The 144179-nt window shown below is 44.4% G+C and overlaps 1 protein-coding gene and 1 long non-coding RNA gene across 2 annotated transcripts; one reads left to right on the forward strand and one right to left on the reverse strand.

Annotated features, from left to right (window-relative positions):
- Nucleotides 1–6462: 6462 nt before the first annotated feature.
- Nucleotides 6463–8687, reverse strand: LOC136053895 (uncharacterized). Its single transcript, XR_010622691.1, has 3 exons — nt 8631–8687; nt 7718–7886; nt 6463–6743 (listed from the first exon to the last, which is right to left on the reverse strand). It is a non-coding gene; the product is annotated as an uncharacterized LOC136053895 (long non-coding RNA).
- A 1486-nt stretch (nt 8688–10173) lies between these two features.
- PTH1R (parathyroid hormone 1 receptor) lies at nt 10174–117190 on the forward strand. Its single transcript, XM_065744856.1, has 13 exons — nt 10174–10872; nt 63010–63115; nt 80127–80237; nt 81689–81807; nt 93124–93218; nt 95928–96114; nt 98001–98154; nt 104860–104920; nt 106793–106859; nt 109668–109762; nt 111684–111825; nt 112999–113040; nt 113776–117190. Exons 1-13 carry the CDS (start codon nt 10798–10800, stop codon nt 114136–114138), a joined length of 1617 nt encoding a protein of 538 aa, XP_065600928.1. The 5' UTR covers nt 10174–10797; the 3' UTR covers nt 114139–117190.
- Nucleotides 117191–144179: the final 26989 nt, after the last annotated feature.

A 144179-nucleotide genomic window follows, 5' to 3' on the forward strand; every position in this document is an offset into this window, starting at 1 on the left:
ATGCACATGGCTGGAAAGCCCATACATCTTCTGCCTAATGTTGCAATGTGATTTGCCCATCTTCTATGCAATAGACACTAACCAGTCCTCTGCTCGGTTTCCTTGTTTAGCAAAGTCATGAATGCTGTCATAAGAACTCCTCAGGCATGAATGGAAAATTTACAGATGTAATAAAATAATTTTCCAGCGTGGATGGGGATAGGAGGTTGTAGGAAGCTTTGTTTACTATTTAGAAGAACTTACTTTTACTACCCCCTGGATTGAAAGGATAGGAACAACTAAAAGGCACAAAAAAAAAGAAATAAAATACACTGCTAGCTCATTAGCAAAAAGAAACAACCCAGAAAGCTGTCCAGCAGATGCTCTCCAAACCACTAGTAGTTCTGAAGAGATCAGAAAGGAGCATGTCATTTCTTCTGGAAATTCCTATCCAGATGACAGATGTATGCACTTGTACAAAGCCAGAAAAAAAGAAATAAGTTTTGGTTTTTTTTCAATTAAAATATTAATGATTTTGCAGTGATTTTGTAACAGTTATATTTCTTTGGGCTAAAGGAGCCCAGAAAGTTTTTCATCCACCACAACTCTTTCTTTTCCAGCTAGCAGACAATGGCAGGATATAAGATTAACCATTTGTCTACCTGTCTCTGAAACTCAGAAGACCGGGAAGATATCTGATTGAAACAAAAAGAAAATAAAAAAAGCAGAAGATGGACAAGACATTTTTATCATGCTGAACAATCAGATATTGAAGAGAAATGGGTAGTTTATGGCTCAAGAATACAGCTTCATCAAAACTGATCACACAGGGTGTGGAAACCTAGAAAATGGATTTCCTGGATAACATGGCTCCCCCACTTCTTGGCATCTTCCTTGGCTACTAATGGATAAATAAAATACCATAAGGGATGGACACCAGGCTGTGACATGCCTCATTTAACAGATATCCTTATCTATGCAAACCAGTCTAGGGAGCCTGCTTTGACAGGGGGGTTGGACTAGATGATCTCTAGACATCCCTTCCATTCCCTACATTTCTGTGAATTCTGTGAAATAACCTTCTCAAGATTGACTGTGATAAGAAAGTTTGAGTTTTGTCAGAAGAAAAATTATATCCTGTTCCTTATAAAACTTAGAAGGGGCAACTTTGACCCAAACCAAGTTGGATATTAGGCACAATTTCTTCTCAGAAAGAATAGTGATGCACCAACACAGGCTGACCAGGGTAGTGGAGGAGTCACCATCACTGGAGGTGTTCAAGAAGAGTGGAGATGTGGCACTGAGGGACGTGGTCAGTGGGCATGGTGGAGTGGGTTGGGGTTGAATGTGATGATCTTAGAAGTCTTTTCCAACCTGAATGATTCTATGATTCTGATGAAAAACAAAAGGCAAACATCAACTCTTCGTTCTCTTTCATGTATTCTCTGTATTTTGTAGCTCCAAAACTGACTCAGGGAGACCTGAGTGACAGTGTTTCTGAAGCACTTAAAATTCTTTTGGAGATAATTAGTGACCTTCAGTCAACACAAATGTAAATACAAGTTTGGTGTCTGATGCAGTCAGTGATTTTCGTTATTGGTTTAGTGGAGAGAAATGAATATCTCTAAAAATTGATTCATCCCACAATAGGATGAGCTACCTCAGTTTTGACCTGGGAATATTAAAACCCATATTTCAAAAGGAGAGATGTTTGTCTGGCTAAAAGTATGCATTTAGGTGTGAGAATCTCTATCAGTAAGTGGTCACTCAAGGCTCCCTTCGTAGTCATCACAGACCTGCGGTCTATAACTCCATTTTTCCCATATCCAAATAAAACCCACAACCAAACAGATGAATTATGAGCTTACATTCCTGCCATTGTCTAGGGGAAAGGGGAAAGGGGAAAGGGGAAAGGGGAAAGGGGAAAGGGGAAAGGGGAAAGGGGAAAGGGGAAAGGGGAAAGGGGAAAGGGGAAAGGGGAAAGGGGAAAGGGGAAAGGGGAAAGGGAGTCCCTCCCAACTCAGGAGTCTTTACGATTCGATTAACAATTTTAGCAGCAAGTCAACTAGAAGGAATAACATTCTCAGACAAGCAAGCCTCCAAATAAAGCTGGAGAGCCTAGTTGTGAAGGAGATGTTTTTTTAATATTGTAGAAGGGATGTTCAATGCTATAGGGGCCAGGAGCAATACTTTTCCTTAGGCAGCAGAAGGAAGCAACATAAAGAGACTCCACTGTTCCTGTGACACCGAACATGACTGTCTCCAGGCTTTGTGGAAGCAGAAACAAGTGTGAGATTTCTTGCCTAAAACAGCAGGAGCCAGAATCAGACTGGTCCTTCAGAAACACATGGAGACGGAGAAAGAATGCTGCTGAAGCCATGTCTTCCATAAGGCCATCCTATCAGTCTCCAAGCCCTGAATTTCCATCTGAGTAGCCAGATAGGTTACACATAGGCTGGGGCAGACCCAGTCTGCACAGGGCCTATGAGCTGCTGGAGAAGTGGTGCAGATGAACAGGTGGCACGTGGGACATGGAATGTGTTCCTGGTTACTGTTCTCCAAAGACCAGTCTGTCAGATGGGATGGACTTGGCCAGAGGTTGAGTATGCTTCCTGTGAAAATAGAAAATCACCTTCCCTATACGTTAAGATGACTCCAAAAGTAATGTCTCCCATTTATTTTAATGGGAACTACAACAGACACAAAGAGCATAATAAAGCTATTTGATAGAGCAAATCCTCAGCTACAAAGCATTATTCTTCACCTTCATCCCTACCATTATCCATGTGTTCTTGCCAGCAATGAACTGCATGCCACACTTGTAAAAATCAGCATGGATGTCTATAGTGTTACTTGTCTTTCACGTTGCTGTCATCAGTGCCTCACTGTGCTCACATCCACTATTTGGCCTCCATAAACATTCAGCAAGCATCAGTGAATGTCAGTGAGTGCCATTTTTTCTGAATGAAGGAATTCAATGAAGCTCTTCTGCTTCATTCTCACTTCTATGTCAGGCTCCATTCAGTCAGACTGCCCTTCAGCTGCTGTCTGTCACATGGCAACAAAATGTAATGGGATATTGGTAGGAAGGTTCAGCCTCTACTGTCATCCCACCAACGTCCACCTGTGACATCATGGGTCAACATAATAAAATGAATATATATATATAAATATATATGAAAAATATATAATATGTCATTACTTAAAGAACAACGATCATAAAAAGCCACATCTTTCTGTTTGCTCTCCACCTACCCCAAAATTTTCAGACTTCTGTTGCTGATGTCTTTATTAGGAGAGATACTCAACCATTTCCCATTACTCTCATCATCATTTTTCCACACTGATCTCCTCCTTTTGATCACACCTCTTCAGTATCCTTTGTCCTAGGCTGAAAGTCCAAGTCCACAGCATGGTTACACCATCAAAGCAGGATTCAAACCAATAACCTAAGCACTATCAGGGCTTGGTATTTGTGATCTTTCCCTGGACTAGGCTGCAATCCCATTCAGGACAAAAGCTGAGGATCTTCCTAGGCTGTCTGAGGAACCAAATGAAAGATTCCATTCAATGCACCCAGCACACCCAGAAAGTCTCCAGTGTGCAGCAGCAGCAAGCTGGAACAGCCTCACAAAGAGAGCTTGTTCCCATCTCTGCAGGTTTCAGGCCATCACCTTTGAATGCTTATCAGAGCTGAAATGGACTATGCTTCAGGGAAAGCTCACCCCCAGGCGAATGCACAGCTTAGAGAATGCGAGGCTGCTCATGAGAGTCCCTCACATGCTCCCCACACGCTCAGCCCACCAAGCTGGGTGGAGATAAAATAGAGTTTTATGAGGGTAAGATGCTATATGCTGGTGGATGGTACTGGAAAACAGGTTACAAGCTCAGCAACTACTGAAAGAAGGGAAGATAAAAAGAAAGAGAGGAAGAGAGAAGGAGAGAGAAGAAGAGAGGAGAGAGGGAGGGAGGGATTATTAAAGAGAAAAGAAAAAAGCCTAATAAATCATCTCATCTTTTCCCCTGCCTGACTCAGCAGAGGTCTCTTACAGCTACCAATAAGGAGGATCCAGCTTCTGACATCCAGCTTGCATGGATGCTTTTCACCCTGCCTGGTGTCAGGTGGGAGTGATAGCTCCAGTCTCATCTCCAGAACAGAAAGTAAATGAAAAATAAATAAATACACACACCAACTAATTAATTAAGAACGATAAATGTAATAGAAAATAAAAAATAATGAAAATAATAGTAAAAATAGAACCAATTATTGCTTACAAAGAAGGCTTTGTCTGACAGCAACTGGAGAAAGTTAAAGTTTCAAGGGTCCTTGCTGCTGTGCTGTTGATGCTGTCCCATCCTGCAGCATGCCCAGCTTCAGGCCTTTTCCCACAGGCTCTCGAGGAAATCTGCAAAGCAAGTCGGGCTCCTGCTACAGCCAAACTCCTCCGGCTGTTGTAGCTCCACGACAGACTGTCAAAGCCGCCTCGATGGATGCCAGCAGAGGATCTGGCCCACTCATTTACATTCACGACTCCGTGATGCAGCTGGCAGCTGTGAAAGGGCTCATTTGGAAGGCAGCGTGGCTGGGATCAGCATCACTTAAGCGATAATCTGCTAATCAGAGCTTCTTCTGTCGGAGTAATGCTCCCACCTCGTCTTTCTGTGCTGGCAGTTTTCTCCTGCAAAGCTTGCCAAATCATTTCAGCTCCTGGCTGTTTTGGAGGGGTTTTCCTTGCTCACCTCCCAGCTGGAATTTGCCCTTGGTTCTGCCTGCACGTTGGATGACAAGACACACACAGTGAGAAGAAAACTTGATCCAAGCCCAGGTGTGCCGCCAGAGACAACTCCACATGCCTCATCCTCCTTTTCTCCCAGACCATTTTCAGCTCTGTGATCCATTTTCTGATCTCATGTCGGGCGCCCCACCCCACCATAATGACTTTGCCTCAGTTACTGAGCTGAGACACCACGTATGACACTGAACCCCACTCTTTCATCATGCCAGATGCTCATGGCTGTGTGACTCACATCCCAAATCTGTTCGATTTCCATACATATATTTATGGCTTTATATATGAATAAATATATCCTCTCGCCTGGAAACATACAAGGCCTCAAATATACATCTCCCACTGGAAGGATGGAAGTCTGCATTGCTTTCATCAACACAGCACATAAACATTTTTCTAAAGCTATACCTGGATAATAGCTCAGGGATGAGCACAGACATAAAAGAAGATCTACTGGACTGCTCTGGCACCTTGTAAACCATACTGAAGGGTGTTAGAAGAGGTGCATAGCCCATCTATGACCACATCTCACAAGCATTTCTGTGTGCTTAAAGAAGAAAAGAGCTTTTGCAGAGAAATGTAATTTATAAAAAATATTTTCAAATTTAGTTTTGAATTCTTCCTATATTGAAAAATCTATTACTACTTTTTATTTCCTATCATTTGGAGGAAGGGGAGCAGGGATTAAAAGGAATTGAAACAAAACAGAAAGCTGTTGAAAACCAAAACATTGTCCCAGGAAGTGCTTTAATAGCTTCGACTCTTACCCTCATTTCTCTTGAGCATTCATCGACTGCTCAATGTGTGAGTAAAAAAAGTATATTTTCCTTATTCTGACGTTCATTTCCAAAGCTGCCCTGTCCCTTGAGCACTGGATGCTAATGCAGAAACTCATAGAGTCATAGAATGGCTCAGGCTGGAAAGTTCCTCAAAGCTCATCCAGTCCCAACCCTGGGCCATGGGCAGGATTACCTGATCAGGATTACCTTCCAAATCAGGCTGCCCAGGGCCCTGTTCAACCTGGCCTTGAGCACCTCCAGAGATGGAGCTTCCGCAGCTTCTCTGGGCTTTTCACCCGGCTTCTCATTTTGCTTTGAGACAATTTTTCATCCTGGGATTCGTTCATGAGACCCAGAGCAGATGTTTTCCTAAAGAGCCAACAAAGAAGCCATCGCACACTGCTTCCACAGACCTCTCAGCCAAGAATTACGACTTCAGCTTTGTGCAAACAGTGTCAATTAGACCTCTATTCTACTCCTTCTTTGCTCTGACCGTGTAAAAATAGTATGTTGACATCAAAACTCTGCTCTTTACAGCACATACAACAAAAACGGCCAGAAATTCATGATGGCCATCTGGCTTGATGCAGAAACCCGACATGTCCAAAGCTGCTCCTTGTATATTTTGGCCTTGACTTTGCAAACAAAACACCAGCAAAAGCCAAGTGAAAACAGAGCAGAAAACAGTGACACTCAGCCACTGGACTGACTTCTTGCACAATGAGGGATTTTTGCAGTGTGGATCCTCATCCATGTCAGACCTTTCCCTCCCCTGATCAGTGGCTTCTGCTGATGTAAGCCACGATGTTTCATTGAACCTGAGTGACCCAGGAGAAAAAGGACAAGAGGTGTTTTATCCAGGCTGGGATCTCATCTGCTGCAGAAGGGAAACATTCACCCAGCTGGGAGGAGGAGATGTTTATTATTAGGACGTGTATAAGTTAGCTACAATACAGAGCCAGGTCACAAGAGCAATAATTCCTGGTCAAAACCTTAGTGAGTTTAGATTGATTATGTATTTTTTATACTGTTTTACATCAGGAGGAGGATCTAAACATTTTGGTTTGTTGTAAGACGTCGGAGAAACTCAGTTCAACATGTGCCATACCCAAGGGTCCCCTTAACAACATTACAAAGGCTTCTTTTAGTGCTACATTCCTTCTGGGTTCATTATACACATGTTCATGGATAAAACCTGAAAGAAAAACAAAACAAAACTTAAGATGTCCGAATTACCTTTGCCTTGATGGAAAGAGATGCCTGGAATAGATCTGCTGGAGAATGGAGTCCTGTGCCCTCCAGTGGGAAGAGACCGCACAAGCTCACAGGCATCATCCCAAACAACAGCAGTATCTGGACATGCAGAAGAGCTCATCTGCCTCTCAAAGGTCTGCAGAGAAGGGAAGGGTTGCCTTGTAACCTTGGCTGAGGGAATACACATTGTCTGGGTATGAATGGAGATGATAAATGCACTTTCCTGGGGACACCTCCTCAAAAATGAGCAAACTCAGCTGTTTCTTGCCTGGCTTCGCATAAACATGAATTTCCAATGGCGGTAGGGCCTAAAAGTGGAGGGCCTGATCCTCAGCACCCAATGAATCAGGAAGAGAGGGGGATCCTTTTCATGTAGGGAAAGAACTGGGCAGTTTGCTTGGGAAGAGAAGTGCTGGGATGATGCGAATTGGGAAATTCTCCTCTGGTGCCTGACTGGGAATCACAACCACGGTTTTAGGCCTTAAGTTGCACCAGGGGAGTTTCTGGTTGGATGTTAGGGAACATTTCTTCCCCAAAAGAGTGGCGATACAGTGGCACAGGCTGACCAGGGAGGTGGTGGAGTCACCATCCCTGGAGCTGCTCCATAACTATGGGGATGTGGCACCGAGTGGGGGTGGGCTGTGGTTGGACTTAGTGATCTCAGAGGTCTTTTCTAAACCTTAATGATTCTATGAGCGTGTGATTTGCTGTGACTTTAGTCATACAGTCATACAGTCCTAGTGCTCAGCTCCCACATGCCTGCTCTGCCCACCTCACCTGCCCTCACTTCTATCTTGCACTGAGTGCCTTGGGATATGTGTCACGTTCACTACTTGAGAAAACTCCTCTTTAGAGCTGGTCACAATGCATTTGATGCTCATGACTCCAAAGACCTACAGCCCTTGCAAATCTCACCCTCCCAGAAAGGAGCAATGAAGCAGACGTAGACTGCTGGAAGTGGATTTAGGGAATCCTGTAGCACGTGGTTTACTTTGATTGTAGATAACAGGGATCCAGAAAAACATCCTTCATAGTCTTGGTGGCCATAAGAGTGGGGCTCTGCTGGGCCAACTTTGAGCTGGGGCTGGAGAGAGGGGACAGTTTCCTTCTTGCACAGCTTAAGCAGTACAGTAATAGCTGCCTTTAATCATTAAATGATTGGAGTGAGAAATTATCAGCACAGAGTCATCCCTAGTCCAGTCCCAGCACATTAGGGATTGGATAAATAGAGGTGAGCAAAGTCTGGATGTCCACTTAACTGGATCAGATCCTGCTTAGTAGATCCTGGTAGCAGCAGGAGGTGGGGGCAATGCAATAAATGAGGTGCCCCCTTGCTCCTTCCCTCCTCCCTCTCCAGCAAGAAATAATAATTAAAAAAGAAGGATTAAAAACCAGCAAAGGAGCTGCAATGGGGCCCATGAAACTTTGCAACAGATATATATATTTTTCTTTTCCTCCTTCCTTCTCCTTTTCGAGCCCCTCTCCCTCCAAAAAATATCTTTTTAATCCTTACGTTGGGTTCCAGATTTGGGAACAGAGTGGTTGGGGGGGAGATGGGGCAGACTGATGGGGTTGGGGTGGATTTCGGAGGGGTGAGGGGGGGGGGGGGGAAGGGGGTTTGGCTTCATCGCTTTTAAATCCTTTATCCTAAATCTTTCGCGTGGGTGCCCCCTTCAGCACGCAGTGCCCAACCGGAGTGCAGGGGGTGGGACGGGGGTGGGATGCGGATGACCCCGTGCCTTGCAGCCCGCCGGTCACAGGCTGAGTACGGCCGGCCAATGGGGGCTAAGCCGGGGTGAAAAGGGGGGGAGGGGGTTTTTATACCTACCCCGCTCCCCCCGAAGTGCGGAGATCTGTCGGGGCTGGCAGGGAGAGGCAGAGGGCTTGCAAAGAGGAGGAGGAGGAGAAGGAGGAGGAGAAGAAGGAGGAGGAAAAGATTGCATCAAGAGCTGCACTTTTTTTTTCTCCCTCCCTCCCGCTCGCTCTCTCTCTTACAGGAAGCCCTACTCTACCTTAGCCTTGGAAAGAGCCCCTTTTCATAAAATTAGCTGAAGGCACCTATTCACAGCCATGGGGCCGTGAAAAAAAAAAAAAAAAAAAAAAAAAAAGAGGCAACAAACCGACTGTAGAGGCCTTTTAAAATTTATTTATTTCTCTTTTTTTTTCTCTCTCTCTTCGCTCCAAAAAAATAAAAGAGAAACGCGCACAACTCATCGTTGTTTTTCTTTTTTACCATCTTCCCTCCGACGGGGTCCGGAGGTCTGTTGGGTTTGGTTTGGGGTCTGTTGGGTTTGGTTTGGGGTTACTTCTCTTTTTTTTTTTTTTTTTTGGGGGGGGGGAGGGGGTGAAAAGGGAAAGCAAAATAAAGCAAAGCGCAGGAGATGATGTCCGAAGTTCCCCCAATGAGTCAGCCCGAAGCTCAGCGCTGTGTCCCGCGTGGGGCGTCCCTGTCCCCCTCCCCTCCACGATTCTCTTCCCACGCCGGAAAAAAAAACCCCACATGATCAGAGGATGGCTGCCGGAGCTTCACTCCCTAGCGGCATGGCTTTAGAAGGGCTATCGTGTACTTTTCTTATTATTATAGATATATTTACCTCGCGATTTTATGAATGAAAGCGCCCGGCTGAGCTGCTAGTAGCATCCCCACCGTGAAACTGCGATGCTGGTGACATCCACGGGGTGTGCAAGGTGGTGGGGGGACACGGGGAAGGGCGAAAGGGATGCGATGCGCTGGGGGCTCCGCTGAGGGCTCCTCCCGGGGAGAGGGGGTTAGGGTTAGGGTTAGAGGGGGGGTCGGATCGAGGACTGCGCTCCCGTGCGAGTGAGAGAACGGGAAAAAATAAAAACAGTAAAGATATAGAGACGTATTAAAAAAAAAATCAGACCACGTAGCGGAGGGAAAATCCTTCTTTTCTCTTTTTCTGCCGCGAGAAAAAAAAAAATATTCTAAAACGGAGTACCTAGAGTGGCGGTAGGAGATGGGGGGGGTCGTCAGCCTCGCGCTTTCACGCTGCACTCAATCGGCTTTTTGAAACTGCAGATCCTCTGAGGCAGAGAGGGAGAGAGGAGCGAAAAAATCCCGATTTGTAACTGAAACACACTGCGAGCCGGAGGGCTGGAGAATAAACCTATTGTGGAGGCGAATCGCGCGGCGATACACCAGCAAAAAAAAAAAAATAAAATAAAAAATAAAACCCAAAATCCCCCAGAGCACCGCTGTTTGCGAAAAGTAATTGAGGAGTGAAAATATTTCCGAGTTTTCGCTCATTTTTTTTTTCCCCTTAACTTTCTGCTTGGAGAGTGCTTTGCGAGCCGAAAGAGGAGAAAAAAAAAAGAAAAAAAAAAGAAAAAAAAAAGCTTTTTTTTTTTTTTTCCTGCCTTTCCAAACCCCTCCGAAACCCAAAAGATAAAATTACTGGATCTAAAAATAAAGCAGTGGTTTAAAGCCTCCCCCACCCTCTCCGATCTCCCACCCCTTCCACCCCTCTCTCGCCTTTCTCCCTCCCTCCCTCTCTCTCTGCCTCTTTCTGTGTGTTTGCGTTTGACAAAGAAATTATTTGAACTTCCCACTGCCTCATAAAAAGGAAACAGAAGAGCGCGGCTTTGACATATGGATGTGATTTTTCTGCTCTGAGACAGATGCACGCCGAAAACAACCAGCACCGGGGGCTGCGGCTCTGAGCGAAACCGAAGTCACTCCGCTTCTTCGCATGGGATCCTTCGCTGCCTTTCGGGAGCTGCCCGCATCTCCAGCCATGAGAAAGCGAAGCAAAGGACCGGGCTTTCTCGTCATGTGCCTTTTTGGCTAAACAAACAAACAAACAAACAAACAAAAACAATCAAACAGACACCAGTTCTGGAGAGTGAGGGGTGGTGGGGGGGGGTTGGAGGGAGGGAAGGAGAAGGAGAAATCATCTGCGAGCGGAGCGCTGGAAGACCTCTCCGTCCTCCAACTTCCCCGAGAGAGCGTGGATGCTGGAAGGAGCCCCTTGGATATGGGATCATATCTGGTTTATCACAGCCTGGGTTTGATCCTCTGCTGCTCCGTGCTGAGCTCGGTCTACGCTCTGGTGAGTGCCTCCGATCCTTCTTTTTCTCTCCTGTTTTCCTCGATGAGTAAAATCGCAGCGTTGGGGCACTGAGGAGGCAAGAGAGAGACGAATTTGCAGCCCCGGTGGCTGATCTCGCTGCTCTCCGAGCCGCTGCACCAGATGAAATTAAAATGTCTGTGCTTCCCGGAGAGTTTGAATCACTTTTCAGTCCCTCCGGACGGGAGCGCGTGTAGTTTGACAGGGAGCTACTCCGGGAAAGGCGTTTTGGGGGATCGCTCAAAAGACACCTCCCAGGAAAGGGCGATTTTTCCTTTTTTTTCCCCTTCCTTCCTCTCTCTTAAAAAAAAAAAAAAAAAAAGACATTTAACTTTCATTTCATTTCATTTTCATTTCATCTTCCTCATTTGCAAATCTGCTTGATCTCGGCAAAACAGTGCCTCGCTCTCCGAGATTAATTTTGGAGAGCGTGGGGACTGCAGACAGTTTACACTCAGGAGCATGAAGGTAGTATTAACCCTTCGCTCCCTGGCACTGTTTTCACCTGTTCCTGAGCACACCAAAGGAGGAAACCTTTAGAGAGGTGACAAAAAAGGGCTAAAGACTGCTTAGATTCCTTAATGGTGGTGATGGGCAATGGGTTGAGATCTACGGACACCCTCTGCAGCCCCGGGTGGTCTCCCCAAAGTCCTGCCACAGAAATGAAGTGCACACAGAAATCGGCCACGGGGTATTAACTCGTTGCTGGGTGTGCTGCTTTGACACGTGCTTTGCTTTCTCCATCCCTGATGGTGATGGGTGGCATCGCCATCACTGCTTCTTGCTGAGTTCTGGTGTAGGAAGTGGCACGGCCACCAGCTGATCACCAGATGCCACTTAATGTGGTGTCTGCTCTCCAGGAGGGATGGATATAATAAAATCATAGAACTATTAAAGATGGAAACGACCCCGCAGATCATCTATCCAATTGAGGTGCATGGGGAAAGGGGTTGAGGACCCCAGTCCTGGCTCTGTCCAGGTCCTATCCAACGGGCTGTCACACGGGGACATTTTTTGGGGGGTTTGATAGGGCCTCATGCAGGGTGGGTGGGGAGGTATTTCCCCATTTCCAGCATCGTGCTGGGGGGAAACATCAATCAATGAGAATAGACAGCCCCTTGGAAAACAGTCTCTGTCACAGTCCATCCCTGTCTTGATTTAACTCTATGCACAACTCAAAGCCCAAAGAAAACTGAGGGATGCTGAGGGGCAGAAAGTGCAGGTTCAGTGAGGTTTTAGTGAGATCTGAGGTTTCTCCCAACTTCTTGGGTTGGGTTAGCATCTCTTTGACCATAGGGACTCTACAGCTGTGTCAGGACGGGCTCTGTAGATCCTGTAACACCTGCTGTCCCCATAGAGCTCCTGTTAGGACTGATGTTGTTGAAACAGCCCCATTGGAGCTGAGCAAACTTCAGAATCCAGGAGAGATAGGCAAGCACTGACAGCCCACATCCACTCTCAGTCCCACTTTGTTCCCTGTCCCAGTACATCCCCGTGTCACCAGCAGATGCAAGGAAGCAGTCAGTGAGCCGTGTCTCAGTGTCTGGTATCTCCTGTAGGTGTTTATTTGTCATACTCCCATCAGAACAGACCCTTTGTGATCAGGAGCTCCATGCTCTAGCTCAGGGGGAGCAGACCTGGGAATACATCAGGAGTTGCTCCACCAGAAATCCCATTCAGTTTAAAAAGGACAGAATGAAATGAATATTTTGGACACTGATTTTCAAGCCTGCTTGCCCAAAGGTTTGAAAAATCACCCTGAAAATTCAGGAGCTGCAGAGTTAACCTGGGAAAGAAAAAGAAAAAAGAAAAAAAAAAAAGAAAAAAACCCCTAAAACCTGAGGGTAGCTTCAGAATGATAGGGATGCAAGGATTTGATTTAGAGATAGACTGTGACAGCTTTGGTTTGGGCTAAGAGTGGTACCTGGTCCTCAGGGTCAGGAGGATTCCCACAGAATGTCGCATTGAGCTCTTGGAATTTCAGGGCACGATTCATCTGTCTGGGGCTGGAGGACGTGAGGTTGAAAGACTGTAGGATGTGAGGCTGGAAGATATGGGACTGGAGGATGCGAGGCTGGAAGATGTGAGACTGGAAGATGTGAGTCTGGAAGACATGGGGCTGGAGGATGTAAGGTTGGAGGATGTGAGTTTGGAGAGTTGTGGTTGTTTAGCTCTTTGCTGCTCAGACCTTTGCATCTTAGAGCCAGTGAAGCCCAGAGCACCATGCCTCCTAAATCTGGGGCTGTCATTCCTGTAGTTTCTTTGATCAGCAGGCAAAGGTGGCAAAAAAAAAGTGACAACAGAACTGGAGTAGGGATGGGGAATGATGTATTTGATGGTCCGTGTTGTGCTGTGTGTGTGTCCTCACGTTAACTCTAAGCATGGGGGGAATTCACACTTGAAAGTGCAGTGGGAGTGGGTCCCATTGCAAAAGGAGTGGATGATGCTCTGCTCTCCCCCAGATCCCCCAACAATCTGGAGAAGCTCTCCTCTATGCCCTCCTCCAGGAATATTCCTGATTAACACCCACTTAAGCGGTGGCAGAAATCAGTTTATTGACTGAGTGCTTTGCACTCAAATCTGTCAGGAGAAGGGGTGACATTTGGGTCCATTTTTCTATTTGGTCAGACCAGCCTGAGTCAGACAGCCCTGCAGATACGGGCTTGAAAAGATGATGCATGCAAAAGGAGCTTTAAAAGTGGGTCAAACACTGGCAGGAGGGGAGAATTTCAGATGTGGGCACTGTTTTTGTCAGGAAAACCTCCCTGTGTCCCTCCTCCAGCCAATACCCCCATGGTTTGCTCTGCTGAGCTGTTCATTTCTTACTCAGTTTCATCCTCAGCTTGAGCCTGGTTATCTCTGTCAGAGATACTCTGTGGAATAATATAAATATATATGTATATAACAAAGCGATGCCCTGCTCAGATGCTTCCTGTGGGGTCTGTGTTGGAATAACTCAATTTCAGGAGGTGGGTAACATCCTGAGCCAACTGCAGAGTTCTGCATGGTGGGGAAAAGTGGGTGCTGGTGTGGTGTGAAATGGGTGGGAGGAAAGGCACCAAGTGTTGCCTTTCTACCATGGCAGGAGGTGCTGCTCCTCTGGGGTCTGCACTTGGCTGGCAGAACGGGCTCCTGTCCTGCCTGATGGCTGCAATTCCCCAACCCTGGTCCTTCTGCTTGGGCACTGCTGAAGTTTGGCTTTGCAGAGAAGCTGGAACGCACCCCTGAAAAGGCAGGAGGTGTCAGAAAGGGATTGGGAGCCCTTTTCTTGCAAAAATGACTCAAAATGTGGACAAGCTTGGCCAGGTCATCGTCAGGATAGTTGGACTAGATGAACTTAGTAGTCATTTCCGACCTTCATGGTTCTATGATTCAGGAGGGTCCCAGCCCTCACTCCCAAGAGAGCTGTGTCCACACCAGTGCTGATGTTGCTCTCCAGCAGGGAGGTCTGATAGGAATAAGAAAAGTTATCCTGCTTCACACTGGAGGAGCACCAAGTAGCCAAGACCCCAGTGTCCTGCAGCAAAGCCACTGGATTAAGGAGGTGTTGGCCCATGCTTTGCTCTTTGCTTCACTCCTTGTTGTCTATCCCTCTGATCAGAATCACTTCTAAATGGATTTGGAAAGGGGAATGATGTCAGGTGAAACATTTGTAGCTGGAAAGGGAGAAAAAATCATATTCTCCCTCAGAATGGTGCCGATAATAAAAAGAGTAATTGTCAAATAATCTCACATAGAGATCCTGCAAATCCCGACTACTGTCTGACTTCGTTAAATAAAGACAGCCTCCAAGTGCAAGGAAACAATGTCTGAAATGTTCTTTTCTCCACATGAGCTTGGGAGTGTGCCCATCCCTGCCCTGTGTATTTATGAAAGATATGGTTTTTGTTATTGTACTTTGGGATTAGCAGATATCCCTGGACTATAAAATACCCAACCGCAAAATATAAAGCAAACAGAGCTCTGCGTCAGGGTAATGCACGGGCTGTGATTTCACCCTGTGCAAGCCTGAAGTGCTCAGTGGCAAACCCAACATGAGCAGGCTTGGGTTTGGTGCAGAGGGAATAGGGAATGCACTGGGGCAGATATGCACACGGAGGGTCAAGGCTGCAGGAAATGAAACCTGAAGTGTGCCTTTTAGGTCCAGGCAGTTGTTGTTTGGTTTCTGACCTCCTAGAAATAGCCCCAAAGCATTGCTTTGAGATCAGTGGGATTATCCTTGGGAGGGCAGTGTGTCTGCAGTCTCAGCCAGGGGTAACCCGGTCCAGACGGCTCAAGCTCAAGCAGGGACAGCTGCTGTCCCCATCACTGCACAGCTGAGCAGCCCCTGTGCTCCCATGTCCACGTGCAAAATGATGCTGAGATCCCTGCCATGACAGCACGAGTCGTCTCACATCTTTGCATCCGTTGACTTGGCATCCGTTCTCTTCCTGGAGGAGAGAAGGCTGGGGAGACCTGAGAGCATCCTTTCAGTATTTAAAGGGGGGCTGTAAGAAAGAAGGAGACAAGTCTCTTTAGCAGTGTCTGTTGTGATAGGACAAGGGGAAATGGTTTCAAACCAAAAGAGGGGAGATTTAGACTGGATCCTTGTTTACATGAAGGATAGTGAGGCACTGGAAGAGTTGCACGGTGAGTGGTGGTGGATGCCCCATCCCTGCAGACACCCAAGGTCAGGCTGGATGGGATTCTGAGCACCTGATGGAGCTATGGGTGTCCCTGTTCATTGCAGGGGACTTGGACTAGTTGGCCTCTAAAGGCCACTTCCAACTCAAATGATTCTATGATTCTGTAACTCCATTCCTGGGCACACCAATGGGTCCATGGGTGGAAGATGCTGGCTGGAGGCTTTCACTCTGTAGGGTTGTGCTTGGGAATCTACTGCTCAGCCACCTGATAAAAAGCAGTTGAAATCAGTCTCTGATTTGTAGATATTTGGGGCGCAGACATACACTTATCTTGCCTTGGTTTCTCAAGAGTTTGACTGCCTCTTGCCTGGGAATTGGCCCTCAGGTCCTCATCACTGCCAAGCAGCTCCATCCTCATCTCCCTCTGCTGTGAGATGGTGATGAAGTTTAGTGCAAATTTACATGCTCAAGAGACTGACTTGCTGTTCAATCTCCTGGGCTATCACTGGGCTCATCACAAGCTTTTGGGTTCTGATCCCTCCCAGTCCCACTGCTGTTGAACAAAGTGATGACCTCAAGAGGATCAGCCAGTTTTAAAGATCAGACACTTTGCCCTGGCACTGAGAGTTTGCTCCCTCCCTCTGCATCCACATGGATGTTACAATACCATGTGGATCTCTCAGCCTGAACTGCAGCTGACCTTACAAGAACTGCTGTAACGAGGATGATCTTTGTGCTGCACATTTTTGCAGGATGGTCCCGTTAATAAGTGATGCTTGGAGCTGAAATGCAACCAGCAGAATTTCTTCCTGGGTCTGTTCCTGAGCTTGGATTTGTCATGGGAACAAATATCCAAACTCACGCTTGCTACACTTGGCTTGATGTTAACCTGTTGTTTCCAATCAGGCCAGGATGACCCTTATTACTAATTAGTGGGGCTCTGTGCTTTGGGAGTCTCCCTCTGGAGGCCCAGCTTGGTTTGACTTCCAGAGACCTGATTCTAAGAATGGAAAATTTTGGCTGGATGACACCCTGTTATCAGGCTGTACTTTGATCCTCCTATTACACAAATCTCCCTGAGAGCACTCAGGCGATGCTTTCATTACTGCAATCTTCTGCAAGGCTGTCCCGTCTTTCTGCCCACACATTTTCCCCTTCAGCCAGCAAAGCAGAAAGTGGACTTCTCTGCCCCTTTCTCTTCTCACTCTTCCAGCATTCCTGGCTCGAGGCATTTCAGCAGAGCAGGGATTGTGCTATCCCTGGTCAAGAGAGAAATATTTCAAGCGCTGCAGCTGGGGTGGAGGGAAAGTCAAGGGGAGAAAGCCATTTATCTTCTCTTTCTCTCTCTCCTGCTGGGGAAGCCCTGTATTTCTGAGGGCACTGGAGGGACCCCAGGGTACAGACAGCAGGAAGGAGTTGGCCTGATGCAGTGACACATGAAAAGTAACTCAGTGAAACAGCTCAGAAAGGTGTGGTCCCACTTAACCCACAACTCAACCTCCTTCTCCTCCATGAGATGACTAAACTCCCTGACCTAGCAAGAAAATAACTCAGGATGGGAAAAGGGAAATAAATGCAGAAGGTTTGTTGCTGGGTCAGTGAATGGTGTCTGCACATCAAAGGTTTGGATGAGCTCCTGAGGTGCAAGAGGGAGAGATGGGGTTGCACCAGTGGGGACAGCAAAGAGAGCCAACAGTGTATGCAGCTCCACCCTGACACAACACCACGTGTATGATCATTATGCTCTGGCATAAATCCTCCCCCCTCCTCCTTTTGACAGACCCACACCCCATCCCAAGCCTACTGTGAGGTCTGTAGTGCCTTCTGCTCTTGGCAATAAATGCACACAGCAAGGTGTGAGGAGCGTAGGCTTCACTCTGCTTCTGAACCCTCAGTCACTCGGCCAGACTATTTAATGATGAGCACTATTCCTGGCAGGGTTTTCATCTGGGCAGATGAGCAGCACTCCAGATAACGTTCCCAAGTGGTGCATCAGGATAGCACAGGGACTGGATGTGATCACATTCTCTTTTGAGAATATTCAGGCTTGTAGGCATGAGATGTGCCACCTTGCTGGGCTTCAAGACCAGAAGACAAGACCCAGCCTTTTTATTCAGCAGCAAAGAAGGACTCCCAAGGCTTAGAGCTGGCCTGGAGGCAGCACAAGCATCCAGCCCCAGCCCACCTCTCCAATCCTACCAAAGTACAGAACAAATGACCCTTCAAAGTCCAAAGGGATTAGGAGTCTTCATGTCTTTTCACTGTAATAACCTCAAATATCCACCAGATATTATCTTCCAGATAAAGGGCTCATCCAAGGGAGACCTGGTCTCTTGGAAAAGAAACCCCTTAGATTAGAGAATGGGGCAAGCCCTGGAGATAACAGTTGCTGTCTCAGCACCCAAGAAAAGCTGGTTATCTTGCTTCTCACATGGCTGCCCTGTCATTAATCACAGTTCCTTGATGTTATCTTTAAATCTGTCTCCCTCTCTTTAAGCATTTCTGAATATCTATTTGCTTGGTCTTGTCACACTGGGAACAAGAAGCAGTCTCAATTGCATCTGTAAAAGCAGTTTGGAAAGTCACTGCATGTCCTTAGAAAACCTTCTTTTCCCTTCACTGAACTTTGGCTTGGGACTTAATTTTTTTTCTTAATTTCTATATGTTTTAACTGAAAAGTGAGCATTATGCAAAACTCAGCTTATTTTTGCCAGGGGTTAAGGAACAAGGTGCTCTGAAGAGGAAGGTAGGGAGCTACCACATCTTGAACATGTAGCAGAGGACAAGTGATCAATTAACCGAATTAACCCAGTGGAGTTTTGGGGGACTCCAACACTGCTTAGGACCACTAGTAACTCATTTGACCCTCACTGCCTTGATTTATTCACCTGTTTAACACACCTTGATCCTGCTCTGCCTATGAACTCTGGATCTGGTGACCTGGGAGCAGGGTTTGTACCTGTATTTTTTCACCCTTTTCCACACTGTGCGGTTCCCTTTGCCTCCCTCCCCACTGTGATGGCATTCTGCTCTGTCATTTCTGTCGCTCTCTTTGGCCTCTCTTTCACAGGGTGAAGGAGGAAAGAAAACAGTGTTTGACCAATCTAGTGAGCACGTGGGACTGCTGATCCCATGGATCCAAAGACATTAGGAAATACCTGATCTCCTTCAGGAGGGAAACACCAGCAGCTCCTACTGCTGCAAACTAAACTCAGTGAAAGCAGTGGGCTGATTTCCATGAACTTTGCAAGCTATTTCCATCTATCCAACTTTTATTGCTTGAACTTCTGCCTCTCCTCAGTGTTACCTCGACTTTCTTCTTGGCTGCTCGACTCCAGACCACTTCTCCTTTCAGTGCAGTTGGAGTTAAAATAGATTTGAGAAAATGGCTATGGTGAGTGGTTGCAAGGAAATGACCTGTTTCCCCTTGCTGTACTCAAAGAGTAAGATCAATAAAGCAGCATTATGCAGCATATCTATTTCTTGGTTAGCAGTTTCTCTCAGCTCAGTGGAAATACAGGAAATTTCTTTTAAAAACAAATGTAACAGACAGCTAATAAGAAGTTGAATTGCTAGGAGATGCCCAATGCATACAACTTTGAAACCTTGTGTTGCTGGCTTACCAAGAGCCATCTGCTTATCAGACCTTTTCACCTTTCAGATTTGATATCAGGTTTTTCTCCAAGCCTGTGTTTTCTTCCAGTGTTCTTGAGGTTATGTTCAGTGCATTGCTTGTTCAAAAATGACCTCCTCAGTAAGAAGATGAGATCAGGAACTCAAATTTAGCTCTTCCATTGAATTTCTGCATGCTTTCAGGCATTTCTTTCTCTGTATATGCAGTAAAGGCACAGAGGACTTGTGGTTTAGACATGCTTTAGAGGGTATGGTGGGGATTGGTTGATAGTTGGACTAGATAATCTTAGTGATCTCTTCCAGTTTTAATGATTCTATGATTCTGGAGTGAAAGTGGAGCCTGTGCATTTGGAAACATTTATTTTTTGTTCATAAGTTCATAAGTTCATAAGGTTGGAAAGGACCTATAAGATCATCTAGTCCAACCATCCTCCTATCACTATCTCTTGTTGTTCTTCTTCACAGAGAAGGATGAAAGGGAGAGAGATGTCTCCACAGGCACAGAGGTGAAAAAATTTTCCCATTCTAAATAACCATGCTCACTAAAACATAGTCCTGTAGGCAGTCAGAGGGTCTGATGAACTGCATCTAATGCAGACATGACTTGTTTTCACTTGAGCTGTTACCAGGACGGTCAAGTCCCAGGCTAGTCACTGGATGGGGACAAAGCAGGAAGGATCTGATTTCCCATGCCTGGCTCTAGATATCAGCAACGTGTTTTAATAGATCTCAGAGCTGCCTGATGTCTTCAAGGGACCAACTCAGCCACAGAGCATCCCACCTCAGGTCATCCATGGCTGCACCTGAAAGACACTGGGTGAGCCTGGAGGTCTCATTTCCTCAGCTAGTGAAGGCATGAGGTTTGGTGCAGAGCTATTATGTATGCACATACATACAAGTAGACTTGTGGGCAAAGCTGTATGTCTCTGACTCATGCTGTAGCATTGTTAAATAGCCTTGGAGCATCCCAGCATATAACCCCACTGCAGAGCACCATCTTCATCTCCAATTCATTTCCCACCACGACTGGTGTTCCTCTGTCAGCCTTTCCCCACCACAATGAAGTGTGTTTGTTGTTTTTTGCCTCATTCCTGGGATCAGTTTTTCTCTCTGATTTGCCTTAACCTCATCATAGAAACCACAAAGCTCAAGGGGCCAGAGCATTCTGCTGGCATAAATCAGTGGTGTTCCTGCAGAGTGCAGAAGGACCAAGAGTCTCATCTGATGTCAATCAGCATCACTGCAGGGAAATGAGAAGAGAGCCAGGGGGTGATTTGGAGTAACCCAGCTAGCACATTCTGGTACTGGCCTCCTGGCCCTGGGTTGCCTCTGGATGGGAAGAAACAGGATTCTGCAAGCTGAGAGAGCTGGGTCGGATGACAAGCCCCCCAGATTCCACATGCTTCTCCAAACCATGTTCAGCCATGCTTCAGTAGCTTATTTTGTGGCTGGCTGCCTTGTGGAATGAAAAAAAAATCCTTTTTTGAAAGCATTTAAAGATGAGCAATTTGGGGGGGGGGGATCTCGGAGAGAGGGAGTGTCACTTTATTCTGGCTATGGTGGCAGTTGGAAGGATGATAAGCATGCTGGTAAGCTGGATTTAATTCAGACCACAGGACAGGGCTGAATTCAGTGGTTGGTTTGGGTCCATTCTTGAAGACAGTCAAGTCATAATGTCTGAATCTAAGAGATCTGAGCAAATTCATCATCTGTTTCAAGTAGACTGAGCAATAGATGATTACTTTTTCTTCTCTCCTAGCTCACTTCTAATGTTGATTTTGTCCTAGCCTTCTTTGGTGTCATTGACAGCACCAGTTTGGTTAACAAATTGAGCTTAAGATGCCTTTTGCACATATTTTGTAGGACTGTAAATGGGAAATTAGGCCATTCAAAGTCACAGCTAATGTGTATTCTTCATTTACTCTGTCATCAGCAAAAGATGACTCAGGTTTCTGCAGGAGCAGGGGGAGGGGAGAGTGCTTCAGCCGGTGAAAATGGAACATCAACCCTTGTTTTTCACCCCGGTAAGGATCCAGCCCTGGTTCTGTGCCAACAAGTCTGCACACGGAGAGGATCTCCATAGGGGTCGATGCGGGTGTGTGCTCAGCTGAGCTGACTCTGCACTTCATGGGGCGATAAGGTCTTTAAGTTACCCAGATAAGCAGAACGATTGCCAAGCCAGAGGGTCATCTGACTGCCATCCGTGAACTGAGTGGAGCCCTAGCAAATCTGGGCATCCAACTCCTTCCTCAGCCTCATTCCCAGACTCCACATGCCCCACGAACAGCATCAGCCTTACTTACTGACACCACTAGTAACTCCCCCAGAGAATCAATCGTATGTGGTCTCACTGCTTTGGCAGTGGTCTTGGCTTCTCTTCCAGATTTCCTTGTTCATCACCTTCCCTTTTGACTTTTGGTAACACTGTTTTTCCAAGCTCTGTTGCTGGACCTATACTGCCAGCTGCCAAAATGGACATGTAAGATAAGATGAAAGGGAAGAACACTTCATTGAAGTATACCTCCTTAAGATTCAGCTAACACTCTGTAGAGATCAAACTAGGCAAAGATCTGTAGTTTATGCTTCCAAAGGCATCAGGTCAGGAAGCAAGGGCAATGCAAAGCAGAAGGAATCTGGAAGATAATGATGTTTGTTTCACCAAAGACCTGACACGTGCATCAGCCTAGGTACTGCAAGCTCAGGGAATGCACTGCTGCAAAGTTGGCAGTCACTGGAACAGATACCACATCTACAGATCATCCATTCCTAGCTGGAAGCTTTGGATGAAGTCATACTGACATGGGTTAAAGATATCATAGACATTATGGATGTGGACACAGTTAATGGAGGCAGAGAAGGAGATACAGCTGATTTATTTCCTCCCACAGGATTAGTGTGGCCCCCTGGGCAGGGATCCCATACTGTAGCAGATCCCACTCCATGGATGCCCAGCTCAATCTCTATTTACTGCTGCATCCAAAGCATTAATAACTCTGAATCAGGGCTGTGTTGTCACATCAACAAGCAACCACCACCTTGTGCTTCTGGAGCAAGAGGATGCCTTTATCCCTGCCAGAAGATACCAATAACCCCTTGTAATGTGCAACAGGGTTGATTTGTCTCCAGGGCCACCTGCAAAGGGGTTTTCTGTTCTGAGAACCCACTCCAATCTGTTTCATCTCCCATCGGGGCCACCAAAGCTTCCTTCCCTTCCAAACTTCCCCTTAGATCTGCAACATCATCTCTGTACTCACCTCCAGGTAAGCACCACGTCAACATCCCATCTCCAAGCTCCTTCCCTGTTCCAGCCCAGAAGGGACAGCAGAAGGAGGAGGGTTTGGGGGGGGTGGGGGTGGGGGTGGGGGGATGCTGGAGCTGACCGTCTGAAGTGAGGACGTCATGCCTCAGAGCAGCCTGCACAGCACTGAGGGCTTAATGTGCCGTAATCACAGAGCTGGCCTTGTTGTAACTGCACCCCTGGCAGCTCCCGTGCTCCCTGCCTGTGGGATTTTTTGGAACAGATCCCCCCCCCCCAAGCAAAGGGAGAGGAGTCTGCATGGAGGAGGGGAGAGCACAGGGAGTGGGGTGTCGACCCTCCTTGGCCACAGACGGTGCTGGCCCTATCGGGAGGTGAATCGGGACATTAATCAGTATTATGAGGATTGGGACGGGGTCAGATACCTGTGGTTTGAGGCGTGCTTGCAGGGCTCAGCATTGCCAAAGTCATAATACCACACACTGCTCATGAAAGAGCACTGCTGCGATGTTCTGGGAGGAATGGTGCTGGGGGGGGAGGGGTGGTGATGGGCAAGGGCTGGGGGGGGGAGGGAGGGAAAAGGTGAAGGGAAAAGAAAAAAAAATAGAAGCTCTTTCCGTGGGTTTCCTAGCAGGAGGGCAAGAAGAGAGGGCTGCTTGCTTTATAATCTTCCTGCTGATCCTTTGCCTTGCCTCTCCCACCCTCCGTGCAGAGGGCTTGATTGGCATCTCTTCCCACAAGTTATGAGAGCATGCAAAACGAACAGCAGCCACCGAGGTGGTAGAGGAGATGCTAAGAAGGAAGAGAAGATAGAACCCTATGGCTGAGACAGGAACCTAGGAGAGAAATCAATGAGATTCTTGTTCCTGGGAAGGTGGGGGAGACAAGGTTCTTTCATTGTACCTGTGATTGAAGCCACTCTGCCCTCCAAGGAGGGGCCTGTGTGAAATAGGCACCCTCTTGATTCTGGCTTTCAGGCTTTATAAAGACTTAGGAGAGCTCTCAAGAGTTAAGGTTTGGGTCCACCTCTCTGCAGAGCTCTCCATGCTGGTTTTTCATCATGTGTCATAGGACACAATAGGTGTCACAGGATGGGATGTCATAGAATCATAGAATGGCTTGGATTGGAAGAGACCTGGTCATCTAGTTCCAACCCACCTGCTGCCAGCAGGGTTGCTTACCACTAAACCAGGTAACACATTAGGTTGCTCAGGGACCCCATCCAACCTGGCTTTGAACACCTCCAGGGTTAGGGCATCCGTGGATCTGGGGATCTGCTATGGAAGTCAAGTAATGACAGAGGTATGAGACTAAGTGCAGTCTCCCCATCTCCAAGGGAGATAGTCTAGGTCCCCTCCATAGGAGGCAAAGATCCAGCAAGAATAGAGATGCTACAACACATACCTAAAGAGAAGCAAAGTCACCCCACAACGTGGCTGATTTCTGTCTTTCTCTTGGGAGAGCACAGACAGTGAGATCATTGTGACACTGTGGATATCTGCAGCGAGGCAGGCTGGATCCCTGGGTTGGACAGAGGCAGAGCAGGAGAATCCTCATTCTTGTGACAGATATAATCAGGGCAGACTGGAACTATCTCCTGCATGTGGCTCAGGCAGCCATCAGCCACCTCCATACATGAGGGCAGGTTGCCCTACAAAGGCAAAGTCCAGGCCTGTTGGCTCAGCACTGCATCCTTCTCCTTTTTTTCTGTCCATTACCTTTTTCTGTTTTCATAGTTTTATTGTAGCATCTTTTAACCATGGTGGGCTTTAAGCCATCCTCCTTTTTTCTAAGACAATAATATTATTGTGTTTGTGGAATCGTGGTTAGAGACATCAGCAGGATGTTCTCAAAAAAGCTTCCTGGTTTCCATGAGCTCTGCATGCTCTGAATTTATGGTGCATGTTGATGCCAACAATTGGTGTTGTACATCTTATTTCCCCTTCTACTATGTACAAAAATGCCCTTCAGATTTTGCAGTACAATTCTTGCTCCTCCTGATGAACGAGGGTTTCAGGTAACACCCAGTGCTATTGTGAAGGGAGACCTTGCCTTAGGAACCCATCTGAACTAATATATTTGCACAATTATGACAGTTGCCTAAAATATCATGAGATTAAGGGAAAAAAAAAAGAAGGAAGATTTGTATTTCTCTTCTATTCCTTTTACTCTGGCACTCTGGAGATAATCTCCAGCTTCTTACTGCTAGTATGCAGGGTAAATGCTCGCTTTTGTTTTAAATGCAAGCTAAGTGTCACCCAACACATGACTCCAGTAGCTCAGTCTCAAGGAAAACAAGGTTTTGTAAGTATGAGATAAAGCAGTGAGAACTCTCTGTTCTCTTGCTTGGCTGGCTACCCCATGTTCTTGAAGGCTACGTGGAGAGACTGCCTTGCAGTCTGCTACAGGTTCATCCCCCCTTCCTTAGGCATTCTGGGCAGGAATGTTAAGGTGGGACACAGCCCATGGAGTTCCAGCCAGTGCACTGTTGACCCTGGGGAGCTCAGTCTGTATAAACAATGAAGGATAGATTTATTTATAGATGAATAGAGGCCTCAAAGGTGTCTGATATATCTGCCAAGGGAAGGTAGATGCAGCACAGGCCCAACAGAAAGCAATGGAGCAGAAGCTGAAAGCCATGAGAGATACTGTAGGATGTCAAGTTGAATGTGACACCTGGATGCATGCAACTAAATGGCCTCTGGCAGGACAGAACTGGGGATTTTCCTCCCTGAGGCCAAGGGAACAAGAAGGAGACCTGGAAATAGTACATAACTCCTCACAAGCAAAGTTGTCTTTCTCTGTTGATTAAGCTGGAGTTGCTTGCCCTAGGATAGCTCAGGTACATGTGGTGGATTTTGGTCTATGTAGCAAGGTTTGGACTTTTCCCATTCCCAATCAAAATCTGAAGCTGCTGTAGAAGTGCAATTAGATGTTACTAATAAGAAATCCACCAAGACAGCAGTGAGAGAATCTTCATCCCTTCTTTCTGTCCAGAATACCAAGATCTGAATCAAACGGTGTCTTTTAAATTGATTTAAAAAAAAAAAAGTTTTTTGTTTGGGGAAAGGAAAAGCAAGAAAACAAGTTTTTATTCAAAGATCAGAAGGAAAACACCCATCTGAGCAAGGACTTCTGAGGAAATCACAGCAAGTCCTTTTCTCTCCCGTTTCACTGCATTTTCATGGCTGATACAGTTATACTATGGATTTTCATCTTCTTCAGGAATATTTGGAACTAGAAATAGTACCCACCATTCCAGGCTGTACTTCCTTGGGTTTGAGCCTGTAGTCCCCAGCTTCAGAGGTACCCAAGGACATTCATAAGCAGTTTGCAAATTGTAGCTTAAAGACCATGAAGTCTACCATCAAGGGGGCAACAGGTTTTCGTATAGGGCCCACATCTCCACCAGGAAGTGGTGAAAGTCTCACAAAAGGCAGAGAAAGGCTGAAAACCACTGCTCAATCAATAGCATCCACATTTCTGAGACTGAGGGAACAGTTAGCCTCCGATATTTCCTTTGGGTCATCACGATTTGAAACTTCTGACCTTTAACTGATAAATGCTGCTTCTTGCTGTGGTTTTGTAGAGAAACTGGGGAGTACTTAACAAGACCTTGTCAGCTACTGGCTGTTGTGATCTGTAGAATGGGAACATTATTCTAGATGTAGAGTTGCTGGCCTCTGCTGAACCACAGACCAGCTGATGGGATTAAGCTCATTCTATCGAGACTTCTACAAAGTTGTTTATTCTTCTGTAGTCGATGGAGAGAGACAACTAGCACCATTAGAAATCTCTTCTCCTGCATGTAAGTGGTTTGTATTACCTGTTGTTTGTCCCTGCCCTTCTTTGTGGTCTACAAGAAGAGCCTTCACCAACACACTAGGTTAACTTTGGCTGAGGATAGAGACAACTCTGTGCCAAAACAACCTGTGTACTATTTTCATTTCTTTCAACCATCCCGAGGTAGCTTTGAGAAGGCTCTTTCTTTTCTGGTTCTCCTTAGACTTGTTCCTTCAGGTGTGCCTCTAGGTACTACTGCAGTAGGTACAGGTACTAGGTACTACTACTAGGTACTAACTGAAATCTGAGGTAGTTATCTACAAAACAACTTTGCATCCTAATTTCTTGGCCTGGGCCATAAGTTCCACAGAGGAGAGATATGTTTTGCCTGCATAAAGACAAGCATAACAGTAACATACTCTTATCTGTGGCTCAGAGTGTGTTTGTTCTACAAATACTGATGTAAATATCTAGTCTTTGTCTCCCACAGGAGTCACTAACACAGATCTATTGGCTTCAGAGAAGTGGCTAGTTTTGCTGTAGGCAAGCAGCCAAAGATAACATCTTCCTGTCCTCTCCCTCCAGAATCTGTTTTGCCAGTTCAGGGAGTGCTTTATTTTCAATCACAAAGACTAGGGTGACAGGGAGGATGTATATAGAGATGTGTAGCTTACAGACACAGTGATTATACCAGCTCCTGTTCAAAGGTGTAGCAGTGGAGGATCTGGGGCTGAAGTGAGGGTGTTCCCCTGTGTCTGCTCACCCATACTGGAGTCCAGCCAGAGAAGCTTTCTGCTTTCTTATTTTCTCCGCTGCAAATCAACATCAGGAGGGATGAAAAGAACTACAGTTAATGAGTTTGAGAGATCATTACACTGACAACTTCTCACAATGGCCTAGTGGTTTCAGCAGCCACCCTGAACTATCTTCCCTCCCTATCTGCATCGAAGTGGTTGTGGGTATTGCTTCAGATTCCTGGTAAGCTGAGGTGGAGAAGCTGAGTTTGTGTGGTCTAACTTTCTTTTCACCAAAAGTGTCTCCTGTCACTTCTCATCTGTCATGGAAATGACTATGAGAATTAAGTGAAAGGTGTAGCCTACGATGGTGTTTGGGTAAAATATCTCTCCCTGTAGCTGATTTTTTTCAATCCCAATGCACGTTTCATCTGGAACCCACTTCTGTAAGACAGCATTACGACCAGTGATGGAAAAAGATTCCTGTTTGGGTTTAAAAATGAATTAACATGTAATATTGATAACTTTTTTTGGGAAATGAAAGATACTGTGAAGTTTGGAGATATAAGGCAGTCTATCTCAACTGGGCAAAATGTTAGCCAGAATAAAGGCCAAGAAGAATTTTCTTCCAAATGAAGACTATTGAGTATCACAAAATTTCTTCTGACTTTATGTAAAGTAAGTGGCTTTGGCCAGAATCAGACAGGTTTGTTTTTTGATTTTTGACTTTTGATTTTTGATTTTTTTTTTATTTATTGAGTATCAAAAGGGTAGATCAAGGGTATCACAAACAAACATGGTTTCACAGTGCCTTCAGGCAGAGGCCAGAGGCAACAAAGCAGAGAGTTTGATGTGATGTAGTTATGAGCATTCAAAGACTAAAGCAAATTCCAGAAGTCTTAAAAGGACAAAAATGCACACAGGAGAAAGAGTCAAAGATCAGTCTACTCCACTGATACATTAAACTCATGGGGTCTGTGCTCTGAGTAATCTTACTTAATTACAAATTACTCCTCCATGAGAAACTCCATCCAGTTACAACTTCAATCTTTCATGCCACAATATCCCGCAGCAATTAACTCCAGGAATTAATACATGTAGAATGAGAAGAGTCCCAGATCTACCATCTCCTAACGTCTGATGTCCCACGTTGTCACTCCTCAGTGTTTGCAGCCAGGCACTGACAAGTGCTGTTAAAACCCATTCTTCTCCCTCCCTAGAAAACACAGCGACCTTCAGAGAGCTTCTCAGACCATGAGGATGTGCTTTCTTTGGGATCACTTACCAACGACCTGTCAAGCGCAGACCCCATTAAGTTGTTGAGGAGACATTAGACCATTTGTGACTCATTGGTTATGCATCAGCCATAAGCACCCCTTAAGTTCATTGTTTCTTAGCAATCTCGTCCTTGCCTAAGATAACAGAGCCCAGGAATAATGTTTTCTCACGCACTGTGTAATGACTCACTGGCCGCGTTTCCACAGTCCCATGAAATGCCATAAAGTTACCGAAGCAGCCCTCGGGTTGGGGATGTAGATAACATCCTGGAGAAATCTCTCCAGTACCTGAAAAGAGACCTCTCACTCAGAATACGGTAAGAACATGGCAAGGCAAGTCCTTGACATCAGAGACTGGGAAGTCGTATGTCCTCAATTTCTTGTGCTGCCCACTTGGAATTGGGATTGAGACCTTGATCCCTGGAGGCTCCATGTCCTCTGGCCAGGTTATGAGAGAAATCTTTAACTTCGGCTGCAGACAGTAATAACAGCATTCTCTGGTTGCCATCAAACTCATAACAAGTGCAAAGTTCACCCATGCAGACACCCAGTGCTGTCCCGAGGTGGCCTAACAGCAATGGGGAACTCATGATCCATGAGGCTGAGGAGACGTCTGGTCTAGAGAAGATCAAGGGGACACATGATTACAGCCTTCCAACACATAAAAGACTTCTTCACAGAGGAAGAGAAGAAAAAGCTTCTCATGTTCCTCAGGGATAGGAGGTGGTGACCTCAGATTAGAGCAAAGGAAATCACACTAAATGTCAAGAGCTCTAACAGGATGGTGGGGCAGGTAACAGGCTACCCCGCAAACGCACGGATTGTCTGCCACCAAGTTTCTCAAGCAGCTCAAGCACCTTGCCAAAGCAATTACAACAGGTCTTGCTCAGTGTTAGATTAAGAATATGAATATGGTCCTTTCTAGCAGATCTCTCTAACACATCAGAGATGCTGTGATTTTCCCAAAGACCGCTTAGCCCTCCACCTTCCCCTCCATACTCAAGACCTGTTTATTTTTGTCTGCATTCTCTAAGATAACCTCTCAGATGTGGATAGATTGAATAAAACCTGACTGGGATATCTGGAAACCTTGAGACAATCCCTTTTGCACACAATTGCTTTTCTGGAGGGGGAGAATGAGAGAGGGAGGGAGCTAACACCACGTCCTAAACAAATTACTGCATTTTGGTTTTTGGAAGGTTTTTGTTTTGTTTTGTTTTGTTTTGCATGATGATGATGATGATGATGATTAACTGGGGTCTGGACAAGTTGACTTGCAGTTTTAATGGCCCAATCAGAATGGCCTTCCTCTAGGACACAGAAGCCCTCCAGACTGGGAAAGAGCTATCTAATGGAGTAGTAAGAGTAGTAAAGCTGTTGTTATTTACCCGGGTGACTCTTTCAAGTGTTCCATATCTGAGCTGTCAACAAAACCTTCCTTTCTGAAGCACAACAAAAGCGACTTGCCTCCAGCGAGCCCGGGTTTCTTTTGTTATGTAACTGTCAGTGCCCTCTGAGTTTAACTGTGTAATTACATTCTCCACACTTGGCTTCGGTTCAATGGGTTTCTTATTCACAGCTGCCAGGCACTTGCCTGCATGCCTGTATCTTGAAGGCATCTTTCAGTGCCCTGAGTATATACATGTGCATTGAAGGTGCAATCAGAGCTGCAAAATCACAAGTATGCCCAGACCCAAGTGCATGGCTTGGCTAACAGAAGACTGTTCATGGCAATAACCGTGCTGACAGCTGCTTTCCATCACCCGAGCCCTGAAAAATAGTGAATGCAGGCCAGCCACATCACTCTGTAATCTTCAATGTTCTTACTTGCACTAGGGACAGGTGATCCATGTGGAAACCTGTATTCTCTGAATCTCGACCTGATTTGCACCACTGGTATGCTTAGATAATAAAGAAACACACAGGCATTGTAACCTGTGTATTTTTCAGACTAATTAGTGCTACTATTCCTCTCTTCCTCCTTTTATGTGGGTTGTTACTGCCTCTTTCTCCTGCTCTACCCAGGAAGTGTTGGGAATGCTGCCTTTCATAGAGCTCCCCAGAGGTAGAGTAGATCAATATTTAATTCAATTTCCTTTCCTTCTTCCACGGGTTTATCTAATAGTGTAAAGTACCTAAGAGGCAGAGGGCTGGAAAGAGACATATTTGTTTACTAATATCCATAAGAAAGGTAAACAAAAGGCATCCTTGATATCATGTATTTCTGTCTGACTTGCAGGAAAAGAGCACATCATTTTCTTGTAAAAGCCATCAGGTTGGTTTTGCAGTGGTGATATTTATATGCTACACTCTTAAAAATTCTGGCTCGGGCAACCACAGGAAGAAGAGGGGTAAATAACCCAATGAGGGGGCAACTATCACAAACTGATGCTTACCCAGCCACCCTTGGGATTCCTTATTTGGTCATGAAGCACTTACAGAGTGATTTGACTTCACAAAAAACAAGTGCTACTTGATACCAGGGGAAATGTGTGCATAGAGTAGTGCCTGGAGCCTGCTCCAAAGACAAGTGTACATCATTTGGAGACACTGTCTTCACTCTCTTCTGTGGCACTGGGAGGGCTGAGTAAAGGCCTGGAGAAGGCTCTTCTTCATCTATGGTTGTGAACTGATGGGAAATAGACAAGTAGTCTTAGTGGGAGATCAGTGGACCAGAGTTAAAAGAGGAAATTTGGTCAGCAGTGATAGAACTCCAGGTCAGGGGGTGCAGCCCTTTCAAGCTCCGTACCTCTCAGGCATGAAGAAACGTGAACACAGGGAGGACAGGGCATATCTAGGGCATCGTCCCCCTCTGCAGAGGTGAATGTGGTTAGAAGGAGATACTCTTCAGTGACAAGAAATGCAAAACAGCATTGAGTGGACGGACTGACTTTCTCCCTGCATTTTCCCACATGGGTTCTTCACGTCTTTTCTTATCAAGATCAGATAAATCTTGTGAGGGGAGTGTTAAGACCTCAAAGATCAAAGAACCAAATTAGGAGGGGGTGCCCTGGCCTCCTTGACAGCAGTCTCACGTCCCCACTCAATTTCACCTCCATCCATGTCATGCCAAGAAGACATAGAGTCATCACCACAGAGATGTCAACTCTTGCTCTCCTGGTGATGTCCCAGGGGCTTTGTCCATGTGTAGCTCGGATGGCACCTCACTGCTTGGTGACAGGATTCTGGTCTTGAACAAAAGTCTCTTTAGTGCTTATGTAAGTAGGTGGTAAAATATTTATGAAGCCAGATTGATCTCGATGGGCCGTCTGAGGGCAAGGAAGGCAGGGGAAAAGAAAGCAGACAAAAAAAGCTACAGAGATTGCTACTGTTTCTGGCTGAAATTCATCTACAAATCCTCCATGTTTTCTTGTAAAACAGGAAAACTCCCACATCTATGTTCTGCAGCAACAACTTATCCAGCTTCCTGCAAAATCATATGATGATCCACAAGTGGGTTAAGATGGAGAAAGTTAATTTCTATACCTATCTCTGTCACAGATCCATTGGGGGTCCTTTGGCATGCATGTCCTCCTGAAGTAGATAGGGTGTCTCTGTGTTCAGAATCATACAGGGGCACTGGTAACACACTTACATTCTTGTCTGCCACCCTTCCTAGTGGTGTTCAAGAGCTGTGGAGATATGGCATTCAGGCACATGAATCAGTGGGCATGGTAGGGATGGGCTGGGGCTGGACTTGATGATCTTGGAAGTCTTTTCCAACCTTAGTGATGCTAAGAAGGGTGTGACTGAGCTGAGACAGCAGTCCGGGCACACACGGATACCTTAGAATTCAGAGCAGGAAGCAGAGAACCACCAAGACACCTCTCCATCTTTCTGAGGTCTGAGACGTGAGCAAACATCACTACCCTGCCCCATGGGGGTGGTCTGAAGCTGGGCAGGCAGTTCATGTAGCAGGTAGTTAACAGGTGAGACCCCTTTCCATGGGATTCTTTGAAGAGGGCTCAGTGTCCCTCTCTTCCCTCCAGCTAAGTTCTGCATGCAGACCTGCCCATGGGATGAGCTGAACAAAGGTTTCCTTGGGGCTACGGAGGTCTTGGTGACTTTACTATCCCATTCTGGTGCTTTTATGGTTTGGGGGCTGAAATAGCACTTTGGGCTTGGCTCTGAGAGCACCAGCCAGAGCTGCTGCCTGGAACATGCAGCTCATCTGCATGCTTTGCTGCATGAGTCCTCAGATGTCATAGGGTCACAGGGTGTTGGGAAGGGAAGGGAAGGGAAGGGAAGGGAAGGGAAGGGAAGGGAAGGGAAGGGAAGGGAAGGGAAGGGAAGGGAAGGGAAGGGAAGGGAAGGGAAGGGAAGGGAAGGGAAGGGAAGGGAAGGGAAGGGAAGGGAAGGGAAGGGAAGGGAAGGGAAGGGAAGGGAAGGGAAGGGAAGGGAAGGGAAGGGAAGGGAAGGGAAGGGAAGGGAAGGGAAGGGAAGGGAAGGGAAGGGAAGGGAAGGGATAGGGAAGGAGGCCCAGGGGTCCCCTGCTATCACCAAAGCTGTCACAATAGCAGCACTGTTGCCTCATGGGCTCGCTGGGCGATGGGATTTCGCAGGGCTGTAAATCACTTGTCTGGCGGACGTACTTTCCCTTCAGTGTTGAAAAGGCTTAGGTTTCTCTCACACAGAAGTGATGGCAAGAGCAGGGAAAGGGGCGGAGGCCAGGTGCTGGAAATATTCAGTGGGGGCATCCCCAATCGAATACCTCTGAAATCTGACCCTGGCAGGGAAGTCGATGCGGTTCAACTGACTTCAGGAACTCACTGCGCCAGTGCCAGAACAAACAGCTGCATTGAGGATTCCTGGGCCATTAGCAGTGGCCATCTACACTGGGAATGCTTTCTGCTGCCATGTGGAGAGGGATGGAGGGAGGAAGGGAGGGAGGGAGGAAGGGAGGCACCGTGCACTCGTGCGCAGCTCCCAGACCTTTGCAGCCATCTGTGCAGTGGCACTTGCAGCACAAACTCATGTCAAGCATGGAGGGGTGTAAGCACCCTGAAAGATGCATGGATACAGGCAGACGAACTCATGTTCAGACACTCAGGCACAGATAAGAGTCATTAAGATTGGAAAAGATCTCTAAGATCACCAAAACCAACCCCAACCCACGCCCACCATGCCCACTGACCACATCTCTCAGTGCCACATCTCCACAGTTCTTGAACACCTTCAGAAATGGTGACTCCATCACCTCTCTGGGCAGCCTGTGCCAGTGAGTTACTGCTCTTTCTGAGAAGAGGTTTCTCCTAATGTTCAACATGATATGTTGAATGATGGTGATAATTGTACAATGCTAATATGCTATGAAGGAGAAAGCTGTGTCCTTGGAAAATCACAGATATTGTCTGGACTCTGATGGACTGAACAGGGGCAGAAGAGAAGGGGACATGTAGTTTTGGCTCAGAGATTGTCAAACACGTGAACTGTGCATAGTGATAACTGCACAGGTTCTTAAAGGCTGTTACATGGGCACAACCATGGGACTTCACATCTGGACATACCACAAAGTGTCTGTGCTGTGTAATAACAGCAGCAATCACAGCAACAGGAGAAGGCAGCCATGAAAAAGAGAAAGGGACCTGGAGACCGTGGCTGCCTCTTATGCTGATAGTCTGAAGAATTGCTGCTGGGCTGTTTGGTTGGTGTATGGTCCCCCTTATCAATGCAGATGTCTAATCCAGGTTCAGCACAAAGGAAATGTGCAAAGTAGATCAAAGGAGTTCTGTTGTGAAAGTGTGTGGTGGAGACTTCCTTCTGCTGTGTGACTTTCCTGTGCTAATGCCATGTGTCACCCTTGGGCTCCCCTACACCAGCATGGAGGGCAAAGGGCTCCCTGCATGATGCATGCTCTCCAAAAGGCCCTTTGTATCAGCCATGTGATACATCCCAGACTTTGCTCCTCTCTGAGAGGTGCATTAGGTGAAGTGGATTAATGTTTGCCCACTTTTTGCAGCAGTGAAAGGCCACAGCCTTCAGTGCCTCGGTCTTCAGCAATCAGAAATAGCTCCCTGAGGTTTTGAGGATGCTGAGGCAAAGGGAGTTTGAAAATCAGAACTGGCTCTTCTCCAGGTATCTGCCTTGGAGGCACCCAGGTGAAAAAGGGCATCAGAAACATCAGCCAAAAGCCTTCTGCACTGCGAAGGATGTGTGTGGATGTGTCCATGTGTTGCTCCTCTGCCAGTGGGGCAGCTGTGCAGCATCATTCCCACCTTCCAGACTGTCACAGAGTTCCTGTTTCTCTCATCTTTACATTTAGCTATTACTGGTGGGCTCTGAGTCAAATGACTCTGGTCTCCCATGGATCCTTTACCTATTTGCGTGGTCCCAATGGTCCCTTGTTCCCAAGGAAGAGATGTCCCCCTGCAGAGACACAGCACGGGGGAAAGCTCAGGTTGAGTTTAGAGCCCAGCTCGCTGCCTGCTTTTGCATTATTTATTATTGGCCATAGATGGCAGCAAACGTCTCAAAGCATCCCACTGTGTTGACTGACTGCATCAGGGAGCTGCTGGAGCAAGGCAGAGAAATTCCTCCATCCCTTCGTGTTAAGGGCCACAAAGGGCCCTCTCCAAAGGGAGAGAAGAGAGGTGAAGGGACTTCAACTGGATCCCATTCATAAATAATCCAGAATGTGTTTAGTGACTAGAAAGCAAGCCCTTGATTCTCCTCCAGGTACACATGCAACTGTTAGGGTGATGTAGGGGACCATGAAATGAGGAAGATCTGGTGAGCCCTTCCATATTCCTCAGCAGGAATGACTCAGAGATGAGCCCTGTCTGCATCTGATTGCAGCAAGTTAGCTGGGAAGACCCCATCATATGGTGGTGTGGACAATCACAGTTCTGAGATACTGAAGATCCTGCAGCAGGATGGATGGGTGCAGAGAAAGGGCCCTGGTTTGGTTCATTTTGCCAATGCAAATGCAGCCATTGAATCCAGGTATAGAAAAATAGAGTTTTGAAGGCTTTCCATCCGTAGGCTGCTATGCTCATCCCTATATCAAGCAGATTTGACTTTACCGGTCTCGCTTTCTAGCTGCACTACAGGAATTATAAAAGACCATACAGGATAAGAACAAGTCTATCCAGCCCCACATGATATCTTGCATAGATCAAGTGCTCAGGAAAAGGAATACAAAACAGTGTTGCTGGGAATGCTCCTTTCCCCTTCTGCCCCACTTGCCAGTCAGTATGTGCCCTTGTAAGGTCCTCAGCTCTGGATAGTGCATGAAGGCTCACAGTGTTTCTCATCCTCAGTTTAGGAGTTTCACGTCTTGTTCTCAGACAAGCTGTCCATACATGCTTGCCCAGTGAAGACCCCTATTTCCCTCTGCATTCTCAAGGATAAGATTAAGAATAGAACTGCACTCTGTCTATCCATCACACTGCATCTCATGTAGGCTCTGGATTTGCTGGAAAAAGCAGCCTGGGTGCCCTGATAACAGTGCTAACTTCAAAGCTGGCTGTGGACAAAGGCTTTGGCCAGGCTTGCTGGGTAGCCCTGGTGGTGTCACTCAGCCCCCCTCCACACCTGAGTTCCTTCACTGGGAGATGGGGGCTCATAATCCTGCCCCACCTTATGGGGAGGAGCTGAGTGAGCTCAGTCTGGAGGAGGCTCAAGGGAGACCTTATTGCTCTGTATAAGTCCCTGAAAGGAGGTGGTATTGAGGAAGAGGTTGGATTCTGCTTCCAGTTAATGGTGATAGGATGAGAGGTGATGGCCTCTTGTTGTGCCAGGAGAGATTCAGGTCAGATATTAGGAAATATTTCTTCTCAAGAAGAGCAGTGATGCACTGGTTGCCCAGGGAGGTGGTGTGGTCACTGCCCCTGGAGGTGTTCAGAACTGTAGAGATGTGGCACTGAGGGATGAGGTCAGTGGGCATGGTGGCAGGTTGGACTTGGTGATCTTTGAGGTCTTTACTGGACTTAATGAATCTACGGTTTCACAACTGTGCCTCCAGCAGCACTCGGCAGGGATTAATTATATCTGTCATGGCCCCTTGTGTTAGAAGAAACATTATCCAGGAGAAGAAAGCCTTCCAGTTCGCTTCACCACCAAGGAGAAAGGCCTTCTGTTTCTCACTTTCCCTCTGGTGGACTGGATTACAGGTTTCTCTCTCTCTCCAGCTTTTTGTTCTGCATATTGTTAGCCAAGCTCCAGACCTATGGCTCTTCTCCAGAGCCTGGAACGGCATTTTACCCTGCCAGGTCCCTTTTTCTTTGTAATCCATTCATTATCATCTCAAGAGCATAATCACTCAGGGACAGAGAGACGGAGAGTAGAAGTCAGAGATGGAGTGACCAATAGTGTGAGTTCCCCCATACATTTCCCCCTAGAAATGCAGAATAGGAATGCTGTGGTTCTATAGGTTGGCTGATGCAATTAGCATCGCCTGTGTAATTAGCCCAAGATAGACAGAGCTGGCAAGGAAACACCTAATCAGTCAAATTTCAAACTGTTATAAAACCAGTGAATGGAAAGCAGAGAGCTTCCATTTGTTTCCAATTGAGAAAAGTGCAGGGTTAAGGTTGGTCCGCAGCTCCACCTCTCACATACACGTGTGTGCTTGCACATGGCTAAGTGAAACCAGAAGGGAGCAGCTAGCATGCAGCTGTGACAAATCCATTTCCCTCTCAGGATGCTGTGATGCTGAGTATTCAGGGCACAGTGTCGAAACCCAAGTCAAAATGTTCTCTGCTGCACCCCTTCTTTATTTGGATGCTCTTTTAATTATTTCCCTGCTCTGCATCTCCTCTGGATTTGTGTTTCCAAATGAAGTGGAGCTACTTCATGCTTGTAAATTTTGCATTCCCTTTTTGCTGCAGGCAGTTCACAGACTGAACAGCTAATGTAAACTAAAGGGTGGGAAAGCAGACCCCAGGGAGAAGAAGGGGCCCATGGTCACACCATCCTTGGGTCTGTGTCAGAGGAAAGGAGAGATGTTGTTTTCCAACTGTTTACCTGAGCTGCAGGACTACATAGCTCACCCCTTGATTTTGCTTCTTTTCAGTTCCTTTCTCTCACAGCTTTGTGGCTTTCCTTCAGTGATCCTCGTCATTTATTCTCCCCTCTCCTTTCCTGCTGAGCTTTTGTCCTTTCCACCCTTTTTCTATCCCCACCTTCATCAGGACTGAACAGTTTCTCATGCTGCCTACAGGTGCTTTCCCCATTCCTGTCCCATGTTGGGGTGAGAATGGCTGTCTATGGGACCTCTGCTGAAAATCCTGAGTCTGAAAATTAGAAACAACGCTGTGATTATCTTAGCCTTGATTTTTACTTCTGGGCCCCTGGATGCTGCTAAACCTCGTACCCCTCTGCTAAGACACATATATGACAGGACCAAGAGAGGCTCTAGAGCTGTATTGTTCAAGTAAAAAGTTTGTCCTTTAAAGCACAGGAATCTGCTTTGCTCTGAAACGCCTCCAGCTCAGCAGGATATCTTCCCAGAATCAGGCAAGACACTTTTTGTCCTGTCCTGGCACAGGGGAACTGTACGCAGCCTTTTGGAACAAAATCCCACCCAGGCAGCTTGCTCCTCTTCAGGTTTCATTACAAACTTTAAACTCCAGCCAGGTCCACTTAAACTTGTGCCAAGTTCCCTAACCTTTTGTGCTCACCAGGAGATAATGTGTGGGAGGGTAGGAAGTGGGTAGCATCTATTTAAATAGCTCGTAGCTATGGCACTTGCCATCCTCTCTTTTAAACACCACTGGAAAATGATGTGGAAAAGCAGTGTGCATGTTGGCCTGGTCACGTCAGTGCACAGTGAGCAGGCAAGTCTATCTGGGGCCCAGGAGAGCCTGTTCAGTTACTTAGTGTTATTTCTGTCAGAGGAAGAGCATAAGACAAAATGGGTGGGTGCCATTTGATGTCTCTTTGAGGATTCCTCCCTAATCCAGGCAAGGAATGAGCTCATGGTTGGTTCCCTTCATTCCAGTAGTGGTGGTCTGTACAGCATCTACAAAAAGTCTGTCTGGGCATGCTTATGTCTACATTCTTCTGGAAATCATTGATATTAGAGAGGAAAGTTCATACTTTCCCTTGGGGAGAAAATCCCCTGTATTGGGATTTTTGAACCTGGCCTGATGATGTTCAAGGCCAGGCTGGATGGATCCCAAGCAAACTGATCTAGTGCCTGATCTAGTGGTCAGCATCTCTGACCAAGGCAGGGAGTTGAAACTAGATGATCTTTGATACCCCTTCCAACACAAGCCATTCCATGATTCTACAGTTCTGTGGTATGAATAGTGCTATTTCAGTTGCCCCATTGCTTGGAATAGTTGGAGACATTTTGTTGCTTCACTAGTCAGGAACACAGATATAACGATCTGTAGGTAACTGCTGTCCATTCTGGAGTGAGGGAGGAGGATAAGAGCAAGGGATCATCAGTTTATTTTCAGCTGACAATTTCTGGAATGAAAATTGCATGGGTTCTGGATTCTACTAGCTTATATTATTGCACACACATATATATATACACACAGGCATTTCAGTCCTCAGATCACTTTCTTCACTGCGAAAGGGCTGAACAAGTTGGTGGTTAGCAAGGACACTCATTAGTGGGAGACAAGCTCACAAGTTCTTGAGGGCAGTTTATGACCAGATGTCACTCTTGGCCACTGAATTGCTGTCTTACCTGACAAGAAACTGCATCATTCTGTGCATAAGTGGTTTGTCCTCCAGCTGACCAACCTCTTACACTGGAAGGCATTGAGATACACCAAAGAATACCAGTGGTGCTTTGTAAAGGAAGACTTTTCCATCTGAGTCAACAGCCCGAAGGCTGTTTCTGGATGTGATGACATTCTCCCTCACAACATGGAGAGGAACCCAAGAAGCCGAAGTCAACATCCAGTCATCGGAGACTTTCCCCATCCAGTCATCGGAGACTTTCCCAGCAGTCATGTAGGCTCCTCCTGCAGGATGCATGCTTTGGATGGTCTGAATTATCCTTCAGAACCCATTCCTTACCATTGGTGGTACATGAGGCTGCTGCAAAGTTCTGTTCCTAACTCAAGTGATGTGGTAGGTAAAGTTAGACGAGAGGAGTCTGAATTGTGGCAATGCTATTTTTAGCAGGAAACAAACCCTGCATCTTGAAGGCTTGTCATTAAAGTCATACACAAGCCAAAAGTTCCAAATTGCTGAGAACTGTGTCCCTCACCAGTAAATCTTTCTCTGGTTCTCTAAGGCATTGGATCACCATTTCTTCTCTCCTGTGTTATCCGCTGCACAGCACGGTCCCAGATTTCACCCTACTCCCACAGAATCCGTGTAACATCCATGTAACACCGGTCTTCTGCTATTTCAGGCTGTTCAGAAAGTCTTACAAATGCATGAGCTGAAAGCAGTGCTCTCCACACAGAGACCTGCTTGTTAGCATGGTGCATGCCAGTCAGATATGCTGAGTCCATTGGAAGCAATGATCTCACAGCCATGACCTTCTCTGGTGATAAAGTGGAATGTTCTCCACTCAAGTACTGTTCAAATGCAATGAGATCCTCAGCAAACACTCAGCAGCTGCCTCTCTGGAAACCCAAAATGCATCCTCTCTTGCATGAGGAGGGAAAGCCCTTCTGTTTTGATTTCAATCCTCCACCATCTGCTTTACTAAGCTTGGCCAAGTTTGTGACAGAAGACATTTGGCTTCTGTCTAAGGTTGTCAAGCATGTTGATAGGTTTCCTGTTGCTTGTCTTTGTTTTTGAGTCACCAGCTTTCCAGACAGCAGAGGCCACATTTCCTCTTCCTTTTGAGACCTGTTTGTCTTCTTGTTACCTGCTTATGGAGACTAATTAAAATGACTTGGGTTGGAAGGAACCAAAGATCTTCTCGTTACCTACAGGGAAGAGCTTCTTTGGGGAGTTAGGAGACCAGGACTGCAGCACTGAGTATCTGATGGCAGTAATCGTAGGACATCATTGTTCCATGGTTCTCAAAGGGAGAACAGAGGGAGTGCTCAGTTGAGCCCGGATAGTGTTAGTGTCTTTTTACTCTAGTTCTTATGAAGTGGCCAACACTCAAATGTCTCATAAGAGGTGGTAGAAGCACTATTTTAAATCATGTGTTGCACAATATCCCTACTTCTATCCCATCCAGGTTTATTTTCTATTCATTGATTCCTGAATAGAGGCCTGAAAAGAGGTGTGTCTAAGTTGTCCAAAAAATGCTTTCTAAATTTGTTCCTCCAAAGAAATAAGATTTGATAACATGTCAGTATGTACATGTGCCTGCATGTCTTCTCCTGTGTATCCATAACTCTCTAGTAGCTTTGAATCTCTTGGAAATCTTTAAAGAAATCTGTCTTTTTATTGAGGTTTTGAAGCCAGACAGTGCCTGCAAACTCAGTGAAAATCAACTGTCACATTGAGGAAAGCAATTGTATGTATTGGAGACCTTGATGAAGTAATGTTGAAACCTCCATTCACTCATATTGGCCAGCAGAGCATCCAGAGTCTATGAGATACCAGGCTGCTGAAAACCAGCATTCATTATGTCCAGTATTTATTAGCACAAGCTATTCCTATATAAAAAGCCAGGTTTCCCTGTAGAATTTGAGGCAGAATTTCACTCTGTCATTCCATCACAGAGCTCATTTCTCACAGTTGAGCTGGGGTGTCTGTATTTCAAGAGGCATTTGATCTGCATTTTCAGATGGTGGATGATTCCTTGCTAAATTTATGTCACAGACATGTTTATGTGCATCAGTAAAAAGTCACAGGTCTGGGTGTGCACCAAAATGCTGAGTGCCCCTTTGAGTATTTCTAACTGGTGAAAGAGTAACTTGATACTTGCACATGCTAATGGCCATATCTGTCTAGGTATTAGTGGACACAAATCACGTATTGTGATAGCAGGAGCACTGGTATTCTGAATGAGTCTTTCAGTAAGAGATCCTATCCCAGCTGACGTCAGCAGGGAAGCTCAATTTACACCAACTTCAATTCTGGGGCCATTTTCTGCTTCTCAGTTTATTCACTGGGGCTGCTGACCATGGGAGAATTTGAGTGCTACAGATCAGTCAGCATTGTAAAAATTACGTGAAGGAGACAAAGAAATGCAGACCTGGTTTTCCCCTTTTTATGAAGAGAGGCAACAAAGAGAGTATATATATGGATGATGTACTTTTACTTGAGTCCAGGACTTGCTGAGGTTTGGGAAGTTCCACAGTCAGCCCTGGAACTTCAATGGATTAATATAAATTATTCCCCAATGTGTGGCAGATAGTCCAATTTCAAGTGTGTCTGAGGTGGCTAAATTAGAGGTCAGCTTGCTCTGGACTCTATGTATGACCAACAGATAGAGGGACACCTCTATACCTTGGGTGGACTGATAGCTGAGTAGAAGGGCTGAGGATGATGAAATCAGCTTGGGGTGATAAGCTGATGGTTGAAATCATAGATTCATCAAATCATATCATCTCCTGAGTTGGAAGGGGCCATATGAATCATCGATTCCAACTCCTGGTTCTACACATGTGTTTAGAGATGTGAACACAAGCTGAACAACTACCATGAGAGTAAGTGGGACCATGGGGCCACAGCTTTAGTGCCACTGCTGACCTAGGCAGGCCCAAAGTCTTTGCCAAAGAAATACAGAAGGAAGGTGAAGGCTGAAATCACATCAAATCGTGTACAGCCCCTACAGAGTAGGGTTCTTAAGAAAGAAGATCATTCGAGACAGGCTGAGTGGGTCACCTAGTGACTTCTGGGGAAGCTTTGAAAGTTGAATGCAGGACATTTAGCCAGTAAAGCCAAGGTTGTAGAGAATAAGCTGTTAGGATGGTGGTGACAAGTTGCGTGCATCGTGTTTCCAAGAAAAAAAAGAAAGAGCAATGGCTTTTCCAGTGCAATACTGAACACAGAGCTTTTTAAAGAAGTGTCCAACAATCACGGTGAAGGGTATTCTCTGACGACAGAGATGGATCCAGAAAAATTTACCCATTTTGCTTCCAACTGCCAACCTTTCCTTCCCTCATCACCAGTGATGCCTGTTCAGCTGCTGGGTACAAATCAGGCTGAACCTTCCCTCTTGCAGATTTTCCCTTCAGGTTTTTGTTGTTGTTGTTTTTTTTTTTAATCCATTTACCTGCAATCGCAGCCCCATAGTCCCACTTCCACCCCAGCCTCCTGCTCACAAATCTCCAACATCCTCCCACTTCCAGCTACATTCTTTCCCCTCTCTTTTCATTGACACACAACTTTAGCCTCCAAATCTGGATGTCAGCAGGCACTGTTTGTCCTAATCACTCCACCAACCTCACCCCGCAAAGAATCTGTTTTCAAAGAGACACAAACTCATTAGCTGTTTCACAGACTTGTTGATACACACTGATGGCTCATTTGTTTTGGAATCCAAAGTGAACTTCTGGAAAAGTTTTCAGCTGGAGAGAACTGGTGTGGTGTAATACAGCGAGATATTTTTAGGGTTTTATTTTTCTTCTCATAAATAATGATAATTAGCCTTTGTATGTGCTGAAAAGATCACAAGGAGATGACACTGTAGCTCATAGGCTTGGCTGCAATGGAAAGAGCAGCAAGTCATTTTTTCTGGGACAGGTGCAGGGTGATCATCACTCGCCTGGTGATTAGCACAGAGGAGTGTGTGCTGGGTGGGCAATAGCAGAAAGAAATCACAGATCCAGACAGGTGATCTGCTATTCCCCACTGCAGAGCTCTGGCTCCAGCAGAAAGAGAATTGGAAGGAAAACATTGTTGAAACATTTGCTAAGGAGACTATGGCTTATCTGGAACATCTGTCGCTGAGCAAGCCATTACTGTTGAGTTTATACACTCAACAGTGCTTAATAAAAATGAAAGGAAAAAAAAAAAGAGGGAAGGGATTAATGTTTTAAACATCTCTTCTGAAACAGACCCACGGAGAGGATGTGGAGGTGCAGGAGGATGGAGAACAGTTCACCACTTCTCCTTTGGTGACAAGGGTGGGAACCACTCCCTCTGAGCTCATATCCCAGGCTCCCTTTACAGCCTCGAAGGAAAAAACAGGCACTTTTAAGGCATGATTCATGTGCCCTGCTTATGTGTCTACTTTAGGAGGAGATAAATCATGCCTGGTTCTCCAGGCAATGAAATGATGGCACTGGGATACGAAATACTGCCAGCTCCCTGCCACCAACTAGGTTGCTTCCTTGGTATTAAACTCTTCTCATCTTCAGAACAGGGAGCCCCAACCCAACAGCCTGTTGGGTACACAGCTTATCTTTCCATTAACCCATGCCAAGGAATGGTTTGAGAAGGACATGAGCCACAGGTGAGCCAAGGGATGGGTGGATCTTTCCCAAGGTGTTCCCCAGAAACCGTGCACTCAGATAGTGGCTATTCTGGGCACATCTCTCCAGGTTCTAAGTAGAGACATCTGCATTTAGTCAGCCAAATCTTTTCTAAATGTTATTTTAAGAGGCTGCTGGCAATTTATTCTTGTCTGATTTTTTTTATTATTTTTTTTCCCAGAAAAGCATTGTAACCATTATGAAGACAAATGTGAAAACAAGTAGAGGAAAATAATAAAAGAGATGCAGACAGTGCCCCTAAAAATGTGGGTTATTAATACTTGAACATTTTGTTACTATATGTAGTTGATACTAGGACAAACAAGTGTAAAGAGGAGAAATATCTTTATGCTGGAAATTAAGAGAAGAGAGAAGCTGTAAATAGGAGAGAGAGTGACTTTTCACATGGTCTGAGAGTGATAGCAAAAGGGGGAATGTTTTTAAACTGAAAGAGGGGAGATTTGGGATTTCTGTTAGGGGGAAAATTTTCTCTGAGACGGTGGTGAGGCAGTGGCACAGGCTGTCCAGAGAGGCTGTGTATGCCCCATCCCTGGAGCTGTTCAAGGCCAGGTTAGATGTTGCCCTGGGCATCCTGATCCGATGCCTGGTTGAGTGGTTGGCACCCCTGTCTGTGATCTTTGAGGTCCCTTCCAACCCAAGCCATTCTGTGATTCTGTGATTCCACAGAAGGCACAATGTTCCAGAGAGGAATCATGGGGATGAAGAAACATAAGGAAGAGCATGACTGTTCCATAACAGGTGATATGCCTGGGATAGACAAGGGTAGGAAACACCGTGGGCATGGTGGGGGTGGATTGGGGTTGGACTTGGTGATCTTAGACGTCTTTTTTGACCTTAATGATTCTATGATAAACCTGAAGTTTTTCCTGTACTCAGCTTTCTCTGATTTTGGGATTAGCCTCTCTCTTCTTTATGCACCAGAAGAGGCTCTATGTTTTTTCTTATCACAACTGCACAGGGAGGGTAGCATGTGCAAACATGACCGTGCTCCAAATTCAGAGAGGAACTGGGGGAGATCTTGGAAGAGGCTGAACCAAGAAGGGATTCCTTCCAATCTCCTCACATGCAGACACACATAGACTTCCTGCCATGGGTCTCCATACGTCGCTACAGAATTCACCCAACTCAAGAGATGGGGTAGCTGCCATGCATCCAGGATGGTGGATTTTTCTCAGGGGTGGTTTGGGGAGATCTTAAAGACCAGACATACATCAGATCCCCATGAATGTTATTGCTACCATGCAAAATACGAGCAGTCACACAGCATAATTCAACTCAAATTGAGCTGTACTAACAGTGAGCTAAAGCTGAAGCACTTCTCTAGTTCTCTGCTCAGTATATTATATCCTCCCATTAACATTTTAGACCAGAAGAGATTATTTAATTTTTGTGGAGATTTTCCCCTCACTATATTTTATTGTGACTGGAGCTGGAAACTACATTCTGTCTGCCCTGCTTGCCTGATTCCTGATGAAATCCAGGATTTTACTGTGCACGTTTCTGCTTAGCACCAACACAGAAAGACGTGGATGAAATGTTTTTAAACAGCTCTTGTAATGATGGAGTGCTTTCCTGTGCTGCTTTCAGGACAGTTTGAGCATTTGTACACACCTAGGCTTACACTGCAGGATTTAAGTTTTAATCTTAATTTCAAGAGCTGGGTTGAACCACCCATCACCCTGCACCAATGGACCACCAAACTATTACTATGAAATAAAATTAAATCCATCAATCTTTTCTTTAAGGCCATGAGGGATGCCTGTCTTCTTTGTTGTGTTTCAACAAGCATACGAGTCAGGAGATAGACAGTGGAGGCCTAGCTGCAATGAGGAGCAGGTTTGAGATGAGATGTTTGCTTACATTCACAGTCTAATCCTGGAATGATTACATATTACTTCTCATGGTGCTTTCTTTATGATTCAGCTTTTTTTCCCCTCAGTGTTGTTCAGGTTGGATATTAGGATAAATTCCTTCTCCAAAAGCATGGTAATGCATTAACACAGGCTGCCCACGGAGGTGGTAGGGTCATCATCCCTGGAGGGGATCAAGAACCACGGGGATGTGGCACTGAGAGACATGGCCAGTGAGCATGGTGGGGTTTGTTGGGGTTGGATTTGGTTTTCTTAGTGTTTTTTTTTTTCTAATCTTAGTGATTCTGTGATTCAGCCCCTTTTGCCCAGGTGTTATTTACCTAGTTAATAGGTCTCTTCACCACCTAACACACCTAAAACAGTTATACATTGAACCTTATCAAACTTTCAGAGCCTTCTGCTCTGAGCTGCAAAATGTGACCAGTTCAACAACTGTCAGCCCCAGTGGCCTTGATGCTTTGGGATGGCTAAGTCCAGTAGAGAAGTTACAGCAGTGACAGTCCTACACTAGCATTCTTCCTTACATTGTGCCACTGAGCACTATTTTTTCTCCATTTTGGAAGATCTGACAAGTGGAAGAGGAGATGGAAAAGCAATTTTCATCTTCATTAATTAATTTTTCTTCCACTCAGCATTGATATACTGTTGAACAAAAGCCCATCTTTGGTCAACATGAGGAAAGGATCTGTTGGTCTCAAGAGAGTCCCAGTGGAGCACAGAATTAAGAGAAGAAGAAACTAGGATCCAACAGGTGGTTCGAATAATCATTTATGAGCATTTCACATCAGAGTACCGTGCAGCACATTTCTATCCTAGCCACTAATTACACTCTGCTGAGGTGGCAAGATGTGTTGTAGCAGCAGATTAGGATGTTTCCCTCAGCACTTTTTATTCCCAATGGAAAACAGCTTCTTAGTATAATGAGAATGTTCAAGTGCCTTTTTTCATAGAGAAGAAAGATTCCTTTTTCTTATTTTCTGAAAAAGATTAAAAACAGTATTTTCCCTCCAAGAGATATAGCATAGATAAAAATACAAACTATTCAGATCAAACAGTTTACTACAATATATTTATATGTTCATATTTATTTTTTATAACAAAAGCCCACAAGATTATAACAACAAAAAAAAAACAGCAATATTCCTCATGGAGCCTATTTCTTATGTTGCAGAACTAAATGCTCACCAGTTAGCTTTGTCTTTTCCCTAACAGTCACAAATCAGTGCTACAAGAGAAAAGAGGATCCAGGAGTCTTGCAATAAGTTCTGTCTGTTAAAAAACCTTTTACCTAGACCCAAACCAGTGGTTCACTACACTCTGGCTTTGCAGCTCCTAGGGATGACATCACCATTTGGCATCTCTTGGGTTGACTTTTCTCTTGGGAATCTATTTCTAAAGTTACTGTCTTCAAGTGCTGAGTCTTGCTGCTAAATGTGAAAGAATGTGCCAATGCTAATATTGTTATTGACATTTCTGTGTAGGAAAAAGATGATGAAAAGAATATGAGAAACATTCGGTACAGGATTCCTGTAGATACCCACAGGGCAGGAATCTTTCTTATCATTACAAATAATGGAGATCTAGTGAATGCTATCGACATACGTCAGGCACTACTTAAGTCCACATAAAAGTAGGCATTTAAAATAGTGCCAATCAGTCACTACTGTAAGCATGTTTTTTTTCTCTTGGGCTACAAAGGGAGTGCAGAGCTTGAATTTTGACATCTTTGGAATGTCTTAGGGGAAAAAAAGGCAAAACAATTCAGAATATCTGCCTTCCTTTTCATGTTGTATCCCACCAGGTGTTGTTGCCTATCCTTGTTACAGCATTTTTCATTGCTTCATATTGCTTCTTGCAAAGGTGCTTCTTCAGCCCAGTCACGTAGACAATAAGGGAGAAGCTCGCCCCATTGGAGATCAAGCAGTAAGGTATATTGTTTCCTCCTTCTTGTGTCTTTCATGGAAATCCTCTTAATAGTTTTTTTCCACTGTTAATGGTTAGTCTGAGACTGTTACCTGAAGTCAGTCACTTGGGTCACACATAGCTCGACTGAGGGCTGACTCATGGAATAAAGATGTCACACAGTTTGTGTCCAGGACTGAGAAAAGACACATCAATGAGGAAAAGATGCCCAGAGACAGCTGAGTTTCATAGCAAAAAAAAATCAAGGGGATTTCCTGATCAAATTCAAATGGGAGTCTTAATAATTCATTGAGAAGAGATTTACCAAATTAAGGAATTTATTGTTACAGAGAAGTAGGGAAACTGAGGGCTGCAATCAGATCCAGGAACTGGACATTTGAAGGGACAGCAAGTATATCCAGGATATTAGCACAGAAAATGAGTTGGAAAGGAGGGAAGGAAATCAGTATTGGAGGTAACCTGATTTCTGCACTTTTGGCAGTGCTTCCTGGCTTTGCTGTAGAGGTGCCTGGGTTAGCAAAGGGTCCTTGACACCCAACCTGCTCTCCTGGACAAGCTCATCTGGGCAGACTTCTGTGAGTCATCTGACAAATCATCAAAAACAAAAACAAAAAAAGAGCCTTTTTTGGCTTTTTTGGCCCAGAACAGGGAGAGGAAAGGCTTAGAGGGCTGTGAGCCAGACAGCTCTCTGACTGTTGCAAATCATTACTGCCAAATAAACAGCACTTAGTCCAATAAAGAATGGTACACACGCCCAGGCATTACTTAACCACCAATTTAGGATGTTGTTCAATAAAAATAGGGCCTGTTGGCTCTAGGTCTGTGTCATCTCAGCTGCTGCAGAGCCCTCTGCTTCATTCATCCAGCTCATTGGTTGGAGATGGGAGCATGGCAGTGCCTCAGTGGAGGACCAATACATGGGAGCTGCACTGTGGGTGGAGATACAGATGGAAGAAACCAGGAGAGCAAATCTTCTGGAAGTCACAGGTCACAAACCACTGGGTCAACAGTGGGACCTGTTGTGTCTTAGGCTACTTTGCTGGTAGGTATCTCAAAGTTGGCTCTGCTTTGGCATCCATGTGGACATGAGGTGCTAAGGGATTTGATTTAGTAGTTGGGTAGGGATAGTGATAGGAGGATGGCTGGACTAGATGATCTTGTAGGTCCTTTCCAACCTTATGAGCCTATGAACCTATTTTAAACTGAAGCTGTAGTAGGGTTGATAAGCACCCAGTGACTGGGGTTTTATATCACAGAATCACGGACTCATTTGAGTTAGAAGGTATCAGTTAAGGTCATCAGCACAACTCCCCTGCAATGAGCAGGGGTATCTACAGCTAGATTTGGTTTATGACTGCTTGAGGGTTTAGTATTCTCTCCATGATGTAGACAGAGCTGTAGAAGGCACAATAATTGTTTATATCCCTTCTATTGTGGCCTACACTTGGAAACACATGAAGTTGCTCAACTAGCTGATATCTTTTTTTCTGATAATCAGTAATTATGGACTGATTATTTAGATAGGACAGATTCTGTGGCCTTCAAAGTACTTATTGAGAATGTGTATTGAGAGTCTTTGTTTCTTTCCCTGTTACTGATGCATAAAGGATTAAGTGTTCAAGGTCATGTTGAATGGGGCCAAGGGCAGCCTGATCCATTGGTTGACAATCCTGCCCATGACAGGGAGTTGGAAATCAATGATCTTCAAGGTCCAAGACATAAGGCATCTACAACCTCTCTGATCAGCAATGCCAGTGCCTCACCTCCCTCTGAATTTCTTCCATTTGACCTCTTTTAGTGTAAAGCCCTTATCCTATCATTAGTACAGACAAACTGAGACCAGCTTTTTGAGATTTATTTGCAGATTTCCTTTGTTGGTTGTGTTTTTTTTTTTTCCTTAGCACCTTTGCTCTCAAGAGGAGATATTGACATGTATTTTGCTAAGCAGTCAGTCATCTGGGTAAAACTCTAGCAAATGTATTAATTTCAGTATGATGCCTCTCTTTCCATTATAACAGATGGTCTTTGTGAACCATTTTAGGAAGAAAATGGCATATAGACCTGACAATTACCATAAAGCCTTTAAGTGTTACTAAAACAAGGTGTTTGAAATGCACAGAATTATATAATTTGCACACAGCTGTAAGAGAAGGCAACATCAGAGGTGTGTTACAGTTCGTGCTGTGGGAAAATAGGAAAAAGAAGGGAAGCTCATCTAGCATAGTAAAAAATAAAAAGTGCATTTCATCCTAATGTAGGATGAGCCTCTGTTGATAAGAGGTAATGGCCTTAACTTGCACCAGGGGAAGTTCAAGTTGGATACTGGGAAACATTTCTTTTCAGAAAGAGTGGTGGAGCAGTGGAGATGTGGCTCTAAGGAACATGGTCAGTGGGCATGGTGGGGATGGGTTGGGTTTGGACTTGGTGATATTTGAGATCTTTTTCAGTCTTAATAATTCTGTGATGGGCTTAGCCTTCCTATTGCCCAACTGCTCAAATGTACACAGTAGTGAGGAAAGGAAAGGGGCTGGTGCTCTGTGTTGGTGCAGTGGCCGACCCACCCCAAGAGCACAGTCTTGCTCTTGCCAAGTGACACTGGCAAGAACCTCCTCCCATGGTCCAAGCCCTCTGCAACGTCTCCTGTGAACAATGAGACAGATAATGGATCACTGCAGCAAAAGCTGGAAAGACCTGAGTGCCTTTAATTTGATCATAGAAGGAAGCCAACTCCTTGTGTACTCGGAGTGGCTTTCCTGGCACTGGCTGAGGAATGCTGCTGGCACGTTGGCTCCTCCAGAGCTATTTGTGGTGTCATGCACTCCAGAGCTGCAGAGAATACATGCACTGTGCTGCAGAAACCCTGGAGATGCCACCAGGCCACGTTGTTGCACACCTCCCACCACACCAGGGCAGGACTCTGGTTTTTGGTCCAGGGGCTGAGCAGGCCAGATATTCAGAGATTCCCCAAGCCTCTGCCACCTCCCCCTTATCCACCTCCTTTTCCTGCTCCAAAGGTTTGTTTGCACTTGCCTACGTGCAACCAAGGTAGGAACCTGGTGGCACTGATCTCCATGCAACAGAGATCATTTCAGCAGAGACCAAAGCAGCCTAGTGCAAACTCTTTCTTTAACAGGTTACAGATTTTGGATCCATGAGTTCTGATATCGGCCCTACAGCAGCGATTCTGAGACTCCATGAGGTGATCGAGGCCAGGCTGGATGGGGCTTTGTGCAGCCTGGTCTAGTGGGAGGTGTCCCTGTCCATAGCAGGGGGGTTGGAACTGGATGATCTTAAAGATCTCTTCCAACCCAATCTGTTTGATGGATCTGTGATTTCCAGGGAAGCGGTGGAGTCACCATCCCTGGAGGTGTTCAAGAGAAAGGTGAATGTGATACTGAGGGACATGGTTTGGTGTGCATGGTGGGGATAGGTTGATGGTTGGACAAGATGATCTTAGCGGTCTTTTCCAACCTTGATGATTCTACGATTACTGATGAAAGTAATGTATAACATGGAAAAGATCCTAGCTCTGGGCTCACAGCTAGCTCTACCATAAAAAAGGCAGTGTGGCCCCCCATGTGCTTTTTGCTCAGGCCAAAGAGCCCTCCACTTATCTCAGAGTCATCATGCACAAAAAAATCATTTCCAAGCAACAGTTTGGATGCAGACACCTTCTTTTGGAGGGTATAAGAGTTTTAACAGCATGAAGGTACGTCGTTCCATGCATCACAGCATGAGAACAGAGAGAACAGTGAGCAGACAACAGTGCAGGATGATATGATTCACCCATAACACCTTTGCAAGCTCTGAGTCTCTGCCACTTGGCTGGAAAAACAGCTTCAGCCCTGGGCACTGTCTGTAACCGATATCCTTCCTGTGGTCTCAGAGATGCCCAGAGCTGAACAGCCAACAGCCAGCACAGACAAACAAGCCTTCTTTGGGAGATGTCTGCTTCAGGAGGTGATCCCTGTGTGTATTTCTCTGCACTGATCTCTAAACTCGGGTGACATGAAGCCCACTGAGGTGCATTTGTAGACTAGCTTCTATCTTCTCTGTGCCCTAATGTTGGCATCTGTCACTGGTACCTGACCTCACTACTGGTCGTGCTGCTCAGCATGTCCCACGCAATGGGGTACGTGAGGTGCACCTCGGAGCAAACAGACACTGCTGCTGTGCTGCAAGCTGAGGTTTCTCTGCTTTTGACTGTGGCTGCTGGCACATGCAGTGCAGAGGAGGGAGACAGCATTCAGCCCATACCTGCCTGGCCCACAGTTTTGGAACAGCATGCAGAGGGCACAAATATTCATCTCTCTGCGGTCTGTGCATGGTAGCATCACCCTAGCAGACGTGACCTGGAAGGAGTGAACACCAAAGCCCAGCACTGGAGCAAAAACTGAGGGATGTAAGATGACCATTTGTAGCAGAAACATCTCAGGAGCATCCACCAAACCCCTTCTTTGACATCAAAGATGGGAAGAGTGAGTTTAGCTTCCAGTGATTTCTTCCCCAGATGGGAGAGAAGAGCAGAGGGCTGGACCATGGCTCAGTACTAAATCTGGCTGGGAAATTGCTGGGATTAGAGGCTGGATACATCTGGATGTCTGGCACCGAGAGCAGAATGCACACAGGGTTCTGGAAAGCAGCAGGTTGGCCTGACCTAGGAGATTTGGTGTCCCAGGTCTCCAAGTTGCAGTAGGGATGAAATGCCAAGACTTTGCCTCCCTCACAAAATTAATGGGCTGCATAGAGCCACTGTCTGATCTTGTACTGTATCAGGGCTCAGCAGCATGTTGTAAGATTAAAAAAAATGAAATTTCTGAAAGAGAAAAATAAAAGAACAAGCCAAATATATATAAAGAAGAAAAAAAAAAAAGGAAGAAAAGGAATCAATCACATCACAGCCTGGAACAGATGCATTGGAAATTCAGTCAAGTTTAGAAGTAAAAAGCTGATCTGACAACATGAAGGCACAGAACAGCAATATACATATATATACACCACTGCAAGTAGACATCTATGGAAGAAAGCTGAATGCTTCTCCAACTCACTGCTGCTTATTGCAGGGGTCTGTTCTGAAATCTGGTCTCTTTCTTCCATCTCTTTCATCAATGAACACAGAGGTGGCCAAAACAGATAGGACAAGGAAAAGTGATGTTTTCTGTCCCTGTGAGAAACTGAGGCAGAATGGCCCGTTCTCACTTTTCAGAGGCATTCACTTCAGGAGATAGAGATGCATGTAGGTGCTTTGATACCTCATAGATGACCTATCCATGCTCTGAGTTTAGCACCAGACTAGTACAGACAGTCCCTGTCGAGGCTGTTGTTCTCCTCAGTGAATGAGGAATGTGTCATGACTATAAAGTGAGGTGGAATACTGGAGGAGTCATGTGATAAGGTAGGGATGCCCTCATTGTAGTCCCATTGTATGGAGATCTAGTCCATGAAGCCTGTGCACCCCACGGCAGGGTGCATTCATCTTACATCCCAGCATTGCTCTCCCCATCCCTCTGCCTCTTTTGCCCAGAGACTTCCTAGATGCATCTCAGATCTGCCTTGTATTGCTCAATGGTCCAAGAATGACTCTGGTCGCATGTGTCAATAAATATTGCCACAAAAAAAATTGCATCTCCAGCTGGGCCTGCCATGCTGAAAAAGGGAATCTTTCATATTAAACAGTGTTAGAGATGACTTCATAATGATTGTTTCATGAGCAGTGTAGGAAATGTTGGGTTCAGTATGACTTGAAAGAAAATAAAAAATATTTGTGTGCATGCAGTTGAATCATCATATAAAATATCAAATATTTCTTTATAAAAGAAGCTGCGTTTTGTCTAATTTTGATCCTCATCTGCCATTCAAGATTTCTGTGACAGTAGCATACCTGCTATTAATACTTCTTAAAAGAAAAGGTGTTTACTCCTAGACCTTCTTTTAATTGCTCCTAAATGGCCTTCAACTAGACACTCTACTGAGAGTCTTCCATTCTCATCATTAATGGCATTGACCTGGTTTCAGACAAGCAACAGCAGCTAGGTGTGAAATGCAGATAATCCAGCTTCTGTGCAGTTTGGAGAGCTAAGAAAGGCTGTTGGCATCCTCCTCCCAAGTGCACCCCACAGGACATATTGCTCTTTCTAACCCCCAGCTCTTTTGCAAATGATACAAGAAATAAATGACAAAATAAAAGCATACATTCCATTGATCTAATCTCATGATTTAATATAGATGATTCTCCTGCTCTTCTTCTTATTATTAATTTTCATGATGGAAGGATAAGAAGGGAATATGTGTTAAGTGTTCTAAGACAGCTCTGTTTGCATCCTTGGCCCAGCTATAACAATCCGTTGTGTCTGAGGATACCTCTGAGAACTTGAGTAAGAGACCAAACCCCAACTCCCATCGAGGGAGAGGTATTCCTAGAAGGCCTTAACGTTAGTGCATGAAGAATCAGGAGAGAAGACCAAAAGGACTTTCTCATGAGGAACCTAAAAACATTCATCCCTTCTATTACTCTATCCACAGTGACTTCATCTGTCCCTTAAGTGCAATAGACTTTTATTAAGCTGTTTCAGAACCACAAAGTGTGTGAAGTCAGTAAAGTTTGACAGGTCATAGCAGTATTCATTTGGGCATCTGGATCTGAACTCAAACAATCCTCCTTGTGCCTGCAGAATGGAGGAGGAAAGTTGTCTGCGTGTTCACCTTGTAAAGGTCCCTTCCAACTCAAACAATTCTGGCCCCATTTTCATGGCCTATCAGATTCCACTCCTGTTCTGAAAGATTGGAAAAAATGAGATTAATCTGAACACGTTAGACATTAGCTTTAGGTTGGGACTAATCATTCAGTGTGACTACAGTTATAGTGTTGCACAAGCATGGAGTGTAACGTGTGTTATTTATGAATCAAGAAAATAACTCAAACCAGTACTGATCACTGCTGACCTCTTTACACCAGCACCATCTTCTCATTACCAGGAAGTCCACCTTTGCTTGGCAGCATAGCTAAGAAGTTGTCACGAATTTTTTCCTTGCTTGGAAGGAATTTTTTCGTAGCTCAGCCTCTTAGGTTCCACCTCATTTGCTCCAGGGATGCAAAGCAAGAAAGCAATAATTTTGGTGAGGGAGATGTTCCCCTAAAACTCTACGTCCTGGAAACATGCCATAAATGTCAGTTGCCTTTGATGAATTGCATGTGCTGACTGCAAACCACGAGATCACTTAGTTAGACAGTTAGTACATGACAGGATAGCTAGGGAAGGAGATACATGCTGGTAAACATCTACAAGAGTTTGAAAGTGACAAGGATGATAAAAGGTCTGTGCTATTGCTGTCATGGTATCACCTCAACCTCCAAAAATCTCTTGCCATTATCATCAAATACAGTGGACATCTGTGTTCCATCTGCATTTAGATTAGTTAATTCCCTTCAGCGTGAGTTACGATGAGTCTTCAAGTTGTGCTTTATCCAAGCAGATTTTCTTCTCCTTCTGCCTGTGCTGCTGGAAGGATGAATCTTCCCCAAGGTAAAGTGAGATAAAATTGAGTTGGAAGAGCATCAGTGAGACCAACTCAGCCTGAAGTGTTCTCCAAAGGACAGCAGACATGTGCTGTGGGACCAAATGTGTCCTCCACCCCTCCCAGTGATGATAAACTGCATGCACCTCCACAGTATATGAAAATGCATTCATCAGGGCTAGTGGTGTATGGAATCAGTATGATGTGAGATGGATGATGGATTCCCACAGGATCAACATCCGAGGATGAGGCATTCCCAATTCTGTACATCTTCCCAAGCCCATTCTTCTTCTTTCCCATTCACTGCCATCTTTCTTATTGCAGCAGTCATGACAAATCCATGCTGAGATCTGGACTCCATTATAAAATATGTAAGAGGTTGGAACTAAATGATCTTTAAGGTCTCTTCCAACCTAAGCCATTCAACAATTCTACACAAAGTTGAAGGGGATGGGTTTATGAATAAGGGAAGGAGCACATCCTTCTTCTCCTGGCAGGTCACCAAGACACTGATAAATAGGAAAGTAAAGTTCTTGAAAGCTTGAAGGGACCTCCTAACCATGGAAGATCAAGCTCTGAAAGTAGGATTTGGAGCCAGCCTGGTGAGGGCAGTCTTGGGAAGGGCTGAGACATCTCTAAGCATTGCAGGAGGCTATTCAGCTTTCCATAGATGCAGCACAGGGTCCCCAAGCTCAGCTAGCAGGAGCAGAGACCTACTGCTGTTGTGGAGCAGGCAGTGGTTTGGGTGATGTGGTCAAGGGATTAAGTCAAAACCACCAACTTCATTTTACCCTGTGGGAGGCTGGGAAAAACAGGCAGAGCATCTCATGTGCTAACCTCTCTGTGCCTCCTCAGCTCCTGTACAGCATCCCACTTCAGCAGGATTCATCAGCTCTTCCTCCCCCTCACATCAGCTACCTCTCCCCAATCTCCTTCATCGTTGGACCCTCCTTGAGTGTCCCCCTCCTTTCACCCTTCTGTCTTCAAGCCCTCCTGATTTGATTATCCCAGACAAATCTTAATTATCTCAGTCTTTTTAAAGCACTAAGCCATCTCCTGTAATTGATTTATTGGCTCTGTAAGTGGAATGGTATGAGGGACACACATGTATGTAGTAGTATGCAGAGTGCTCAGCTCAGCACCCACCAGGTCTTCTATTCACAGGCGGACCTGAGTCACAGAATCACTAGAGTTGGAAAGGACCCTTAAAGATCATCTACCCCAACTCCTCTGCAACATACAGGGACACCCACAGCTCCATCAGGTGCTCAGAGCTCCATCCAGCCTGACCTTGAGTGTCTCCAGGGATGGGGCATCCATCACATCTATGGCCATCCAGTTCCAAAATCCAGGAATAGGATTTTCTGCTATGAACAGACCTTCTTCCCATCATCTTCCTCAGCACCCTGATGTCCTGAGCTAATCACAGCCTCCACTCCCACAGTTTCTGCCACTAACTGCTGGCAATGGATTGTGCCACTGCTCTGGCTGAAGCATCTCTGTCTGGACCAATTGGCACTTCAGCTTTATTTGTTTTTAAATCTTTCCAGCCTTAACCTGACAGGTTGCAAACCACATTTTTCTTTTAAAGTTGGGAATAATTTGTATTCAGGTAAACTAAGTCCCTGAAGGCAGAGCAAGTTCCACTCCCCAGTCTTCCCCCAGAAGAAACAGGCAGAACCTGTTTGCAACAGCTTGCTCCCAATGCATTTTTTTTTTTTGTTGTTTCTGCATTGTTTTTATAGCAAGTAATGATAACCTCAGGCAGCCAGAGAAGATGCAGAGGTAGCAGCAAGTGAGGAAAGGGAATTAAACTAATTGTGCAGTGGGGAAAAAAAAAATAGTCCAGTGTTGCACAAATTGGAACAGAATAAGCACCGTTTATCTGTATTTACTTTGCTCTCTCTCTCCACGAGGGAGATGCTGTAAGCTGCCACTGAAATGTGAAGTACAATGAATGAATCACATCTAGATATGGGGCCCAAGTTAAGCACCACCTGCAGCCTGGCACATCTTGCTTTGCTGTAGGACTGGCAGATCCACTAACAAAGATTGCACAAGGTACATTTTGTCCAAGAGAACTTGTACACATTCCTGGTTCTTCCATACTGGACAGGGTTCATCATTAAAACAGCAGAGCCCAGTGGTCAGGAGATCCAGGCTTGCACAAATACTCACAAACATAGGATAAACAGAGAAGACAAATGAGATATCTAAATGCTATTACAAAATAAATGAGAATCCCTCCCTTCTCACATAAACTCATTCATTAAAAGAAAAAAAAAAAGGGGGAGGGGAAAAGGGAAAATGATATAAGATGTCATAACCTCAATTCTTTCCCCATCCCACATTGCTACCCCACTACTGATCAGCTTCAGGCAGTACTTCGTGCTCCTGATCACCTACATGCTGATAAATTTTCCCTCTTTGGAGCAATGCAATGGTACCACGATCTCTGTACTGCTTTTCCTCACTCTATGGATAAGGCTACATTAGCTTCTGTCAAAGGTAGCTGAATTGCTACTCTAGGGTATGGTTTGTATCTGCAACGTGTCTGCACTGCACAGCCACAGCATCCCAAGGCTGCCCCCAGTCAGCCTGGTGCTCCCATCTCAGCAGTGTTATGCTCATCTGCAGCAGCCACTGCTGTAATTCTAGATTAGACATAATTGGATTAACCTCCTAATCCTAATGGTTATCTTGTAAAATTCAGGAGACGGATTTATATTTTCACATATGTTGTTTCATAGAATTGTTTGATTTGGAAGAGATCTTTAAAGGCCATCTGATCCAGCTCCCCTGCAGTGAACAGGGACACCCACAGCTCCAGGTGCTCACAGCCCTATCCAGCCTGACCTTGAGTGCATCCAGATGTGGGGCATCCACCAGCTTTCTGGGCAACCTGTGCCAGTGCTTCATCACCCTTATCATAAATAAAATTCTTTCTTACATCCAATCTAAACCTCTCCTCTTTTATTTTGAAACCATTTCCTCCTGTCCTGTCAGAACAGACCCCTTCTTTCTCATGCCCCTCTTCCTTCTCCATGCTGCCAGTTACCAATCCTATTGCCCTCCAAGGTGGAGATGATCACCAGCAGTCCCTTGCATTGGGCCTGTCCAGTGGCTGCGATGCTCTCAACCCTGACCAAGGAATCTGTTTGCCTTTAACTATTTTTTGAGCTGCTGCCAGGGAAGTTTCACAAAAAGGATAGTGTTATTTCTGAAAATGAGTCCCATAAACAAGGATGAATATGACCTCCCCGTTGAGATTTGGGGTTTACTTTAGTGGCTGGGAGATCAGCCAATGAAATGGAAATACAAGAAAACATTATCATAATTACCCTATGGCCTCCTCTGGGGGCAAGGGGAGAGAGGAAAAAATAATAATAGTAAATAATAATAAAAATATATTTAACAGGCTCTGGATAGCACTGTCATCTCACCCTTCCCAGCTTGACCTATCTCCTGCTCTGAATTTCTGCATTCTCTGAACAAAGGGAAGAGAGGGAAGAGAAAACATTCCCAAATCTGTTCCCTGCAAGAAAAATTTTGTTTTGTTTTGTTTTTCTGAGAAAAAAAAAAAGAAAAAAAACAGTGCTGGGAAGTTGAGAGGAGAGAACTCTGGGGAAAGAGTAGCAGATTTGTTGTGGTTGCAAAACTGGGGAGTCCAGGGAGGAGACCCCATCACTCCCAGCTGCATCCAGTAATAGCAGGAGAGCAGGGCAAAGCTGGCCCCCTGAACCTACTTGTGTGTTTCCAGGCCTGTTGTATCATTGAGCTTGCATAAATTTGATGCCAAATAAGCTCAATGCAAGAGTTTGTTCTGAAGCACGTCAGGAAGGGCTCATGGGAAAGGATTTGCTGTCAGATTATTTTCAAAGATTATTATCTGCAGGGGCATGCTGACCTCATCCTACTAAATAGATGTATGTACCTATCTGTAATTTCCCTCAAATGCTTTTCTTGCTCTCACAGCTCAAGCCAGTAAAAACTGAGCTCCTACCTTTTGCATATCTTGTCAGCTCTATTCAAGTGACCAGTCATTGCAAACTCCAGCTGCCCAAAGACCTCTCACTGTTCAGGGCAATCACGTTTAAGCCAGCTGCTCTGGGAGTAAAATCAAAGCTGTTTCCAAAAACTTGACTGTTTATACCTCATAGGGATTCTAGCCAGCCCCAGGCAACTCAGCTTAACCCCACATGCAGGAGTGCATGTTGTTTTCACGAGCAGGGACAGAGCTTAGGGGTCCTTTCTTTGATGAACCAAAGCTTGGGAAGTGCTTTATAGTGGCCCATGAGAAAAGAGACGTATGAGATGAGCACCTCATCATGAAAGGAGGTAGCACAACTGAATAGGTCAGACAGGTCCCCAAGATCTCTTCTTTCTACACTTCTCTTCAGCACTGATCCTATATACAGACCTTGTCTGGGCTTTTTTATTTACTTCAGTTTTACTGTTACATGACAGTGATGATCAGAGACTGATTTCCCAGCACTGTTTTAGTTCTGTTCCTAGGAAATATGGCTAATGTTACCTTAAGCTTCTTAAATTATCAGGTATTTTAGAAACATTCTTGTGGTTGCTTCTGTTGCATGGCCTGCGTTGAAGGCAGGGGCTCAAAGACAGGGCTGACATTGCAGAGGTGCAGAGCTGTCAAAGCATCCACACCCCCAGCTCTTGAACTGGATCCTCCTTATTAAACCAACAGCAACATCCTTTGTTTTTAAGGTATTCTCTTCTACTATGACAGAGACATCCTTCACCCTGTAAAACAACCAAGTTTAAGCCTTAGGTGTATTATTATTACACCCTTAAGGTGTAATAATTATTCCTTTCTGCTGACTACTGAGTATCTAGTGAATTAGAGATTAGAAAGTATTGATCTGTAAAGTAAGCTCCATGTAGGTGGTAGAGGTTCTTAGTGAAAAATGATAGAAGTGCTGAATATGTAAATCTATGTGGATTGTGTCTATAGTGCTTGTTTGAAATAAATAGCTATGGTATCTTCTCTTAATCTACTTTTCCCTGGTCCTTAAGAGCAGGTATTCAGAATAGATTGTTCTGAGCACACCACATTGGACCACATCCTCAGTGTAAGCTCATTTTCTTAGATGCACAACAGTGTTTTCTTGCCTTGAATAAGTACAGGATCCACTGGAATGTAAAAATAGCATTACTGAGTTAAGCTTCTGTTTTGGCTGAGCATCCCCAGGAGCTGCCAATTTCAGGTCCTTAGAGACAGAGACAACTTTTACAGCTGTCCCCTTCTGGTTTCTGGTGGCCAGTGACTCAAGACCCTCCTGCATCAGAAAGTGAAGCCACTTATTTTGCTGCCTGGGGATACTGAGATTAAAATAAGTTGACATACACGTGTTAATGATTTCAGCAAGGCCACTCCACAGTGCATTGGGATCAGATATTGAGATTGTTTGTCAAAGAGGAAGCTTTGCAATGCCTGATTGAAATATGTCTAATTTCTTGAGTGTATCTATGTTGCAATTAGATGGTATGAATAAAGCATGGCTGTGAAGCAAGGATATTCCTTGTTGTTAAGATAGGGCTTGTGAAAGTCCTATCTTAAAGGAAATAGAGACTTGATCAGATTTCTGAGTGGAATGTCTGTCTGCAACTCTATACATAACAGAAAAACAATCTTGCATATCATGTACTTATGCTGACTGAAACTAGTCACAAATATACTGAAATAATGATAATTTTTTACAGGCTTAGAACTTGTTCTCAAATACCATTATTACAACAGAAAGCACGCTGTTCACAGGTAGCCAATGTATCCAACAATTGGACCTGTTTTGCTTTTTAGATGTTTGAGTTATTCAGCAGCAAAAGAACAGCATTTTAAATTTTCTTGAAATGGTATAGTTTAGTTGGAAGGGATTTGAAGACATCTGGTCCAACTGCCTGACCTCGTTGGGGCCAGTCAGGAGTTAAAGAATATTACTGGGGACATTTATCATAATGAATCATTAAGGTTGGAAAAGATCTCTATGAGCGCTATATCCCAACCCCTGCCCCATTCCCACCATGCCCACTGAGCATGTCCTTCAGTGCCACATCTCCGTGGTTCTGGAGAAGTGGTGATGCCACCACTTGTCTCCCTAATGCTAGAGGATTTAATGAAAATATCTCTTCTTATTCATGCATATGTTTACATGAATGTTTCATCTTCCTCAGCCAAGGAGAATCACAGGGTTGAGGCTGAAAGGGACCTCTGGAGGTTGTCTGGTCCAACACCCTGTTCAATCAGGGGCACTTAGAAACAACAAGGGCTTAACCATTTCTCCCTATACTCATATCGATTTGGGGAGGAAATGGAAAGATTTTCTTTTGATTAGTGTAACAGGTATTGGAGCTATAAGGTTGATAACCAGGTCTAAGGAAAACTGAAAACCCAGATTCGGTTCCAAGCCCTGCCCTGGCTTTTCTTCCCTTCCCTTGCTTGGTGTTTCAGCCCTGCTTCTGGGAAATAGAATTTATTTTCTGTTGCCTGGCCTGGAGGCCATACATCCTGCTGTCCGGAGCTGCCCCCTCACGAAGCATGGCTGAAGGGTGAAGCACAGAAGGGATGAATTATTTGAAATGCCTGAGGTCACAATCTGCTCCTTATGGCCACTATAAATCCAGAGTAACTCCTCTGGCTTTGGTGGAATCGTTCAGGGTTTGTGTAGCTATAAATGACAGCAGGATTTAACCCAAATTTTTTATGTTTCCAGCGAAAGAGTTGAAATGCTGGATGCTGGTTTGAATGTAGACTGGCCAAACATCTGGAAAGGAGCAGCTTTCTTTTGCATTAACAATAATGTGGTTTTGAAGAGGGATTTTAATGTGGATTCTTTTTCAAGGACGTGAGAAACTAACTCCTCTTTTACTTAGAATCGTGTTATAAGATCTAGATACTCATCTGTGTGTCTTACTACATCAGCAGCTCAGACGTCCACTGTTCCCCTCTATAGAGACACACGTGAACTAGAATCTGCATTTACTTCTAAGTAGGACTTCATTAACCATTATTATGTTACTCATAATAAGTCTTGAAAACAGTTTGGCCTCCGGCTAGTTTATCTCGCTTTTCTAAGAGAATTATGTTAACATGAGTGAAGGCACCTTAATTTTGATTAGTAGAGTTTGGTGGGAATACACTGAAATGTCATGCCTGCCTTGCTTCAGAGGGATTGAGACTACCAGACTCTAAAACCTGTCTAACAGTGTTACAAGTTTTGGGTAAATACAGAGAAACGTAACTGCTGGTCTCAGAAAAAAGAATTTTTTCCCAGTGAAAGCAGCCACATTGCATTAGGTCAAAACTATAACAACCAAAGGACCTGTAGATCCAGCTTACTCTACTGTTCCTGAAGCTAGCCCTGCCTAAGGGGAATGTGCCATCTTCATGATGCAAGATGGGCTTTTATGACCAGCAAGTGACTTGGAGGGCCTTGTACATCTAATATCAGCAAGTGGTTTCTGGGTAAAGAATTCTTCCTGTACCCCCTCCGCATTGTTGTCCCTTGACCTCTGGAGTATGGTGTTCCTCTGTCTTTAGGGGCGGATGCTGTCAGCTCACAGACCTTCCTCGGGGTGTTGATAGAGCCTGATGCCATCCATCTGAAGGCCTGAATGATACGTTGGAAATCGCACTGCATTCATGATGCCAAGCTGTGATTCTTAAAGGGAGGAGAAGAAGCTTTTGATGATTTAACCCTTGGCAGTATTTTCCAGGAGGTTGACGTCAGGAAGCACAGCGTTACTTTGCCATTCTCTGAGTGCTATATTTAACTACACTCCTATGTCCCAAAAGGAACAGTGTTTAATAAATGCTTTGCCAATATTGTTTACAAATATGCTTTTTTCCCCTTGGGTCGTAGCCTCATCCCTCCTGGCTGAGGTATGCCACCCAAGAAATTGTTCCTTTCCTGTGTACATGTGTGTTTAGATGTGAGCAACTGGAACGTGCACTTTCTCTGCCATGCACACAGTTGATTCCATGTGGCATCTTGCAGAAGGTGTTGCTTGGGGCACCAATTGCTGAAATGAGATGGGAAGAGCAAGGCTGGTGGAGGAAACTGCTTATGTGATGGAGATTTTGCATTCAGATCACACCTGCATTATCTAGGAAGATTGTGTCCTGCTGCTCTTCCATACTGAGGTTTAACCTCATTTCTTCCCATCGCTGCAGGTGGATGCTGATGATGTCATCACCAAAGAGGAGCAGATCTTCCTACTGCTAAAAGCCAAGGCCAAGTGCGAGCGTCACCTGAAAGCCAAGGTGCCCAAGGTGCATGGTGAGTGTTCCCAAAGCAACCCAAACTGCACAGCTGGGACTTTTAGGCTATGTAGCACAATGCATTGGAAAGCACAAGGGGTCTAGAGGGTGCAAGAATTACACTCATGGTTTCACAGCCCTTATCTCCATATCCAGTGCCCACTCAATGCATGGGAGATAACACAAACCATCCATACAACTTATGATCTTTTGCAGCAGGACACAAGTGTTTTGAGAAGCAAAACAGCTTTCCCACATTCCTTCTGTTTCCTCCTGTCTCCTTCTAGAATGCTGTCTCTACTCTCCTCAGATGGGCCTGAGCTTGACTGAGCCTCTCTCATCTAATTCCTTTCTATTTGGTGCTGTGAAATTGCTGCCAGATGTAGGACTGGATGGAGAAGAAAGGGAACACTCATGAGGGAAGCAAAATAATCATCCCTCGTTGACTTCTTTCATCAGTTTCACGTGTTAATTATTGGCACCAGGGCACTATATATTGAGGCATCTTGCACCCACCCAGTGAGTTCTGGGTGGGCATACTGTCCCTTCTGCTACTGTATGTGAGAAGGGGGCAAGCTAGATCGTCTCTTACTTCCACCCTTGTGTCTTAGAGATCCCTCTTCTTACTGGCAGGAGTACATGGAGAGGGCATCACCAGGTCAGGAAAAGCTCATCAGTCAGCTGTGACTTTGGAGTAGATGTGTCTGCCCACCTGGTGTCCCCATTCTGCTGCAAATCACAGGAAGGGACAATAAATATCCCACCTTTCATTTTATTCCAGACCTCCAGCTTCACATCAGCCAAAATCTCAAGCCACATCCTCTGTGTTTCTTTGTCCTGTTCACCCAATGCCCAATTAATGCCTCGTTAAAGACCATCTGTGCAAAAGCATTTCCTTCTGTTATAGTTTATACCACCTGCCTACCTTGGAATCCAGTACTATCAACCAGCTGGTCTTGCTCTCACACCCTATTTTCTAAGCCTTCTGTGTGAGACAATCAGTATTTTGCACTGATCTCTCTGAACAGGCAGCAGCAGTGTTGGTAGGGCTGGGGAGGCAGTGACTGTGTCTAACCAACAAGCAGACATTGGGCTCTTTACCACAGTCACTTTGTTAGAACAAAGAAATCAAATGATGTAGCTTGGTTGTCTAAGGTCTGACTCCTCAACTGTGAGGCTCTTTCTTGCTTTGGTTGTGGCAGAGAGGAATCTAATTCTGTGTCATTCAGACATCTCATGGACCCATACTGAGTCCTGGCCTTGAAAAAACCTAACTTGAGCTGCCTGAGTAATAAATCTGTCTGCTGCTTCATTTTCTGTAGAAAATCTCTGCTCAATCCCAAATAGCATAGTCAAAAGGAGGAATAATTATCTTGATTGATATGCTACATCAGTATAGTCAAGGCTTTAAAGACTCAATGCAATCATCAGCAATCTGATAGTCAGATTAAACTCATTTTCAAGGGATTTTCCAATCCAAAGGCACAATTAATTCTCGCTTGACCTTTCCCAAGAAATTTAAAATGCTGTTTAGAAAAATTCCTCCCGTGGCCACACCTGTGTGACTCCTCAGCAATTCAGAGTTGCACTCCACAAGGCAGTGAGTGGCCAGACCATCTCTGAAATGGTCTGAGACATAGGGTTTGCAGTTTGGAAGAGAGCTAACCACTCAACAGAAGGGCTGTCATCCAGACATTTTAGGCTACAGACAGCCCTGTGCACATAAAATTATAGTGCTATAGGGTATTTGTGGACAACTCAAATTCCATTCTGTGGTGTGCCTACTCTTACATGCTCCAGGACCCTGAAGAGGCGGGTGGTTTTAGACCCTCTTGAGGGCTGAGGGGTGATAGAACAAAAGAGGGTAATCTGCATAATCACATTGCTTGGCTAAGGCTTATAAGCTTAGTCTTTGCACAAAAGTTTCAGAATTCAATGTGAAAAGTGGTTAGGTCCCACCATTCTTTGATATGGAAACTGGGATCTGGTTTCTATTTGTACTAATCACCCAGGGACAAATTGAGGCTGTGCTCTTCTCAACCAGATGGAGGACTTAATCCTATTGCTTCTTCCTTCACCACAGATGGAAAAAGGAAAAAAAATCTGGGAAGGGCAACACAGTTCTCAGAATTAATATGCACCAACCCGCTACATACAGAATATACTGGGGCACAATGGTTATGACTTGGAGCACTATAAATCCTGAGTGACCACTCCAGGCCTTCAGGCAGTCTCCTGTGATACTGCTCAAAGTGTTCCTAAGGAGCCTCTCTTTGGGTGGCATAAGGATAATTCTTGTGTTACCACCCCACCAGGCCCCCTCTGTCATGACTTCAGACTTGTAGTGATGTGGGACAGAATTATTCCTCAAAATGTGCTTGTATTTTGACTCAGAAAGACCTAGCCTTTCCAGAAAATAGAAGATGATTCTGCAGGCAGAGAGATCTGCTCGTGTTCATTTAGCCCTCTAGTTTAATAGTAACAGCAGCCCATGTCATCAATATGCCCATAACTATTTCTATGCCCATAAATCAAAAAGTGTTGCCTCCAGAAGACATTATGAATTTGAGCCAAAGTAAGTCAGTGTTGATGATGGTGGCATGCAGAAGAGGAAAGTTACTTATGAGCTTGGACATCCGAGCTCCTTTTAGAGTTAGTGGATGGAGGAGGGCACCTTTCGATAACATCTGCAGCCCAAATGTCTCCAGAAACTGATCACAGATTAAACACACAATTGCTATTTAGATGAGCCACCTAAGGCATAGGATACTGTGTTATATGCTTACTGATGATTATGTCATCATTAAAAGGGAACCCAGAACTGAAAATTTTGCTTGAGTGGTGGTGGGATCTTGATCTTTAGAGATGTGTAAGAGTTAACTAGGCAAAGCCATGGTTGACCTAACTTTGCCTTGGTTTGAGGACTGAAGGCTGAATAAAAGATATTAAGAGGTCCCTTCAAGCAGGCATTTCTATTAGTCCAAACCAGGTGATTTAGTGTTGTAAGACAGGGATACTGAAGCTCTTGCAGAGATTGCATCCTCCCTGTAACCTTCAGGGTTCGGGTATCAAGGATTGATGACTCCAACACAATAGATGCTGGGTAGTTTATCTGTTTTGAGTGTCATAAGAAAAGCACATCACACCGTTGTCAAAGGATGAGACTTCTTCAGTCTTCCTTACTTGCTTGTGGTTTAAGAGTCACATGTGAGGGGAAAAGAACTGTGCTTGGCTCTGCTTGAAGGAGTCTGGATTTGGCACACAACCTCCCAGAAAATAACGTTACACCCTGATATGAATGGTGAAAAAGGGGACTGAAATCTCTTCCTTTAGTTCTACTTCACTTTATAGGAAGTATCAAAAAAGCACTAGAGCGAGAGCTGGGTTTAAGCTCCCCAGCTCTAATCTGCTTGCACAGCTCATATCACTCCAGGAACACTGCAGCAGCCTTCGGCTGTGGGGCAGCCCAGCAGAGCCCAGTGGTGTAAGGATGTTTGGGAAAGGAGAGAGTTCCACTATAAAACCCCTGGTCAAGGTCAACAAGCAGCAGCTCGGGACTTGAGAGTCCCATCTCTCCAGGGAAGCTCTTAACCACAAAGGTTACAGGAAATGAGGCCTTTGACCCTATGGCTGTTTTAGAGCTACTTTGCACTAGATACTCAAGCTCTGAGCCAAGTAAGACTACTGTGCAGCCTGAGGGCTGGCTCTCACATTTCCACTGTGGAGTTCTGTCCTGCCACCCATCTGCATCCAGGGATGCCTTCCCTCTTGCAGCTCTCTAAACAATGGGGTTCACACTTCCTCAGACAGCTCCTGCTTCCCCAGCGTGCTTCTTGAGGGCTTCTTCCTCATCTCGTCACCACCTCAGGAGTGTACCTGTGTTTGAACTAGACTGAACGCAGCATCGTTCCTTTCTACCAGCTCAGAGGCAGCCAGATGACCTCACCTGGGAGGCTTCAAGGGACAGCAGTAATATCTCACCTCTCAGAAAAGTAGAAAATGGGCTCCCATGGGCTCCCACCTGCATGTTATGTCTTGTCCAGTCCCATCTATACTGAAGAGAAGGAGTGAGTTCAGCATACGCTTATATCCTTGATAATACAGTTTAGCCAACAACCAGAAATGGATTATGGTAACAGGAGCCACGTGCAGAGACCAATTTTCTTAGCACAGAAATCATGGCTTTATTTGCTATTTCATATTCTCCATAGCATGCAAGTTTGGGCAGGACAAAATGGGGCAACTGAAGAACTTCAGAAAGAATCTTCTTGGAGGAAGTGTGGTTTTTTTTCGGCTGAATCAGCCTCCTGATCTGGTTCCTCATGCAGCCACATAAAAAAAGAGGATCATCATAGAGAGAGGAGCAGGAATGAAAAGTATTGGGGTAAGCATGGAGCATTTCCTGCTAAACATCAAATGTTTTGGAAACCCAAGGTGATTTATCCCCTATTGCCTCCTCTAATTCCAGCTGTGTAGCTCAATTGCACATCCAGGGATGTATGCATCTGCTTACTGCTGTCATGTTGTCCCATGCTCACCCTGGATGCTTGGCTATCCCCCTTCAACAGAAGTTGTCACATACAACTTGGCAAATGGCTGCTTGAATTTTGCCTCTGCTTGGGTCCAATTGCAGCACAGTGACATCGTTTACTCCACTCTGTAATAGGCAGCGATCAGTGTTTTTGGGAGCAGTGTGAGAATCTGGGACACCTTGATGTTCTGTTTTGTTTTTTAACCTCTGCATTTTTAGATAGAACGAAATATCACGTAAACTGGCATAAAAGCTTGGTAGGGCTGCTGTCCTCATTCTTGGGAGCTGACGCACAGGGATATTCAACGCCTCGCCTCCGATCTCAAAGGAGAGTCTGTGGCAGAGCCAAAATTTGGATTCTCATCTCCTTACTCTTCAGCCAGGGCACAAACCACAAACCACATTTCCTTTTGTCCTGGAATTCAAGGTGAGGCTCCAAGGATTCAAATCCAGGTGGACAGAAAGTAATGAAAGACTTTGGACATATCCCATTTGACTGGAACTCAAAACTCTCATCACCATGCTCACTTTAAAGCTTTGGTTTTATTTTGAAATGAGGAAAACACATTTGAAATTTCCTGCAGTGCAATGGGTACCTGGATTCTCCTCCATTTTTCCCCATCACATTGCTGAGCGTATTTCTCAGGCCAGCTCTTTGCCTGGTATGAACTGGCAGATTCACATTAGGTTCAGTGAGGGCATTGGTTTGTCCCAGATTCATTGCTTTCTGCCATAGTTCAGCACTTTTTTTCCCCTACACTAATGTTCATTCAGTATAATGTGATAAACAATTAGCAGGCAACCAATCTTATTACTTAAAAAAAGTGGGCATCAGAGATACAGGGAGATCTGTGGGTCTTAAGAGGTGAGAGTTTAGCCCAGATCAGCCCAAAATCAAACTCTTGCTGATATCTGCTGGTCCGTTTTTCTCCTTGCAGTTGTGGACTTCATGCTTTCCTGTTAATCACAGGTTAGAAATACCTTCTTCACACTTCAGTATGAGTGAAGAAGACACTTTGCAAGAGGGACCTGTGAGTCCAGCACCACTGGATGAGACTGAGAGCAAGTTTCTGTGCAGCACTCTTCCAGTTTGGGCTTGAATTTGGGCTGGAGATGCACACCAGCACAGGCTCTTTGACTGGAAAAATTGGTCCTGCCTGTGCATAGACTTCATTAGCTCTTCTTCAGGAAGCAGCATGCCCAAGAGAGATAAGCATCTCACATCAAGCTGTGTTGTCTTCAGGAAGCAGGAAGACCTTGATCTCCAGGCTGGTCCATGTTGTCCATTTCCCTTTGCTGGTTCTACTGGCTCAGTCCGATTACACCCATGATTTTCCTTTCTTTGCATGCAAGATAGTTAGCAGTTGCCTTGTGATTATTGGAAGGAGACTCCCAAAGGCTGGAAAGTATATTCACCATCTGTCTTAATTTTAGCTTTCCTCTGATGCTTGGCCCATGCCCTGATAAACTGACCACGCAAATAGCTGTCAAGTAGAGCATTCAAACATATTAACTTCCTGGCATGGAACAGCTATGTCTTGCTTAGTTGAAATAAGATGGATGCTGTTTAACAAGATACATGCCCAAATCCCATTTTGACAGTGGGAGGGGCTTCACAAGTCTTCTTATGAAAAGTAGCTGGGGGAATTGGGATGGTTCAGTCCAAAGGTGTTCCATGGGGAGGGGGAGACCTTATTAAACTCTGCATTTCACTGAAAGAAGGTTGTAGTGAGGTGAGGGTTGGACTCTTCTCTCAGGTAGCAGAGATAGGGCAAGAGAAGATGGCTTTTTTCACAAAAAGATTGGTGATTATTGGCACAGGCAGCCCAGGGAAGTGATGGAATCATCATCCTTGGAGGTGTTCAAGAACAGTGGAGATGTGGCACTTGGGGACATGGTGGAGATGGGCTGGGGTTGGACTTGGTGATCTCAGAGGTCTTTTCCAACCTTAATGATTCTATGTTTCTATGATTCTAAGGAGCATCAGGATGCAGCATAGACTCACCAAGGATTTCTGGAGAGCAGGGAGATGTATCTGTTCCACCTGATATTGCTGTCAGAGTAGGTAGTCCAGAAGAAAAACCTAGCAAATAAATTTAAAAACAACAAAAAAAATCTAAACTTTCTGCAGCAGTAACAAAACACAATTTGTAAAAACTCCAAATTCCTCTTTTGTCCCCTAAAGATGATATCTTTCATTACTTTTAAACTAGCTAGGAAAGGATGAGACCCCTCTATCCTCCTGGCCCAGACCTCATAGACAATGCCTTTTTCTCCAGGTTAACCACCAGGTCCATCTCTGAGCCTGAGGACCTGCCATGGGTTCTAACCTGCACTGAGTGGGGTCAGCCCTATGTGGTGCTTTCTCACATCTCTCTCTCAGCACGTGTTCTTAATCTGCCCCTTTTAGCTAACGTACCAAGGGAAAGATGTTCAGAAAATTAAAGCAAGACACTATAAAAAACAACAAACAATAAAAAAAGGAAAACCCTCTGTCCCCACAAGCATTTGGCATCCTTTCTTCTTTTCTCTCATTTTTTCTCCTTTTTATTTTTTTTCTTTAAATATAGTCTCTAGATGAAAGACTTTCAGAAAGAACAGGAAACCCTAAAATTTCTCGTCTACGTACATAAATATTAGATTTCAGCCATGGTGGGCAGCCTGATGCCACCCCAAAGTTAAACCTGGACGGGGATGAAGTGAAATCCCCAGCCATAAGCCATCAGAGCTGATTTTTTTTTTCACCCATGAATTAAAAGCCTGTCTTTCCCTGGTTTGGAAAAGGAGATGGGACATTTTGTGGAGGAGGAGAGATTTTTACACAAACCTGTTATTAGTGAAGGCTGTCAGCAGTCCTTCCTCAGAGTCTTAGGTGTGTTGCAGCTTGCCTCAATATGGTTGTGGGGTTTGTTGTTGTTGTAGTTTTTTTTTTTAATAATAAACAAACCTATTTGCTAGGGAGGGGGGTTATTTATAATTGAGAAGCCATGTGTGTTTACCCAAGGTATGTGGGTTTGTCCACCTGAGTTTATTGCTCCATTGTCCCTAAAGGACCCGTACCGAAGTCTAGGCAATCTCTGGCTCTACAAAAGCATGCTCTGCTCCTGGTTTTCTCTCTAGAAGTCCAGCACCATCATCTCTTGGACATCCATCCTGTCAGGCTGTCCTCAGAGATAGAGAGTAGCCTCAGGTGCCCTTGAAGTCAAAGGACACAAATGCATTCAGGATTTGCCCTGAACACCCCAGGTCGTTGTAAACTCCACATCTTCTTCTACTATTTCTAGCCTCCCCCTATTTCTGCAAAGCCTGCAAGAGTTTACAGGCTAAAGCTTTCCAATCCTACTGAGAAATGTCTTCTGAGCAGTTATAGGTCTTTCAGTGCAAAGGAGGAACAGGTTTTAGGGGGTAATGATAACCAGGACGAGAGGGAATGGCCACAAGTTGTGCCGGGGAAGATTTAGATTAGACCTGAGGAAGCATTTCTTTTCTGAAAGAGTGGTCAGGCACTGGAATGGCCTGCCTAGGGAGGTGGTTGAGGCACCATCCCTAGCGCTGTTCAAGAAGCGTTTAGATGAGGTGCTAAAGGACTTAATTTAGTAGTTGGGTAGAGATAGTGATAGGAGAATGGTTGGACTAGATGATCTTATAGGTCCTTTCCAACCTTATGAACTTATGAACTTATGAACTTATGATAGGTGTAAATTATTCGTATGTATGTGGAGAAGCGTTGAGTGAATACAGCTGCATTAAAATACTTGTCACACTTGTATCTACATTTATATTTAATGATTTCTGGCCAGTGCTATCAGCTCTCAGAGTAAGATTTGGAGGGTTTTGGAAGGGCTGGATGCCACACAATAAGAACAGGAGGGTGCTTTGCTGGAGCCCAGCCAGTACTGTTATGTTGAATGTTACCACATGGGATGTTGAAGGTGATAGTTCATCTGTTGGGTTGTGAGGGGACAGGTAGCATGTGAAATGAGCTAGTGATGTCACAGTGGCCATCTCTCTGGAGATGTGTCCTGTTAGCACTTATAATTTTGTGGCTTTCAAGTTCTGCCTTATCATCACAAGGAACAATGTCCAGCCCCATGTGTCCTTCCCCTCTGAAGTCCAGTTCCTCCAGCACTGAATGTGCAAGAGGTATTCTTCCCATTAAATGCTGGTGTGCATATGCAAATGTATCTGAGTAATCTCATGCCAGGACCCCCTCCACACATCCCCTCCCACTCCTTACATTGCCCAGAACACAGTACCCATCCACAAACACAGGTCTTTGTGGACATGTGCTGTCCCTACTCACCCATACAAACAATGTATGCAGAGCATCCTTCCCCAAAACAAATGCATGCTCCTGCTGTGTTGTGCTGCAGAGACAATGCCATCAGGCAACCCTTTCTGCATACACACCCACCTACAGATCTATATAATACACGCATGCTCTTAACAGCCAGGTATGAAATAAACCTGCAACACCAAGCACCCCCACACACAGACACTGGCCATCCAGCCCTCCCTTTCTCTCCTGTCCTAAAATGCTAGGTCATTTTTTTGGTTGCTCCTCCCTGCCTTTTTCCAATCCACCAAATGTCCTTCCCGTAATAGAGCGACCATAATTGCACACCGTCTTCCAAATGTGGTCTCCCTGATGCCTTGCAGGATGCCAGAATAAGTTGGGCTGATTTATATTCCATACCCCTAGATAAACACCTCGAGACCAAGTTTGCATTTAACCCAGCTGCCAAGCAGCTACACAGATGGTTTTAATGTGTTCTCTGCATGCATATACCACTTGCATAGAAATCAGAATTGAGGCTAGGGGGGAAGGAAAAGAGGGAGGAGGAAAGGGAAACAGATCAACCAGGAGAGAATAGCCCCCCACTGCACGCTGGGGATGAGCATTGAGCAGGCATGGCCCCAAAGAAGCTCTCCCCACCCCTTTTTCCTCCACTTGATCCACCTGCAGCATGCTGGGAACACAAGTCCCACGGCAGAGACATCAAACAGCATTTGCTTTCTCCATCCTAAATACTTTATTGGCTTGTAATAACAAAGACAATTTCTGTGCAGTGAGATTTCAGCCCTTGAGGACTAAGGAGAGCTGTAAGGCACATCTGTTGCAAAACTATGGTAATCTGTGCAACTATAACTACTCTGTAGTAGGGTGCTACTATAAGAGAGTATTCAGGACAGTCCAAGATGAATGAGTACACTATAATAGTAACCTCTAGGAACTAAGCATATGCCCTGCCTGGAGGATTTTACAGTGCAGCCTTAGAAGATGAGCAAAGATGAACTGTGCTAACATGACACGCAGATGCAGAGAAATAAATCAGACTTTTTTTTTACTTGTATCTGCTCGGTGTAATGCGATTGACAGTGTGCCTTTCACTGAGGTGCTGATAGCTTCTAAATAGTGAGCTGATGGGTTTCCAAATACTTTGAACTTGTCAAAATGAATATTGTGTGGTGCTGGTATGGCCTCTGCAGAGCTCTGACCTGAGTCCTTCCCCTGGAAAAGCAGTGAGTGAAAGGAGCTGGACTCGACGATCCATGTGGGTCCCATCCACCTTCTCACGACTGAAGACTTGGATCATTTATTTTCAGAGCACCCAGGACTGTTGTTCTAAGTGAAGGTCTCCTTGGGTTTGGCAGTTCTGCTGTGACTGGAAGCAAAGGGACCCAAAGCTGCAGAAGCTATCCTCTAATGTTTGGTTTCCTGTAATGACAGTCAGGATTTTTGAGGTACCCAGTAGATGGGAGATAACTGCTTTAGGGAGAGTAACAAGATTTGATCATAGAATGATTTGAGTTGGAAGGAACCTCTAAACCAGCTCCCCTGCAACAAACATGGACACCTTCAGCTCCACCAGGAGCTCAGATCCTGGCCTAACCTGACTTTGAATGTCTCCAGAGCTGGGACATCCATCAGCTCTCTGGACAACACGTGCCAGTACTTCACTGCCTCCTGTTCTTAGGACTCCACATCTAGATGCAGTACACAAAATGAGGTCTCACCATGACAGAACAGAGGGGCAGGATCACCTCTTCCAATTTGCTGGCAACAAATCTGAGAATGTTTGGGAAAATCATTCCATTTGCGTGATCCTGAGATCCCATCATTTGAAATGAACAAATGTATACATATACTTAAGAAGCATGCATTATTAGGTCCCACTTTTATCACTCAGAAAAGAGCCTACTCTGAATAACAAGTCCAAGAAGTTTTGCCAACACAAGCGAGATGTTCAGTGCTGGTATAGATGTGAGATTTTCCAGGAAGAACCCAGATTAAGAGGGGTTTGAGAGAATGAGGCTCAGTTGAGCTGGATAAATTGTCTGAGAAGCAAGGTAAAATAACATTACAGGAAAAGCATCAGGAAATGGGAGGTGACGTTCACAACAGCATAACAGGAAAAAAGAGAGAGGCTGAGCTCTGCTGTGGCTTCTCCTTTCTTGAGGAAGTGATGAGCAGAGTATCTCAAGACCAAGAGATGAGAGCATAACAAGCACTTAAAGGAGAGGTTGGGCTGGCTTCTTTGTCCTTACAAAGGAAGAAATAATTCAGTCTGCTCTATTAATGCTGCAGCCTCCATTTAATCTAGTGAGATACCACCTTAAAATTACTTAGGAGCACAAAACTCCTTCCTAGAGGCCTCATCCTGAACAAGGCAGTTCTGTCTTTATTTCTAGTATGAATTTTGTCCATTGCCATCTAAAGCACATTTATTTATGCATCTTCTCCAACTTATGTAGCTCATCTTCATTCACAGTGCTTACCAATAGGATGAGAAAAACCTTCTTTCTCATTTTCTGTTGTTCATTTAAGTAGACCAGGCCTTTATTTTCCTCCAGGGCCACCAGCAAAATCTCCCCACCCTGACAGTCCTCTTTGCTGAAAGAATTTTTTCTTTCTGTTCCTCTTCAACAAAGGAATTTGCAGGCTTTTCCCCCGAGAGTCTATTTTCTTTGACCAGTAGCAAGGACATCACAGGACCTGTGAAGCCTCTTCTAGCAAACTGCTTTGAGATGAAGAAGAAGAATGTATCTTAGGAGACAAAGCTACAATTCCTGCCTCAGCAGATGACTTCTAACAACCACATTGTGATGGTTTTGCAGTCCAAAAGTGCTGGCAGAGGACAGAGGCTTTAAATATGTATATATTAGTGGTTGAAATCCAATGAATGAAAGCATCATCACCCTCCAACCCCTGCCAGGTTTTGGGGACTGGTGGCAATAAGGACCCCACTACTGCCAACTAAAGCAACTTGCCACATGAGTATCTCTTCTTTCTGTAAGAACTGAAGAAAATATCTCCTTGTTGGATTCAGCAAGCTCTTTAGCCAGATGGTTTTGCTGAGCCCATCTTAAGAGTTTAACTTTCTTGGCTGTGGGAGAGCCCACTAACTCTTCAAACACAGGTCCCAGCCCAGATCTGACAGAGATGCTTCTCCCATTGATGTACATACCCAAGACACAATCCATATCCTCCATTCAGCTTTTCCTGAATGACTGATACGTGTCCAAGACACTTCAGATGTGGGATAAGTATGAGATTTGCTTGTTTTTCTCAAATTTATGCATTCCTTTTGGCTTACATCTTCAGTGAATTCTACCACTTCTTCCAAGGAAAGAAATGATTTATATTCACAGTTCACTTGGAACATGCGACCTCCTGTCCCAAACCTGTCCGCTTGCATTGATCTAAACAGCATATTTGAACCTTCAAACTATTTTTCATCAAAAAAAAGAAGAATCTGTCGAGCTTTTCAATCAGCAACAACAAACAGGATCCCTTCTGATTATCCATCCTTCTAAACAACATTGTCTCAGGAGAGACTCATTTTCAGCATGTCAAAAGCATATTGCTTGCAGGTGTTGGATTTATTTTTTATTTTTTAAGATAGCTTAAAAGAAAAAGGTTGTAAAATTGATTTTTTTCTGAAGCATAACCACGGAGAAAAATTGTCAGCTTATGGATTTTTATATTGTTTTCCTGAAACTCCTCAACATTTTTCAGACTTCTCCTTGTACTTCAATGTGGATCTCTTTTGAGAAATGACCAGGAAAACAGCAGGAAGAAGCCGAGTTATTAGAAGTGTTAATATTTTTATAAACTAAGAAAAAATATCTGGAGGAAATATTTGGGAAAACAGGAAAACAACAAGTCCCATTTGGATTCCAGCACAATACCAGTGTGGAAACTTTCCTCCCCATCATCTGCTCTGCTGCTAAATGATCTCCAGACTGAACAAAGCAGAAGAAAGTTGGAGAGAAATGATGTGGACTTTGGTCCAATTGGTCCCAGTTATCACACCAGTGGCCTCAAGATGATGAAATTTGAATCACAGAATCATGAAGTCATTAAGGATGGAAAAGACCACTGAGATAATCTAGTCCAACCATCATAGACCAGAGAAGAGACAGCAGGGCAATGGAAGAAAGAATTGATGTGGGGATAGTCTCTACAAATCATCACTCACAAATAGATTTGTTGGGAGGAAATGACAGATTTCTTATTCTTTCGGAGGAGGAAGAAGAAGTGGAGAAGAGATTAAATCTGTTTCTGTGTTGTGATTGTCTATGATAACAGATTTGTTTGCACTATTTGGGAGACTCAGATGCTTTCAGAAGATTGAGTCCAATCTGATCTCTTTATGGCTCAACTCTATAGGCAAATACACTGAAAGATTTCAGATGCAGTGATACATGGCAAAGATGATAATTTTTTTAGATTCATGGGGCAGCTGATGTCTCCCCAGATTGCCCACTAGATACTGCAGCAGTCCAGAAGGGTCAGAACAGCAGTTTGCACTGTGCTTCCTGCACAGTGCCTTCACTCTGCTTTTTTGGGGAGATCAGGAAGAACTAAAGAACACAAAAATGAAAAATTGCGTATTCTGTTTTCCAGAAAGCATCAGTTTTCCTTTAATCAAGTCCATTGTATGGAAATACGTATGGATATGTTTACATTATGGGGAAGGAGCATCACCAGGTACTTAGAATCATAGAACTATTAGGGTTGGAAATGACCTTTGAAGACCACCTACTCCAACTCCCTTGAAATGCACAGGGACACCCACAGCTCCATCAGATGCTCACAGCCCCATCCAGCCTCACTTTGAGTGTCTCCAGGGTTAGAGCTTCCACCATCTCTGGGCAACCTGTGCCAGTGCCTGAACACCCTTACTATAAAAATACTTCTCCAGATGAATTCTTTCTGGGCAGAATTTGCATCAGTTTGAATTAATCTGCTTACAAATGAAGGCTGAGCTTTGCAAGTTGTTCTGAAACCATTAGAGAAGTGGAAGGACTTTGAGTATTTCAGAGCACGGCATTCAGATGATTTTTTTTCTCTCTTCAATATTGTTTATCCATAGTTTTCATTTTTAGATCGACCCAAGTTTATTTTGTTAAAAGAATTTATTTTATTTTAGGTAACAGCACTTTGAGGGCTAAATGAAATCCTTATTTATTTTCTTCTCTGCAGAAAGAACTTAGAAGAAGTAACCCTTTGTCCTCATCCAAATTTTGTGGGGCTTTTTTTTTTCCTCTCTTTTTCTTTGATGTTTATACAGAACTAAAAAAAAATAAACATTTTCATGGTGTAAGTTATCCTGCAAGATAATTAGCCAAAGGACAGGGTTTACATAGTTTTCATGAATAGAAAACCTGGTACAGTTCTTCCTCCAATGTGACTCAGAGTAGGGAACATGCACTGAACTTCTTTCTCCTCTTTATCACACCGATGCCAAGGAATGTCAGCTGCTCTGCCCCCACTCTCAGTTAATGCTTCAGATGATAGGCAGTGATTAGGCCGGTCCTTTTCACCAACACTAAATTAAAGATGAAGAATCGGGCTGTTAAATGATGAGCTCTTCTGTTGTTTTTCATGTCCCAAAATACCAGCAAACTGAATTGATCACTGTCAGCTCTGACCCTGGAGGGCGCTGCACCAGCCAAAGCTTTTTAAAGCAATCCTGGATTCTTATTTAATCTCGTGAAAGCACATGCATCATAAAGGATAAATTACAGTCGGGCTGAAAGATTGAGGCCCTAGCTTTGGTACTGATGAAACATGCTGAGATCTTGGCCACGCTTAGCGTTTCTTTGCTATTGGAGCTCTTTTGCAGATAAGGGCAGGCTGTTCTGTTTTATTTTGACTTTTGTGTAATTTCTCTCTGTCAGACAATTTGTATGCTGCTGATAAACTCCTTTTGCTGGGGGCTGCTATTCTTATGGAGTCCGGGGATTACTCTGAAAGTAGAGCTGGGTCAGATTCACCACTGCTGGCTTTCCATCTCAAATATGCTGCTGTGGCTGGATCTTAACTGATGGGTGCAGTTAAAGCAGCCCAGTGCCAAGGGGTATGCAAGCACCAGGTTATATTTGATTGCTTTATCATAGAATCCAGGTCAACCAGTCCAACCTCCCACCAATATCACCCCAATAAACCACATCCCAACATCTTAACATTTCTTGAACACCTCCAGGGACAGCAACTCCACCACCTCCCTGGGCAGACTGTGCCAGTTCCCATTGTGATAGGAAATGGCTTCAAACTGAAAAGTTTTTTATGATAAGGGTAGAGAAGCACTGGCACAAGTTGCCCAGAGGTTGTGAATGCCCTGCATCCCTGGAGATACCCAAGGTCAGACTGGATGGGGCTCGGAGCACTGTATGGAGCTGAGTGTCCCCGTTTATTGCAGGGGAGATGGACTAGATGGCCTTTCAGGGTCCCTTTCAACTCAAATGATTCTATGAATTTTCAAGTTCCTGCAAAATGAGAACTGAAGTGTTTTCAGTACACACTTATATGCCTGTCAATTTTCAGAAAAGCAAACTTAAAAGGTGGGAAAGAGCATTTTTCTTGATTTGTGTCTCTGCTTTTCCTTGCACTAAGCACTAATAGATTTCTACATGCAAACCACACACAAGGGAAAGAGAGCTCTGTGTAGAGGTAACCTTCCTGGGGGAGGCAAGGTCTCTCTATCAGGTGTATTTTAGCTTTCGTCAGTGTGCAAAAGGGAGGAACAAGAAAGATATAAAGAAAAAAAAAATCCATCCACAACCATCTCACCATTCCATTCCAAAAAAGTTAGGAGGTAACGATCTGTTGAAGCTGTACTACAGACAGAGATAAACAGCTCCTACAATATTCTTCTCCTGCCCGCTCTCTTCTACTCAATTTTGTGAAAAACGGTGACTGAGCAAAATGCAGAAATCCAAAACACTGAGTAAGCAAGAGGAGAAGCTGAGGAAACTCAATCATTGTAAGCTGTGCTCTGCTGCAGGGAGCAGCTGGTCAATCAGCACGTGTGCACCGCCAAGCAATTAGCATGGGCATGGCTCCAAATCAATCAGTGCACGGCCTGCATCTTACCCTGTGATGACATCACTTGGAAGGAGAGGGAGAGGGAAGCTTGGACAAGTGAAGTCATAGTCAGAAACAGTGGCAGATGAGAGAGGAAACAGAGATTCTGTCACTTCACTGCCTATGTAACAAGATAATAAAATATTCTGTATCTGCTGTTAAAAATATTGCCACAGGACCTCCCTACAGATTGTTATTGGTCTTAGCATTACTTAAAAATGCACCGAGTTAGACAAGAGAGCACGTCTCAGAAAGCAGCAAAACATGGTGGTGTCCCAACCACTGGAGGTTGGTGGCCCTGCCAATGGCAGCAGGCCTGGACCTTGATCTCTGGTGTCCCTGTCAACCCACTCCATTCTGATTTTATGATGGCTTTGGCTGATATAAATAATCAAAAATGATAGCTAAATTTTGTTTGATTGTCTCTAGACATGGAATCACAATCGAATAGGGATATGAATGTCTTTCAGGGAGGCCTGAACTGATAGATGTGAGCCTCACAATGATGTAGCCCCACCACAACTTAGCTCCTTAGTACAGGATTTTTCCTAGAGAAGTTGTGGATGCCCCATCCCCAGAGATGTTCAAGGCCAGGCTGGATGGGGCCCTGGGCAGCCTAAGCTGGTGCCTGATTTACTGGGTGGCATCCCTACCTTAAGGAGGGAAGTTGAAACTGAATGATCTTCAAGGTCCCTCCCAACCCTAGCCATTCTATGATTCTATGACTCCGTGTCTCTATGACTGTAGTCCAGCCTCCAGCCTGTGCAATATCAATCCTACACCCAGACAATCTCTCTTGGACATCTCTAGGTTGCCCAGAAGCCTACAGAGTCCTTTGTGCTCAAGTCCTTCCATTCTCCACTCTTCTCTCCTGCGCCATTTCCATCTCTTTCTAGCCCACAAGGGAAAGCAGACTTTGGAAAGTGCTGGCCCCTCTCAGAGAGTGCCTACCTGTTGTCCCACTGCTGATCACATCCTTCTACACCAAAACCTTCTGGAGCTAAATGCTAAAAAGAAAAGGGCAGTGATGACCAAGATCAGTCCTGGATAACAGTGTCACTGGCTGTTCCGTGGGCAATCCTTTCAAAATGGTGACTGCTGTTCATGTTTGTGTCTCTTCCACAGATGGCTTTTGTCTTCCTGAGTGGGATGGTATTGTCTGCTGGCCAGAAGGTGTGCCGGGCAAAGTGGTGGCTATGCCATGCCCTGAGTACATCTATGACTTCAATCACAAAGGTAGGTGCTGTCCCCAGCATCAGCAGAGCTGCAGCAAGGAGAGTCTTGGGGGTCATGGAGTTAGAAATCCCCTTTGGAATTTCTTGCATGGTAACTCTCATCCAAGTAAGGGTAAAGCCAAGGAAAAAGAAGTAAAGAAATAGAATTCTCTCTATATATACAGAGAGAGTGAATTTTGACATAAATTTCCCACCTGCACAATGGGTTGCAACTGCAGCTAGGTATTCTTGCAGCGTTACAAACTCACATTTGTTTGCTGAAACTAACTTCAGATAGTGATAGAAATCTACAAGGTATCCTCCTGATTTATATTCTTCACAAGTTTGTTCTTTCTAACCCTTACTCTCTGCCCAGACCCCTACGGTGGCTATCTGAGAACAGTGCTGGTAACCAGAACATGTGAATTCCTCCCTATCACACTTTCCCTCGGGCAGCGCATTTCTTGGCTCAATTCTGGTGCCACAAAGTCTGTGCATGTTTTTAGAAGCAACTGAAGCACACTCACCCCTCAGTGTATTTCCAAAGCGAATGCATTCTCCTTTCTCAGGCAAAACTCTGCACCCAAAGCCTAAGAAATTAGAGAATTAAGATATATTCCAGCAGAGTCCTGCTGCTGTTTTCAGAAAACAAGTAATTATATTTCCCTGCACTCCAGTTGCACAAAGTATGTCCTGCCTTTTCTATAAGGAACTGTGAGCCAAGCCAGTTCAAGCCTTGAGAGATGACCTTTTTCAAAGACAGGCATTTCAAGTTAGGGTCCAGAAGGAATAAGTGACCCATCCCTTTTTCTTCCATAAACCAACAGAGCGTGTATTCCCCACCTCTTAAATATACAATGGTCAAGCCACCTAGGGCAGAGAGCAGATTGAGACCCTTAGAAGATGTGTCTACAAAGTCTCCCCCTGAAGTCACTGGTCAGATAGCTTGACTGGTCTCAACCTCATTAACTGTAATGGGACTTTTTGCACTCAACTCATGCAATTGTATCCGCACACAAACATACGAACAAGAATGTTTTCATCTGTGAGCTGTCACAAGATGAAACCATGCATTCTCTTCCTTTTCCATCATCATGAGGAGGGTAGCCATGGAAAACTCTACCTTGAGATACTCTGAATAATAATGTCAGCATAATAAAGGTTGCTGACTTTTTTTTTTTCATAGAGAGAGCTGCAACTATGAGAATGACGACACTGTGCTTTGGAACTTTACACTTTCTCTCCTTAGATTTTAGAGCCACTATCTTGATCTTAAATCAAGTGCAACTTGTTGTTAGCTCTCTGGGGTTTATCAGAAAATTAATAGTATTGCTAAGGAGATAGAAATCGTATTGTTGCAGCTGAGCTTCAAGTCAGGCAAGAGGCATCGAGTTCATTGGGATTCACCCTTGGATTTCTCCTGTTCTACCATGTCTAACTCCATTTACACCTCGTTTTCTTTCCCTCCTACAGGCCATGCTTATCGCCGGTGTGACCTGAATGGGAGCTGGGAGCTGGTCCCAGGCAACAACCGCACCTGGGCAAACTACAGTGAATGTGCCAAGTTCCTCACCAATGAGACAAGGGAGAGGGTAGGCAATTACATTTGTGCATTGGCCATGAAGTGTTGTCCTCATCCAGGGCTAGCCTCAGGAGCACCCTTGATGAGCTTTAGCTTACCGCCTCCTGTTGGAAACCACACCCAAGCTTGCCAAAGATGATGTTTGTTTGATAAGGAAATATTTGAATGAGAAATTGTTCTCAAAGCCAGGAAGAGTTCACCCAGTTGACATGACTCCATTTGTTAAGAGATCTTGGGGAAACATGGTGCAGGCTCACAGACACTAAGAAGTGATTGGAGGTTGTGCCTCATGTCACTGAGACTCCCTCTTCCCCAACAACGAATAATTTTGTTACCAGATTATTATTATTAATTCCTTTCCATTTCTTCTTGTCTATGCCAGGGGATGCACATGAAGAGAGTAAAAACTGTGTTAATCAAATCATTAGTGACCCTGTTTCTGTAGGCGATTAACACAGAACTTTTTATTCGAGTATAAGCTACAGAATCTGATCTATGTGGTCTGTAAGGGTGGGGAAAAGGCTGGTTGCTAAAGCAAATTAACATATAAGTGCAGATCTTTAAAGCAAATCAACATGTAAGAGTAGGTCTTTCACTGATTCTGGATTAATCACATTTCTGATGGAGATACACAAGTCCAGAGGTCAGAAAATTGATTCATAGCACATAGAGAAGGCTTGTATGCTCCTAGATGAATATCTGTGCATGTTAGAGCTATGGGTGTTGCTTTGACTTTACATTTAGACAACAGGTAAAGTAGCAGCTGGCAAAAGTGAGGCAGAAATATCTTATATCTCTTGCTGTGTCTGTCCCATTTGGGTAATGCTTCTGTAGGGTTTTCTTTTTCCTTTCTCCCTCTCCCTCTCCCTCTCCCTCTCCCTCTCCCCCTCCCCCTCTCCCTCCCCTCCCCCCCCTCCCCCCTCCCCCTCTCCCCTTCCCCCTCCCCCCCCCCCTCCCTTCCTCTCCCTCTCCCCCCTCCCCCTCCTCTCCCCCTCCCCCCCCCTCCCCCTCCCTCTCCCTCTCCCCCTCCCCCTCCCCCTCCCCCCTCCTCTCCCTCCCACCTCCCCCTCTCACCTTCCCCCTCCCCCTCCCCTCCCCCTCCCCTCCTCTCCCCTCCCCTTACTTTTTTCTCTTCTCTTCCCTTCCCTTCCCTTCCTTTCTCTTGTCTTGTCTTGTCAATGGGGCTACCTGAGAGGACGTGACCTTCTTTGGCAAAGAGAGACATTTCTACCCTCATGTAGTTTATCCCTTAGTTCTTCAATTTGCAAAGTATTTAGCAGAAATCTCTTGTTTCTCAGTGGTGTTCAGAAGATACTCTTCTTGGATATGGGATATGATAGTAAGAGCTGAGCACTTGCAGCAAGGGTTATTTTCAGACAGTTGGAGACAAATTTCAAACTGCAGGCTCCACAGCAGAGAGCAAGCTTGAAGATGACACATTGTCCCTTAGGGAGAAGTTCTTAATTTTGAATCCAGCCTCAGCACAGTTTTTGTATTTCTCCAATGGTGAAACAATGTTTGAGTCACAGAATGGTTGAGATTGGAAAGGATTTCTGGAGGTCATCTGGCCTCCAGAAATCATGGCCCAAGCATACTGCTCAGTCAGAGCTGGCTGCCCCCAGACCATGTCCAGACAGCCTTTGAATTTCTCCAGGGATGGAGAATAAAGTTATTTAGTTAGGAAGAGCATTATTTTCATGTCAGCTTATCTTAAGTCATGCAGTAAAGGCGCAGACAGCTCTGTATACACTAGTTACTGATCCATTACTGCATGGGGTCTCAGTGCTGGAAGATGTTTTCTTTCAGAGCAGCTTTGGTAGAACAAATCTCCTCTATTTGGTAGAAACAGCGATTTTAGCCCCAGAGGTCTTTGTGTGGATTCTGGAGTAGGTGATGGAGTCATTGAGCATCTCAGTCACACTGAGAGCTTTTCTAAGTTGCTTCAGCTTCTTAACCTTTCATCTCTCCTTTCTCACCTTTCTCAGCCACTATCTGTGCTGGGAGTCATCTACTGCAGACCTGAGCAAGCTTCATAGACTTCCCCTTGGGAAAGGAGGCCCTTCGTTTTTAACCTCCTGTGTTGGAGGCTAGGACTTTGCCTTGGTTAATAGACAGGGGAAGAGTACAAAGAGTTGTACGTTTGTTATCATCACAAGGAAGAAACAGAGACCTCTCAACCCCAGGCTGGCAGAAGGAAATGCTGAAAGTGTAGTCTATTGTCCTTGTGTCTATTGGATTTTTTTGTATTTGTCCTTGTGTCCCCCCCCCCCCAGTGCAGAGGTGGTCGATTCACAAATGGGGCACTGGAGCAATGTGTCCTAACAGACATTAAATGAGATGCCAAGATGCAGAAGACTGCTTTTGTGCTCTTTGCTCTGCCCCTACTTGGAAAATTACTGCTCCTCATGACCTCTACTTTTATGAGCTGTTTTAATTAAATGCTCCCAAGTAGCTTATTATCCTCATTATTCTGTACAGAAGGCTCAGTCATCTTTTGCCATTATTTTTCTGTTGTAGATATACAGAATTGAATTTAGTGATATTTAATGATGAGACAAATTAGTCCATCTTCATTTTTCAGATTAAATGGATAATTTGGTATTGCCTAAGCGATGCCTGTCCAGGACAAAGAACATTGGAAATAATGGAAGTTTCCCCTAGCTTTGGAATTTAATCTTGATTACCACATGCTTTTCAACAACAGATTTTATTCATCTTCATTATTATTATTACCCTTGTATCTGCATGAGATTGCTGTCCAGCCCTCCACTCACCTCATAATGCTGCATGCTGTCATGTAATTGTCATGTTTTGTCCCAGAGGTAGCTGTTCCTTTGTGACAAGTTTGTCTATTGGACTTTCCACTACGAAAGCTCTGTGGAAATGAAAGAAAAGAAAGGAATAACCTTTTTTTTCCTTGTCATGTGGTGACTATCAGAAACAAGGAAGGCTGTTGCCTTCACACCCAAGCATGGTTCTGAAACACTGGTATTAATAAACCTTCCTTTGATCGTTGCTTGAAGTAAATATGCCAAGAGATGTGAGAATCAGGGAATTTGGCAAGATGGACTTGTCTTTAGAGTGAGATTGTTTGCTATTATTATCCCTATATATGCTATTATTATGATCTATTATATTATACAATCTATCTATATCTCCATGTCTATCCCTAGAAACAGGCCTATATCTATAGGTAGCTGTATATATGCACGTGCCTAAATAAGCAGCTATGTGCATGTACACACACAAAAATGTATGTCCATATGTGTTTGTTTAGGGGTGTAGCTTCCTCATTTTGGCCTCTGTGGGATAACTATAATACTGACCAAAGTAGTATACAGAGAGCCTGTAAGAAGGTTTGTGCCTTTTGCTACCTGAATCGTGTAACTAGGATTATTTCACACAGAGCAGTAAGGAAACCACTTTCTGAAATTAACAAATTATGCCAAAGCCATTAGAGCTGGGAGAATTAACAGCTCATAACTGCCCAGTAAGCAATTGCTCTCGGGCTCTTTTCTAAGGGAGTGGCAGCCCAGAAGATGGATGTCCTCTCTTCAGCCAGGGCAGAAAGCCTTCAGCAGAGCAGCTAGCTCTTAGAGTGTGTTTCTTTGAATACCTTGCACGTAGCATAAGTCTTGCAATGAACAATCTCTCAGACACAGTAATTGTTTGGGGAGCATAGAAAGGAGTTTCATGGGAAAGTGTCCTAGTAGCATGCCATGGGAAGATAAGATGGTTTTCTTTGGGCTGTTTTCCAAACTGTCATATTCTTCTTTTAAGATAACCCTTCACTGGTGCAGCAGAGACCATGAGAAATCTTGTTATTTCCCAAGAAAGGACTCCCTTCGCAAGAGCTGTGCATGGACATCCCTCATCCCAATTAAACTCTGGCTCTTCAGAAAGTCTCCCTGCATCTGAAGTGATATACTGAGAGCCATGTCTCCCCAGCCCAGCACCCTGACCGGGCAGCTCTGCACACTGTTTATTTTCCTTTCGGTGTTTAGAAAGAGACAGGAAGACAAGGGAAAGAAGGGGAACAGATTGGGCAGTGTTCACCCTTTGAGGAAGGTGGTGTGGTTAAACAACAGCTGTTTGTCTGTCTGCTGTGTTTCATGTAACTGAGCCACAGAATGCTTAACATCAGGAGGTGGTATTCACTACTCCCAGTCACTTGATGGATCATTAGATACTATATATAAACACAGGACATATATATATATATATGTGTAATTATATATAGATATCTCTTTCGTTCTAACACTTTTCCCTAGATTTCAGTTCCTGGAGAATAATAGGACATATGTATTTTATGTGTAGGTGCATTTATCAAAACCCATCTGGACACCTACCTGTACAGCCTACAGAAGTGAACCTGATTTAGCAGTGTGGTTGGACTCACTGGTCTCCAGAGATCCATTCCAACCCCTGTGATTCTGTGATTTCATGATTCTGTGGTTTGTTCTGTTCTTAGACATTTCCCAGAAGATAGGGACTAAGGCTAAACAGACCTTTGGCCCAAACTGGTTGTCCTCCTTGGAACTTTCTTAGATTCCTCTAAGAATGTAATTCAGGGTGGCCTTTTATCTTGAAGCTAGTTGGATCAAATGCGGCATGGTTGTGAAGATCTGATGGGTTCTGTCACTAGGATGCAGCTTTTGAGGCAATATCTCTCAGAAAAGCGTAGTAATACTTTGACCAATGGCCATGGATCACCTATGGCCACTTTTATGTTCACTCTTTAAGACATTTTCAGAGTTAATGACATATTTTCCTCAGTAAGCAGAAATTCCCCTCATTTCTACCCCCTAAAAATAACACTAAAGCCAAACACATATTTTAAAAAGAAAAAAAATTAGATAAACTCATCCTGTTTTCAAGGATGAGCTTAAGGGTAAATGTGACATCTACAGAAATCACGAGGAAGAGGAATATGTGCCAGCAACTTGGGAGGTTAGTTGAGCTTGGAAACTGCCAACTGAGAAAGATGGACCATCCTAAGATCTAACCTCAGCCCACCAATCCTGTCTTCATCTGCTACTGCTTGTTTATATTATGGTGGTTTTACAGCTCCCACAGAAACCATTGAGGCCTCGGGAATTCATCACATACCAAACACAATAGAAAAGGCACAGTACGACCCAGGGCTGCTTTATCTAAATTCATTGTTCAAACCAAAGATCTTCTGTGCCTGGCCTTGGTTCTTGGAGCTCTCTGGGGCCCCTTTAGAAGCCAATAACTTTATGTAACCTCAAGCTAGTGGCATAAAACACATTCATACATGGTGTACTACATTACAGAGACGAAACACCATCAAAATGTCATGCATTCACATCACAAAAGATGGATAGAAGTGATAGTGTGTGTAGGAATAAAAATGTATTATCCAAAGCTGTTCTTCACCCTTGCAGGTAACCCTGTCACGCAATCCTTATTTCATTCCTATAAAGTATGCCTGATGGGTTCCTGCAAATGCTAAAGCACTTTATAGTGTGATGCAGATGAAAATATTTTACGTCTAGAGCCTGCTGAGAAAGCCTGGTTGTTTATAACAGCAGCATACAAGTACTTCACATGATAACACATGTAAGGCCACACGTGGCCAAGTGTAGTCCCATACAAATGTGTGGAAGAACTTCTTTACAGAAAGTGTGATGGAGAACTGGAACAGGACGCCCAGAGAGGTGGTGGAGGCTCCTACTATGGAGATATTCAAGACCCATCTGGATGCCTACCTGTGCGACCTGTTGTCAGGTACCTGCTTTAGCAGGGGGGCTGAACTCAGTGATCTCAGCCATCCCTTCCAAACTGTTATTCTATGATCCTATGAAATCCATGCTCTTCTGGAGCAGTGTCCAGGGTCCTCATGGATATCCCCAAGTATCTCACACAGCACCTCGTAATTCGCTGTAGGCAACTGAATCTGAAGACCTTTTTTGTTGACTATCAGGTGAACACAGGCCCTCAACACAGTTGGACACACATTTACAGGCTAAATTTGGATGTCTTGATGTGAGACTCCTACCCTAGTCCCTACTGGGATTATAGGGACCTGAGGTGCCTGACATGTCTATGCATGAGGGCAAGAGACTTACGTAGCAAAATGTTATACTCAACACAACGATTTTCTTCAAGCTTTGGAAATTAGTGACTTTTTGCAAACATTCTTTATTCCTGTCATTCCAATCAAGGGTTTTTTATGTGACATCGTTTATTAAATAAAAGTAAATGTAAACTGAGAGAGGAGAGGAGAGGAGAGGAGAGGAGAGGAGAGGAGAGGAGAGGAGAGGAGAGGAGAGGAGAGGAGAGGAGAGGAGAGGAGAGGAGAGGAGAGGAGAGGAGAGGAGAGGAGAGGAGAGGAGAGGAGAGGAGAGGAGAGGAGAGGAGAGGAGAGGAGAGGAGAGGAGAGGAGAGGAGAGGAGAGGAGAGGAGAGGAGAGGAGAGGAGAGGAGAGGAGAGGAGAGGAGAGGAGAGGAGAGGAGAGGAGAGGAGAAATGCAGTATCTAGAGCTAGTGATAGAGGACTCCTGGCATTTCCTATCATTCTTAACATTAAAATGCTGCCCCTCCTAATTTCAAACATGTCATTAGCAATTTCTGAATCAGCAGCTTTCACAAAGTCTGCAGATACTTGATCTGGGAAGTCCTTACATATTTTTCTGTCCTAACACACTGGTAATCCCACCCTTCAGCACAACCCACCACCTCCTCAGAAGACCACTGGATCCATTTCAGCTTCACAGCAGAAACGCTGTAGAGTCTTGCATTATCTCACATAGGAGAGGGGAGCTGGAAGTTGAATACAAGGTACAATAAAATGATATTTGGGATGTAACTCGCCACCAGTCACCAAGGTGATAAATCATACAATCACAGAGACACATATTCAAATGTCTCAGTCTGTGTCAGCAACCCCTGTCATCATTGGAAGGTAACAGGACACACAAATATCAAGGGCTTTGACCAGCAGCTGAAACATATGTCATGTTCATATCTGGGGTTAAATGAAATGTCCTGGAGTAGGAGACATCTGCATGGTGATGGCTGATACAGTCTGGGGTTATATGAAACTTATTTGCTTTCATAAAAGCAGCTTGAAACCAGATAGGACACTTATGTGTCTGAAATGATGAGTCACGTGTTAGGATGGCTGTATTGAGTCCTGAAAGTGACGGAGACTCTTATCTGAGACTTGAATGGATGGGAGCCATTATCTGGTCTGGGGAAGAGGAGGCTCAGGAGTGATCCTATTGCTCTGTACAACCCCCTGAAAGGAGGTTGTGGTGGTCAGCCTCTGCTCCCAGGTACCACCAATAGGACAAAAGGTGACAGCCTCACATTGTGCCAGACAAGGTTCAGGTTGGATATTAAGAACAGTTCACTCTCAGAAAGAGGAGTTCCAGAACCTTGAAGATGTGGCTCTGACAGATGTGGTCAGTGGGCATGATGGGAATGGGTTGGGGTTGAATTTGGTGATCTTAGTGGTCTTTTCCAACCTTAAGGATTCTGTGATTCTACGAATGAACGTGGTGGCTGGACCTGGTGATTCGCTGCATGGTTTTTTGATGAACTGCAGCCCAAAATACCTCTTTCTTCCAGCTCACTGGACCTCAGGCGGTCAGAACTGATTGAGCCATCCACACAATAGCTAACTAAAATCAAACCAGAGAACCACATCCACTGTGAGGAACTTCATGTATTCATATTCAAGATTGAGGGAGCACAGGTATTCTTTACGCAGACTGTCCTACGCTGGCTGCATTGGAAGAGGGAAAACACAGCCATGGTTTTGCAGTGAATGGGGCCCTAAAGCCCCATGCCTGATTCTCTGATGTAGCTCTGAGCTCTGTGGAGGAAAACAGTTTTCCTCTGGATTCAGATCAACGCAAATTACCCTCTCCATCAGTGAAAGCGGACAAATTAGGAGTCAGGTAAAGCCCTGAGCACTGTATGAAAACCTAACTGCCAATTGCTCTGAGGGTCACACACCTGGAAGATTTCCAAACCACAGGGAGAGGGGAATGCAGAGACCTTTGTGGGAGGGGGCATATGCAGCCTGTGGATGCCCGTGGTGGCTTGTTTTTTATTATTTTGTTCTGTTGTTAGGTTTTTTTTCTTTTTTCTTTTTTTTTCCATGCACTTTCTGAGTTCACATAGAAGCCATCTCCAGCTCTATTTTCTTCCTTGTTCTCCCAAAGTCATTAGGCTGTAGTGAAGTTCCTACCCTGAGGTCAGGCTGGTGGAAAGCTGAGATGCAGAAGGGAGCAGAGAGGAAGTCTCCCACCATACCAACAGGAAGAGAGAAAGGAAGATCTTGTTACAGGTTTAGCACTCCATACATCTGAAATAGTACTTATGCCTTTCATGGTTCATCAGTCTCTGAGTTACGGCTGGAGTGAGGTGTTGAGGGAGGGAGCAGGTGGGCTGATTCACTGCAGATCAGTTCACCTGGAGACAGAAGATGGATGGCTGTGGTCTGGTGGAGCTTTGTAATGCATGGAGAGGGCATGGGGGAAAGGAAGGGATCATAGGCTGTACAATGCCTGAGTGAACCACAGACTATGACCTAGAGAGGAAATATAGTGCTTGACTTGATGGGAAGTCATTTAATGAACCCCAGAGGCAACTTGGCCACAGCAGATCACCTTATCCTATCCAGATTCCTCCAGAAGCAACTGTGAGTGGCTCAGCAATGAGAACACCTTCAAAGTATTTACTTGGGAAGAAGAAAGGAGGAAGATAAGATCCATCCCACACCTACCTCAACACTATCTCAATCCCAGCAGAGCATGGGATGGAGTAGGCAGACCCCAACATTCAAGGACACCAGCTGTGAAACTGATATTCCCTAATCTTGCTATTATGTTGTGAATTTTACAACATTGTGTTAATAATGCAAACCATGGGCATCACAGATCTCGAGGGGGGTTTTGTGTCCTTCTGGTGTCTTTAATTTCTTTTCAGCTTCTCCTCTTTAAATGCGCATGCATCAACAAGTTGTAATAGTGAAGGATTACATTAAGAGTCAAATTAAATGGCGTGGGTTCAAATGTCACACCTTCTAAAACTGCATATGATGGGGTGGCAAGGCCACACTTCTGAAGGCTGGGTTGTCACTTGCAAGAAGTTGGTAGAAGACCAGTGAAGGCCAGTGTGCAATCAGGGCAGGTTTATGAGAGACCTCACGTGGAACTTCTGTAGCAGGATGGTCTATTGGAGAGCACACTGTCTGGAACCTATGGAAGTAATGTCCTTGGCTTGGCCATACATGACTTCCGTGGTCTTCTGTGAACTATTTGATCTTCCATTCATCTTAGCTTGAAAAAGAGGTTTCTCAAACCATGAAGGTGGTTATTTCAGCTGGCAGATGACTCAGTGTTGTGTTACCTGGAGGACCTTTCCTGATTCAGCATTTCAGTTTCCACAGCTGGGACCTCCCTTGAGCTAGGAGATGAGTGAGACCTGGAATTGTCCTTTCTTTTTTCACTGGGTGAATCCAGGTCTCACCATTCCCAAGGACAAGCGCTCTTGGAAACTAGCAAGCAGGAGCTGCCCTCTCAAAGGTTAATCTCAGCATCGTGGGAAATCTCTTGGCTCTCCTCCATGGTCCTAAATACCCCATCTGAAAACTAACCTTCCCTGGAGGATCCCTGTTGTGACACTGGATGAGATACGCAGCACCTATGCCTGCAAGCAGGCAGAGTAGCGTGCATGCATGCACGCATGTGTATGTCTTGGCAGTTCTGACTCGACATCCTTTCAAAAAGAGGCCCTGTGGTTAATCAGAGGAATTAACCACAGCCTCTGAAAATGTTCTGCCAGCCAATCAGCAGGCCCTTCCCAAGGCCATTGCAGCTACAATGGTGTCGTTGTCTGATAGGAACGTGGATCTTTCCGGTTGAATTTCTGAATGGGGCTCAGGGATGCTTTTGTTCAGCTGGGTGTAAGAATGCCTCAGAATTGCCAAATGACCAAGAATCCAAAACTTGGAGTGAGGTGTTTGTTTTTTTTTAACTTTCACCATGGAGGCAAATGTTTCACAGTTCAAAAGAAGACCCCAATTTGGCAGCTGGAGAAGTGCGCCAGGCCTTGAAGTGAGCAAGTTATTATAATATTTTTTTTTCCTAAAACTCACTTGCCTGCTCCTATTCTCTTTTTAGTGCCTACTGTTCCCACATATACATATATACATGCATACACATCCACACTAGATTAATATTGGCAAGCACTGCACTCTACCAATGGAAACCGCAAAGAAACATTCACATATCTGGGGATTCTGATGTAATAGGGCTGAGGTTTTGCATTCCAGGACAGCATTGCTAGCCTCAAATCAAAATCAGAGCTGTCATTCAGAACCCAGTGTTACGAATGTTATTGCAGCCCAGCGGGTGGGGTGAGGGAAAAGCGGGGGGTGGAGGAGGAGGGAGCGAGGAGAAAGATGCTGAATTGGTTGGTTTCTTTGGAGTTCATTCCTGAGTTCAGATGATGAAAGGCAGCATGAGCCAGGATGGAGCAAGCGTTTTAACCCTTTTCAGGCAGATATGTTCAGTAATCTTCGCATTAAGACACGTGCCTCAGCTACAGAATGAAGGAAAACATCTCAAACTCTAATGGAAAGCTGAGGGTTTCTAGGCCGGGCTCTAAAATACAGAGGGCCAAGGCAGCTAACTGCAGGATTAATGGCTGTGAGCTCTCTTGTGATCAGGACCATTTCTGATGGGATTTTGGCAAGCTAAAGTTGTGTCTGTATTGGATAGCCATAGTCATAGGGTGCTTTAGATTAAAACAGCAAAAAACACAAATGAAAGTGATTTCTTGTCACACCCCTGAGTCAAAATATGCCCTCCCCATGTTTTCAGTGGGAAGCTGACACTCCACCAGCCTGGCCATCAGTCCATCAGCAATAGTATGTCTCAGCCATACAACTAAACATTGATATTCCAGCAAACATCTCAGGTCAGTGCGCATTATATCTGAGCAAAAACTGTAAAGTCATCTCTGGATTTGGCTGAGTTTGTAAGGCGCTTTGGGTTCCTTTGGGATGAAAATGCTGAAAATGAAAATGCAAAGCTCCCATCTTCATCACTATTCCATTGCAAAAATCGCAGCTCCCCCCAGCCATTAGGAAAGAGAAATTCCACTTTCTAAGCTGCTCTAATGTCCAAAAGATGACATCAGGTGTGATTACCCAGAGTTTTCCCAAGCCCAGAGATCTGCACCCCAACAGGTACAATAACCAGAATCTCTCTACTGCTACAGTGGATGTGTTACGATGCAGGAGGACGCGTTCTAATGTGACGCTATTTTTTCCATCATTTGTACTGCAGGAGGTCTTTGATCGCCTCTATTTGATTTATACTGTTGGATACTCCATCTCTCTGGGATCCCTCACAGTTGCTGTCCTTATCCTGGGATACTTCAGGTAGGCGGCTCTGTTTTTACCTAAGCGAGTTGTCGCTGGACTAGAGAAGCCTTGGGCTTTCCTAAAGGATAAAATTGGGATGGTGTGTGCTATTTGAGCCAGCCACAAAGGGTTGCATCTGTGCTTTGGGCTGTGTCAGTGCCACTTAGGTCAAATTTCTGGGGGATGAGGGGAGGGATGTTTGAACTTCTTCCCCTTGTCTGCAGTGGACTTTTCTAGACTGGATTAATAACAAAAGGGAAGGGAAACACCTCCAGGAAGAGACTTGTCTCACTTGGAATACCACATAGAGTTTTCTGTTCCTAATTGTCCTTAGAGTTGGATGGGTAATTTTTAGGTGGTTAAGGATTCATAAGGGAAATGCCACTCTAAACCCAAACATTATTAAAAGAAGGAGTGGTTGGAGGGAACCCTGGATGTATACAAGTCTTGAATAGAGTCCTCCAGTCTCCTCATTCTGCTCCTATACCTAGGGAGCTAGAAATGACCACTTGCTCTTCTGCCTGCCCTTTCCACTGTCCCTAAATATTGAACCTGCACCATCCCAGCCATTGAGCTGTCTTTTGCATGTTTTTTACTGCCATCGTGACCAGAGGCAGGATGAAAAGTCTCATTAACAGAGACTTTTGGATGCCCTATCCCTTGAGGTACTCGAGGCCAGGCTGGTTGGGGCCTTGGGCAACGTGATCCCGTGCCTGCATTAGTGGCTGGCAACCCTGCCTGCAGCAGGCCGTTGGAGCTGGGTGATCTTAGAGGTTTCTTTCAACACAAACTATTCTATGATTCTATGGTTCACAGCAAAAATATGTCCTCAGGGCACCCATATCTGGTGAGCAGGTAGAGCAGGGCCCTGACCATTAGAGCCCAGAGCCACAAACTCCACATTTTCCTTCCTTTGGCTGTCATTTCTCGTAGCAGACAGCAGGACTGAGACAGCAGCTGCTAAGGAAAGTTCTCCATGCAACAGAAAGCCATGTGGTGTGTGCAGATGAACCTGGCAGCTACCACCATGCAAGCATAGGCTAGACCCTGGGGGCATGCCACCTGGTACAAAATGAATGCCCTTTGGTTTTGTAAGTGTTCAGACCTCTCTAGTGAGGAAAAGGAGGCTGAAAGGGTTTGCTTGGATAGCAGAGCATCCCAGTGCCTGAGTCTGTGAAACACACAAGGTAAAGGGTCTGCAGACCCCTCCTGGAGGCATGATCCCAAAACCCAACTATACCCCACAAAGGCCACCAACCTCCTGCCCTCTCAGCCCTTTCTCCTTTCTCCCATTTTCTGCACAACATTGGCAGGACTGATAAAATATTTGATGTCCATATATGCATGAGTGCTCCTAGCTTCAAAAGACATCACTTTGTCACCTCCCAGCCCAAACTAGATAGGTGGAGAATCTTTGCTCCAAGGATCAGTGAAGCAGCAGCCAGACTTCATTCCTGCTTAGATATAATCCAGAGTTTCTGGATTTGAAACTACATTTCAAATGAAGAGAGCAAAACCCATCTTCACTTATACCTCAGCAATTCCACTTGGCTTAATTTGGACTATAATGGTACAGGAAACAACAGTTAGCTCTCCCCAAAGAGGAAAGAACATGTCTCTTATTAGTGCAATCATATTTGTCTTTCTGACTTTAGAACTGGGGATTTAAGAGGGTAAAAATCCATTCACCAGTTTGTGCTCACGTCTTCTCCCCAAAGGCAATATCACTGTTTCTAAAACACACCTTATGGATCTGTGTTCAGTTCATGTCTTACCATCCAGCTTTTCCCCCAAAAGGATCTTAAAGCGCTTTACAATCAGCATTTGTGGGGTTATTCACCTGCAGCTGCAATGCAGCCATTCCTGGGGTGGAGCCCCAAAGCTGTACAGCATGTCCACCAGTGGATAATGTCTCCAATGGCAATCAGAAGAAACAGCCCAGCACAACACAGATGCTAAGCCCGGGATGGAATTTGGCATGGGCACCAAAATAAGCAGTTTACACTACAAGAAACTGCAAGGTTCTTATTGTCCACAAGCTCTGTAGTATTTGTAGCCCATTTCCTCTGCACGGAATGCAGATAGATAAGTGTGAAGTTTTTAAATGCAGATTTAACTCCTATCAGAAGAATGGAGTTCTTGGAGGAGTCACCTGTGAAAGGGACAGAGATACATGCTTTAGTTTCAGTGAGAGCCATGCACATATCCTGCCTGATGCCTGTATATCTGGGAAAACAGCTATGTGACTGATGGCAGATGCACTGAACACTGCACATACTGCACACAGGGATGCTCATGCCCTGCACACTGCACAACCCATGCTGGCTCACTGCATCCTGTATCTGTAGACTCATGGAACGCAGCCCACTGCATGCATCCTCACCACCTGGGCTCAATAGAAGCAAAATACATCTTTGTTTCTTGCTGAAGGTTCCTAGTGAGAAACAAGAGCTTTGCCCATCCCTGGAGGTGCTCGTGGCCAGTTTGGATGGCCTGATCTAGTGGGGAGCAACCAGCCCACAAGCAGGGGGATGGAACTGGATGGACTTCAACATCCCTTCCAACCCAACCGTTGTATGGTTCTCTGATTTTATGGAATGAGTACGGGTACCATGTTGTCCTAACACAAAGTCAATGGTATGGGGCTCTCCAGAAGCAGAGGTGACCCTCAATCTGTCTGACAGATAGGCTTAACCCCCTCCAACCCCTCTCTTTCCTCCATGCCAGGCGTTTGCACTGCACTAGAAACTACATCCACATGCACCTGTTCGTCTCCTTCATGCTGAGAGCCGTGAGCATCTTCGTGAAGGACGCGGTCTTGTACTCTGGGTCAGCTTTGGAGGAGATGGAGCGGATCTCTGAGGAAGACCTGAAATCCATTACTGAAGCACCTCCAGCAGATAAGTCACAGTTTGTGAGTATTGCCACAGCAGCCTCATAGCTCTGTCCTTCCTGCCCAACACCTCACCCCTTTCAATGAGAGGTTGGACCTCACCCATTTTTACTGCAGTGGGTTTTTATCTTCCACTTGGGAGATCCTCTCTGTATGGGCCATAGAGGCAATACTGTGTGCTGTTACATCTGTACCATCAGACTAATATTCAGGGCATAGCACAGGTTGCCAAGAGGTGGTGGATGCCCCATCCCTGGAGACACTCAAGGTCAGGCTGGATGGGGTTCTGAGCACCTGATAGAGCTCTGGGTGTCCCTGTTCATTGCAGGGAACTTGCACTAGATGGCCTTTAAGGGTCCCTCCAACTCAAATGATTTTATGATTCTTGGTGTCTTGGAAGACTTTTGACCCTAATTCCAGGGCTGGAGTGGAGATATCTTGTGAGGAAAAAAGTCAGTAGTGGATATCTCACCTCCCTCTAACTTTGCATCAAACCACAACTGGTAGATCTTGTTACAATTTTTCACTTCCATCTCTGATAAGATTTTGAAAGGAGTCAGTGGAGGATTTGCCCACAATCACAAGAGAAAGGGTAGGATTCGTCTGCATAAAAGCAGACATCTGCAAATGACACATCTTCAGTCATTCTTTTCACCTCAGGTTCCCTCTGTGGTCAAAAGAAATCAGATCAACGCAAACAGAAAAGAGCATGATTCATCACATCCCACAGTAAAAACTTAAGTGAGGTTGGGTGAACTTGACTCCAGAAGTACTTGTGTATCTTTACTGCACAGAAGGCTCAGATGGAGATATCTGCATTGTCCATGTGGTTGTTAGAATCAAGCTTATCCTCAGATTTCAAAGTAGTCCCCACCTGCTGAAACTATCTACTCCTCTCATCTCTGGTCTCACCATAGACCTCCCTTGACTTATCCTTGCTATCCACAAACTGCTGGATGCTGCAGATGTAGGGGAGATGTCTATTAAGATCACATATTAACTTTAATGCACAAAAATAATTAAAAAGAAATTGGAGCTAGCTCAAACACACTAGTAGAGCATCTCCACCAGTGGGGTGTTGCCACCCACAACACAAGCTTTTTGTGTGTGTGTTCTTTTGGCTTCGTAAGTGCATTTCACAGCCCATGCTATTACCAGGGACCTGGCTACAAGCAGCCCTATTGTCTGGTGTTTGTTCAGTGGCAATAATCACAGCAGTTGTCTCGCAGCAGACAGCACTAACTGTTTCTCCAAAGACAGCTGTCATGCCACAGACCCCTCCAGAGATCTGTGCCTGTTGACTCTGTGTAAGGATGCACACCTTATTTTGGAAACAGACAACTGAGATAAGCTTCTGTGACTTGCACCAGGTCACCCAGCCCAAGGTGATTTGTCCACTCCTTTATTAACGTGGCTAAGAGTCATAGGAAAAGGATAAAGCACAGAAACGCTAGGAGGTGGGTGAGCCTCTCATCTCTAGGCTTGAGGGAGAGTATCATGTATCCACCCACATATATCCAGGCCATTCTACACCTCTTTGCTCACCTAGAATCATAGAATCATCAAATATCCCAAGTTGGAAGGGACCCACAAGGATCACTGAGTCCAGCTCCTGGCTCCACATAGGACTACCCATAAATCAGACCATATGTCTGAGAATGTCATCTAGATACTTCTTGAGGACATGATATTGAGGACCTGGTGTCAAACTGAGGAGAAGTTTTCTTCTCAACTGTTCATCCCTTCCTGCACTAATGCCTCTCCTTGTAAAAACTCTGCAGGAGAATGTTCTGATTTATTTCTTCCTTTCTCCTTGTTTCTCAGCCCATCTTGGCAAATATGGGTTTATGTAGAGCAAGAATTTCACACCGTTTCTAGCATAACCCGGCTTTCTGTGGTCATTGCAGGTGGGTTGTAAAGTAGCAGTTACCTTCTTCCTCTACTTCCTGGCAACCAATTACTACTGGATTCTGGTGGAAGGGCTCTATCTCCACAGCCTCATCTTCATGGCTTTTTTCTCAGAGAAGAAGTATCTTTGGGGATTCACATTATTTGGCTGGGGTAAGTAGATATGATGGCTCTTGCAAGGACGTGTGAGCTCTGTCATGAAACTTTTGTCACTTCTAAATTGTGGTATTCACACATCCTTCCAGAATCTCTGGAAGGATCACTCTGGGCTTGGAGACACGTTACCATCTTTTCAGAGCAGCAAATGCATGCATGTGAACTGCTTTTAGTGCACTCTCTGAGTTAGCCCCAGCTCTGCCAAGTGCCTCCAAGAGCTGGAGGGGTTGGAAAGTTGTATGAAACTGTGAGCATCTGCTCCCAACAGCAGAGCTCAGCTCCAGTTTCCTACCTCTGATCTCAGGGGCTGTAAAAATCTCCTGAGGTTTTGCGTATGCTGGAACACCAGTGGAAGCCTGCAGTTTGTAGGGAAAACTTTTTTTCCTTTTAACCCAGACATCTTTTCATGGAGGAAGGAGAAAGGGTTGGGATGTGGGTGCAGACGGGATGCTCATTAGTGGAAGGCATTGTGGGGCACAGGCATTTCAGATGAGAATGCAATTTTTGTTCACTTCTGGCATAAGCTTTGGCTTGCAAGGAGTTACGAGGTGTGGGTAGGCTGAGGACAATAAAAACAGTGCCCACCATTGTCTGAAGCATGCAGACTGGAAGGGAGAACAGGAAACACTAAATGATCCTGAAGGACATAGCTACAAATGATGGAGTGTGAGTCTTCAGTGGAGCTTACAGCAGGAACAGCCTTCTCAGAGATACCCATGGTTACCTCTGAACTATATGACCCTAGGCCACTTACCAGTTTCAGGTCCAAAATGCATCTGGCCACATCCTGACTACATTTTAGGACCATCCCCTTTCCAGGGCTTGACTTCTTACAGAAGAAAACCCAAGCTTTTGTGTGCTGAATGAACCATGGCATACCTAAAAATTTGGGCAAACCAGGGCATAGGTATCCACAGTCTGTGAATGTATGAAGAAAGGATGAATGTGTAACATGAAGAAATATTAGGAAGGGCTCCAAGGAATTAATGGCAGGTTGCTATTTAGCTTTGGCACCATACATAACAGTGGAGATCCAAGCAAGCCAGATGATGGTGCAAATCTGAGTTTAGGGAGAATGGCACTTTTTGGCTCAGTGAGTTGGACTAGATGACTTTTAAAGGTCCCTTCCAACTCAAATGATTGTGTGAACATGCAAGTGATTCACCAGCCTGCAAGACTTTCTTCAACCTTTTTCCTTCCTCAAAAGCTCCTTGCTAACCTCATATTCATATGCCAGAAGCAACCAGTGCTGCCTTATAGTAAAGATGGGAGTCATTCCAGAGTGAGCATCCATCTCTCAGACAAAGCTGAGTCTGTAGGTTTGTGGGGCAATAAATAAATAGAGAGATTTGGGAGATAGGAGATTTCTTAACTCATCTGCTCTGAGACAGAAAATACTCTTTTTTAAGACAAAACAAGCAAACAGACAAAACCCCACACCCTCTTCCAAACCTTCAAGCTACGTAAAATTTACTTCTCATAAAATGTCACTGCACAGTACGGAGAAGACTTGGAGATGCAGTTCCCCAGAGCAAGCTCTGGAAGAGGGGGAAGCAGCTGGAAAATAATGCCATATGTTTAACGAGAAAAACCAACTTGATGCTGCTCATAACGCAGCCAAAAAAACAGTCTAACAGGCATGGGTTCCTCTCATTAATTCTTCCAACCACTGCCAGAGTATAATCATTTTATCAGGGCGACCACAAAGCTGAAGTCACACCTGTCACAACACCAATCATCTGTGTGCTTCCAAAAGTTTGAGGTTGCTTCATTTAAATTCCTCTGGAATGAGAACATACGATCCCTCCCGTCGCATTTGTTTTTGCTTTGTTTTGATTAGCATGATAATGTACACACACACACCCGCACAGACGTACTGCTTTGATAGCTTTTGGGCACTGGAAAGGACAACCCAATCCAAGAGCCACTGGAGTCAGTGGAAAAACTCCAGTTCCCTGCAGCGGGCACTGGATCCTGCCCATACCACAGCAGTGAAGGACAGGGAATCAGCAATAAATAATCATGACATTACACATAGGTATAGAAAGGACATTTTCCCCCAAAACTGGATTTCTTTTTTCCTCCTTGTACAACAATAAACAAGGGAGGATTTATCCTGCTTGGAAATTTCCAAGGTGAGGGGAAGAGAAGATCGCCCTACAACAGCTTATTTCCAGTCTACAGAAGAAACCAGAACAAAAGTTGGTCTTTGAAGCCAGGCCCAAAGGTTTCAGTTGGATCTTTTCGGTTCATGTCCTCACTGGCATAGAGGAGCACAGCTTCATGGAAGTCAGCAGCACCCTTCCTGCAGTTGCAAAGGGGGCACCGATGGCAGAAAGGAATGTGTTTCTTGCCAGCACCCAACAAAAACAAACAAACAAATAAATAAATAATGGCATTATGGGAAACAATAAATTCTCCAGCAGTCTTCAAGTTCCATGCAGCTGTTTTATGAAGGAAGTCTAAGAAGCATGACCAATAGCCAGAAAACCCAAGCTGATTCCACTGGCATTTTTCCTTCACACCACGTTAATTCCTCCGGCTGGAATGCACCGACTTTCAGCTACAGCACAAGTGAGTGTTGCAGGGAGACCTGAACAAGACCAACAGATCCATGTGTTATTGTTAGAGGTGCTCAGGTCTGAAAAATCATGATCATGGAATCACTGAAGTTGGAGAAGACTTCTAAGATCACCAAGTCCAACCCCAGCTCATCCCCAGCATGCCCACTGACTACTGTGTCCCTTCAGGGCCACATCTCCACATCTTTGACTACCTCCAGAGCTGGTGACTCCACCACTGCCCTGGGCAGCCTGTGCCAGCATATTACCACTCTTTCTGAGAATAAGTTTATCCTAATACCCAACCTGAAACATGATGGGAAGCCCTACGCATTTATCTCCACAGAAATAATCCTTGCCTGAAAGTATCCAACAAAGCAAGATGCATATGAAAGTGTTGTTGATCTAGTTTGATATGAGGACTTTGAGAGACTTTGAGAAGACTTTGAAAGAGAGTAACTGAGAAAACACTCCCTGTAACTCAAGAAGGTTGTCAAATAGCAGGGAACAGAGACCAGATTTCTCCAGACTTGCATAAAGTCTTTATTCATAAGCTTCCCTCTCCCAGCAGACACTTTGCATCTGCCTCTCTTACTTGCACCTTTGACACATGCACCACTTACCTCTGTGCCAGAAGATACGTGCATGGTGAGCATGCAAGAAATGTGGCTGGGGTGGCCGCTAGACTTTGTCTAGCTTGAGGTTTGCATATTTTCTATCTGATGGGTAGATCTTAGTACCATAGGATCATGTAGGTTGGAAAATACCCATAAGAACCCCAAGTCTAATTGTCCACCCAATGCTACCAGTCCATACCCCTAAGCACCACGTCCACACATCCCTTAAATACCACCAGGGATGGCAACTCCATCACTCCCCTGGGCAGCCTTTTCCATATCTGACTATATAGCACCTGCATTGTACACACTGTGTGTGTTGACTGGAAATGCACAGCGCATACAATGTGGATTCTGTAGAAGTCACTCACGGCATGGCCGCCCAGTCATGCACGCGGTGTCTGTAGGCATGGGGAGGATGCACGTGCACCCATCTGCTCCTGCATCTGTCAGCACACACAGCCAGGAAGGAGGTCACGAGCTTTTGGAAGACATGCTGTCCTTCCCTTGGAGGTTTGGCCAAATGGATTTAAGCACAAGTCTTCCTTGCAGAGCTGTATCCTCATGGGCACTTGCTTGAGTCTGACTTGGAAGTGTGCTCAGTCCTGGTGTTCTGGTTGATGGTTCTCCTATCTATGGGTTTAGCAGCAGAGATGGCCCATCTCAGGGTATTGCTCTCACATGGAGACACTTAAGAGTTAGTGATCCCCCTCTGAAAGTAAGAGAATTTCTGGTGGGAAAGATGAGCCTTCTGACTCTGCCATCTTATGATCTGGATTACCATTGTGGAAAAAAGTGGTTGAATTCAAGAAATCACCTGGTGGCCCAAAATCCACATGTAAAGAGAACCTAGAATCATTGAAATAGAATCACTAAGGTTAGAAAAGACCTCTAAGATCACCAAGTGCAACCCACCCCACCCCACCATGCCCACTGACCATGTCCCCAAGTGCCACATGTCCACGGTTCTGAAACCCCTCCAGGAATGGTGACTCCACTACTAAAAACATCATCTACAAACAGGATAAAGAGAGGACTCATTCCACTTTCTGTAAATGTAAGAATATTTATGATCACAATATAATAGAGTCACGTTTGAGATGCACAAAGGTAAACGTAGCAATAAAAACGGTGCCAGCATATTTTATTGTTGCTAGGAACCTGGAACACAACACAGGATTTTAGGAATGGGAACGGTGTCCTTTCTGAAGTACAGGACAGACTAGGGAGGAACAAGTATGTGTCCAGTGCATCCAATCTCCGAAACAATCCATCTTTCATATTTAGAGCATCGCCATAAGGGGTGAACACTGCAGTCTCACAGGCGGGCAGCAAAACTCTGAGCACAGCCAGCTGATGGAAATGAAGATACCACCAATGTTATCAGCAAAGTCACAGACATCCAAGCCTTTGGTAGCTCAGCCAGGATTTCGGTGCACGCATGTAGTTTTCATAGAAAGATTCTTAACAGTGTCAAGGAAATAGATGGTGCTTGTTAGAATAAATCATCCCCTTCCCCAAGCCCTCCTCTTCAGCGTGCTCACAGGTTCCCAGTGCAATAGGTGAAGTATTTTCTTTCCATCACAGGGGATGGTAAAGCAGGGTGCATTCCTTATAAATGTATCTTTGTAGGCAGCGCTGCTGCACTGGACCTGAGTGAGGCTCTGTGTTTAATTATTTACGCTTTCTTATATTACCGTAGCATTTAAAGGTTCCAACCAAGATAACAGCCCCGTTGTCCACGTGTACAGGAGACAGGCGTCCCTGCCACACACCCCAGCTCAGGAAAGCGTCCGTGGTCAGGAAAGTCTTTAAGCACTCTAATGAGACTTAAGTGCATGCTGAAAGTTAAGCGTGTGCCTCTGCACGCCGAGCCCCGATGAGCTTAGGCTGCAAACAGCATATTTACAGTCAGCGGTGATAAATGTCGCCTTTATTTATTTTTTAATTTTTATTTTTTTTTCCCCCACCTGAAAGGGGTTATTCTTCTGGAATTTGTGGAAGCTACTGTGGATTTGATCCTGCCTTTTAAGGGAAGCCAGTAGGGGACTCAGTTGTACAAATAAAGCAGAACTGGACCCTAAAAAAATAAATAGAAGATTACATTTGGATATTGGCAATTCTTTTACTTTTTGCAGGGAAAAGATGATGCCCAGGGTAACTGTGCTAAAAAGAGGATGGTTCCTTTGGGAGTTAACCTTGGGCTAGAGTATTTTGCAAGTATTACTCTGAATTCCAGCATTTGTCTGCTTTATACAGCAAGTTTCTCATACTTCGTAAAGCTTTTAAACCATCCAGGCCAGTAAAAATCAAAATGGAGTAAAGAAAATTAGATGAGAGTCAGGACCTATGAAAGAGCCCTTGAACATTTCATTCAAAGCAAAACAAAATAAGAATAAAGCAAATCACCTCCAGAATTTCTTCCTTCAGCTGATGGCTACCTCTTACTGCTCTGGTCGGTATATCAGTCAGGCACTGTCTTGATGACCACTGAAAAATATTTATTAATTATTATCCATAGAGCAGAGGGCAGTGCAGTTTTTACACTGGTTCTGTCAGGGATCATAGGTGAGTTTGCCCTATGCCACATCTATTCCTGTAAATCAAATGGGACGAGATTTGTCTTGTAGCCTTTTGGTACCACACAGCTCACACCTGTTCAGCTCTGCTCTCCATCCCCAGAAGGGAAGGCTTGAGCCTTGCAGAGGGTTTTTTGGGATGGCTATGAACAGGGAAAGATACCAAGGGTATGCTCAAACCTTATTTTGTTGCTGCCTGGAAGGTGTTCAGGATTCAATGCAGCATTTTGGTGTATGCAAGGTCATTTCTGGTGTGATACATTTCAATCTTGATTCCAGACCCACCTTCCCCTGAAGTCACAGCAAAGGAACAAATGTGTTTGGAAAGACGTGTCCTATGAAACCCATTTCTGCTTCAAATTGAACAAGTTGGCTAGAGCAGTCAGGCATGTTCAAGTCCTACAGCCTGTGTCTCTGTAAGGCAGAGCCAGAGCGTGGCACAGGAAATTGGTGATTCATACTGACAAATCCACCTCAGGCCCGGCCCAGGTGGGCATCTCTAGACATAAACCAGAAAGTTGCCTAAATCAAGACCATCCATGGTGGGCAGCTTGGGAAAGCAAGCTGCTCTGTTTTGAGAGGCAGGAGACTTCAGCAGGGTGGACATGTCCAGACCATGCAATTTGGCCTCCATAAAATACTCCCTTCCTGTGGCTGGTTTACCATTATAATGCCTGGATTACAGGAGATCTAGAAGACCAAGATCATGGAATCATAGAAACATGGAATCGTTAAAGTTGGGAAAGACCACTACGATCATCTAGTCCAACCATCAACCCATCTCCACGGTGCCACACTGAGTGACAGAGATCATGCATTCCTTGTCCACATTAGGCCTGAACATTTAAAAACTCCTTCTACCATCCCCTATCCCTCTCCACTTGATCTTAGGCTAATCGAGACTGCAGCTCCAAACTGATCCCATTGATCTGTGTTTCTTTGCAGGACTCCCTGCTGTATTTGTTACAGCGTGGGCCAGCGTGAGAGCCACTCTAGCTGACACAGAGTAAGTCCAGTTGGATTTTCTTTTCTCTCCCTTTGTGAAGTCTTTGTGGGGTTTTCAGCATAGGTGACTTTGAGGGTGAATCGAAAGGGAAAAAGAAAGAACTAGGCAAAGCCAGAATCAATTGCCGCCATGAAGTTTGGAAACTGTTGAGTTAGAAAACTGATATGGTTAACGTGGGCGCAACTTTCCTGGCTTCACAGAATTTTAAAGAATTGGGTGAATGTGAACACCTGCAGACGTTATCCGTGGGGTTGAAGGAAACTCTTTCACAGCTAGGCTGAGACAGGAATGGCCTGAATCATGAATGACCTGCAGAGCATGGTAGAATTGAGTCATTCACTTCTCCTTCCAGTAGAGGAACTGGAAAGCATTGCATGAAGCTGGGAGGTAGGAGGCTCAGCACAGTCAGAGGAGGTGAATCTGTAACTTCTTGCTGCAGGAGATGTGGATGCCAACGTGGATTTAGGACTAAGAAGGATTTGTAAAACTCATGGAAGATAAATTCCTCCAGACGTATTAAGCACTCAGTAATATACTGACACAGGAAGTCATCCTGAACTGCAGATTGTTGGAAGAATATTCTGGAATAGTGATTATTCTCTAGTCCAGTTAACCTTAAGTATGAACTTCTGACCACTTTCAGAAAAAATATACCAAATTAACTGTTTCTTTGGTCCTACACAAACACCCCAAGGCCCCATTTTCTTCCATTAAGTTGAAGAAAGCACCCATAGCATCCAACCCTCAAGGCTCAGCATAACCACCTTTGACCCCAGTACCACACAGCTCGGGGTTGACCACACAACAGGTTTCATCCACGCCGAACAGGGCATCAAAATTTGAGGAGACCACAGACAACTTTTCATATGGCTTTGCCTAAGATGAAACTGCTTTCCAAAGGGGAAAATCCTAAGCTGCAGGCTTGGAAAGACTTGGTAGAACAGCAACTGAACTATGACGCATCTGCATTGGCACAGTCTCGTCCTCATACAACCTTTCAGTCAGCACCGGTGGTTTTTCTGCCCCCGTCTCTCACTTTCCTTGAATAGTTGCCTGGGCAGAGTTTGGCCCATGAAATGAAAACTGCAGCTGCCATCTGGGGGCTGTCTGGCTCAGATAAAGAAAAGCCTGTGGCACTCCTCTCTCTGTGGTTGGAGAGAATTCAAACAGAGTAATTAACACCAAGTGACCTTATTCCATGGCTGCTGGAAATGCCTGGGAGGAAATAGTGTCCAGCCCCTCCGTCAGCAGATGGAAGACCATAGGTGTATGTCCATGCCATCAACAGCTTGCCCTTTCAGTCTTCATTTGGATAAGGGCTAGAGACAAAGAGAAGATAAAGGCTTTTGTGTAGAAGGGGTCTCACTATGAAAGCAAGGCTGAAGGAAGTGCACAGAATCTGAATGTGAAAAAAACAGAATTCTCCATACCACCATGTATTTGGCAGGACTGATCCCCAAGGAAAGGTGTTCAGGATTATTCTGAGGGGTGGGATTAGGCCATTTCAGCCAGTGCAAATCCCATCTTAGTCCCCTTTGCTTTTGTAGAAACCAAATTGTTTTCAATGCATGTTTTGCTCCTAAGAAAATGAAGAAGTGGGAAAGAGTGGGTCCTGCCCATAGGGCAGGCCCTATAGAAAGAGCTGTTCCACCGTATAGACAGTACAGCTTTAAGTAAACTTAACAGGAGCTTCAGTTTTGAAAGGTGTGACAGCAGAAAGGGGGCTACTTTGAAGGGTTACTGGTAGGCCTTTCCAACCCAACAGGCTTTGGAGAAACCTCATAATTCCAGGGAGGATTTACCCAAGGAGACACTGTATCTGTTGGTCTTTGTAACCTATGGTTTCCTGATGGGATGTCAATCTCTTCTCAGGTGCTGGGACTTGAGTGCTGGCAATTTAAAATGGATTATTCAGGTGCCCATCCTGGCAGCTATTGTGGTGAGTACTGACTCTAATTACTCTCTTCAAGTATTCTTGCCAGGCACCTGCAATGGGAAGCACTGTGACAATCTGCATGAGGAGAAGCTAGATGGTCGTTATGTGTTTGTTTTGAGTAGAGTCCGAATTAGCTTAAGAACCTGCTTTCAGTTTTCAAGCATTACTCTCTTTCTTCTCCCTGTCTTTCTCTATGCTCCTCTATTACTCCATTTCTGATAGTTATATAAGTGCAAGCCAAAGAGCTTTTCCACACTTGTGTGTCCTAACTCCCCTTTACAAACAACCATGAGTAGCTGAATGGAGTCAGTGAGAATCTCTCTATAGTCTTCAGTGGGTTTTGCATCAATCTCTGTGTACTTTGCTCTGACTCAAAAATCAGAAGGCTTTGGAGTATGATCAGTGTGGGTGAGAAGAAAACCAGCCCATCTGCAAATATACAGCAGGACAGTTTCAGAATATGATCATATGTGTGATGAGGTGAGCTGCATTGAACTTGAGGGGGATTTTTTTTTCTTCATAATTTCCTTTTGGTAGAAATTCTCCACCTGGCTCTAGCAATCAATTCTGCACCTTGGAAGAAACGAGTCACCAAGACCACATCGTGGTCATTGGAAATGAAATAGTAGGTTGGAGAAGTTCAGATAGTTCAACTAGATGAATGCCAGCAACCTCATTGCATTTAATTTAAAGCCCAATTAGCAGAGGAGAAAGAGCTCGATTGAGGCTTGTCCTTGTAAAAATAATGTTCCTCCACGAGGCTCTGCTGTGCTTGTACCCTGGCTATATGCAAATGCAGCTATTTATCATGCAGAAATATTCTGTGGGTTGTTTCTGTTTAATTTCTGTGGGTTCATATTGTTCACTTGGCTGCTTTTTCAATTCCCACACTGGCTAGTCATATGTTGCTGGACTAAGTTATGCATTTTCTGGATGTACTTGCAGAGAATTTAAAGGCTGAGGGGCTTGAAATCCCTTCCCTCTATTGCTAGCTTTAATGCTATTTATTTGTCTGGATTTCTTTTAAAACTTAGCACATGATTCGGGAATAGTCAAAGGAGTTTTCCTCCTGACTATGATAAGGTCAAGTATCTCCAGTTTAGTGGACATATGCAGAACAAGATCCCACTGTTGAGTGTTTGAAGCTAGAAAAAGTCATACAAGAAATAAAGCTTGGCTTTTTTTTTTTTTTTCAGACATTGGTTTCCAATGAAAATGAATTATATGCCTGTAGGCCATGTGCTTCTCTGCCCATGGTCTACCCATCCCTCTCTCAAAACCTTTATGCTAGTCTGTAAATTCTAACCAAATGGGATTGCATAGATGTTAAATTCCCACAAACCTCATGAAAACAGTCAAATAGATACAGGAGAGAGAAATTCTACTAATGCCCCTTCAAGGAAAAGGGCGTAATGTGACCTTACTCCTTTTTAACACAAAGGAGAGCTGTTTGAAATGAACTTGCACCTCGTTAAAGGAGAAGGAATCCAACCACAGAAGACAAAGCCATAGCAAACCAGGCCGTGTTCATTCAGCTGTTCAGGGAACTACTTGTTTTAACAGTGAGAATAATTAACCATTGGAACTACTTCCCATGGTTGTGGTAGGATCTCCGTCATGGAAACACTGAAGCCCAGATCTGCTGTAGCTCAAACCAAAATGAATACAAGGAGGTCTTGTGGGCTGTATTTTGCAGGAGATCGAACTAGAGGTCCACAATAATCCCTTCTGGTGTAGAACTATGAGCCTGTGTGTGGCATGGTAATTTGTTTCCTTGAAATGCTGCTGTACTGTTATCTGAGAAGTCAGTTGACTGCTGTGAACCTCCAGAGATGCCCATAGGCCCAGCAATATGCAGCCATATAGGTGCTTACACAATGGTTCTGCATGTGGCCTCACTTAGTCACCAAGAATGAATGTGAGTGGGGCAACAGCAGGCACAATCCTGGCCTCGGTGAAACTAAACTCCAGGGACAGACAAAAAAACAGGAATCCTTCCAAAATCTCCCTATTTCTTGCATCTAACAAGCATCAGTGTAACCATGAGACATTATCTTTTCCTGCACTGCTCACCACGAGCGTGGACTGGGTTAGCCAGGTTCAGCATTTGAGCAGAGATGTGCTAGCAAACATATCATTTTCTGCATATTTTTGCTGTCCCTACTGTTCTTATCTGGTCCACACTAAACACTCCTCCATAAAGTTATATTGCCCATCTGTGTTCTTGATCTATCACATCTAGTTATGCCTACTACTCTGTGTCTTCTACGTGATGCGTTTTCCTCAGTCTTCTTTATTTCTGTGCATGGAAACATGGAAAAACATCTTTCTAAAGCTTCTCTCAGCCTAAGGCAACCTTCATCTTGGGTTGACTGCAAGGGACAAGTATAACTGAATTTCACTCTTCTCCCTGGACACCGAACTCAGACTGAGAAGTTTATACGGTCATTAAAACTGCCCACACAGAGTTGTAAGCCAGCTTCATGCAAAAGACAGCTCAGGCTGGATGGTTCAGATGTCAGTGTTTTCATTTGGGATGCCTACACTTTCATGGAGAAAGCCACTACTCTCTCTTGAAACCCTTTGGATTAAACATAGCTGAAGTAATCTCACCCATCAACTACTGAGTCTTTCCTGGGGAGTTCATCTCTTGCATAGGAGAAGATCTTCCAGCTCATACACAACACAATCACAGGATCACTGTGTATCACAGCCCTTTGACTCATCTGGGGGAGACACTGAATGGACAACATGAGCATTGACTGAATCTCTCTTATATTTTGTTGTTGTTTCTTTTTCTTCCTCTTCCAGGTAAATTTTATTCTTTTTATCAATATAATCAGAGTCCTAGCAACCAAGCTACGGGAAACAAATGCAGGGAGGTGTGACTCACGACAACAGTACAGGTGAGTCACATACCCTCCTCATGCTTTGGGTCAAAGTCCCTGCTTCCCCACTTGACTACAGAGGGAGCCCAGTGTGTCTGGTTCAGCTGAAGACACTGTAGACACCCAAAACAAGGCAAGAAGAATGTCATCTGTGTAATGCAGAATGAATCACCACCCATTTAAACCTCCCCTAAGCTTCTCCAGTCCAACCCACGGGACTTGTCTTGTAGTACAGAGAGGAGTTCAGTCCATCCAGCCAGTTAGGAAGTGACTATGCTGGCCTGAAACAAAGAGTGCAAAAATAAAAGCATTGTGTATGCTGTTGATACCCCTAAAACATTTACTGTTTTATTTATTTTTGCCGATTTCCCTCCTGTGTTTTGCAAAACATGGTCTGTTTGTTAAACCTGCCTTTCCCTGGGTGCTTCCTGAGACTTTGCTGGAAATCTGGCCTTTCCCCATTTGTTTTGTTTTCCTTTGTCCTGCCAGCCCTATTCTCTTGATAATTTAGGATATTTGTAGCATAGTCAAAAAAGGAAAAGAAGATTGCTGAGCCACCTCAGCTGCTTGAGAGCTCCTGAGGCTTCTCATCATCTCTTGAGCTGACAGACAAGCAGGACACATGCTGAGGGGGAAGAAGAGAGTGATTTGGGCTGCAAACCATGAGGTCATTGCTACCGTCTCACTCTCCAAACACAAGATGTTTCATCTGAAGCAGGAATGAGATTTGGCTGGAAAATCTCTCTCCATTTTCCTTTGCTGCCCTGTCAGAGCTCTGATTTATCTATTTATTTATTTATCCCTGGCTGAAGCTTGCTATTAATTATGGTTTGGATGAGGCCTGCTCCTTAATGTTTTACATTCCCTCAGTGGTTTCCAGTGGCTGGACAGAGATGGTACCAGGGCTTTCTGGTAGTGATGTCTGCCCCTCTCAATAACTGCCTGCACTCGATGACTTGTTGTAACTCTTGGCAGCAGGCTTAATCCTTCAATTAGCATCACTTCCAGGCAAGGCTGGTTCCCTCAGGAGCAAACCCAGCCAAGTACTCAGGGCTACGCTGTAGCTCACTCCTACCCCTTGCTGTTGGTCTTGTGCTGAGATGGACTTCTTCAAACAGGAGCTAACCAGGGAACCACAGACTCATAGAATCATTGAGTTGGAAGGGAACTTTTAAGACTGTTTGTTCCATCTCCCCTGTAATGATCAGGGACGGCCACAGCTCCATCAGATGCTCAGAGCCCCGTCCAGCCTAACCTTGAATGTCCCCAGGAACTGGGCATCCACCACCTCTCTGAGATGCTGCAATCCAAAATGCCTCCTAAGAGTGAAGATCTCCTCCTTACCTCCTACTGCACCAACCTCTTCTTACTAACCACGATCCTGCTCCTAGGGGCACTTCTTTCCCTATCATTGCACAGAAGGCACCAACCCAGGGTGGACCTTTATGTCTTGCTTCAATAAGCAGACAGAATTGCAGAATTACAGAAAGGCTGAAGTCAGCAGGGCTCCATGGAGATCATGTGGTCCAACTCTCCTGCCAAACAGGTCCACCTGGAGTCAGTGGTCTAGGTCCATATCACTCCTCCACCTTCTTTCCATGTTCCTGACCCAAAATAGTGGATCCTCTGAGTGTGACAAAGAAGTCTTGGTGCCTTCATCTCCAGTACCTACATCAGGCATCACAGGGGGATATGTGTGTAGAAAGGAAGATGTGCTGGAGGATGGACAGGGTTTTGTCACACATCATAAGAGAAGAAACAACTGGAGATGACTCAATGCTTTTGCAAATGTAAGATATACTTAGGACTAGCCAAGGGTACATGTTAAGCCAGAATGAAATCATACATGTCAGACACCCAAGGTACGAGAAGGATTGGCCTGGTGGGAGTTTCATTCCATCCACTGACTCCGTGTCTTTCTCTTTCCTTGTTGCTACAGGAAGCTGCTGAAATCTACCCTCGTCCTTATGCCTCTGTTTGGCGTTCACTATATTGTTTTCATGGCTATGCCATACACAGACGTGTCAGGGATTCTTTGGCAAGTTCAAATGCACTATGAAATGCTGTTCAACTCTTTCCAGGTAACTGTTAACTGTGTCGTAGCTGTTAAACTACGGACACAAACTGTGAGAAATTCATCACAGACAAGAGGGAAATGAGAGTGCAAAATGTTCTCTTTGGAAACAGGGTTGTGTTTACAGTATGCCAAATTTCATTCACAAGATCGTTTGACAATATTTTAGCAGTAGGTATGTTTTATATTTGCAAAACGGAGGGTAAAAAGGGTTAGTGTGCTGCTGTTGAAAGATAACTTGCCCCACAATATCCATGTAGATCCAGGCTAGACATAAGCTGGTAGAGATCCAGAGACATGTTGTTTCAAATTTGTTCCAATTTACTTATCCCAAGCTGTCTTTCAGCCCTGTGAATTCATTCCTCAGTTCTAGGTTTGAGCAATATGCAGTTCATTTACAGGACTGGTCCTACATAAAGCACAACAGGAGGGATATGTAACTATCTGCAAGCAGAGTTGTGTTGCACAGTCACTATATCCCTTTCCCTGAGAGACTAACTTTTGGCTTACATTCTACTACCTATCATCACAGTCAACTGGTGTGAATAATGAAAGGTGAACAGTGGGTCTGACCAGATGAAAGTTTAGAGAAACTGTAAAGGAGATGGGGACAATGCTTGCATTCATGCACCTCCATAATTCCTTCTGGGTGCAAAATAACCACCAACCCCACCAAGATCTGGACAAAATATTGGCCAACAAAAAAATTGGCCTTTCTCACGTCTGAGTTCTTTTGCTGGTCCCCCTCAGCCAGTTTGGCCCTACCCACTTCAGCCAAGGCTAGAAGAGCCATACCAGAGCCATCTCCTGCCCTACAGCAGGATCAGCTACATGAGAAACACTGAAAATGTGTATCCAGAATGCTCATACACACCTCCAGTGATGGAGACCTTACTGCTTTCCCACTGCCTCAAAAGCTTTGCAGATGATCAGCACAGGGGAAGGTTAGAATGACCCAGGGGATGTATGCAGTCTACATACTTTGTCAGTAGTCAGCAGGAAAATGGCTATTCTGTCTGCCTCTCACACCCTACTGAACGATGCAAGCTTTCCTACCCATATTATATGCAAAAAGCTATGAACATCATTGATTTCAGAGAAACACAGGAATGCTTATCAGGGTACAGACACTCAGATGCAGCAAGATTAACATTAATGTGTTATTTCTTCTTCATTCTAGGGATTTTTCGTTGCCATCATATACTGTTTTTGCAATGGAGAGGTAAGAGTCATAAGCTTCTTAATTTTGTCTTAACTTTGTTCAGCTAGTTCCAAATGTGGATGGTAAGGTGGATGCACATCGTTGTACCCTGCTTATTCTAGAGATGCAGCCCTAGTTTGCACTCACTGAAAGATCTGTCCATCTACATGGAAAGTTCATACATTCCTTTTGGTCATATAAGACATACAGATCAATCTGCATCAATTAATGAACTACTGGAAGTAGCTAATGGGGGAAAAAAAGTGTGGTTATTTTTTCTTTTCCCAGCACAAGGGCTGTTTAGTGCCTCTTAATACCAGAGCTGTGTCAGAAATAAAAGTGGATTGATAGAATAGCTGTCTAATCATCAAGCTCTTTTGTTAGGCCAAGCTTTGTTGAACTTTTTATTCTGTTTCAGGCAGTGAGCTTTAATTTTCAGATTGTTTCTGAGCTGTCTTTGTTTCCTTTAATTCCCTCTGGCTATTTAATAAAAACTTAGCTGATCAGTGAATGCACACTGGAAAGATCATAATTATGTTCTTTGGAGAAATGTGAGGTTGCTATAGCCAAAGGTCATGGATTCAAAGGTGAAATGCAACCACAGATATGTTCCTTATGTCCTGCAGCATAAACCCAAGATATTCCTTCTAATTTCACCCCCCAGAGAGTTCCCATCCATGTGGATATTGCCTCCTTCTGATGACTCTCTTATTCCTTTTCCTTCCACTCATGCTTTTTTTCCCCCTTGTCTCACAGGTCCAAGCAGAAATAAAGAAGTCATGGAGCAGGTGGACATTAGCACTTGATTTTAAAAGGAAAGCACGAAGTGGGAGCACAACCTACAGTTATGGACCAATGGTTTCCCACACCAGCATCACAAATGTAGCCACGAGAGGGGCACTTGCCCTTCATCTCAATACAAGACTTATACCAGGGACCCTCAATGGACACCGAAATTTACCAGGTTATGTAAAAAATGGCTCTATTTCTGAAAACTCTATGCCTTCTTCTGGACCAGAGCAGTACATCAAAGATGAGGAGTACCTGAATGGCTCTGGGCTTTACGATGGAGACAGACCCACTGTACTTGTAGAAGAAGAAAGAGAGACAGTGATGTAAAGAGAAGAAGAAACACAAGGATGTAAAAGGTTCCTGGAGAGCATTTAGTGGGCAAAAGAATATCAGGCCACACAACGGGTGCCAAGGGTTTCCATGCCTTTTCTCTGTTCTATGGAACGAGAGGTTAAGTTATATGGAAAAGAAAAAAAAAGTAAGCCACCAATGTGGCCAGCAATTGATCACACACATATATTCAGTGATCTAAGTCTCCCCAGCGTTCAGGGAGGCAGGGCTATCCACGGGCCTTGCTACCTGCTGAATAACAGAGGTGCTGAGAGTTTGTGGGGACGGTTGCCCAGCAGCACATGGTCCTTTCACTTCTCAGCGAGCTTGGCCATCCAAGAAGGATGGGAATCTCACCCAGTAAAGGAAGAGTCTTGGCAGGAAGTGAACACTGCCATCTTCTTGCAAGGGTACAAGCCACACCAGGCATCAGTGTCTTCGGTTTGATTTGCTCTTTCCTTTTGAAATCTGTTTGCTAACACACACGAGAATGACCAAGGCCCCTCGGGTACCATAGCTGGCCATTCTTGCAGCCAGATTCTCAACATGGACAGCTTGGTACAACTTAGGACATGTTGCATGCCCTTGGGCATTCTCACTCCTTGATAAAAATCTCCTCTGAGATGGGCAGGGTTAACAACTCATGGTTGCTGAATGGGGTGAAGGCAGAAAACTGTATTCTTCTTTCCCTGACCTGAATATCACAGCAAGACAGAAATCAGTGCAATTCTAGGATGGGAAATGTGGTTATCAGAATGTGTGACATTTTCATGTTTCCAGATACAGCAGTGGAGATGGATCCACTCTGCCTGCTCCTAGGCAGGTTGAGGTGGGGAAGGGTATTTGTGGATCTTCAGCTTATGTGCCTGTGTGTGTGTGTGTGTGGCTCAGAAGGTTGCTATCTCAGCCTCCCTCTTTGTGGATGCTCATGGGAACAGACCTCAGTAATGTTCTTAATGTTCCAAATTTCTTCTCATTCTTCCCTCTGAATTACTTGTTTCTCACTAATGCAAATGCTCATGAGGAGAAACACAAGATGCTGGATGCAAACCTACCGTCATGGGGTCCAAGGGCAAACTCTGCCAGGCAAAAGCACAAAGATGGCTCATGGGCAGTCACCTTCTGAGCATCTTCTTTCTTTCCCATTCTTAGTGATCAGGTCATTCAAATGAGTCTCACACACACTTATAGACATCTGACCAGAATCTTATCTGTTGTGATGAAATATAATTTCAACCAAAGTCACGGACTTTGCCTAGGGACACTTAGAAGATGAAATGTTATTGAGGCTGAGGCTGCCTGAGAAGGGAAGAGCACAAGAAAATTTAGGTTAGATGTTAGGAAGAAAATCTTTAAGCAGAGAGTGGAGAGGCACTGGCACAGGCTGCCTAGGGAAGCTGTAGATGCCTCATCCCCAGAGGTGCTCAAGGCCAGGCTGGATGGGGCAGTCTAATCTGGTGGGGGGCAACCACGGTAGGGGTTGTAACTGGATTGGCTTTAAAGGTCCCTTCCAACCCAACCATTCTATGATTCTATGAAATGTTTGATTCCTACCAGAGAGGGGGACTGGAATAGTTTGTCAGTTGCTGGTGGTTTTGGCAAGGTTGTTCCTGGATCTTCTCTTCTGTCCATCGTCGTGTCACTATTCCTTTGCTGCAGTCTGAAAGTCAGCCCCTCATGATGCTTTCACTTCCTCTGGGCAAGTTTCTGGAAGCTGAAGTATTTTTTACTCCACCTGGCCGTTAGTGAAATGGAGTAGAGAACAGTAATTGAAGCAGTTTGCAAAGTCCTTTAGGATGCAGGTAGGGCCTATGGAATTTCTTAGTGTCTATGCTGATTTTTTAGGTATGTCTGCTATGGTGTACTGACCAGGACTTCTGAAATGCATCCAGTCACTTCACACTGCAACTTCTGAGTATGTATTAAGGGCTAAATTCCTTAAAATTCTGAAAGTCAGGATGAGCCTAGAGATCTTGCCTCTGTATTCTGTGTCCCACACCTTCTTTAGGTAACCTCTCAGGCTGAATCTCAGTGTAGTAACGAACCTCCTCCACTTGATATCTCTGGATTTTGGATTCAGGATTGGTAGGGAATGTAGTGGCTGAGAGGCAATCCTCTGCAAGGAACTGAAGCACCTCTCAAACAGCTGCAGACCTACATCAGCCAGTCTTTAAAAGCCAGTGTTTACTTGTGATATTTGGGTTTTTACTTTGTTTTGTATCATTAGAATAACTCAAAACTCCTCATAACCATTTACCACCAAATGGCAGCGATTGCATCGTCAGGTTTTCAAAGCATAATCATTTTTTTTATGTTCTCTTGTTCTTGTTGCTACTATGAGCAATAATAACAATGCTAACATTAGTATTACAGAGAGGTTAAGTAATCTTGCAAGAGGAGTCAGCTCTAGTGAAAGTTTGGCATGGAGAGCTCTGCAAAAATCTGGGTCAGCCCCACGACGCTCGCTGCTTGCCTTTTCCTTGCAGACATTGGCACAGCCTCAGGAGGGAATCAAAGGGGGAGAAGTTCTTACCAGAGTGTGTACAGCTGTTATTCAGCATCCCGTGTGGCTGAGCTGCCAATGAGAGAGAAACACATTGATATGCTGGCTCTGGTTTTCTGCCCTTCCAAAAGTACGTTGTGTTTATATCTTGCCAAGTAGATGCAGTGACCTTCCTTATTTTCCCACTCAGAGGAATTACTTGGTATCATTTCACTGGTGGGACAAAGCAAAAAAGACATACAAAATTAAAGCCACCAACAAAACACCAAAAACACTGGTGACTCACTGTTTATTTGTGTTTCTTACAGAGAACTCGAGACTAATAATGTTTGACAATCATTTAGCAAAGTTCAAGGAATTAGCAAAGCCCATGAATCTAGTTATAAACAAATACGACACCCCTCATAAACAGAAATGCATTCATCACTAGATTGTTGAGAATAAATGCTTAAAAAACTGGTGTTAAATGTAGACAAAAATTACGTGCATGAGGAATGTGCAAGGGAAGAAATCTTTTGTTGATCTCTTCAAATACAAACATGTAATGGAGCCTTTTTCCTTGGTGTACATGTTCATGAAAAAAAATATCTAGATATAAAGGAAAATGCCTATACCAAAGCAGGGGAATACTTCTGCCTTTAAAGTCTTGGTAGAATGTGTGTTTGTCAAAGTCTGTTTCTGTCCTTCCTGTTCTGGTTGCAGACTGCACTACTGACAGAGTGTATAGGCTGTGCTGTATTAGCCAGGGACCCTAGGATATCCTCCGCTGGTTCTTTGAGAGGAAGGGATCCGACCTGTGGTGTATTGAAACAGAGAAGAAACTGCAAATTACAGTCTTCCCTGGAAGGGCAGAGAGCCAAAATGTTTAGATATGGAACGTGGTCACCTTCACATTTCTCCATCACCAGAAGATGCAGGCACTTGCAAGGACAGGGCTTTGAGCCGTCCCTGTTCTTTACAGGGGAGCTGGACTAGATCACCTCTAGGGGTCCCTTCCAACTCAACTGATTCTACAGTCTATGAGTGTATGACAATTCCCATGCAAAGGTCTGATCCTCCACGGGGTGACAGTTCCTATCCTATCTGATTTACACATGGGCAGGAAGACTTCCTCAAGCTCACTTCTAGTGGAGGCAAAGGCTCGATGGACCTGGTGGCCTCTATTTCACCACCTTTTCTTCCTCCATGGTGTCATCTTTGTGTCTTTTTCTTCCCTTCCTGAAAACCAGCTGCCAAAATGCACGACTGGATGCCAGTGAGATGCTGGGCTTGGGCAGGGAATATCCCTCTCTGGCAGGTTCATCTTGTGGTACCCAGCCCTCCACCTCTTCTATCCCACCCGTAGCAGCTCAGTCTGCTAATAATCCCAAGTCCATTCTACTTGGAGTACCTCTTTTCTGAATAGACATAAAAATATAACGTTTCTTGGACTCCCATTTAAATATGACTTTTGGCAGCTCATCATCATCTCTACTTTGCCTGCATTTGTGCAGACAAGTGTTTTTACACCTTCTATGAACTGCTTTGTCTTAATTCAGATGAGATCATGTCTTGTCCCCTTCCTCACCGTTCCTCAACTCTGCTCCATCTTGTCTGATACACATTAGAGCCAAATCAGTCAACAGAGTTCTCCCAGAAATTGAACAGTTCAGACAGGGACTGGCTTCCTTTATTTGTTTATGGGCATTTGGCAGGAAGCAGCAGAAAAACACAGAGCTGGTAAGAATTTTCCATTTTTTAAAGACTGAAAATACACTAAGCATGAAGATCTCCAGTTTTTATTCCTTTTATTGTTTGGATGAATTCAGTGACTCTCTTAAGTTTTGAAACTTCTGAGCCTGATCTTTCAAAAAGTTAAGGCACCCCAGTGGGTTTTGTTTTCTTGTTTTTTCACTGGCTGATATTTCTGCATAACTTCCACCTAGAATTCATTGGCAGCTTCAAGTAAGATTACTGATAACAAGGAAATCTTCAACTCATCTGTATCTCTCACTCTCTTCAGTGTCTCTTTCACTCGAGATAGGACTGCATGAATTAAGAGAAAGCACTTTAAGAGTTGACCTTCAAGGGAGAGGTTGCATGAGCCTGTGAAGTCCTTTCATATGCAGTGTTGCTTCTTATACAACTGTGCATTTTTCTGCCTATTGCTACCCATGAGTTTGCTAAAGCCCAGTCTGTGCCTTCTCATAGAGAGCTATGCAGAAGATCTCTTTCTGGCTTTATCTGAATTTTGTGACATTTTGCCCAATAGAGGAAGCAAAAGGAAAATGATCCAGGTCAGCATTTTCCAGTCTTTGGGGTTAAGGGTTTGGTGTGTGCCTCCTCAGCCGTGTAGCCTGTGTCACAAATGGGCACTGCTCTGGTGGATGCAAGCTGTAAATTGTTCAGCTTGCCAGGAAGATTTATTTTCAGGTCATGGGCAGATTAAGGAAGGTCTTCACCATGCCACTTTCACACTAAAAGCACCTGCTAGAGGAGAAATTGTGTTGTACTCTCAGGCAAGTCTAGGGAAATTGATGTATTTATTTATTTTTAATATAATGAAGCAGATTTTCTGCTTGATTTTTTTCTTCTTATTATTTTTACATCCATTGCTGACGGGTTGCCACATTCTGCAGCATAAATAAAGGACATATATGATATTCCTGGAGAGCTACAGAGGTGTTCAGGCATCCAGTGTGTCTCTCCAGACAGAGTAGATTTTATATCCCATTCCTCTAGGGTGTCTTGAAATGAGAAAAATATTAAAATGAAAAGGAAATGAGTTTGCGAAAGACCCTATAAATAAATTTCCATCGTGATCAGCCAGGGCTGTCTAAATTTGCCTTCAAAACATAACATTTCATAAATGGTGTAAGTAAAATAAGGGGGATGTTCATCTCTGTGGACGTTCATTGGAAGGCTGCTCACTTATTTTTGCCTACAGAGGAGAAAGGTTGAGCCTATTGGACAGCAAATACTGTTGGCCCAAAGGAGCAGAAATTGTTTCGAGGCAATTCCATTTGTAAAAAAGTTATTTGGCTTACCCTGTTCCACTCAAACTATTTTTGTGACTTCTCATAAAATCAAAATCTTAAGCTTAGGTCTTATCTAAGGGTGAGAGAGTGAAAGAAAGCAGAGGTGGGTTGTTGCAAAGAAACACGATTCACTAAAGGATACTAAAATATTGGTGGCTTTTCCAATACTGATGTGTTGCCTGGAAAGTCTCAGGCAGAAATCTGGTCTCCTTGGTGTTTCTTTGTGCTCTCTGGGGTTCATCAAGATGAATGGTCACACAGCTGAGAACCCACCTTTGTCCATCTTCTGGTCATGGAAAGCTCGGAGACATCAGGACCAACTGAATGGAAACCAGTGACCTTGCCCTGAAAGTCTCCACCAGAAGTGTTGTTAATGAGCTGCATTTAGTGGTTAGCCCCAAGTTTATTTACTGCCTATATATGGAGGCTGATAGTGGAGGATCTCCAAATGCTAGTACTTTTTATTCAGCTCTCATAAGCACCTTTACTGACTGCTCCTTGATTTTTAAGTTCTTCTGAAGATTTTAGAGCAAAGATCTTCTACTCAAAGTCCAGCAGTTGAAGCTAAGACTGAGACTTGGTCTTCTGGCAGTGCTAGCAGACTCCCACTTCACCTGTAGCGTCAGACAGTGGTGGTCCAGAGCAACAGGGGAAGTAGAACCAGCAGCTTTCTTGGATCTTTGACACAGCTTCTCTCTAGTGGGTAGAAAAGCCCAAAAAAAAGGACATTAGCAGAGTGGGCATCTCTACCCTCACATTTTAGGGACATGGTTTAGCAGGCATGGTAGTGATGGGCTGGCAGTTGGACTAGATGATCTTAGAGATCTTTTCCAACTTCAATGATCCCATGATTCAGTGATTCTAAATTCAGGTTGGATGGAGTTCTTCTCTACATTTACTTTCCTTCTTTTCCAACCTGGCCCTAGAAGAAGAAACCCCTAAAACTTATTTAAAGAACTCCGTTAAGCATTTCTTTTTCCATTTTTCCTGGATGCAGATTCAGGCTTTTTAATGGCTAGAGACCGATCTCAACTCTCAGAATCAAAACCAATCAGAAGCACCAGGATGGGAACAAACAGCTCAGATCAGCTGTACAGTATCCTCCTCATCACATCATACCCATTGCATCTGGTGCAGAGCACTGGCACCCTGGCAGAGGTGAAAGTTTGGTCTAAAAAATAGTCTTTTATATACGGTGCATTTGTAAGACAAGTAAAGAGTAAGTAAGAACTAGACCAGCTCTCTTTACGTTTAAGACTGATTGTAAACAAGAAAAGAGTCATAATAAGTCATTTTTATCTCATCGTGTTCTGTTGAATGCTCTGATGGTTATTGTGGAGTGCCTAGTGTTTCTCCCTTGGCAGAAGGGGATCTCTGTGGTGAAGATACAATGAGGGGACAGAGTAATTTGAAGCCAATCCCTAGGGCAGGACAGTCAGGAACAGCTCTGATGATGATTTTATATTCATTGGCAGAAGGCAGGAGCTGCTCCACTGAAGTTAATTGAGTTAACTCAGTTGAATGCCAAGGCAAAACAGATCTGAATCTAGACCACAGTTCAGGACTCATTTACAGTTTGCATAATGGAATTAAAATAAAGCTTCCATCTCTAACTACAGAAGTAGTCTTCTGAGAATTGGACACTGGGCTTGCTGTTTGGGATTAAATGACACCCAAGGCACCGGCCATCACATGGATCAATCGTGTTTTATTTGTGCCTGCACAGATTACTCTGTTCTCCCCACTGTGGTCACTCAGCCTTACTCAGCTGTTTCAGACAGAAGAGATTTTTCTTAGCCCCTTCTTTTTTTTCTTTTCTATCTTACTTGCATGTGAACTCCACGTTTTCATGCCAATTTTCAGGTTTCAGCTAACCCCACAGTTTGAAAGTTCAAGATAATGTCAACATGTTGCCAGGATTTGGGAAGCAAGTGGGAAAAAGAATGTGAGAAGCTAATGCAAGTCACAGGGGAGCATTAAAAGAACTATGGAGTAAGGTTCAGCGAAACCATTCCCACGAAAGGTTTGCAGACCTTGGCATAGAATTTCAGCCTCCAACTGAACTCGCTCATGTTTTGCTCATCGAAGGTCTCGAGATGTACGGTGTGACCTGTAAAGCTCACCCGCCATATTTCCATTGCCTAGGGACTTGGTTTAGATCTGGCACTGTTGTTAAATATTTCTGTTGATGAGTATTTTAACGTTAATGCTCTGATTGCTCATGTGGTTTCTGTGTCCTTCTCTAGGTCGGTCCATTAGTGCTGCTTTTGGGAACATTTGCAGAACTTTTTCTTGAGTTGCCTTTGCACCTCTGGTGTGTACTCAACTGGGGCTGTCACCAGTTTGAATGCATCTGTGCTGATGGGCAGCAGTGTCGCTTTGAGAGGGAAACAAAGGCTGAGTTTGCAAGGAAAGAGTGCAACAAGTTGTGTCCTAATTTGGAGTGGATTTGCAAAACTCCAGAGAGGCAGGGCAGGGCTGGAGATCACCTCAGTCTGGCACAATGCACAGGGGTCAGGAACGAAAGAAAAAGAGAAGGAAGAGCTGAACCAGATGAGCATCAGTAATTAGGGAGTCTTATAAACCTGTCTTCAGGCAGGCCTCCCTATCCAACACAGACTGAATAGAGCTGGACACTATGGCATGATTACACTCTCTCCTAAGCAGAGAATATAAAGAGCAAGCAGGGGATTTGACAAAGCGTGAGCAAATTTCTCCTCCTAATTCTCACTGGCTCTTTTTCCTTCTTTTTTTCCTTGGAAAAAAAAAAAAACAAAACTTTTTTTCTTTTTTGCATATGAACTAAAGAATGTGGTGGGATTTGATTGGCTTCCTCATTCTGGGCAAACAATGTGGTGGGTAACAACACAAATGTGCCAGCATCAATATGGAATGAAATCGAGATGCCACGAAAATCAATTCCAAGACTTACACTGATTTTCATGGAGTGGGATTTACCCTTAAATTCAGAGGAAGGAAAAGATGATTATTCAGAAAAATGACCTCTCCCTCTGTCCCCAAAACTTTGCCTACCACCCATAATTCAGAGTGGCTTCTTGCTTTAAATCAACAGCACTATAAAACCACAAAGGAGAGATCAAGAGGGAGAAGGTGGTCTGAATAGCAGTTGTCTCTCTCAAAATGCTACGCAAATGCCAACATTAGGGTCAGCTTCTACATGTGGGGATTTAGGACATGGCATTTTGATAGAAAAAGGCATGGGATTTAAATGTTTGAGATGGATGGAATGAGTGTGCATTGGGTTTCTGAAATGCTCTTGTCTACATCCTCTGAAATAGAGATACAATGGCAACAAGAAAGACTACTTAAATCAAGTTTAATGAAGAATGCTTTCCAAACAGAGTAGACCTTGGGTACCTAAAACAGAAGGGAAAACAATGACTTCACCAGGGAAGCAGCATCCACTTAAAACAGAGCATTACAACAGTCTTGAGCCCTTCTAAATATAGAGCTGGATGTTTCCTGCCAGGCTGAGCTTTTTATTTTCCTCTGTCTATATTAATCACTCTTCCTCCAGGGCTGCAGGGAAGGATGAACAAGAAGGTATTTGCTGTTACAAATGAAATGTTTTGACAGGTTGGGTTTAAGTGGAGCTGGTGGAAGAGGAAAGGTAGTTGGTGGCAGAAGAAAAATGTCAGGTGCATCCAAGCACCATCACCCAACCCTGTGTCCAAAAACATGATGTCAATCTCTTGACATTTGCATGAGCTGAGGCATGCATGAAGAGACAGACCTGCTGCTAAAACTCCTTGCTTCTTCTCAGCAATTTCAGGGTGAACAAGCCATGGTGGTCACCAGAGGTGATGGGATGTGGGCATTAGAAAAAGGACTTGGCCATTCCCAGTGGTCTGCCAGGCTCTGTCCCGTGAGATATTGGCTCCTTTTCTTCCTACTGAGAGAAGGAAGTAGAGGAGCCAGGGTGTGTTCTTCCCCCTCCCACTCCAGCAATTTTACTGAAGTGATTTTAAGATCTTGTTTCACTTCAGAGGAGGGACAAGACTGAAACATTTAAGGGCAAAACTGTGATTTATTTTTATGTGTTACGAGGACATTGCCTTGTGTGTGTTGTCAGGCAGACATTTGGTTTACATTCCTCCACTTCTGCTTTCTGTATGGACCAAAGTAATGAGCGGAAAATGACAAACCACGGATGTATGTAAAAAGGGAATTAAAATAAAAAGAAACCTTTATTGATTCTTGTGAAATATCTCCTTTGTGTCTTTTCCTGCCAGTGGAACTCAGAGCCTCTAAAATCCTTTAGGGGCACCCTCAGGAGGACCTGGTATTCCTGTGTTCAAGAGGAGGGAGCTCCATGAGATCCTCCAGATCATTGTGGATACTGAAAGATGGTAATGAGTTCATTATGAACATACAAAGATGGGAATGGAAGATGTCTCTGGAAACTCTGTTCGTTGCAGGGAACTTGGGCTAAGTGACCTTTATGGGTCCCTTCCAACTCAAATGATTCTAAGATCCTAGGAAATTTTGCATTGAGCGCTTTCAATACCCGTTAAGCTTATGGTTTTCAGGATAATGAAGAACAAATTTGGTTGGCTCCAGCCTCTGTTTCTTGCTGGACAGCAGTGTTTAGAGACATGCTGATTCAGATGCTGAAACACTTTTCCTAAGCAAAGTTTAGTTCCAACGACTTAAAAAAATCTGGTTTACCATCGATGGAATTTAAGGTCACTGAGTCACTGTTTAGTTATGGTATTACTTTTGATGCAAGTGTACTGTGCATAGGAGGAGGAACTGGGCAAAAAATGCTCCTTGCCCTGACATTTGACATAGTGCATGAGAACACTTCAGCACACTCGTGTTCCAGAAATGCATTCACACCATGCTGCTCACGCAGACAGGCTAGCATTTCTCACCTGGCTAACTAGAAGTGGGAAAAGGGACTAAACTTTTCTCCTCTTCAAAGTGATAAGCATTGAATGATTGGCCTGATTTCAAAAAGCACTCAGGTCCCAGCAGCAAGGAGTGGGAACACTGCTGACCAGAGGCAGTTGTACAAATGCTTGTTCCAGATGGAGCTCCCCAAATCTTGGCAGCAAATGAGATGGTTATAGTGCCTTGATCCCATTCGTAGAGTAACATCAGTATCAGACAACATTCAGGAGAGAGAAATAGAGGACAGCAAACTTTATCCCATTTGTTCTCTGACTTAGAAGTGACAGCAATCATGAGGCACGTCTCCTTACACTTACAAGTGAAAGCCAGTAATGGGGTTCCCCTTGGGAAGAACAGCCACACTGTAGAAGTCATTCTCCCTTAACAGATATCCCAGGAGATTTCCACAACACCACTTCGGGATAATTCGGGAGTACATCTAGCCCCTGTCCTATTTCTACTATTTATGTACATGTAAGCTTCCCTCACAGACTCAGATTTGAACACTGGAACTTGCTAAGGAGAGGACAGATGTAGCCCAAATCTCTTTGTTCAGCCAAACTTTCTCTTACCTGAACTGAAAGGAACAGGACAGAGTACCCTTTAGTCCAAGTTCCTCCAGCTCTTCCCAAGCACAGCATGGATGGATGACTTCAGACCCAGCAGTAAATAACCAGGCAGGTGGATAAAAGTTGGATGGGTGATGAGATCCATACCCATCCCTCATCTGAAGTTAAGACTGTTTCCAGTGTTTATGCACTATTTGCATAAACCTTCAGTGGGATGAAAGGATATATGATATCTCTCTGGCCATCCCCTTAATCATCAGGTAGAGCATGCTATGGAAAATTGCAGAGGGAAAAAAAAAATACTAAAGCAGTGGCAAAAGGCAAAGAATATGAGGCACCCTTTCATCCCTGTCACAAAACATACTGTCATCTTAGTTCTGCTGTTCTCCTAATGTGGTTGTGGTGGCTATTTTGAAGGATGCTCTCATGCCACCCGATACATTGACAGTATCAATGTCAGGAGGGGTGCCTCATTCCAATCACAGCTGTGTGATGCCTTCATCTCACACAGCACAGACAATGCAGGGTGGTTCACTGGAGTGCTGCCCTTGGAGAGAGAAAATTGTAACTGGGCACAAGGAGATGCTGCTCTTCATAAGCATGAAATAAAACCACAGTAAAACCTAACTGATGGAGGCCTTTGCAGGATATAATCATCCTACGGGCTAGACTGTTCTGTACATTCAAGCAGTCTTTGAACATAAATTCATTCCTCCCATAGCTTTCCCCTACTCATTTAGTCATACCAAAACTACATGGTTTCAGAGAATCCAAATTTAAGCTCTCTATTTTTGTCATTCACGAGGCTGAAATGAGCAGTGACTCCTTTCACACAGTCCTATCTGAGACCAGGGCCCTTCTATCCTCTACAAACACACTATTGTGGAATCATAGAATTGTTTGAGATGGAAGGGACCCTTAAATGCCATCTGATCCAAGTCCTCTGCAATGAACAGGGACACCCACCCCTCCATTAGGTGCTCAGAGCTCCATCCAGCTGAAATTGAATGCCTTCAGGTACAGATACCCACCACCTCTCTGGGTAACTTGTGCCAGTGCCTCACCACCATTATTGTAAAGAGGTTTTTTTTTTCCTTATATCCAATCTAAATCTCCCCTCTTTTAGTCTGAAATCATTTCCCTTTGTTCTACCACAACAGACCCTGCTGAAAAGTCTGTACTCTTATATCCTCCTTTAGATACTGAAAGGATCATGGATTAACTCAACTGAAGCCAATCGCTCCCATTTTCCTTTGATGGTTTCAATGCACCCATCTGCTTTCTTCCCAGATGACGCCACTCAAAGTGTGATTTTATGCACCAATGCTTTTGGGATAGCCAGTCTAACAGGTTCATCATGCTGGCCACTCATGGGAGGCTGACAGCTCAATGCTCTGTACTGATCACGAGGAGGAAATCTAAACAGACAGAATCATTTTGTCCATAGAGCAGAAAGGAAGATGAACAGCACAGTGGGAAGTGTTCCTGCTGTGACAAAGTAGAGATGGGCCGGATGTCTTCTGCTGGGCTCTGGGCCAACTCACAAATGTCACGTTCTCCTAGTGAGAGCACAAGCATATCCCCAGATACCCACCGTACCCACCCTTGTACTCGCACTCAAGCCACCAGAAGTCTCACTACCAAAATAGTTTCTCTCCTACAACTCTGTTCTGTACTTTGAGCCAGTAGTTCCACTCAACCAGGGTTAGCTCTCAGATACAGTATAGGTGAACCTGCAGAATGTGGGAATACTGAATCGGAGAGAGATGAGTCAGATCTAGATGCACATAGAAACATGCATTTTTTTCCCTTGTGAGAGGCAGAAGGCTCAGTTTGCTGCTGGCTGAGACACAGGCAGCTCCAAATCTTTCCAGTTCTCTCTCTCGAAGAACAAAACCTCTGCAAAGAATTTTCCATTTTTCCATGCTCCTCTGAATGCCATGAAGATTAACAAGTAATATTAGCTCTGTTGAAGTGCCTTCATCTGTTCATGGAAAATAGAATATATTTAAGCAGCCAAACTTCAAGCAAGAAAAAAAGTTAAACCCAAAATATGTCTGTTTGGAAGCAACACCCTTTTGCAGAAGGGAAGGATTGATATCTGCCAAAGTGCTAACAGCTGTTTTTTACATGCAGCCCTATATACATTTTCTGTAGGAGGACCAGTGGACACAGATTTATCTGAAGCAGCAGGTGTATTGCAAGCATCATTTCAATCTGTCATGTGCACGCATGTGGGGAGGGAGGAGAGATCACTGATGAGTGATTGTGGCCACCTATGCAGCAGGATGTAGGCAGTGCTGTGAGCCAACTAGGCTACTCAGCCAGTCTATCTGAAGTGTATCTACCAGCTCTAGTAACAAAATAGCACATGTAATACTTGCTGATCGTGGTTTACGGCCTGATGCGGAGATAACAAACTACCAAAATCACCACTGGAACCTGAAACTTAGGGCTGGAGATAACGGCCTCGAGTTGTGCCAGTGGGGGGTTCAGGTTGGGTATTAGGAGAAATTTCTTCTAAGAGTGGTGATGCAGTGGCACAAGCTGCTAGCAGAGGTGGTGGGGTCACCGTCCCTGGAGGTGCTCCAGAACTGTGGAGATGTGGCACTGAGGGACGTGGTCAGTGGGCACGGTGGGGGTGGGTTGGGGTTGGACTTGGGGATCTCAGAGATCTTTTCCAACCTTAATGATCCTATGATTCAAACTCAGATTTTTAAAGGCTGTTCTTTGCGAGTTGAAGCCCAGTTCTTACCATTTTGAGAAGCAATTTAAAGGATGGTCTTTTCCAACCTTAAATTTCAAGATTGGTTTTACAAGGTCTCTGTACCTTTCCATCTCCTTCAGTCTTGCTATGGTTCTTCCTTTCCCATGAAGGAATAACAATCCTGTAAAGAATCTTATCTCACCAGAAAATGATCAAACTAGCCCTCCCGTTAGGAGGTTTTCTAAGGGAGGCAGATAGGAGAGAGCTGTGTTTCAATTGGAAAGGTGTCATAGTCCTGATGGAAATCAAGACTTGATCCTACCTGGGAACAGATAATCGCAGAGAGTCCTTTTAAGATATAATGTCTGCAGAAATAGTGCCAAAGGAACCTAGAATGGCACCAATTAAAATTTAGTTCACATGTGAAGTAAAACTTCTGAGCATGAGAGTCCTGGAAGCAGGACGGTTGGACATGATGATCTTAGTGGTGTTTTCCAACCTTAATGATTCTACAATCCTGTAGTACAGAGCTGAGATCAGGGGAGCAGGAGAAAGCATGCAGTGGAGCTAAGAAAATAAACGACCAGGGTGAGTCTGTTGGCACACAAAATGCTATTTAATAAGCATGAGCTTCTCCAGAATGTCAAGTATCATTTATTTATTTACGCCTAAGTCAGAGGAACATCTTGTTTAAATCACATACAATAGCAGGGCCAGGCCCTGCACTCAAGTAAATCAGCATAATGACACTGAGCTCCAAGGGATGATGTTGATTTACAGAGGCACAACACAACTGCATTTGGTAGAGAGGTTCTTAGGCTACCAGCCAGGGTATGGTAAAAGAAAAGAGAGAGAAGGTTTAAATGAGACCACGGAGTGGAAAAGGTCTGTGGCAAGAAGCATGGTCTCATTCATGATAATCAGTGAGTTTTGCAGCCCTTAGAGAGGGTTTGCCTTCATGTTCATCCTAGCTCACTTTTTTGGGACCTACCTTCCAGAGGAGCAGCTGGACAAGGCAGTCTGAAATTCCATCGCCTTCTGTTTTCGACTTGCACTTTCTAAATTATGTCCAATCTCTTGCAGCTTTCTACCAGGATAAAGAGTTGCAGGTCTCCTATGCGCTCCTCCATGCCTATGGTCTTGGCTGTGGGCTCCACTTTGTTCCAAGGTCTCCTTCTCACTCTGCTGAATGAATCAGGCAACGGTGGTTGTACTGCCATGGAGGAATGCTTGGAGAAATAAACAGCCCATTACTTCTTGCCCTAATAAAATACCAGCTGGTATTTCATTATTAAATCAAATTTTTTTACTCCTCCAAGATTTCACTGTGGCATGCTTGGACACCAGAGCTGTCTGTACTTATATATTCAATACCTTCATTTCAAAACCTTGCTTTCCTGAATGCAAGATGCTGCTGTTTCTGTTTATTTCCACAGAAACAGTCCTGAATGCCATAACTTATGCCCTGGAATTGCAGGAGGAAAATCTGGAAGAGGGATAACCATCTGGTTGTGAGAGAGAACCACAGAGTACAGAGTATTTTCAGGATTGCTGCAGGCGAACTTGGTGTGAAAATTCACTTACAAGCTCATCAAACACTGAATAAAAACTGGACAGCTTGCCTGTGCTCTTGATAACTATTTTGAGTCAACAGTCCAGAGTCAAGACAATAAAACACGATCTCCTATTCTACTTTCAGGAAGACACAGCAAAATAATATATATATTTGACTTCAGGTTGGAGTTTGGCCATGCTTAGTTTTTCTCCACAGCCGTAAGGGCTGGAAATTTAATTTTGCATTTGAAAGAAAGCTCACTTCTCTGGTAACTATAGAAGTGAAGTCCTGAGAGGGAAATGCCAGCTCTAGGGAAACCGGCAATAAACTTACAAGAAACAGCAAAGTCTGAGCTATTTGGGGGCATGTCCAGCAGGAAAAAGACAAAGGAGAAGAAGGCACAAGTCTAAGCCAGAGGGATCCAACTAATCCAGCACGACTATTCTTGTTTATTGTTGTGTGAATATTTCTGGTCAGCTCCTATCTCCCCGTTTGCTGCCACCAAGCTCTTATCTTCAGTTAGGAAAACACGTCTTTGTTGCACTCTCTGTGAGTGATTTCCCTAGATAAAAGAATCAGGAGGTTTTGGAAGTGAGTTCTTTAGTTTCTGCAGAGAAATAAAATGTTAAACCTCTGGAATGCAGAAGGCCTGCTTTCCCTCATTCCCTCAGCGAATCACAGCTATGGCTAAAGGGTTTGCCTTCCTTTGGATTTAGCTCTATTCTGCATTGTTCACACTCCCCTCATTTTTCCTTATCTTGCTCTGGGTTTGGGTGAAAGATAATTTCATTAATTTCCATATGCAAATGAAGCCTTCCTTATTTGCAGCCTAGAAGTAGCAATTATCTGAAAATGTATGCAAAATTCATTACAAGCTAGAAAACACCCAATGGCAGGCAGAGAGCACCACGTTGGATTTTGCTTCTTTTCAACCCTGTTATTTTGCACAGGGAATACTTTTTATCAGAGATAAATCATAAAACACCTCCAGGAATAGGGCTCCCAAAACTTCTCTGGGCAGAAATGCCAGGATGTCCCCTCCCTCTGAATTAAGAATGTCTTCCAAACATCTAGCCTAAACTTCCCCTCTTCTAGTTTAAAGTCATCCCCTCTTCATTTCAAAGGGAAATAATGTGTGACAACCAGGATTGATACACCATCTAAGAAGTTTCTTCAGATTCGTGTGACACGGATAAAGATAAGCAGACAACACAGGGGAAAGAGTGATTTTCACACGAATAGTGAGATTAGGAAGTCATATTCACTGGGAAAATAAACAGGTTATTTTACAGGGATGTGAAACTGAAGCAAAACAACTTGAGTTTGGAATATCATTCCCCCGTTATTCTCCCTTCAAAGTGCCACAGTCAATTACATTTCCAATTAATGTACTTTCCACTACAGTGGTATTTAAGTGTGCCACATTCCCCATTGTTCCATTACAAATTGGAAACAACAGTCCTCTTTCAGAAGACCCCAGCCCAGATAACCAGGAGAGCGGGATAGAAGGACACATGATGGCAAGTCTGGAAGAACTCAAAATTAGGTTAGTCACATCCTTGTAGAATAATTTAAGCTGGAAAGAACCTGCAGACATCTTTGGGTTCAAAACTCTGCTTGAAGCAGGGCTAGCTTTAACATCTTGTCCACCCTCAGAGGGTATTCAGGACCACATCCTCTTGAGTTCTGAATATCTCCAGTAATAAGGATTCAATAGCCTCACTGCACACCTGTTTCATTTTCTGACCAGTCTTGTAGTAATATACTTTATTTTTCTAGTATTAATCAGAAACCCCATGCAGCTCAAGTCAATTTTACTTGATTCTTCAGCTGCCCTTCAGTTTTCAGCCTTTCCCATTTATTTCAACCAGGAGGTGCCAATAACAATATTGTCTGTTGAGAATAGATTACATGAGAGATCTTCAGCACACTAGGATGTCCACATCCACTACAAATAACTGGAGTGGTCTTACTGGTAGGGTGCTTTAAATTCTCTCAACATAATCCTTATCAAGACTGATGGGTAGAATAACTTATTATTGTCAAATCATTGAGTCACAGAGAAGGTGTGAGAGGAACAGTCCGACACAGATGAAGAGAGGAAAGTAAACCCAGGTGAGAAACTCTTTAAAATAGCTCTGAATAGGAGACAAGGAGGGCAGAGAATGCACCTCTGTCTTACAATCAAGCTCACAGCCTGGGAATCATCAAGAGGAGATGCATACAAGTCCCTTAGGCCTATCCCTGAGTTTATCAGTGCTCCAGGACTTCACTTACTGACTGCCATGGGCTGCAGCTACTCATGAGTTCAGATATCTTGAAGGATCTGGATAACTATCTACTGAATATTTCCTTCATGGGGAAAGTCAGATCTCAGACCTCATATTTTAACTTAACCAAGGGTAACAGAAGAGAGTTGTATAGACTCGAGTCATCAACTTTTGGCCTCAGAGCACAGTGTGCCTACAAATTCAGGCTTCACTCAGCAGAGAGCACCCTGTCTCCAGTTTCTCCCATGCAAACACAAACATGAGAAGCAGCCAAGCCCACAGTGCTCACAATTTTAGGTCAATCAGCTTTACTGAGCACTGTCCCCCAGTTGAGGCTGCTTTTCTTCACAAGGTTTTCAGACAACATCCGTTCCTCCTTCTGACACAAACCACACTGCACCCCTTTTGTGGTTGTTCCTGGCTGACCAAATTTCCCTTGTACATGATGTTAAAGCTCACGTTCCTATCTGTACCATCTCTGCTGTCACATGCTCTTATCTGAGTTGTGTTGCTCTTGGTTTCCTTGCTTCTGACGAGTGTGGTTTTCAGCTGCATTTAACTCAACAGCTTTGCTCCTCTATGCTTTTGCTTGCAGTGCTGTGTGAGATGAGTTCTGAAAACGCCTCTCACAATACTGAAACCAAGAGAGCTGTCACTCCAGATATACCCTATACACCTCTAAAACATAATCCTCCCATCGCCATGCTGCCTTTGAGCAGCTGTAGAAAGAGTTTGCCCACTGACACATGCATTGTCACCCCAGAGTTACATTAACTCCCACTTCTGTTGCAAGCCCTCTGCAGATGCTGGCGTGAGATGGATGAATAATGGGACTTCTGTTTCAGTGACTGAATCATAGAATCATCAGTGTTGGAAAAGACCTCCAAGACCATCCAGTCCAATTATCCACCTACCAACAGTATTTCTCCACTATACCACGTCTCTTAGTACATCTAAGCATCTAGACTGAGCTGAAAACAGAGGAGAAAGGGGGAAGGAGAAGAAAGGAATTCAGCACACAATATAAAAATCTTTTTGTCAATTGACAGTTTAATTCTGGACTTTCCATTTTCGTTCAACCTGAGAAATGTTTTGCGGCCCAAAGTTCAATTTTTCTTTCTATTCTGGAGCAATTTAACCCAGCTGCTGATTCATCAGGTTGGAACTTTTAATAAGGTTGTTTTTTTATAACAGCAAAAGCAAAAAAAAAGACTTTATTCTTGAACGTCAAAGCTACACAGAACTTTGCCCTCAACTCCATGTGGTGGCTCTGTGGCTCTAAGACTTTTTATTTCCCCATGTGTGCACTGGTGTTTTTTCTCTGTTCAGGGTTCCCTATACAGTGGGAGGGCTGTCCCTCTACCTACCAGAGCAGTATGTCTACAGTGTGAAACTCTGAGTGGGGATATTGTGGCTTACAGACAGAGCATGAAGCTGTGTGGGCATGTAAAACCTGCTCAGAGAGAATTGCAGTATGCTTCCAAATCTGGCAGGCTTTGTTAGCACTTTGCAAAACACGTAACATATACAGTGCTAAGACATAGTAATGTGTTTCATAACCCCCTACAAATGCAAGTTATTTCCCAGAAAGTGGTCGACAGCAGCTTAAGATGTCAGCAGTGCACTTCAGACTCACATATGCACAGGTAGCCCATAGGACATCGTCAAGGCAGTGCCCCCTTGGAACAGTGGTGAAACTGGCCTCTGGAGATCCTATCCACTGAGAATTCAATTTTATGGGTCTCACTGTGAGCTCAAGGATTGACAATTCCAGCCCTGTTCTGAGTTCAGCTCCTAGGCTCCCACAGGGGTCTGTGCTGGGACCGACACCCTTTAGTATCTTCATCAATGATGCTGGTAGTGGGATCAAGGGCACCCTCAACTGATTTGCTGATGACACCAAGCTGTGGGGTGCAATCAACACATCAGAGGGATGGGATGCCATTCAGAGGGACCTAGACAGGCTTGAGCAGTTGGCCCAGGTGAATCTCATGAGGTTTAACCAATCCAAATGCAAGATCTTGCCCCTGGGTAGAGGCAACATTCACCACCAACACAAGCTGGGGGATGAAAGGATTGAGCACAACCCTGATGAACAAGACCTGGAGATACTGGCGGATGGCAGCTCGACATGAGCCAGCAGCGTGCCCTCCCAGCCCACAAATCCAACCATATCCTGGGCTGCATCAGAAGAAGAGTGGTCAGCAGGGCAAGGGAGGTGATCCTGACCCTCTACTCTGCTCCAGTGAGGTCTCGTCTGGAGTACTGTGTCCAGGTGTGGAGTTTTCAGTACAGGAGAGACACTGACCTGTTGGGGTGCATCCAGAGGAGGGCCAAAAACATGGTGCCAGGGATGAAATACCTCTCCTATGAGAGCAGGCTGAGAGAGGTGGGACTTTTCAGCCTGGAGAAGAGAAGGCTGCAAGGATGACCCGATCAGGATTTAAAGGGGGACTACAAAAATGAGGGGGACAGACCCTTTAGCAGGGTCTGTTGTGATAGGACAAGAGGAAATGGCTTCAAGTTTGAAGAGGGGAGAATTAGGTTAAATATATGGAAGAAATCTTTTACAGTGAGGGTGGTGATGCACTGGAACACGTTGCCAAGAGATGTGGTGGATGATCCATCCCTGAAGATTTTCAAGGCAAGGTTGGATCAGTCCCTGGGCTACCTGATCTAGCTCATCTAGTTCATTGCAGGGGAGCTGGGCTAGATGACCTTTAACAGGTCCTTCCAACTCTAAGGATTATGTGTTCTATGATTAATTACCCTTGTCCCCTAATAGTCATTGCCCAGGGCTTAGCAGAGTTACAGAAAACCACTGGTACTTGAACTCCTGCACTTCTCTGTGATTCATCCCAATGTAACTTCTGTTCTTGACCTACATGACTCCAGAGTAAGCCAGTGTCTTTATGTGACAGCACTCCCTGTACAATCCCAAAGATGCAATAAAATAAATAAAATACAATAGAAAGCCCAAATCCAGTCTTTCTCCTATCTATGAACCTTCTCCTGCTACGGTGAACTAATCAAAGTTCACTTGCCTGAGTGCTGTTCAGACTTTGCTGACCAGCGTGGGGTTTAGAGACTGCAGCCATGAATTTCAATGGATTTGCTTGTTTGTAGAGCAGAGTAAGTGGGAAGTACCAGGATGGCACAGAAACCAAAGTTGTAGTCTGGATGAGAGGAGTCTCTCCCACCCTCCGTACACATTGTATGGGCACACATGACAATGCCCAAGTATCTTGAATACTTCTAGACTTTCTGTGCTACTCCCTCCCCCTGTTGTTGATCCCTCAATCTTCCTCCTTTTCTACAATCACATCTCATTTTTCTAGCCTGCATTTGGACTCTGTATTCCCAATAAAAGTTGCTGCCCCAAGAACACTGACCTCCAGGCAGAAAAATGTCTGCCCACCAAAAAAGTGAAGTTCCACATTCTCAGACATCTCAGCAACTTTTTCAGACTGCACATCTTGTGTACGCATTCTTTGGGCGATCTCAAAAGCATTTGTTAGAGTGATTAACACCTGCAAATGTCCCTAGCAATACTGGTGGTTAAATTACTTCAGATAAATCAAACTATTCCACTGATGAGAGCTTTTTCCCTTTTTTTTTTTTTTGGCATAGACTACTGATATTTTATATTAAATAGCTTGAGCATCAAGATGAGGAAATCTTTCTTGTATTAATACAAGAGAACTACTTAGCTTTGGAATATATGATGCTGCTGGATGGAAAGTGAACCCTGGGGACCTAGGGTTGGTCAGTCCACAGTCCTCCATCAGTTTACGTTACTGGAAGGAAAATTCTCTCAGAACAAGCCTTCCTGGATGATGTGAACATGCTTTACAAGCTGTATCCTTCCAGCACACTTAAGCAGCCATGTGGGATGCAGTAAACAACGTGTCACTCATTGTGCAAGGCAGTGGCTGAAAAAAATAATAAAATTGAGAAGTCCAGCCACAAGTTTGGAGGATCTAAATTGCCTTCCTTGTCTTGCCACAGCTACACTAGCTGACCCATAGCTGCTGTATTTTGGTTCCTCAGCAATGAGTGGGGATCCAGGACAGGCAGGCATGGGAGAGGCAAGAGGCTAATGGTGCAAGATCATAGAGTCATGGGTTTGTTTGAGTTGGAAGGGACCCTTAAAGCTGTCTGGTCTGACTCCTCTACAGTGAACAAGGACACCCACAGCTCTATCAGGTGCTGAGAGCCCTGTCCATCCTGACCTTGGGTGTCTCCAGGAATGGGGCATCCACCACCTCCCTGGGCAACCTGTGCCTATGCTATACTGCCCTTATCATTAAAAAAAAAAAAAAAAGATTTTTTTGTTATATCCAGTCTAAATCTCCCTTTTGAAGATCAATCTCTGAAGTGTTCATCAGGCACTTGGCACCAGTCAATTCCAACTCTTGATAGGTGCTGCAAAGTAGATTAACTATTTCTGTCCTTTGGAAGCAGTTATGTAGGCCCCTATTCTTGAAGTCCTTTCTAAACGATCTTTGCAGAGTGATGAACTTAATTTACCTCTAAAGGATGAGCTGTTCCTAGTGTGATTCAAAGTTACAGCCACGGGGACTACTGCCAAGGCAGCCTCATTCATGTGTAATTCAGTAATTCCCTCCCCTGCCTGCAAGCTAAGGCTATGTGAAGCTTCTGAATGCCACCGAGGTGTACAGCATTGTGAACCAAAGCCATGTTGTAGGACAGCACTCACCCACTAGAGATGCCAGGTCCAGGAAACAGAAAGAGCTCAATAGATGTCAGCATGGTGGAAAAGAAACCCAAACAAACTAGCAGTTTTATTGAATGCATCCAGCTTGGGCTCAAGGGTTAATGAAAGTCAGAATAAGATCCAGCCCTTCATGTGTTGCTGTCTGGAAGAGTGCTTCTCAACATTTCCAGAATCCCAGGGAGTATCACAAAAGATGTTTTTGTGCAGGATGCAAAAAGCTGCAAGCAATTGCAAGCCCCAGTGGTGTGCAGAAGTGATTTGATCACAAAATGAAGCTTGTGTTTCTTCCAGACTCTAAACTGAGCACAGACAGTTGGTTAAAAGCCAGGATGATTCCTAACAGAGATTTAATTTTTACGATCTCAGAGAGTACTGTAAGAAACAGATAACATTTTTTATTATCATTTCTTATTTTAAGTGTAGTGCCAAACTCTCCGTGACTCTACACCAGTGCAGTTCTGCAGCTACAGAACTGACTCACACATTCTAATAAGACTTGCTACTCCTCCTGAAGATTTGTTACCATCAAACACAAGGTAACAGAGTCAGCACAGAGATGACCGTGAAGTGGGAAGGATGATGACATGCATGAGGTCAGATTTGAAGATCTCATTATCCCCTCTTGCTTTTAACCCTACAAATCTTTAAGAGGTTATTTGAAGGTTTTTGTATAGAGACATGACACTATTTCTTTCTTTATTCTCTGCCCAGACAACTGTTTTACAACAGGTGATAAACAACTGGCCTTCATTATCATATGATTGCATTACCCTTTGGTTCAAATCCAATTATATGAGCATCTTCCTTCTCCAAATATCTCTGATTAGTTTATACCCCCCTGAAATTATTCATTTCCTCAACGATTGTCCTCCTTCCTGGTAAATAGCACATATTTATATACATCTCCAACCTTGTTAGTCTTGCACAGGCCAGGAGATGTTGTCCACCTTCCAGATTTAAGCAGATGCCAGGGGATTGCTCTCTGAGGCAAATTGAAGTGATTTTATCATCATTCTTAATGTTTTGTATACCCAAAGATCTTTCTAAACAGCTTCCTATGTGCATCTCTCCTCATTTTGCTAATGAGTGCATTTCTCTGCCCCTGGCATGTCTACACCAAGCCTATTATATAGAGGAGATTTCCAAAAGCCTGGAAGCAGTTAAAGTCCTAAATTCTCATGAAAGCCCATGGGAGTGTTTACTTTGCACTGCTGAAATTTCTCCAGTCAGCTTTTCTCTGATGTCTATCCCCCTAACCCTTTTTATCCCCATGTGCAATAACCACCCGAGCTGCTTGCATGAGCATCAGCACCTCCGTTTCCAATAGGATATGCCAGATTAGTCTAAGCTGGTGAATTAGATTCTATATCCCAGTTTAGATTGTTATTTCTTCTTGGCAAGGAACTGAACTCTTGAAAATGCCCTGGGTCAAACTCGACAAGACAGAGGTTAAAGACTGTTCCTCCATCTCATTTTGACTCAACCTCCCTCTAGGTCTGAAAGCTGGCTAGGTACCATCACCATGCAAAAACAGGAGCTGAAAAACCAAGAGCCAGAAACCAGGACCCATGAGTTCTTGGGTCCCTCAGGCAAGCTCTCAATGGATTTGCTCTGAAGAATGACACCAGACTTTTTCCCTCCTGGTAATCACATCCTTCAGAAGTTCAGATTGCAAGTCCTGTAAGGAAATCTTCATAGAAAGCATGACTGCATTCAGAGCACCTTGTCCACTGGGGCTGCACTAGCTTTGAAGTCTCCAGGGGTTTTAGTGCTGGAAGATTGGAAGGAGACAAAGGGACACAGTCAGTGGGCATGGTGGTGGTGGGTCAGTGGTTGGACTACATGGTCTTAGAGGTGTTTTCTAACCTTAATGATTCTGTGATTCTACAGTGTGAAGCTCCCCACACTGCCCTGGGGGAACTGTCCCATGAGCAGCTTCTTTGCATTGTCTGGACTTTGCTAGCCAATCTAAGCCAAAGAAACACCAGGTAATGACAACATTTCCATAGTAGAGTGATGGTCACATCAGCCAAGTCAACAACCACATCAGTGCTGACCAGAACAGCAGCAGAAGGTTAACAAAATCCCTCAGGAAACTTACAGCCACCTTTTATGCCAGTGAGTCTGATGCCCACAGCAAAGCACTCACAAAATATCTCAAACAAAGTGCTGTGGAAGAGAATAGCTTAAGGACTCGCATGGGGAGCTTAATAATATCTCAGGTTATCACAGCCAGTAATAACACTATTTTTCCCACTGAGGGAGAAATATTAATAGTCTTCTATTATAAAATATATCTTGGACAAACAAACTACAAAAAAAAAAAAAAAAGGTATAATTACAGGACTCCGTGTAGCTGGGGAGTTTTCAAATAGAAAAATAGAGAAAAATATTCAGTGCAAACAAGAGCCAATCCCTGCCTAATTTGTTTGCAAAATTTAACAAACCCTGCTGAGCACCCAGGGGATGGGAGGAAGACCACGATTAATTCTCAGACATGTAACCAGATTAACTTTCCTTTGTCTAAACCTCATGCATTTTGTATTACTCTGCAGGAGGAGAGATCACTGGTTTGTGTCCCCAGCTTCACCTTACCTGACACAACTCTTTCATCCATCAGGAAGCAAAGTAAAAGAAGTCCATTTAAGTGCAGTCAGCCTCCCACCGTGATCCTAGGACTCATCCTGGAATTGAATTCTCCCCTGCACACAAAGCCAGACAGGAGGAAGTCACTCTGCCTTCCTCACAACCACAGGTCATGTCCCATATCCACTGGGATAAATAATCTCATCTAATTGAAGGCACTACTGTTGTGTCCTGGTCTCCAATGGATTTAAGCAAATGCTGTGGACTTAAAATGAGGCCTGTTCATCCAACTCTTGGGTATTACCTGTGATAAATGCCAAAACAGGGATACTGACATAGAAATACCTATGAAGTGCAGCCATCCCATGTTTTCATGGCTTATTTGGACATAATCATAGAACACTTTAGGTCAGAAGGGACCTAGAAGATTATCTAGTTCTAACACTCCTGCCAAAGGCAGTGATATCTTTTATCTCCATCATATCTGCACTGGTATATCCTATCGTAGAATATCCTAAGTTGGAAGGGACCCATAAGGATCATCAAGTCCCAGCTCCTCATTCCACACTGTACCACTCAAAGAACAGACCACATATGTCAGTGTTCTCTAATGCCTCATCTCCAGGACAGCCCTTCTGCAGGAGCCCATCCAGTCTCCATACATTATTTGTTCTTCAGAGAGTAGAAGCACTATCTTTTAATTGAATTACTGTTTGCTTGTTCGTTTGTTTGTTTTTCTGTCCTGAAGCCCCAGGTATAGTCTGAATCCTTCCTGTTTTCATAAACACACTGTGCCAGAAGTTGCATGAATCCAGAAAAGAAATCACTTAGAATCATAGAACAGAATCAGAGAATCGTTAAGGTTGGAAAAGACCTCCAAGATCCCCAACCCATCCCCACTGACCACGTCCCTCAGTGCCACATTTCCACAGTTCTGGAACACCTCCAGGGACAGTGATCCCACCACCTCCCTGGGCAGCCCTGTGTCACTGCATCACCACTCTTACTGAGAAAAAAAAATGCTTCCTAATATCCAACCTGAACATCCCTGACACAGCTCGAGGCCATCGATGCTCATCGTATTGCTGTCACCCAAGTGAAGAGGCTGACCCCCACCTCACTTCAACCTCTTTACAGGGAGTTATACAGTGCAGTAAGGTCTCCTCTGAGCCTCCTCTTCTCCAGAATGACCAATCCCATTTCACCTAGAGATGCTGGGCTCCAGCAGCCCAATACACTGGTGACATTAGAACTACTTCTAATAGGAAGGTGAATATCACAACCAACACCCTCTCATTTTTCCATTCTATAGATATACCCCAACAAAAACCCTCTTGGTTCTTTGCAAATTTCTTCTCCTACAGAAAATTACATCTTCCCAGGCCCCTTGTATGCTAGGCACAAAGCCCAGCAGGCACAGTATTCTGTTTAAACAGAAGAATAGCTGGACTCACACATTTGGCCTGAATTCAGGTATAATGCCCGTCAGCAGATGATGTGTTTTTTTCCCTGACAGTCAGCTCTCCTTTCTTGATGCATTACCAGAATCTGGTAGAGCAGCAGTGCTTCCTGAAAACAGTTTTTACACACCCAGCAAGAAGCAAGCCAAAGTGACAAGTGTGAATTGTTAGATGTGAGACCAGCAGCCAGAAAAGAAAACCTCATTCTCAGTGAAACAGAAGCATGGAAACAAATGAATAAAAATGAAAAGCATGATTCTAATGTACTCACTGAGTAATTATAATGGCAAAGGCACACAGCAAGCTGAGAACATTCATTGGGGAAAAAAAAAAATTGAATATGAAGGAAGACAAATGTTATGTCTATTTGGTGAAAATCTCAGCTCTGTCTCATTTCTGAGCAAGGCATGCAAACTGCCCAGAAATCCCCTATATAAGAAGGTACATTCAGGCAAGCATTTGTATTTCTTGATTGAGATTCTCAAAATATGGCTGCACTCTGCAGCCTCTGGGAAAGCAGAGGGCAGGCAGTGAGCAGGCAGTTGGAAGGAGCAGTGTGAGACTCACTCAGATTGACATTGTCACTTGCAAATCTCACTTCCACAACTGAATTTCCTCTGCTTTGATGATACTACAAGCATCCACTTAGCTTTAATTGTCATGACTGGGAAAGCATAGTGTTACAAATCCAATGAGTATAATCCCATTCCTTTAAATCCCCCCTACACCAATAATCATGGAAATGAAAAAAAAGATATGAATTTGAATTCATCCTTCTTTGTGTGTTCCTATAGAGCAATGTGTCTGGATATCAAATATTTTTCAATTACTTTTTTTCATCTTTAGTTGCAAGAATCACTATCCTGCCTTTATTCTAGCTTTTTGAATGACAGCCAAACAGTTCCAAAGGTGAACTTGTATTACTCGGTTTCAATCTCTGTTTTCCACTATTGGTTTATGCTGCTATGAATTGTGAAACACGATTCTCACCCCTCAATCATTGTCCAGTTTCAGAAAGTTGCTCTGTGTCTAAAAGAGCCCTCATCATCTGAAATTCCCACCCACCAGCTTAAGTCAATCAACTCATTTTTTGACAAGTACCCCATGCTTCAGACTGTTCAAGAGAAGTGAAAGCCACAGACCCAGGGAGGCCCACCCAGCTGAGGGCCATGAGGTTGTGTTGTATAATATGCCTTTGAAGGGAATTCTGGAAAAAAAGAAAAAAGTGCAAGGGAGCTTGGAAGGAAGGGAAGTGCAGAAATAAATTTGTAAGAGGCATACCAACTGTAAAAGCTCTCACTTCCTCTGGTTTTGAGGTAAAGTCTCTGTTTCCAGGCCTTTGCAAGAGATCATTATGTCAGTGCCCCACCACTCCTTCTCCATCTTGACAACTTAACACAAGCTCATCTGGTGGCTTAAGCAAAGACATTGATGGGATTTGAGATGCTGTGGCAGTTGGTAAAGAATAAAGAAAAAAAATAAGAAACCAACAAAGTACCTCTTCCTTCATTTTATTCAATTCTGGTTTGTCTTCAGGGTGGAAACATGCCTTGTGAAATTGAAGGGAACACTATTTGATGAAAAAATCTAGTGGAGGCAAGTTACTGTAGCTGTTCCCTGATGGTGAGTGCTGCATCCAACCTCAGGCAGCTTCATCTCAGTTACTGTAAGGTGTACAGCAATCTTGTTTTTTTCTCCTAGGGCTGCAGAATAATAGAGATAACTTTGTTCAAAATATGTGGACATTTCCACAGTAGTCTCCAATTTTCAGCATTTACTTTACTAAGACTGCCGTATTTATTGTATTCATAGCACTGATTTGATCTTCTTCCTAGCTCAGTTTGCTTCTGTTTGAGTATGGACTAGTGAAATTCACACATGTAACATGCTATATCTATTCCAGAGCAACTGCACCTGCAGCAGTTGTATGATGGAGAATGGACACTTTCAGATTAACTAAAAGCAATCCTTAATATAGAAAATTATCTCATTTAGAAGTGAGTTTCTTTCCAGAAAGCACATAAAAAAAAAAAAAAGCAGAGGGAGGAGTCAGAGATAAAAACATGCTTGCTTTCACCACTTATTTAGGTGGAAGCCTTTCTAAAATGCGTGCTCTTTTGTGGCTATGTGTTCTAGATCTAAGATTTCTGATCACGCTCAATTACATACAATTACTTGATTAGACATGAGGCAGACCAAGCCTTTTACTGGAATCACAGCTTTCATGACTCACGATGGTATAATGAGTACTGCAAGTTAAATGACATTAATCACTTTTGTATCCAGATACTCTCCAGAGGAAAAAAATTGACCAGCTTACACTGAATCCAATAAAGGAGCATTGGTTTGCACTGGGCTGAGATTCCATTTCTGTGATGGTAACAGGATTAAAACTTATGATATATAACAAATCAGAGGCTGTTTGGACAGTTACTGCCGTGTTTAGCTTCTGCCTCTCTTGATTTTGCCTAATTGTTTATTATCAAAATGATACAATTAAGATCATTGGGTTACCAAATAAAGCCCTCTCCAGCAACAAGCTGTAATAGCTAAACCATCTGTCTGTGGTATTAAGTGAGAACGCTGAGTTACATATCTGCATTTCAGCTTCCAGTCCATTACAGAGCCATTACAAGACCTCCTTTAACCTGCCACTGATTTAAGAGTTGTTCTTATAATGACACTCGTAAGAGAAATAAGGTTCTTCATGAGACTGCAGAGAGAAACTCGGGTGATGGATGTTTAAGCAGCAATTTCCTCACCCCTATCCATTGATGAAGGTACCCCAACATGTGGTGGCATCCATCCCAGCTTGGTTTGGTGGTATCCAGAGATTCATAGATTCATAGATACATTAGGTTGGAAGGACCTACAAGATCATCTAGTCCAACCATCCTCCTATCACTATCACTACCCAACTACTAAATCAAATCCCTTAGCACCTCATCTAAACGCTTCTTGAACAGCGCTAGGGATGGTGCCTCAACCACCTCCCTAGGCAGGCCATTCCAGTGCCTGACCACTCTTTCAGAGAAAAAATGTTTCCTCAGGTCTAATCTAAATCTTCCCTGGCACGACTTGTGGCCATTCCCTCTCGTCCTGTCATTATTTATCACGGAGAAGAGGCCCACCCCCTCCTCACCACAACCCCCCTTCAGGAAGTGGTAGAGTGCGATAAGGACCACTCCACATTGCTCTGATGGCACCCACACAAAGCAGTGTCTGATTTTCCTCATGAATTTCCCTGAACTTGCTGCCAAAACATCTCCAGGGAGAAACCGAGAGTGAGAACCAAGCATCCGTGTTCTGGTTTGTCTTCTGGAAAGTCCTATCTATCCAGGTGCCACTCCAGACTGCAGGAATAGAAGGGTGTTCCTACAACCATGCCATTGTCCTCTCACCCAAGGGCAACTGCAAGGCAGCCACTACTGGAGGGAGAAAAATAAAACTTGTACAGTTGTCTGCAACAGCATCACTCGGAGTGCTGGGATGGGGAGTAAAATGAAGTGACAAGCTGTGAAATACTGACCAAAAATGTAAGAGGAAATTGCACTCAAGAGGAAACATAACTCCTACTTTCAAATAGATTTGTTGAAATAAATGAGCTGTGGGAATTCAACCTTCTCTGGACTTTGTTTATACTATTGTGTTTTGGATATGTGTGGTCTTTTGAAATTCAGACAGTTTCTGAAGGCCTTCTGCATTGAGGTTCCTGAGTC

The sequence above is a fragment of the Cyrtonyx montezumae genome, unplaced genomic scaffold, assembly GCF_038088225.1.
Source record: "Cyrtonyx montezumae isolate F1298 unplaced genomic scaffold, pur_monq_1.0 scaffold_32, whole genome shotgun sequence".
In the NCBI taxonomy this organism is placed as follows: Eukaryota; Metazoa; Chordata; class Aves; order Galliformes; family Odontophoridae; genus Cyrtonyx; species Cyrtonyx montezumae.

What these genes read in the sequence shown, in the direction of transcription:
- PTH1R (XM_065744856.1), top strand. Translation starts at nt 10,798, where the DNA reads ATGGGATCATATCTGGTTTATCACAGCCTGGGTTTGATCCTCTGCTGC. An exon ending in CAAGGTGCCCAAGGTGCATG is followed by an intron (nt 63,116 to 80,126) that starts GTGAGTGTTCCC and finishes TCTCTTCCACAG; the next exon opens with ATGGCTTTTGTCTTCCTGAG. An exon ending in GACTCACGACAACAGTACAG is followed by an intron (nt 109,763 to 111,683) that starts GTGAGTCACATA and finishes TTGTTGCTACAG; the next exon opens with GAAGCTGCTGAAATCTACCC.